General features: G+C 52.4%; 4 protein-coding genes and 1 long non-coding RNA gene across 10 annotated transcripts; 4 read left to right on the top strand and 1 right to left on the bottom strand.

Annotated features, from left to right (window-relative positions):
- Window positions 1–1,114: 1,114 nt before the first annotated feature.
- On the top strand, window positions 1,115–42,188 carry PLEKHM2 (pleckstrin homology and RUN domain containing M2). 3 transcript variants are annotated; one of them, XM_055582608.1, is made up of 20 exons: window positions 1,116–1,415; window positions 26,808–26,914; window positions 27,317–27,426; window positions 28,001–28,100; window positions 28,656–28,743; window positions 29,506–29,692; window positions 30,972–31,031; window positions 34,061–34,289; window positions 35,408–36,247; window positions 36,506–36,575; window positions 36,721–36,811; window positions 37,179–37,243; window positions 37,562–37,650; window positions 38,270–38,402; window positions 38,587–38,777; window positions 39,094–39,159; window positions 39,724–39,883; window positions 40,202–40,381; window positions 40,469–40,585; window positions 41,228–42,188. In XM_055582608.1, exons 1-20 carry the CDS (start codon window positions 1,356–1,358, stop codon window positions 41,360–41,362), a joined length of 3,078 nt encoding a protein of 1,025 aa, XP_055438583.1. In that variant the 5' UTR covers window positions 1,116–1,355; the 3' UTR covers window positions 41,363–42,188. The 3 variants fall into 3 exon arrangements, with proteins under 3 accessions (XP_055438585.1, XP_055438584.1, XP_055438583.1); XM_055582610.1 differs by lacking the exon at window positions 27,317–27,426 and having other exon boundaries at window positions 1,115–1,415; XM_055582609.1 differs by lacking the exon at window positions 30,972–31,031 and having other exon boundaries at window positions 1,115–1,415.
- Window positions 42,189–43,593: 1,405 nt separating this feature from the next.
- Window positions 43,594–48,064, top strand: SLC25A34 (solute carrier family 25 member 34). Of its 2 annotated transcripts, XM_055582611.1 has the most exons (5): window positions 43,594–44,173; window positions 44,785–44,850; window positions 44,960–45,112; window positions 45,520–45,654; window positions 46,293–48,064. In XM_055582611.1, exons 1-5 carry the CDS (start codon window positions 43,796–43,798, stop codon window positions 46,473–46,475), a joined length of 915 nt encoding a protein of 304 aa, XP_055438586.1. In that variant the 5' UTR covers window positions 43,594–43,795; the 3' UTR covers window positions 46,476–48,064. The 2 variants fall into 2 exon arrangements, with proteins under 2 accessions (XP_055438586.1, XP_055438587.1); XM_055582612.1 differs by lacking the exon at window positions 44,785–44,850.
- A 282-nt stretch (window positions 48,065–48,346) lies between these two features.
- On the top strand, window positions 48,347–52,713 carry TMEM82 (transmembrane protein 82). Its single transcript, XM_055583635.1, has 6 exons — window positions 48,347–48,903; window positions 49,055–49,127; window positions 49,335–49,509; window positions 50,271–50,688; window positions 51,823–52,010; window positions 52,291–52,713. The coding sequence occupies exons 1-6, from the start codon at window positions 48,816–48,818 to the stop codon at window positions 52,381–52,383; spliced, it is 1,035 nt and encodes a 344-aa protein (XP_055439610.1). The 5' UTR covers window positions 48,347–48,815; the 3' UTR covers window positions 52,384–52,713.
- Window positions 52,714–63,947: 11,234 nt separating this feature from the next.
- Window positions 63,948–88,276, top strand: FBLIM1 (filamin binding LIM protein 1). 3 transcript variants are annotated; one of them, XM_055582606.1, is made up of 9 exons: window positions 63,948–64,177; window positions 68,545–68,600; window positions 69,028–69,294; window positions 74,341–74,531; window positions 75,405–75,522; window positions 77,029–77,198; window positions 80,246–80,424; window positions 82,471–82,588; window positions 86,804–88,276. In XM_055582606.1, exons 3-9 carry the CDS (start codon window positions 69,048–69,050, stop codon window positions 86,915–86,917), a joined length of 1,137 nt encoding a protein of 378 aa, XP_055438581.1. In that variant the 5' UTR covers window positions 63,948–64,177; window positions 68,545–68,600; window positions 69,028–69,047; the 3' UTR covers window positions 86,918–88,276. The 3 variants fall into 3 exon arrangements, with proteins under 3 accessions (XP_055438581.1, XP_055438579.1, XP_055438580.1); XM_055582604.1 differs by lacking the exon at window positions 63,948–64,177 and adding an exon at window positions 64,550–64,640; XM_055582605.1 differs by lacking the exon at window positions 63,948–64,177 and adding an exon at window positions 64,598–64,640 and having other exon boundaries at window positions 68,501–68,600.
- Window positions 69,603–72,655, bottom strand: LOC129653185 (uncharacterized). The gene is made up of 3 exons (XR_008714969.1): window positions 72,519–72,655; window positions 71,958–72,087; window positions 69,603–70,463 (listed from the first exon to the last, which is right to left on the bottom strand). It is a non-coding gene; the product is annotated as an uncharacterized LOC129653185 (long non-coding RNA).
- Window positions 88,277–103,968: the final 15,692 nt, after the last annotated feature.

The raw sequence follows: 103,968 nt of genomic DNA, 5'->3' as shown, positions 1-103,968 counted from the left end.
GCTGGAAGAAGCACAAGCTAGAATCAAGAGTGCCGGGAGAAATATCAATAACCTCAGATATGCAGATGACACCACCCTTATGGCAGAAAGTGAAGAGGAACTAAAAAGCCTCTTGATGAAAGTGAAAGAGGAGAGTGAAAAAGTTGACTTAAAGCTCAACATTCAGAAAACTAAGGAAAAAAAAAAAAGAAAAGAAAACTAAGATCATGGCATCTGGTCCCATCACTTCATGGGAAATAGATGGGGAAACAGTGGAAACAGTGTCAGACTTTATTTTTCTGGGCTCCAAAATCACTGCAGATGGTGATTGCAGCCATGAAATTAAAAGACACTTACTGCTTGGAAGGAAAGTTATGACCAACCTAGATAGCATATTAAAAAGCAGAGACATTACTTTGCCAACAAAGGTCCATCTAGTCGAGGCTATGGTTTTTCCAGTGGTCTTGTATGGATGTGAGAGTTGGACTGTGAAGAAAGCCCAGCGCTGAAGAATTGATGCTTTGGCACTGTGGTGTTGGAGGAGACTCTTGCGAGTCCCTTGGACTGCAAGGAGATCCAACCAGTCCATTCTAAAGGAGATCAGTCCTGGGTGTTCTTTGGAAGGAATGATGCTAAAGCTGAAACTCCAATACTTTAGCCACCTCATGAGAAGAGCTGACTCATTAGAAAAGACTGATGCTGGGAGGGATTGGGGGCAGGAGGAGAAGGGGACGACAGAGGATGAGATGGCTGGATGGCATCACCGACTCGATGGACATAAGTTTGGGTGAACTCCGGGAGTTTGTGATGGACAGGGAGGCCTGGCGTGCTGCGATTCATGGGGTCGCAAAGAGTCGGACACGACTGAGCGACTGAACTGAACTGAACTCAACTGGGGCTAAGGAAGGGGAGGCTACCGGTGGCCTCTGGCGGGTGGGGGAGGGGTCTCCAGGTCCCGGGGGTCCTACCGGAGGGTCCTCCCCCGGGCGGGAAAGGCCTCCGGGGTCTCTGAGGAGGGGCCGGGGTGCCTGGGTCTGGAGGCCAAGGGGGTCTCCCAGTCCCCGGTTTCCCCGGCGCGACGCGGCGCCGGCGTCCCAGCCCGACCGTCGGCCTAGGCGCCGCCCCGCCTGACATCAGTTCCTGCCGCCGCCGCCGCCGCCGCGCATAGCCTCCTTCCCCGCCGGCCGCGCTCCGGAGCCGCCGGGCCGCGGCGGAGCGAGGGGCCGGGCGAGGCGAGGGCCGGGCGGCGGGCGCCGGGCCCCGCGGCCGGCACGACGGAGCCCCCGCACGGCCGGCGGCAGCGGTTGGCGGCGGCCCCGGGGCCCCGGCGCGGGAAGCGGCGGCGGCGGGGCGGCGGCGGCAGCGGCAGCGGCGCCATGGAGCCGCGGGAGGTGAAGGACCGGATTCTGGAGAACATCTCGCTGTCGGTGAAGAAGGTGAGTGCGGCCTGCCCGCCCCGGCCCGGGCCCCAAGGCCAACCCGGCCCGCCCGGCCCGGGCCCCAAGGCCAACCCGGCCCGCCCGGCTCGGGCCCTCGACCCCACCCAGCGCCCGCTTCTTTCCTCGGGTCCCTCGCCCGGGGTCCCTCCTGTCACCGGGGCTCAGGACACCGCCCTTCCCCTCCGCGACCCCGGGGACGAGAAGCCGCCGGGAGCCACGGGACGATGGAGAAGAAGCCGGGACGGCTCACGTGAGCGCCGCTGCCTCTGAGCTATTTTTACAGAACAAAGTTGAGGTCAGCGTCCTGGGAGCTTCCACATAGCCAGGCCCAGGGGCCCTGCGTCACTTACAGGGGCTGCCACTCGCCAGGACCCCCTCCTCTGAGCGCAGTGGCAAAAAAGCTCTGGGAGGGCCCCACCTGCCGCGCATCTCTGGGCGGCATCGCTGCATCCTCCATCCGCCCTGTGCCTGCATCTCGGGGAGTCGGCAGTCAGGGTGATGGCCCGTGACAAGCAGCTTCCAGCCTTCCCAGTTCGGGGTGACATTGCCTCTGGTCCTGGAAAGTTTCTTGAATAATCTTGCCCAAGGATGGCAGTTTTAGAAGAGGCTCACTTCGGAGCTTTGATTGAGAACTAAAGTACTTTGCCTTTTGGACAGAGACCTATAGAACTTGGTGACACCGGTGTATGGTGCTCCCTGCAGGAGAGATCAATGTCCCAATTACAAGTGGAGAAAAAAATATGACCTATTAAAGGCATATATTAATACCTATCTGTATGAAGAAGTCAGCTCATCTGAGAAAGGGTCCCCATGCCAAAAGGTAGGATTCATATTCACTTAAAACCAAACCAGAATTGACCATCATTTGAGGAATATTGTTGGAGTGTTTTCCTAATTTGACTTCCTAGTTCACCCCATAGTCTCAGAAACTGGGGTAGGTTGTGGGGGGATGATGTGAGGGGTAAGAGAAGGCTCATCAGATTGATTACTTCCAAAATGAAGAGAATTCATTAAATGAACCATTATGTTTAAATAATCATGTTCCCCTCTATCCCCACTTAAATTCCTCAAAAGCAACATAGACCAGCAATTTTACCGTTCATAAAGATCGATGTGGTTTAAAAAGAAAAGGAGATTCAAAGTGTGCTCTTACTATAATGTTCCTCTAAAAGTAAAACTAAAAGCAGCATTGTAGACATCTGACAAAAGTTGTAGTTTTCCTAACTTTGCTTATGCAGTAGGGCATTGTTTTTTGCTTACTCAAGGAGTGTAGGATGAGCAAATACTTGGTCTAAAAGCAATCCATCTTTGGCAATGAAGACAAAAGAAGACAATTGACCTTTCTAATCTAATCTGGGCTGATTGTGGCTTCAGGTAGGCCACACATTTTGATTTTTAATCTCTAATTTACGAATAAATGGGGAAAGTCCGGGTAGAAGGAGGTTGGACATGTGCATCAGATGAATCTTTTGAGAGCAGGGATCTACTCTGTAAATCAGCCTGCCACTTGCAAAAGAGTTGGGTGTGTTGGCCAAGATTCTTATCGTTGTATGTGCTTGGACAAGCACGACAAGAAGGTATGTCACACACTAGAAACTGGAAACTTGTCCCCAGGTACATCACAACAGGAGGCATGGCGAGTGTCATGTTTAAGAACATGGATTCTGGAGTCTGGCAGCCTGGGTTCAATCCCGCCCTGCCAATGAATAACCGTGTAACCTTAGGTAGGTTCCTTACCCTCTCTGTGCCTTGGTTTCTCATCTATAAAGCAGGGATAGAATCAGGGCTCTTGGGAAGATTTGTTGAGAATCTGTGTGTAGAGTGTTTAGCATGGTGCTTAACCCAGTCTTCAAAAGTTGTCTTAGTCTGTTTGGGCTGCTAAAGCAAACCACCAAAAACTGGGTGGCTTATAAAACAACATAAATTTATTTGTCATGATTCTGGAGGCTGGAAGCCTGAAAATACTGAGTCCCAGCATGGTGAGGTTCTGGATTTCCCTGGTGGCTCAGACGGTAAAAAATCTGCCTGCAGTGCAGGAGACCTGGGTTCGATCCCTGGGGTCGGGAAGATCCCCTAGAGAAGGGAACGGCTACCCACTCCGGTATTCTTGCCTGGAGAATCCCATGGACAGAGGAGCCTGGCAGGAGGAGCCTTACAGTCCATAGGGGTGGCAAAGAGTCTTACACAACTGAGTGATTTATCAACAACAAAAAAATGGTGAGGGCTGTCTTTATGGCTGAAGACTGCTGACTTCTCCCTGTGCCCTCACATGATTTGGGGGGATGGAGCTCTCCTTGGTCTCTTATAAGAGCTCTAATCCCATTCTTGAGGGCTCCACCTTCAGGACCTAATCACCTCCCAAAGGCCCCACCTCCTAACACCATCACATTGGTGGTTAGAATTTCAACATCTGAATTTGGGGAGGGGCATAATTTGGGCAGGAGGAGAAGGGGGCGCAACAGAGGATAAGATAATTGAACAGCATCACTGACTCAATGGACATGAGTTTGAGCAAACTCCGGGAGATAGTGAAGGATGGGGAAGCCTGGTGTGCTGCAATCCCTAGCGTCACAGAGAGTCAGACACTACTAAAAAGCAAATACATTCAGTGTGTAGCATAAGTGGTCGCTTCTTCTGTTTGTTTGTGGTCAGGCAGTTCTTCACTTTTACAAGGTCTGAAGATGGCTGAAGGCCTTAGCACCTAAATATTGCTATATATCATTTAGACTTGTTACCCATTTCCTTTGTATGTCGTGTTTCAGAAAACTATTTTGATTCTCACACATGAAGCGCATTTGGTTTTCTGAGTCAGAGTATCTGCTTCTAATAGGAATCAGTTCAGCTACAATGGTAGGCGTTGAGGGCTCACAGTCTTGGGGTCAGATTTGACCTTGAACATCAGTCTCACCTACATTTTTATATGTCACCATGAGAGTTGCTTTGCCTTTTCTTCCATGCTACCTCTGGTAAGATGGTCTGACCCGTCCTTTTTAAGGATGTTTCATGAATAAAATGAGGTGTGGGTTTCTGCAAAAAAAAAAAAAATCCACATGTGTAAGCTATGTTTACACAGGATATTTGAGAACTCTTTATTGAAATAGAATATACCTATACTTCTAAACATACAGTTGAATGGGTTCTCACAAAGTGAGCACATCCATGTATCCAGCACCTACGGCAAGAAACAACCATAGCCATCACCCCAGAAATAATGCCCCCAAGCGCAACCACTCTCCCTAAGCAGCATTGTTGTTCAGTCACTCAGTCGTTTCCAACTCTTTGAAATGCCATGGACTGCAGTACACCAAGCTTCCCTATCCTTCACTATCTTCCAGAGTTTTCTCAAACTCATGGCCATTGAGTTGGTGATGCCATCTAACCATCTCATCCTCTGTTGCCCCCTTCTCCTCCTGCCCCCAATCTTTCCCAGTATCAGAGTCTTTTCCAGTGAGTCAGCTCTTCGTATGAGGTGGCCAAGTTATTGGAGCTTCAGCATCAGTCCTTCCAATGAATATTCAGGGTTGATTTCCTTTAGGATTGACTGGTTTGATCTCCTTGCTGTCCAAGGGACTCTCAAGAGCCTTGTTGAGTTCAACTATTCTCACATCTAGATTTTGTGATGCTGAACATGCCCTGTAACACAAGAGATGCAGTAGCTGATATGAAGGCAGGATTTGTGGGGGTTGGAGAGAACTGGAGAATTTAATAGTTGGCACAGGTAAATGACAATGATAACAATGAAAGGCACGTTCCTTATGAAACGTCTCAGGTGCAGATGATAAAGCTTGTGTTTGCCAATTTGTTAACAGCTAAAGAGAGACGTCCAAGTCAAAGGCAGTGTTAGCATTTTGAACTGGCGTGTGGTCTGTTAAGTAGCATCTTCTCCAGGGGAGGGGAGGCTGTGGTTTTCATGAGAGTTTTGTTTTGTTTCTGAGGAGCATGTCTGTTGCATATGCTTGCAGTCTGAGCAAAGGTTCTGTGCTGTCGAAGGCAGTCTTTACCCTCCAACAGTTCATATATTGATTGGAGGAAGAATTTTAGCCAGGTGAAGAATTAATCACCAGGACAAGAAGCTTCAGAGAAGGCGAGCTTGTACAGAGTCTTGACAAATCAGTAGAATTCAGAGACAGAGAAGAAGTGGGCATTTAAGATAGAAAATAGTGGGCATTTAACGTCCCCAAGGATGAGATGGTTGGATGGCATCATCAACTCAATAAGCAAACTCCAGGAGATAATGAAAGACAGGGAAGCCTGGCGTGCTGCCCTTCATGGGGTTGCAAAGAGTTGGACACAACTGAGCGACTGAACAAAAACGACAAAGTATCCCAAGGCAGCAGGGACGTCCGGGTGGTCTTCTGAGGACAATGAGGAGACATACCAGTCTCAAGAGTGCTGAGAGTTCCCTTCACTGTGGCTGGAAAGTGCTTTCCGTGGAAGCTGTCCAGCATGGTGGCTCCAAGCGCAAGTTTCAGAGCATGCAGACCTCGCTTGGGGTTTGAATTAGATTTGTCACTGACTCTGTTGACCCTGGCAAATTACTGGACCTCATTTAGCCTCAGCAATCAGAACCTACTCACAGTTCTAATGAGAATTAAATTGCAGGAGACGATACACTCAGACCAAAATATCTTAGAGCACAGTATCTTGCACATAACAAGGCCTGAATAAGATATTAGCTACCGCTAGCACTGTGAACCCTGCCGTTTTTTCTCTGGGGTAGTTTTCTAAGTCTTACACTACACTTCTGTTTCTTCACACTCACGGTTTGTCAGACTTTTTCCTCAAAGGCCAGATGGTGAATATTTTCAGCCCATGTGGTCTTTGTCGAAACTCTTCAGTTCAACTCAAAAGCAGCCACAGACAATCCATACATGTATGGGTGTGGCTGTGTTCCCCTAAGCCTTTTTTGCATATACAGGTTGCAGGCTGGATTTGGCACAGAGCTACTATCTATGCACAGAAATATCCTCCCTAGGGTAGGCTGGGGATCATGTTCAGAGAAATTGGTGTGACGGCTGGTTCCATATAGTTAATGAAATCTGTATTGTCACTGGATTTTTGCACCATGCCAGGTTTGTGGAACCAATGCAGTCATGCCCGTAAATACTACCGGATGTCCATGTAATCCTGACTTTCAAATACTTTTGCTGATCGCTTTCTGTCCTGAGTGCTCTCGGCCCTAAAAGGGTAGAAGCGAGCACAGCAGACAAGATCTGTGGAGTGGATATTCCAGTAGGAGGGGAGAGTGATACATTAGCAGACAAAGCAATTCAAGGGCTTTCCCGGTGGCTCAGCTGGTAAAGAATCTGCCTGCCAATGCAGGAGATGCAAGCGATGTAGTTTTGATCCCTGGGTCGGGAAGATGCCCTGGAGAAGGAAATGGCAACCCACTCCAGTATTTTTGCCTGGGGAAATCTCATGGACAGATGTGCCTGGCAGGCTACAGTCCGTGGGGTTGCAAAGAGTTGGACCCGACATAGTGTGCATACACACAAACCAATGCAAAGACCTTCTGGTTGTGATGCGGCTTGAAGGCCAGGCAGGATAAGGTGGTGAGAGGAGGGATCTGCTGGAGGGAGTGGGAGGGTGGGGGGGAGGTCAGGGAAGACTTGCCTCAAGAGGTAACATGACTTGCGAGAGGGACACTGACTGGGATGGTTGAGTGAGACCTTAGCTTAGGAAAACGAGTAGTTGTGTTTTTAAAAAACACACAAATACCTCAGAAGTGTATAAAATAAAAAGTAAGTGGCCCCAGTTCTCTACCTCCTCAGCTTCAATTTGGATCGCCTTAAACAGGGTGAATAAATGAATTTTAATGAAGTAACCCCTCTTTGAGAGAATGTTCCTGGGCTGGGACACCCTTCTCCTGCAGAGGACGGGCCAAGTCCCCACCGCCCTCACTCTGGGTGGATTGCCCCTCTGGGGTGGGCTCTGAATGGCCTTCTATTTCTGGCCAGACACACACCCTGTGCAGAGCAGGGGTCTCCCAGTTGGGGTCTGCAGATACTGGTCTTAGAGCTACAGCTGTTCAAACTCGCCTGGCCATGCAGCTGGCTCTGGTGGTGAGGCTTGTGTCATTCCTGTTTTCCACTCCTCCAGAGAGGTTAGATCTGCTTATACATAAAAAATGAGCTCGAGCATGTCATTCCCAGAGTGGGCCTGGTAGTTAGATCTATATGGGGATTACACTGACCATTCGGTTTCAATCAATAGTTTTGTTCTCTTGGCTTCATGGAAAAACCCTTAAGAGTTTGAAAATCTTAAGCATTCTGAAAACCCCTAATGACCTGAGTCACCCTGGCAAAGAGCTTAATAAAATAATAAATATCCACACACACATTTTATAAACAGAAATGCTAAGGGCTCCCCATCCCCTGCCCGAGTCCTGAGGTCACTGGTAGCTGTCTCTCTGCTCCTGTCCTCTCCCACAGCACAGAGACTCCCTGAAGAGGGTGGGAGGGGCCCGAGGGCCCGCAAGCAGGAACCACTTACGTGTACCCCTGACCCCCTGAGTGACCCCACCCAGGCCCAGCATGAGACGCCAGTGAGAAGTGGTCACTGCTCTTTCTGAGCCCTGCCTGTTCACTTCACGATGGCTCTCCTTTTATAAGACGTTAGGGCTCTATTTGAAGCCTGGTAACATTGTGGTCCTTGCCGCCCCGTCACAGGCCACCCCAGGCCCTCTCTTTCTCCGTGCCTTGGCTCTAGCATTGGGCTTGTCCAAATTGAATGGCCCTGTGTGATGACTGGAGGCCACACAGAAACAGGTCTCCATCTGGCAGCAGCAGCCCCCGTTAGTCAGGGCAGCCCCCAGCCATCTCTGTAGTCACAGTGGACACTCCCGAGTGTCGGATGGAGCAGTGGCCATTCCTGTGGGTCCCCCTCAAACTCATCTAGCTAGAGCCCATCGTGGAAAGAAATTCCCAGCAAAACTGGAAGCCTGCTGCTGCCTGACGGAAATGTCAGGCCTAAAAACTAAGATTGAGTTAGGGTAGAATGGGCAAGACGTTTCAATGTAGAAAGAAAGAATCTGATATTCAGGGTGTGAGCATTGTGGGAAGAGAAAGTTGGCATTTGTAGGTGCCCGGGGGCTCTTGGGTGAGTCATTCTCACTGTTCAGGTCTTCACTGCTAATCTCTGGCATCACGATTTGCCACCATGGCAAGGAGAGTGTGGTGCCCCTGAGGCTGGGGGTGCCCTTATGTCCTAGGGGAGCAAACAGGGCTTTTCCTCCATAGATAAAAAGCTCTTCTGGGCGACCTCAATGCTGATGGAGCTGGGACCCCACAGTGCAAGGTTGGAGTGGGCGACCTAGGGCCTAGAGCTCTCTTCCCTGGGGTCTGACCTAAGGTGACCATCCCTTTCCAGCCCTGTCCTCCTCACCGTGGCTTGTTTGTGGTGTGAATGTCCTAGAACTTCAGTTTGAAGCAGGAGAATAAGGGCGGTTTCTGGGAGCGTCCATTTGGCTGGAGCTGAGAGGTCAGGTCATTGTTACAACCACCCAGGGTCACTGTTACCAGCAGGTCACTGTTACCAGCAGGTCACCGTTACAGGTCATACCACAGGTCATTGTTACAACCACCCAGGGTCCTGAGAGCTTCTCTGCCTTTTCAGCAAAGCAGCTGGCCCTGCACCACAGACATTCTCCCATCTTAGGTATTTGTAGTTTATCTTTTTTTCCTTTTGCTTCTAAGTATTCACAAACATTATAGAAATGTAGAAGGAAGAAAGACTAAAGACTACCCTCCTCCTTGGGTGTCTGTACTTGAGAGCTGGAAGTAGAAGATTCTAAAAAATCCAGTAATATATAAGAACAAGGGAAGAACTAATGTAGACTTGGAATCTGCATGTAATTTTTGAAAGTAGTCAACCTCTGTTCACACTTCTACCCTTTGGTGTGTGTGTGTATCTTTTAATATAAATATTGATTATATATTTATACTTATACTCTAATAAATCACTGTAAGTTCTTTGTTTTGGGGGGTTGCAGACTGCTGAGGTATGAAGTGTCTAGACATGCTGACCTGAAGGGGAGTGAGCAGAGCAGAGGAATTGTTACACTTAATGCATTCAGTCCCCTGGATGTCCTTTAATAACCATTATGGGTTTGTAATCCATGGAGTTCTCAACACACTTCCTAACCCTATAGTTACACTTTAAACCCCTAAAGTCTCTGACTGTTGGACTTGCCTGGTGGTCCAGTGGTTAAAAATCCACCTGCCAGTGTGGGGGACATGAGTTTGATCCCTGGTCTGGGAAGATTCCACATGCTGCAGGGCAACTAAGCCTGTGAGCCACAACTACTGAGCCCAAGTGCTGCACCTGCTGAAGCCCCAGCACCCTGGAGCAGGAGACGCTGCAACAGTGAGAAGCCCGTGTACCACAAGTGCGGAATTGCCCCTGCTGGCCACAACTAGAGAAAGCCTACACGCAGCAATGAAGACCCAGCACAGCCATAAATAAATAACTGAAATTATTTTTTAAATGATAATAAAGTCTCTGACTGTATCACACAGACCTTGGGAAGAGGCAGGAGTGTCTTCCCAACTTAAGTCGTGGTTTAGATGGTGACTTGATGGCCATTTTCCTCAGCAACAATCTGGCTGTCTGGGTGGGGGAAGTACTGCTGAGGTCATGTTGCAGGTACAGCAGGGGAAACGGGAAGTGAAAGATGAACCCAGAGCCAGTGAAGGCTCCCAGGCTTTGAAAAACTCCTTCCTCCTCCCACCGGTGCCACACACAACCCTGAATGTGAGCGCTCGGAAAACAGCAGGGTCTCCCCCAGCTTCTGCCTCCAGTGCAGCGGCACATGGATGGTGGAGAGTCCTGCATGCCCTGTGTCCTTTCAGGCCCCTGCTTGGCTTCCAGGTCTCTGGTGTTTGCCCAGGGACCTCTTGGGAGAGCCTCTTGCGTCTTCCTCTCCACTCTAAAGAGGGGCCTTGGGCCCTCCATTGGGGTCAACCCTGTGCTGAGTTCAGAGGCAGAACACTCAGGGTACCCAGGGACACAGGGACACTCCCTTGCCAGCACGGAAGAGCATTTAACTGCTTCTGGAAACATATTCTGTCAAATTACCCAAGAGATCTGTGCCCAACTAGGCCAGTTCCCAACTGCTGTCATTGTTCCAACACTCCAGTTCAGTTCAGTCACTCTGCCGTGTCCGACTCTCTGCAACCCCATGGACTGCAGCACACCAGGCTTCCCTGTCCATCGCCAACTCCTGGAGCTTGCTCAAACTCATGTCCATCGAGTCAGAGATGCCATCCAACCATCTCATCCTCTGTCATCCCCTTCTCTTCCTGCCTTCAGTCTTTCCCAGCATCAGAGTCTTTTCCAATGAGTCAAGTCTTTGCATCAGGTGGCCAAAGTATTGGAGCTTCAGCTTAAGCATTAGTCCTTCCAATGCATATTTAGGATGGATTTCCTTTAGGATGGACTGGTTTGATCTCCTTGCAGTCCAAGGGACTCTCAAGAGTCTTCTCCAACACCACAGTTCAAAAGCATTAATTCTTTGGCGCTCAGCTTTAACATCCTCAAAGTGAAAGTCGCTCAGTCAAGTCCGACTCTTTGCCACCCTCTGGACTATACAGTCCATGGAATTCTCCAGGCCAGAATACTGGAGTGGGTAGCCATTCCCTTCTCCAGGAGATCTTCCCAACCCAGGGATTGAACCCAGGTCTCCTGCATTGCAGGTGGATTATTGTTTTTTTTTTTTAATTTATTTTTTAAATTTTAAAATTTTACATAATTGTATTAGTTTTGCCAAATATCAAAATGAATCCGCCACGGGTATACACGTGTTCCCCATCCTGAACCCCCCTCCCACCTCCCTCCCCATACCATCCCTCTGGGTCGTCCCAGTGCACCAGCCCCAAGCATCCAGTATCGTGCATCGAACCTGGACTGGCAACTTGTTTCATACATGATATTTTACATGTTTCAATGCCATTCTCCCAAATCTTCCCACCCTCTCCCTCTCCCACAGAGTCCATAAGACTGTTCTATACAGCAGTGTCTCTTTTGCTGTCTCGTACACAGGGTTATTGTTACCATCTTTCTAAATTCCATATATATGCATTAGTATACTGTATTGGTGTTTTTCTTTCTGGCTTACTTCACTCTGTATAATAGGCTCCAGTTTCATCCACCTCATTAGAACTGATTCAAATGTATTCTTTTTAATGGCTGAGTAATACTCCATTGTGTATATGTACCATAGCTTTCTTATCCATTCATCTGCTGATGGACATCTAGGTTGCTTCCATGTCCTGGCTATTATAAACAGTGCTGCGATGAACATTGGGGTACACATGTCTCTTTCCCTTCTGGTTGCCTCAGTGTGTATGCCCAGCAGTGGGATTGCTGGATCATAATGCAGGTGGATTCTTTACCATCTGAGCTACCAGGGAAGCCCTTAACACCCCAGAGAAAGTACAAAAAATGAAATCCATGGATAATTCAAATACCTTTTTTTTAAATTTTTTTGGCCATGCTGTGTGGCTTGTGGGATCCTAGTTCCCCAACCAGAGATCAAACGCAGGCCCCCTGCAGTGGGGGCAGAGTCCCAACTACTGAACCACCAGGGAATTCCCAAGTACCTGCTTTTTTTTTTTTTTTAATAATTTTATTCCTTATTTCTTTTTGGCTGTACTGGGTCTTCACTGCTGCACAGGCTTTTCCCTCGTTGCAGTGCGTGGGCTTCTCTTGTGGAGCGCAGGCTCTCGGCGAGCAGGCTATAGTAGCTGTGTTGCACGGGCTTTGTTGTTCAGCAGCATATGGGATCTTCCCAGATCAGGGGTCAAACGTGTGTGGCAGGCAGATTCTTTACCACTGGACCACCAAGGAAGCTCCCCAGCTACCTGCTTTTTTCAGCTTTTTCCCTGCATGTCTTTGAATAGAGCTGCCAGTAAAGCAGAGAGCCTACCAACTCTGGCAGAGGGGCTAATAAGCAGTGATTTGGGAGGTGGGAAAGAAAGCTGTATAATTAGGTATATTTAGTGGTAAATGAATGGTTAAGAAGGATTGATTTCACCCAACTTGCTTCAGGAACAATGCAGGCCCATGGTAAACAAACAGCATACCCTTTATGTAGCCCTACAAGTAGGGGGTGCCAGTCAGTCCTATGATGTCACCAGCCTGGGCACAAGCCTTTCCCGGGAAGGGCCGTTGGCTGCAGGACCGGGTTTTTCATGCCCACTGAGAAACCAGGCCAGTCATTTCTGAATCGCAGGCTTTCTGATTGGTTCTTCTGCGGGGATGATGTCTGGGTTAACAGTCTATTATAATTGATTGTCATTTGGAAATGAGCTATTTTCAGGCTAAGGTAGGGTGGGATCTCAGGTGAGGGATTAAATGAGGACAATGAGTTAGAATCATTGTGGTTGCCCAGGATTGGTGGAGCAGTGGACACCAGTGGGCCTTGGCCTCTGTTGACATTATTCTCATGTTGTCTAGGAAGGAAGCAGCTGGGACATTCCCGACATTGTCCCCCAGCTCCCAGCTCCCATTCCACAGAGCCCTGGGAGTGGCCCAGCGCCTCCTGCTCTGCCCTCCTCAGTAAGACACTGGGATGAGCACTTTCCAGATGGTGGCAGCAGGTGTCCCTGACCTTTGCTTTATCCCTGAGGGAATGGGAGCAGAAGGGGCTCCAGTAATAGCTCCCTCTGTGGTGTCCGAGCACACCCGACCAGGATGCTGCAGTGAAGCAGGAGGACCGCTAGGCAAAGCCAGGAGGTCAGGGCCTGTCCTTACCTCTCTGGACCCCAGCCTCCCTGCCCGGGAGATGAGGGTTCTGGCTAAGTGGTCATTTCTCTGATTTTCAGCTCATTCAGTAAAGTTCCATCACTGAGACCCTCTTCCTCACTCACTGTAACTACCCCCACACCCCACTGAATGAGAGGCTCCAGGAGAGAAAGATGCCATGAGGCCCCCTGCCTCCAAGAGGTCCCTGGGCAAACACCAAAGACCTGAAAGTTAGCCAGCAGCCTGAAAGAACACACAGCAGGCACAATTCTGCTCCATTCTGGTACCGCTGCCGTGGGAGCGGGAGCTGGTACCACTGCCGTGGGACCACCGCGTCCCGCTGCCATGGGAGCGGGAGCTGGTACCGCTGCCATGGGGCCACCGCGTCCCGCTGCCATGGGAGCAGGAGCTGGTACCACTGCCGTGGGGCCACCGCGTCCCGCTGCCATGGGAGCGGGAGCTGGTACCCTGCCGTTGGGCCACCACATCCTGCTGCCATTGGGCCACCCCGTCCCGCTGCGATGGGAGCGGGAGCTGGTACCGCTGCCATGGGGCCACCGCGTCCCGCTGCCGTGGGAGCGGGAGCTGGTACTGCTGCCATGGGGCCACCGCGTCCCGCTGCTGTGGGAGCGGGAGCTGGTACCGCTGCCGTGGGGCCACCCCGTCCCGCTGCTGTGGGGCCACCACATCCTGCTGCCGTTGGGCCACCGCGTCCCGCTGCGATGGGAGCGGGAGCTGGTACCGCTGCCATGGGGCCACCGCGTCCCGCTGCCGTGGGAGCAAGAGCTGGTACCACTGCTGTGGGGCCACCGCGTCCTGCTGCGATAGGACAGCCACTTGGTTTCTAGGTTTCTTCCGCCCTTAGATTCCAAACTTCTTCATCCTGGCCCGCACCCAGGCTTGCCTTCAATTCCAGTGGAGCGTCTTTCCAGAAATGCTGTTGGCAGTAGCCTCTCATTCCTTGGATCATGTAAAGCAGGCATTATTGTTCTTAAGAAGCTTTGCTGAGACTTAGAAGACTCTAGCCTGCCTGCCTTATTTATTTATTTCTATTTATTTTTGAGAAGGTGGTGATAAGCCCTGGCCGTCTCTTCAGATCCATGACAGGCAGTATCTAAAGCCAGTGCAAACTGCTGGTGCAGAATCAGGGTGGGCAGCCACCCCAACACTTCTCCTGCCATCTCTGCCAAGGACGAGCCCTCCTTGGGTCCCTCTCCCTGGGCATGTCCAGGCATCAAGATATGGGGCCATTCTGACCCCAAAGGTAATAGATGGTATCATACATCCTGATGTCTGCCTGTCCTTGGACTGTCTGCCTCGGAAAGAAGAGCAAGTGTTCCTAAGGACCACAGGCATGGTTTGACTCAGCAGGAGACCCTCGGTGGCTAGAATCCCAAAGGCAAGGCAGGCAGAGGCCTCTCACTCCCCACAGGCCTCGTCCGTCACCCTCAGCGCACCCACAACCCTTGAGAGGCAGCCCCAGAGATGAAGTGTCCCAGGAGGTCCTGTAGCTCATGGTGGCTCTGAGCCTGGGTTGAGCTTGTGTGACCAGGGCCACCATCGGCCTAATAGGTAAAAGGTGCTCTGAGGTCAGGTGGCCCACCCTCCCTTCAGTTGGGTTCTCTTCTGCTTTTGGATTTCTACTTCCTAGACTTGGACTGAGGAGGCTGCTCTAAACACTGTCGTCTAAATACATCTGGTCTCCATGGAGCCACTAGGGTGGCTACTGTTACCTGGCGACCTCTTCCCTGGGCAGCAGGAGGGACTCCTGTGTTTGAGGTCTGTGCGTGCTGAGCGAGGATGGAGCCCCAAAGTGGTTGGGCGGTTCACGTGAGCATGTCGTCAGCCCTGGGTCTCTCCAGCCTCGCAGACTCTCCTGGCTTTATTGGGGCAGGGGTTTTATCCTGCTCTGAAATATAGAAATGAGATTCCCCCATGCCTCCCTACCCCCTCCACCCTGTACAGCCTGTGAGTAGCGAAATTCCAGATTCCCTGTCTGTTTGCTGGGCTGCATCACAGCCTCTTTGGTCTTGACTGACCAGGGAGACAGATGGGAGGACACCTGTAACCGGCTCATATTCTTCTGGCTGTTTTTAACCTGTCAGAGCTGCCCTTAAGTTAGCTATCAGGGACCAATTCTGGAAGGATTTCTTGATACCAACCATAAAACTAAAAATCATTTCATGGCTATGCATCTATGAGAGAGGCAAGGCCGAGAGGGCCTGGCTGTTTCAGCTCGGAGCAGAGAGTGGGACTGACCCTAATTAAAATGCTCTGAGTCAGGCATTTCTTGGCTTGCAGGAGTGCACCACCCCCACGTCCCCTTGGCCACGTCTCGTGATTGCCTGTCGTCATCCCAGAGTGCTCCGCAGGGAGCGCCGGCCTCCCAGCTGTGAGGGTCTGGGGTGGGCTAAGCCTAACTCTTCACGGCCTGGGTGCCTGAGCACACCAGGAGGACCCAGAGCAGTCTAGCCAGTCCGGGTGTGGTCTGGGAGCAGGAGTTGGAGATGAGGCCTAAGTTCAAGGACTCTCAAGAAACCATGGCTTTAAAAACAAAAGTTACTTTTAAATCTTACTGTTTCTCTCTTCATTCTCAGGGGACCTTGCTTATTTTTATAAATTTTCTTCTCATGAGAATTTTTTCCTCCCCCCACTATCAAGCTCACCAGCCCACCTGGGCTCCCATCTGTGGCCACCCCTCCCCTGGGCTGTGGATCCCACCCTGTCTTTCCTGTTCAAGGACTTGGCTCCTTTATTCCACCCCCATTTTCTGGCCATCCTGTTGGCAAAGCTGGTCAACAAAGTTTTCTATATTGCTATCTCCTCTTTTTGCTTCCTTCTTCTTCCTCTTCTTTTCTCTCTTCAGTTTTTCCTCCATGTCATCATACATCCTGTTTTCAAGGTCCAATTGCCCCATTGATGTCAATTTACAAATACCTCATTTGCTTGAAGCAGGATCCAAAAAAGCTCTGACTCTCCCTGGTGGACCCCTCCCAGGCTTTTGTCTCTACCTCTTCACCCCTGTTGCTTTTCATTAAGGTTCGCACCCCTCCCTTTATGTGGGAACATGACCTGATGGACTGATCACTCCCTCCCTTTGCAAACTGTCTTCACTTGGCTTCTGGAGTACACACTGTCCAGACTTCCCACCTGCCTCGCTGGCTGTGCCTTCGCAGTCTAAAGCAGTAATCCTCCACCCTGGCTGGGTGTTAGGATTGTCTGCTACTGCTAAGTCACTTCAGTCGTGTCCGACTCTGTGCGACCCCATAGACAGCAGCCCACCAGGCTCCGCCGTCCCTGGGATTCTCCAGGCAAGAACACTGGAGTGGGTTGCCATTTCCTTCTCCAATGCATGAAAGTGAAAAGTGAAAGTGAAGTTGCTCAGTCGTGTCCGACTCTTCGAGACCCCATGGACTGAAGCCCACCAGGCTCCTCCGCCCATGGGATTTTCCAGGCAAAAGTAGTGGAGTGGGGTGCCATTGCCTTCTCTGTAGGATTGTCTGGGGAGTATTAAAAAGAATTGCTGGCTCCTGGGCCCCGCCTCCAGAGTTTCTGCTCTGGTTGATCTGGGTGGGGGGCACCTTTGCCTTGTTCTTTTCCTCCAGTTCCCCACGTAAACCTGTTGTGCAGACTGGGGGAGGGCCCATGGTCCAACATTGGAGCGCCCTGGCTCCATGCTCAGATGCTCCTCTTTCTTCATTCCCAAGATGATCTCATCCAATTCCACAGCTTTAAATACCATCCAAAGACTGACAGCAAGCAATGACCTCTTTCTGAACTCCAGACCTACTTATACAACTGTCTCCTTGACATCTCCGCTTAGATACCTGATAGGTATCTTTTTAATTAATTAATTAACTTTCATTTTTGGTTGTGCTGGTCCTTCATTGCTGCATGCGCGGTTTCTCCAGTTGGGGCGAGTGAGGACTACTCTCTAGTTACAATGTGCAGGCTTCCTGCTGCGGTGGCTTGTTATTGCAGAGCACAGGCTCTGGGGTGTGCAGGCTTCAGTAGCTGCGGCTCGCAGGCTCTAGAATACAGGCTCGGTAGTTGTGAGTAGTTGCACAGACTTAGTTACTCCTCAGCATGTGGGATCTTGCTGGAGCAGGGGTCAAACCTGTGTTCCCTGCATTGTAAGGCAGATTCTTAATACTGGAACACCAGAGAATAGCAGCCCCCCCCACCCCCGCCCAACACATGGATATTTGGAACTTATTGTGGCCAATGTAGAGCTCCACCCGATCTGGAAATGGCACTGCCATTGAGTTACTCAGACCAAAAACCTTAGAATCATCCTTGGCATCTTTTTTTCTCCCCTACCCTACATCTAATCTATCAGTACCACATCTAATCAGGCACCACCTGCAGAATAGATGTTAAATCCAACCCTTTATCACGTCCACCACTACAGCCAGCTCCCAGCTTATCCATCCACACCGGGATAGCCTCTCAGCCAGTCTGTCTGTCTCCACCGTGGCCGTCCAGTTTATATAGACACCATATAGATGCTAGAGCAGCTTTGTATATTGAATTATATTGTTAACATTTTCCTGTTTTCAATAATTTCCCATCAAACTAGGAATGAAATGCAAATTCTTTTACAATGGCCTGTATGGCTGCACGTGCTGTGGCCCTTGACTGTTCTCTAATCTCATTATCACTCACATCGTTGCCATAGCAGTTTCTTTAGTGTTGCCCCTGCCTCAGGACCTTTGCACCTGCTGTTCTTCCAACGAGAGTACTCTTCCCCTAGTTACCACTGTTGTCACGTCCTCAGTGAGACCCCATATTTATAGCAGACTCCTAACCCCTGCTTTGTTTCTTATGGCATTATTAATCCTTGGCACTATATTATATATTTGCATATGATTTACATTATACAAGGGCAAGGACTTCTATATAAGAATAGCATTTGATGGAAATTACCCAGAGGTCCAGTGGTTAAGACTCCAAACTCTCACCACTGAGGGCCCAGGTTCAACCTCTGGTCAGGGAACTAAGATCCTACAAGCCACATGACACAGCCAAAAAAAGAATAGCATCAGTATATACATGGCAGGTGCTCAATAAACCTTTGTTGAAACATTTGAATCTTCAAGGCTCAAGCCTCCCCTTCTGGCCACTGCTAAACCGAGCATTGGGCAAGAGACACTCCTGACCCAGTCTGTGACAGGTGTGCATTCCTTGTCACCTCTGCTTGAGGCTCTAGACCAGAGGTTGGGAGACTTTTTCTGTAAAGGGCCAAATAGTAAATATTTTAGGTTCTGTGGGCCATACAGCCTCTGTCGCATCCACTTAGTTGGGCCCTCATAGCGCCAAAGCAGCTGTAGATAATGCAAAACCAATGGGTGTGGCCATTTTAATAAAACTTTATTTGCAAAAATAGGCAGACTCACTGGCCATAGCTTGTTGACCCCTGCTCTAGACTCCTACTGATTCTGAAGTTTTGGGCCTTTTCCCCAAATTTTCATGGGCATAAAAGAAGTACTCGACAATCTGATGGGCGGGATGAATTTTTTCCCAGAAGTGGGGAAGGCTCCTCCTGGAGCAGCTCTGGCTTGTTTAACCAGACCATCCACTTCCTCACTACTGGGAAGATGCCCACGTGGAGCAAAAGGATGGCGAGAGTTTGTGGGCTTTCTTCTTAAAGGAGCCACAGCAGCCTTTTCCTCCTCCATCCATCTTCCAAAAAGCAGAGCTTCAGAAGACACGGCACTCATGTGCACCATGGGCTTTTTACTGCTTGTGACTTAAAGAAGAGGGGACTGCATTTTGCTTTCTCGGGTTCTCCTACAACATACTAGAACAGCATATAATGTTTTATATGCACCATTCACTTGGGGATCTTGAAGCTAGGCTGGATGAAAAGACTTGGATTTAAAATCTGCTTCCGCCACTGACTAGCTCTGTGACCCACTTTATAGGGTTGCTGTGATGGTAAAGTTAAGAAGTGTTTGTAAAGTATGTCATCGTAGCTGCTAACATTTATTAAGTGCTTTCAAGGCATCGTGCACTTTGATAAATACAACTAAGGTATTATCTGAACCCTCACACAACCTATGTTTTTGTAGATCAGGAAACTGAGTTTAGGGACTTCCCTGGCAAAGCAGTGGTTAAGACCCTTTGCTCCCAGTGCAGGGGGCATGGATTCCATCCCTGGTCAGGAAATTAAGATTCCATATGCCACACGACACAGCTGACAGAAAAGGAGACAGTTTAGAGAGGTGAAGTCCCTTGCCCAAGGTCACACAATGAATGTGCAGCAGAGCCCACATTTAAATCCAGGTTGTCTGCCACCTTCAGAGTGCACATAACAAGCCTTCCATAAACAACAGCTCTAGGGACTTCCCTGGTGGTCCAACGGTTGAGAATCCACCTTGCAGCGTGGGGGGCGTGGGTTTGACCCCTGTTTGGGGAGCTAAGATCCCACACGCCACAGAGCAACTAAGCCTGTGCCCTGCAGCTGTCGATCCCACATGCCACAGCTAGAGTCTGTGTGCCACCCGAAAGATTCACATAGATGCAAAGACCCCATGTGCCACAACTGAGACCTGATGCAGCAAATAAATAATTTTTTTTTTTAATGATGGCTCTAGTTACAGCCAGTGGTAGCTGCTCCAACAGGTTTTGTGTCTAACTAAGGAGTAATTTTAAATACGATTCGGCAGTTGTGCATCCGGGCAGCGCTGTGTTCATTAGCCCCATTTCACTGATTCTCTTGCTCAGGGGCCCTCAAATGAGGCTTCGATATTTGCTCTCCTCCCACTTTCAGAGCCTGTGACCTTCCTGGTACCATAAGTAGCTCCTGGCAGCTGCCGCTCTGTGGCCAGGGCAGGGGTGGCGGGGAGGAGACCTTGGTTGTTCACCTTGATGTCGCACTTTCTGAACAGCTTCCAAAGTATGAGCTCAAGCTGTTGACGAGTTCCTAAAATTCTTTCGTCACTGACTCAGAGACATCCCCAGCCTCCTTCCTGTTCCCTCTCAAGAACTGTGCTGGGTTGTCGCATTGATTGAAGATCTCCTTGTCCCCTGAGATGATGGAAATGCTTTGTCAACCTGCTGTAAAAGAGTGGTGAAAGGATAGGCTTGGAGCCACCTGCTAGTGAGCTAGGAATACTAGTTCTTGAGAGCAGAGAGCATTGCTGAGTCTTCTTTGACCCTGAACTGATGTTTGGCTAAGTGCCGTGTCATCGGTGTAACTAAGAATATGGAATATTCCTTCCATTTATTTATTTGGAGTATAATTAACTTACTATATTTGTTTCAGGTGTGCAACATGGTGATTCAGTACTTTTATTCACTATAAAATGATCACCACATTGTCACCGTACAAAACTATTATAATATTGACTCTGTCCCCTTCCCGTGAATTATTTTATAACCGAGAGTTTGTAACTCTTGATCCCTGTCACCTGTTTTGCCTACCCATTGCCCCCGCCCCCCGCCCCAGGAATCACCAGTTTGTTCTCTGTAGCCATAAGTCTCTGTTTCCTTATGTTTGTTCATTTTGTTTTGTGGCTGAGTAATATTCCATTGCATATACACCACTTCTTTATCTGTCCATCTGTCGATGGACACTGAGGCTGCTTCTGTCCTGGCGACTGTAAACAATGCTGCATGAACTATCGCCGTGGTTTCATTATTCTTAATAATCTTGGCTAATGCTTATTGAGCATTTTTTGCTTACCAAGGTCCATGCTAAGCCTTTTCATGCTTTATATCATTTGATCCCCTAAACCAATAGACCTTTCTGCAGTAAGGAATGTTCTACATCTGCACTGTCCAATACAGTAGTCACTAGCCATGTGTGGTTACTGAGCATTTGAAATGGGGCTAGTGCAACTAAAGAACTGCATTTTTACTTTTGTTTGATTTTAAATTTAATTAAACTCAGAGTCACATGTAGTTCGTGGCTACTGTATTGGACAGCTTAGCTCTAAACAATGTTCTTAACCTCTTTTACAGATGAGAAAAAGTGAGGGTTAGAGGGTTAAGTAATTTGCCAGAGATACTTAACTTTATAGTAGCAGAGCCAGTCTTGGGACCCGTGTTTCCTCTCCAGAGCCCTGGCTCATCACCACCACGCTATACACTCTTTCTATTATACCTTTTGCAGAAGTTGTTCCCTGGTTGCAGACTTTTCCCTAACTCTTCCTACCATGTATACGTATGCAACACCCCCTTGAAATGTACAAGACCTATCCAAAGAAAGTTGGAAAACTTAACCAAAGGATATAAAAGAAGACCTGTGTAAATGAAAAAAAAAAAAAAAATTCCAGGGACTTCCCTGGTGGTCCAGTGGCTAAGACACCACACTTCCAATGCAGGGGACCCGGTTTGATCCCTGGTCAGGGAACTAGACCTCGAATGCCATAACCAAAAGAGTTCCCATGATACAACTAAGGATCCTGATACAACTAAGTTGATCCATGAAACAACTAAGACCTGGCACAGCCAAATCAGTTAAATTTTTTTTAAAAATCTCATGTTCCTGGTGGGAAGACTTGGTATTGCAAAAATACCATTTTTTTCCCCAAATAATCTCTGGACTGAGTATAATTTGCTTCCAAATCCAGAAAGTAATTATAGGGAAATGTTATTCTAAAAAAATATGCCAGGAGAGTCAAAACACTTTTGAAAAAGGATGGTTGCAGATGGAGTGGCCTCATTCTGTCCATAGCAAGATGTCTATAAAAATGTTATATTAAATCACAAATCAGTAAGGGACTACCAATAAATGTGGAAAATGGGCTATCCATCCAGAAATTAATAAAGCTGAATCCTTACCTCATCCCATACATAAAAATCTAAACATTAAAAAAGAAACTAAGAAAGTCCTAAAACTATAGAAGAATAAAGGTACTTTTTATAATATTAGACTGGGGAAAATGGGAAATTATAAAGGAAAAAATGGACAGATTTTACTATACAAAAAATAAGAATTTCTCAATAGGTAAAAAAGCACCATAAGCAAGGTTTAAAGGTCAGTTGAAAAAGAAAGGAAAAAAGAAAGGTCAACTCACACTGGGCAAAAGATGAACAAATACAAAAGCACCCCACATAGCAACACACAGGATTAAAACCTTAACTAACAGTATCAACAGAGCAATAAGAAAAAAGACAAGCAACCAGAAGGTTGGGCAGAGGTGTGAACAGGCAATTCACAGAAAAAGAAATACAAATAGCAAATAAGGGTGTTCCACTGCATTAGTGGTCAGAGAAATACAATTTAAAACAATTAGATACTGTTTTTCACCCACTGGACAGGTGGAAATTAGACTAATTATCCCCAGTTTTGGCCTGCATGATGGGAATGTAAATAAGTCCAACATTTTAAAAGGGCGCATAGCAAGATCCAGCCAGATTGTAGTTATGCATGTTCTTCAGCTCTGTGGTTCCACTCTGTATACTGTTCTGTTCTACCATACAGAAATAGCCACCCAGGCATCCCCAGATGTGCGCTGCAGTGTTCTGGGTAATATCAAAGAAGTGAAGACAGTAGCTGTATCTAACAATGGTTAAAGCATGGTGCAGCATATTTTAGAATACACTTGTGGCTGTTAAAAAAGAATGGAGTGGATTTCTCTGTAATGATATGGAAGTATACATTTGATATATTAAGAGAAAGCAAGTTTCAGAGCAATGAGTACAGCATGATCCCATTTCACTCTTTTATTTTAAGTCTTTGTATGCAGGAAAAGAGTTGGAAGGGCATACATACAAGCTGTTGACAGTGGGAGCAGGGAGAGGAGGTCTTCATATATGTGTGTGTGTGTGTGTGTGTGTGTGTATATATATATGCATATATACAGGGCTTCCCTTGTGGTTCAGCTGGTAAACAATCCGCCTGCAATGTGGGAGACCTGGGTTTGATTCCTGGATTGGGAAGATCTCCTGGAGAAAGGAAAGGCTACCCACTCCAGTATTCTGGCCTGGGGAATTCCATGGACTATATAGTCCATGGGGTCGCAAAGAGTAGGACACAACTGAGCGACTTTCACAACAATGCATACACACACACACACACACACATACACATTTCCATGTGGCTTACACTTTTATGATGAGCAAATAATGCTTTTAGAATATATCTTGTTTTAAGGTATCTTGACCTGAAAAAGGAGTCTGAGTTCCAGCCATGGCTCCCTCACTTAGCTGAAAATCAAAGTGAAGGACTTACCCTTCTTTGACTTTAGTCACTTTCTCTGTTTAAAGATAAATAAGTAAAATTTTAAACTTTTCCATATTTTTCAAGTGTTATGATGGGTATGGCTCCTTTATATTTAAACAAATGAATAAGCCTGTGTTTTTCTTCCTTAATACAGGAGTTGCACTAGATCTCTAAAGATTCTTCCAGTTCTTACATCTAAGAATCTCTGATCTCACATTTTCTTGGATTTTGAAATTAAAAAAAAGTTGGAGAGGGGGCACTTCCCTGGTGGTCTAGTGCTTAGGACTCCACACTTCCAGTGCAGGGAGCCCGGGGTTTGATCCCTGGTCAGGGCACTAAGTTCCCACATGCCATATGGCATGGCCAAAAAATAAAAACATAAAAAAAAAAAGCTGGACCTGATGTCATGGTTCTTGGTGGGAACCCATGCAAGCGTACCTTCAGCCACTGCAGTTTCTGGAAGCTCTTTGCTGTTTCTTTTAGTTCTAGGAACCTCTGCTCCTGGGGCTTGCCTCTTGGGAGGAGGGGCGGACCCTGCAGGACGGAGGCCTGTCCAGGGCCAGCAGGGCCGCTGGGTTTACTCTGGGCCACGGAGAAGAGAAGCTATTTTTGTTGTGGGGGCTGAATGGTTGGCCTCTGGCCAAGAGCGCGTGCTTGCTGGTGTGGTCGATGTGTCTTGCCTACTGAGGCCGTTTCTGCCAGTGCTTCCAGAAAACACTTGAGAGCACGTTTGTCCAATGCCAGGAGCTTAAACCTGAGATGAGTATACACAGATGAGTGTTCTTCTTCGTGTGTCCTTCCCCACTCTGGCCTTTAGAAGGGCGGCAGTAGACCAGAGGGAAGTGGGAAAGACTTTCCTCCCAGAGCTTTGCTCCTTGACAGAGGCCCCCCTCCTCACGGCGGCTGCAGAGAACTCAGTTCTGATCTGGGCTTTCTTGTCCTTACTGGAGCTGAGCAAGCGGCACTTGCCTCCATCAGTCTGCTGAAGTTACTCCATGCTGCAGCTCATCTCACCTACTGGCCAAATCTATTTTTAATATGAGTTTTGTTGCTGTTCAGTCACTAAGTCATGTCCAACTCCATGGTCAGCAGCAAGCCAGGCTTCCCTGTCATCACTGTCTCCCCAAGTTTGCTCAAACTCCCGTCCATTGAGTCAGTGATGCCATCCAACCATCTCCTCCTCTGTCATCCCCTTCTCCTCCTGCCTTCAATCTTTCCCAGCATCAAGGTCTTTTCCAATGAGCCAGCTCTTTGCATTAGGTGGCCAAAGGGTTGGAGCTTCAGCTTCAGCATCAGTCCTTCCAATGAATATTCAGGGTTGATTTCCTTTAAGACTGACTTGTTTGATCTCCTTGCTGTCCAAGGGACTCTCAAGAGTCTTTTCCAGCACCACAGTTCTAAAGCATCAATTCTTTGACACTCAGCCTCCTTTATGGTCCAACTCTCACATCCGTACATGACTACTAGAAAAACCATAGCTTTGATTATACAGACCTTCGATGACAAAGTGATGTCTCTGCTTTTTAATACTCTGTCTAGGTTTGTCATAGCTTTTCTTCCAACAAGCAAGCATCTTTTAATTTCATGGCTGCATCACCATCTGCAGTTTTGGAGCCCAAGAAAATAAAGTCTGTCACTGCTTCCATTTTTTTCCGCATCTATTTGCCATGAAGTGATGGGACCAGATGCCAAGATCTTAGTTTTCTGAATGTTGTCTTAAGCCAGCTTTTTCAATCTCCTCTTTCACCTTCATCAAGAGGCTCTTTAGTTCCTCTTCGGTTTCTGCCATTGGGGTGGTATCATCTGCATATCTGAGGTTATTGATATTTCTCCCAGCAGTATTGTTTCCAGCTTATGATTCATCCAGCCTGGCATTTCACATGATGTACTCTGCATGTATAATATTAGGTTATTTCTTTTTTTTTTCTAGATTTATTTATTTAGTTTTGGTTGCACTGGGTCTTTGTTGCTGTGCGCAGACTTTCTCTAGTTGCCGTAAGCGGGGGCTACTCTTCACTGTGGTATGTGAGCTTCTCACTGAGGTGGCTTCTCTTGTTGTGGAGCATGGGCTTTAGTTGCTCTGTTGCATGTGGGATCTTCCTGGATGAAGAATTGAACCCACATCCCCTGCATTGGCAGGTGAATTCTTAACCGCTAGACCAGGAAGGCACCCCACTCCAGTACTCTTGCCTGGAAAATCCCATGGACGGAGGAGCCTGGTAGGCTGCAGTCCATGGGGTCGCTAAGAGTCAGACACTACTGAGCAACTTCACTTTCCCTTTTCCCTTTCATGCATTGGAGAAGGAAATGGCAACCCACTCCAGTGTTCTTGCCTGGAGAATCCCAGGGATGGTGGAGCCTGGTGGGCTGCCGTCTATGGGGTCGCACAGAGTTGGACACGACTGAAGTGACAACATAGCATAGCATAGACCAGGAAAGCCCCCAAATCTTTTTTTAGTCCAGCCTGGGAATGGTGTAATTCTTGGTGTAGGGCTCAACCTGGGCCTGGCGGGTACCTGGATCCATATCCAGCCAGCTTCCTCAGGTAAACCCAGTATCCCATGTCAGCCTCTGACAAGAAGGCCATCGGAGCAGGTGCCCACGTCCCTCAGCCCTTGGTTTGTGCAGAGGGGCAGCTTCAGGCAGGCCACCGTGTGGCCAACTCCAGGGCGGAGCGAGGGAATTTACTGGGCAGTGTGTGTTCATTTGTATACATAATATTGTAGGTACCCTGGTGGCTCAGATGGTAAAGTGTCTGCCTGCAGTGCGGGAGACCCGGGTTCGATCCCTGGGTCAGGAAGATCCCCTGGAGAAGGAAATGGCAACCCACTCTAGTACTCTTGCCTGGAAAACTCCACGATGGAGGAGCCTGGTGGGCTACAGTCCATGGGGTTGCAAAGAGTCAGACACAACAGAGCAACTTCACTTCCGAGCTCCTAGAGTTATATAGCTTGGTGGCGCAGTCTGGAAGCGTGGTGTCACCTGAGACCCACATGTAGACCATGACTTCCTCGCCAGCATCAAGCTATCATTGTGACAAGCACACAGGAGTGCCTCTTGGGGACTGGGCTCTAAGTTAGCGCCCTTCCTATGCCCACTGACACCTGTACCTTGGTGGTACAGGAAAAGCAGCTGGTGCAGGCAGTTCGAGGTTGATTCTGTTGGTCATCGTGGATACATCCTTTGACTGATGTTCTTAGCTACTTTCTTTTTTCTTTTTAATTTCATTTCTTTCTTTATTTGCCTGCATTGGGTCTTTGTTGTGGCATGCGGGATCTTCTCTGCGGTGAACAGATACATGGGATCTTAGTTTCCCAACTTGGGATTGAACCCACATCCCCTGCATTGGAAGGCAGGGGATTCTTAACCACTGAACCACCAGGGAAATCCCTTTAGTTACCTTCTTGATTACAGACCTTCTGTGGCCCTCCTCTTCGTCCATTTCTAATCTGGGGGGATTTTGTTTTTCCTTTCAGTTGCAGAGCTACTTTGCTGCCTGTGAAGATGAGACCCCTGCCATCCGCAACCACGACAAAGTCCTGCAGCGTCTGTGTGAGCACTTGGACCACGCTCTGCTCTACGGGTAAGGGGACAGCAGTTTCTGGAGAGGACTATGCGGCTGGACAGGGCAGGACCAAGGCCATGGTAACCTCCAGAGGAAAGTCCCTAGCCTTGTCTGCCCTTTATTTCTTCTTTCCTGGCAAAAAGACATTGGTCTCACTCAAGGGGGCTGCAGACTATCTGAGGTTGTCCCAGCAGTCCGTCTCTGAGCAGGCATGAATGATGGGGGAAGGGATTAGCCACAGATGAAATGATGGCGTGAAGGCCTGGTGGTGGAGGAGGAGGAGGAGACCTGTGGGTGCCCTGGGAATCCCAGCTTTCAGCCTTGCACTTCCTGCTGACACAGAGGCTGGTGGGCCCGCTGACCACAGCGTCCAAGGGTGGCCCCATCCAGGTCACAGCAGCTCCTGTCCTACTTTCTCAGGCTGCAGGACCTCTCATCTGGTTACTGGGTGCTCGTGGTTCATTTCACCAGGAGAGAGGCCGTCAAGCACATCGAGGTGCTACAGCACGTGGCCACCAACCTGGGGCGCAGTGAGTAGAGCCAGGCTGACTCGGGGAGCTTTGCCCTCCCTGCAGGTAGCTTTGGGACTCAGGTCAACCTGGGAGGCCAAGTGCCTCATGGTGTCCAGTGGCGGAGGGCTGTTAAAATGCCAGCGCTCTCCACAAGGCCTTGCTTCTCCCCGGCACATGACATCTGGCTGCAGCCTCGTGGCTGTGGGGAAGGAGAGTAAGATGCTAAAGAGAGCTGGGCTCCTCCTGAATCCCAGCCCGAGCATGAGTGAGGGGTCTCGCCTCTCTCCCTGAGCTATGATCAGTGTCAGCTACAGGGTCAGCGCAGCATCCTTACATTTCTCAACCCATGTGGGGTTTGCAGTCTGCCCTGGGATTTGCAATCTGCCCTGTCAATCCAAGTTTCCTGGCCAGTTACAGGCTCGAGTCTGATGAGGAAGGTCAAGATTTCAGGGCATGGCACTCCCACAGGAGAGAAGGCTGTTGGGGTGCTTACTCTCCTCGGCCACTCCTCCTCCCTCCGCTCCTTGCCAGGCCAAGGAAAGCTGGCACCTGCTGGACCTTCTTCCCACTTACTCCTGCCCTTCATTTGCAGGCCGGGCCTGGCTGTACCTGGCCCTCAACGAAAACTCCCTGGAGAGCTACCTGCGGCTGTTCCAGGAGAACCTGGGTCTCTTGCACAAGTACTATGTCAAGTGAGTGTCCAGACGCGGGGTCTCATGCACGCAGCTCCTGCGTGCCCCTGAGCTTCATCCCAACATCTTACCCATGCACATACCACACTGTGCCCGGCCCCCAGGGGTCTAGCCCAGGTGGGCAGCCTGAAGACACACCAGTGATGGCCTGAAAGCCAGTGGAGCGTGCCTATGACGGCTCTGGCCAGGAGTCCAGGTTCCAGCTGGGCTCCACGAGTTGTTTGGTGCCTGATCAGCCTTTGCCTAACCCTCCAGCCAGGCCTCAGACCTGACCAGAACGCTCAGCTTTTGCTGGCATTGCTGCAGGAAGTGTTCGGAGCAGCTGCCGCGAGCTGCCACAGGCCCCATATCTGAAGACACAGGCAGTAAAGTGCCTGTGGCTCCAGACCCAGGCAAGAGTGCTGGAAGGGGGTGGGCAGAGGCTGCACCCAGCTTGGGGATGGAGGGAGGCGGTCACACATCAAACTTCAACATAGCTGGCTTGTTGGGGAGGCAGGGCCATGCTGGAAACCAGGCCCAGGGCCACCATGAATGACCCTGTCTCATGCCCCGCAGGAATGCCCTGGTGTGTAGCCATGACCACCTGACCCTGTTCCTGACCTTGGTATCCGGGCTGGAGTTCATTCGGTTTGACCTGGACCTGGTGAGATATCCCGGCTCTCACTGCTTATAGGGGCAGAGGGGTGGGCAGGGTGGCCAAGGTCCCATCCAGGGAGCCTGATGGGCGAGGCTGAGTTTGAGCATCATCCTGTTTGTTCAGGTGAGGAAATGGCTCAGGGGCTGCCGAGGGGAATTGAGGTGACTCTCTTGGCCAGAATTCCTGGTTTGGGTGGCTCCTTCCTGTCTCTGTTCCAACTTGGAGAAAAACCACATCACCTAGAGTATTTTAGCACTTAATACTCCTTCATGTTCAGAACATGAATCTTTGAGAGTCAAGGCAGATTCATCCTTGTGCCTCCTGGGATCCTGGAAGCCTCTCAGCTTCCTGCTTCCCAGCCTCCCTCCTGGTCATGGTCAGTCATGGTCACGGTCACGCACTAGAGCCATTGCAGCGCAGCCCAGGAGCTTCAGAGGCACCTCTGCAGCCTCGTCAAGATGTAAGAAACTGCCCCCTCTCAATTGGGTCACCAGCCTAGATCCAGACTCCAACAGCACAGACCTAAAAAGTAGTAGAAACTGGGGAAAATGAGTACAGGAAGTTACGGAGGGTCAGGAGGCCCAGCAGGCACTGTCATCCCTGGCCCCAAGCCCACAGCCTTATGGGCCACAACCATTCACAATCCTCCTCTCAGCAGTTTATTTCTGGATTTAGTACCATAAGCATGTTGATTTCCAAAGAAAAACCAGCCTGGGAGAGTGTGAAGGCAGGTCCAGCGCCCCAACCTGCCTCTTCCTCTCTCCCCAGGATGCCCCTTATTTAGACCTGGCCCCCTACATGCCCGACTACTACAAGCCCCAGTACCTGCTGGACTTTGAAGACCGCCTCCCCAGCTCAGTTCACGGCTCAGACAGCCTCTCCCTCAATTCCTTCAACTCCGTCACCTCCACCACCCTGGAGTGGGATGACAGCGCCATCGCCCCGTCTAGTGAGGGTGAGTGCCAGGGCGGGAAGGGGCCGGCCTCTGTTGTGAATGGATTCTAAGCCACGTAAGCCTGGCCGGGGGACATCTTTCTCGGCTGGTCCAGTGGTGGAAATTCAGAGTTAAACCAGGCCAGTCACTTCCCGGCTCTTCTCTTTCTCAAAGTCCCAGTGGTGGCTCAGGAACTGATTCTGGCGATCAAAAGCCACAGTGAGATCTTATGAATGTTAGACCCCTTTTCAGAAGGCTGTAGACACGCACCAGGGCAGTTCTCTGCGGTCAGGAAGCTCAGGAAGGCAACCTGGAAACTTCCTGACATTGCAGGGGTGAGCACCGCCCACTTTGGGGGTGGTCCTACCCTCGATTCTAGGTAGAAAAGGCTAAGCAACCCCTGGAAGGAGGGAGAACCCAATGGGTCTCAAAGTTTAGAGGCAGACTCACCCCCATTTCCCCTGGTCCATCGATTTCTGAGTCCCTCCTGTCCTTGACAGCGTGTCAGAGGCAATCACACATGTGGCAGCAAAGACCAAAAAAGAACATCCTCATGTCTGTAGTCATTTGTTGTCTTAGTCCAACGGCTGGTTGGAACAGCCTGGTTTCTTCCAAACCTTTGGCTTCTGTGTTGATTTGTAAAACTGGCTGTTGCCCCATGTGGGAAACCAGAGCCGTTTATGTACTGCACCCCACCTCATCTCCAGCGAAGGGGCTCCAAGCACCAATTCAGCCCCAGGGGCACCCAGAATTGCATCAGCATTGAGACCTTGACCTTCTTTGTTTCTGCCTGTGGTGTGGTCCTCTCTCCCGGGGAGGGCAGTTACTTTCAGTCTGGTGTTAGCTAGATTTGTATTGCTCTCATAGGAGCAGGAGATGGCAGCTCAGTCTGCTTGGATCAGGCTCAGGGAAGTCGGCGGGACAGGCCTCAAGGGAGCAGCCAGACTGCCCATCGACAGAGGTGTCCCTTGAGCCCACCTCTTCTTAGCTGCTGGGTTTGGCGGGAAGGAGAGCAAGGGGTAGGAAAGGAGGTTAGGTGCAGGGGAGCCATGTTCTTCCGGGCTTGGAACGGATTGCCCGCAGGTCTTCCTAGGGGTCAGAGGTCACTGGGCCAGTGCCCAAGCTGAGAAGCAGGTGGGCTCCTTGTAAGTTCCCCTGAGGTGGTCAGAGAAAATATGGAAAGTTGAATTTTTCCTCTCTTGTGTTCTTCCCATGCCTCCCACCCTGTTGCCCCCCACCCTCCCTGTCCTGCCAAACTACCTGTGTTTCTAATCTTCAGTTTTGTCCCTCGTTTTTGTAGATTATGATTTTGGAGATGTGTTTCCAGCAGTGCCGTCTGTACCCAGCACAGACTGGGAAGGTGGGACAGAGTCCGCTGTTACCCTCTTTTCCTGTTTTGCAACCTTTCCATACCAAGCTTGCTGCATGATTCAGAATCAGCTTGTTATTTATGATAATGTCAATGATCATAATAAAGCCAAGTCTGGTGTTCTGACAGATGGAATTCTGCAGTAGAACTTGACCTTGAGGCCTAGGCCAACCCCTTCTCCTAGTGCAAGATTCTTCCCTTTATGCCGTGGCCTTGAGTCGCTGAGCGCATTTTGGGGACACATGGATCACCCGTCCCGATTCCAGTGTCAGTCATGCACCAGACATGTACAGGGGACTACCAGCTGTGGGGCCCTCGTGGGGAGATTGTTCAGGAAAACACTGCCTTTGAACATGGGGGTTGCGAGCTCCTTTAGGTCAGACGCGCTTCTGTGTTACAGACATCAGGAGGCAGTGTAGACAGCTTGATCCACTTCTTAACGGCTTCCTCGTGGGTGTTTTTGGAGGAGATTGAGGTCTGAATGAGGGAAATTGCCCTAGCACGGCTGAAACATCCTCTTTGAATTTTTAAGGTCAACTAAAGTGAAATCTGTCAGGCACTTCCCTGTTGGCCCACTGGTTGAGACTTTGAGCTGCCAATGCAGCGGGTGTGCGCTTGATCCCTGGTCAGGGAACTAAGATCCCAAATTTCACGCAGCGTGGCCATAAAGATTAAAAAAAGAAAGAAAGAAAGAAATCTGTTCATCTTTCCACCCTGTCCACTAGGTGGCAGCAATGCTTGGGCCTTTTTCTACTGGTGAGGCCACTTCTGGCCTTGAGAACAGCCCTGAAGCTCCTCGTGGGAGTCCCATGACTATTCCAAGCGAAGATGTATTTCTGAGAAGGTTAATCCTTCCTCCTTAAAGCTGAGGCCAAACCCAGACCCCCTGTTAATAAACAGCCCGGCCCTGAGGGCCACTTCTGCCCAGGGTGGGTGCAGGGTCGGCCCCTGGAGGAGGTGGTGCCGGCTGGTCACCCTGAGCCAAGGGGCGGCGGTTCTGCTCAGAGCTGGCCCCTGTGTTACAGCTGCCATCTGAGTCATGGATGATGGAGGCTCTTTTCCCAAGTAATGTGAGTGTGCAGTAGCTTTGGTTTGAGGAAAATAAGATAGAGCTTTGAGAAAAATAAATTTATGTTATCTGGCCAAGAGAGTAGCATTAAGGAGTCCCCCATTTTAAGTTGAGATTAGCTTGAAATCCAGAATTCCATCATAACATCATTTATCCTTTCTGCTTGTCTTCTTGCAGCTCACATGCTGGGCATTGATCCCCGCCCCCCCAGGTCTAACAACTAACCCACTCCTGACCCAGCTACTTTCCTGTGGCAGTCACTCGACAAGCAGGGCCTGACCCTCCTCTGCAGCCCTCCAGAGCTCCTGTGGCCTGAGAACTAACAGCCCAGTCGCACTGCTTGCTCGGGCTGGGCTGGGCTCTGGGGTGGGGTGAGGTTGTCCCAGCAGTGACCACCCACTTTCCTGGTTCCTGGCGCGCTGACGATGCCCTGAGCCGGTTTGGCAGCTCCCCTAAGGTGGCTCTGTCTTCTCATACCTGGAGAAGAGCAGGATTTGGAGGCAGCTCCGGGCCCTGGGGTGGGGACTGGGGAGGCCTTTCCAAGAGCCCTGGCTTATGTACAGAACTGATGGGTATCCCAGCCAGGACCCCACCACGCCCAATGATCTGCTTGCCCCCCTCCTGGGACCCCTCCCCTGGACAGCTGCACCTCTCAGGGTCGAACAGGAGCACGTGGACTTAGCAAGAGCCTCCTCTCAGACTGAAGGGCAGGCTTTTCTGCATCTGAGAAACAAGTTCTGGGGGTCCCTGGAGATTTGGAGAAAGGCTCCTATTTCACTCGTGTTTCTCTGGCAGAGCTGGCAGCTGCCCTTTGCCCCCTCCTTTGGCCTTATATTAAAAGACAGTGTACTTTTGATGCCATGCTGCGTCAGCAAACAGCTACCCCGTGGCTTCCCAGATTGGGCCCTTCCAGATGAGGCTGAGGGTGGGAAGCCTGTGTACCACGTCTCCTCTGGCAGATAAGGGCCAGCAAGATGTGCGCAGGCTGGCAAATGGGGCATGAACATCCTGTGTCCTTTGCCATCAACCGTCACCGTCACCCGAGCTATCCTGCCAGCCTGGGCGGCCTTCCATCTGCCACTGGATAAACACCCCCTATGCTTCCATGCTGACACTCCCTCCTCTCAGTGTCCCGTTCCAGGGACCTGGGATGGACAGTTGAGGGTGGGAGGGCTGAGAGGGCGTGGGAGGGGGTAAGAGACCAGCTTCTCTCCAGAGGGCCTGTCTCCCTGGGGGAGAGTGCCCAGGGAGGGCCAGTAGGCAGGCTGAGGTTTGAATGAAATGAAGTTCTCAGCACCTGACTCTCAGGGGAGAAGGGCCCACGAGGCATCTCTGCGGGGGCAGCAACTCTGCACACCTTTCTCCCCTCTCTGCCCTCTTCACTGTGCTCTAGGTCCTTCTTTTCCTGCCCTTCCCCCAGCTCCTCAGCCTTAGACTCCTTGTCCTGGCCTCTCAGCGTCTGCAGCCCTCATTTTCTCTGATCCTGGTTCTCTTCTCTCCTCCTCTGTCCCTCTGTATCTGCCACCGTGGGGGTCCCTTCAGAGGACTTTGGGTATCTCAGTCCTGTCATGGGCGTGTTGCGCTAATGGAGGCTCATGTTAGCCTTCAAGGCATGCGGCCCATCTTCTGAGCCATCAAGGTCACCACCCCCACAGGGCTTAAACCTGGAGCCTGCTTAACCTTGAGGCTCTTGACTCAAACTCGGCCAAATTGTTGAGAGCTGTGAGGGGGGGAACCCAGAGAGAGTGGCAATGGCGTTCCTCCAAGTTGCTCTTGAAGCACAAATCCCACGTCCTGCTGGCAGGAGGCTTCCACTCCTGAAACGGGGCCACCCCGGTCAGAATGCTCTGGGAAGAACTCGCCTGCCTCCCTCCCGAGATAAGGCATGCTTTGGGGCCTGGGGTCCCCAGCTGGTGTCTGAAGGGCTGTCTCGTGTTTCCTGTTCTCCCAGACGGAGACCTCACAGACACTGTCAGTGGCCCCCGCTCCACCACCTCAGACCCAACCAGCAGCAAGGCTTCCACCAAGAGTCCCACCCAGCGCCACAACCCCTTCAATGAGGACCAGGCCGAGACTGTATCCTCCTCCGACACCACCCCTGTGCACACAAGCTCTCAGGAGAAGGGGGAGTCCCACACCCCGGACCTACCGGACACCTGCACAGAGCTCGAGGTCATCAGGTCAGCGGGGAGGGGGCCCGAGAAGCTGGGTGAACGTCCTGGTGTCCCTCCTGTCCGCTCCTAGCATCACTTTTTAGTCCACACTGACTAGGACCCACCCCCTTTCACCCCGAGGACATTTGGCCCTCTTCTGGAGACCAGGTACCCATCCCTGTTCAGTAGTTCTTTGATCAAGAGGAAAAAGAGGGCCCGAGCCTGGAAGATGGGTGGCACAGGCAACAACACGGACAGCTTCAGGGGCCAGGCCCGGGCTGCCGGGGGCATTTGTCCGGTCCATCCAGAAAGTACCTTCAGCCTGGACTTCTTTCCAAGGGAGTTCTTGGACATCAATGCACAAGTTCTGAAATTTGTACCAATTCTAGTTGAGCATGGCTCACTGAAAGAAGAGCATCTTCGTCGCATTGACAGGGCGTAGAAGGAAGGAGGAGGTGGATTACAAGGTTGGAAACTCTTGGCCAAGACCCTCCTCGGCTCTCTGACCTCCTCGGGCTCCTGCTCTTGAGTCCCTCCACCTGAATAAGAGGGTTCTTGGCCCAAGGCGGGGGGAGTTGCTCCCCAGTGATTGGAGCCAGGAGTCCCACTCCCAAAGGCTGGTTCAAATCCAGAGCAGCTAGAGAGGTTCAGACCTAGAGTTGCTTAGCCAGGTCCACTCCGGCAAACTCGGAACCATGGAGCCAGGAATTTGAGCTCAAAAGATTTTGAGTCTTTAGAATTATCCATTACAATACCTAATGTAAAATGAGGTCAGCTCAGGGTCAGCCCACCTCCTGCGGGGAGGCTGAGTAGAGGGGTCACTGGTCTGACCAGCCTTGGCCTGTTTCCATTCCTGAGAGCACAGCTACCCCAGTGTGCCACCAGCTAGAACTCACAGGACCCACTCAGGGGTTCCCCTGTGCCTTCCTCGTGCTGGCCCTGCCTCTGCCAGCAGCAGGAGGTACTCGGCGCCTGAGCCGCTGTTGGCCCCTGGCCCAGGGTCCCAAGCCTAGTACTGTCTGGGACTCCTGAAGCTCTGACTCTCTGAGCTCCTTGCACAGGTTCACCTGTTCTGACCCAGCCCACCTCGTTGCCCTCAGTACCAGTTGCCCAGCTTTAAACCTCTCCCAATCACTACCATCCAGGGTCACCAAGAAGAAGAAAACAGGCAAGAAGAAGAAGCCCAGATCAGATGAGGAAGCAAGTCCACTCCACCCAGCCTCCACCCAGCACACGTGTGCCCGGCAGGGCAATGGCGACACCATGGTCAGCAGCCCAGGCCCTGGCCGGGGCTCCCCAGACACCACCCTGGCCTCCCCGCCACAGGAGGGACAGGGGCCTGGCAGCACAGTGGAGGGCAGCGAGCGCTCAGAGCCCGGCCAGGTGGGCCTGCTTATCCCCGAGATGAAGGACACCTCCATGGAGCGCGTGGGGCAGCCCCTGAGTAAGGTCATCGACCAGTTCAACGGGCAGCTGGACCCGGCCACCTGGCGCTCCCACGTCGAGCCCCCGGACCAGTCCTTTCGGACCGGCTCTCCCGGGGACGCCCCGGAGAGGCCGCCATTTTGCGACTTTAGTGAGGGGCTTCCAGCCCCAATGGACTTCTACTGCTTTACCGTCGAGAGTCCAAGTACTGTTACATCAGGTGGCGGCCACCATGACCCTGCAGGGCCTGGCCAACCGCTGCATGTTCCTGGTAGCCCTGCGGCTGCTGGCCAAGAAGAGGCGGGGGGAGGAGGAGGACCAGGACAGACGCCTCGGCCCTTAGAGGACACCCCGGGGGAGGCGCAGAAGCCAGAGGCCCAGGAACTGGACACCCAGCTGCCCCAGGACGGTGAGGGGCTGGAGCCAGAGCCTGGGACCCAGGAGGCTCTTTGCAGACTCAAGGGAGACCAGCCCAGCCCCTGTCTGAGCAGCGCCGAGGACTCCGGGGTGGAGGAGGGCCAGGGGAGCCCTTCTGAGATGACCCACTCGGCAGAGTTCAGGTGAGCCAGTCTGTCTGTGTCACATGTGTGAGCCATGCCTCTCCTTGATCAGGGCACACTGGGCGTCTGCCCTCCAAGTAGGCCAAGCACAGCTCCTGGAAGACCTATCCTGGGCTGGGAGGTAGGAAGGGGTGTGGCCCTCTGGTGTCGCCTCACCTCCGTGTGCACATCGTCTCTGTGCTCCCTTCGTCTCCGTGTGCCTGTGTGGCCCCTGCTCTAGCTGACGCCTCGTCCTCCTGACACTTGTCCCCCTCACAGAGTAGACAACAATCACCTGCTCCTGCTGATGATCCATGTGTTTCGAGAAAACGAAGAGCAGCTCTTCAGAGTAAGTCCCGGGATCTCAAGAATGAGCAAGAGCCACACAGGGAGGGCACGGCTGGATGGGCCCTGCGCCTGCTCAGAAGGGGGTGTGGGCTGTCCAGGGTGGGGTGCGCGCCTCGGGGTCTGACCTCTCTGCTCCGGCCCCTTAGATGATCCGGATGAGCACCGGGCACATGGAGGGCAACCTGCAGCTGCTGTATGTGCTGCTCACAGACTGCTATGTCTACCTGCTCCGGAAAGGTGCCTGCCGCCCCCGGGCTGGGCCAGGGCACATGGAGGATGAGACTGACTGCTTCCTCATTCCCTGCACCTGCCACTCCCCACCAAAACCCTCTCGCCTCCCACCCCTCTACCCCCCACCCCGCTGCCCCCGAGTATCTCTCTGCTGCACGTGGTGATGAACATGCACAGCTGGGAAAGGGCTGTCAGTATCCCAGGACGTGAGCCTGGGGGCCCCTCCATGAGTACCCCATGTCATTCTCCTACCCCATCATTTCAGATAGCAGGGCGAGGGCGGGTCCTCACTGAGAAAAGGTCTTGGGAAATGGGGCACGGGGAGGGCAGAGAGGCCCCCAGGGGTAACGAGCACTGGGGTCTCCTCTCTCAGGGGCCACAGAGAAGCCATACTTGGTGGAAGAGGCTGTTTCTTACAATGAGCTCGACTACGTGTCGGTGAGTTCGGGCTCCACGGCTGGTGTGTGCTGTCTGTAGGGCTCCGCGGGCCACCCAGCCTCAGAGCTGCAGAGCAAGGCCGGCCCCTGGCCTCAGTCCCGGGGGTTGCCAGCTCTCATCTACCCCCCGGATGCCAAGGATAAGAACCAAGCCCATGGGTCCCTCTTCCTTCTCTGTACATCCGAGCATCCCTGCCCACTGCTTGGTGACCCCAGTCTGTGCTTCTTCCCTCCCCAGCCCGCCCTCTGTCTGGCCACGGCTGCCCCTGTGGCAGCCGCGGCCAAGCTCCGTGTGCATGTGGGGTGTGGTTTCCGGCAGGTGGGCCTCGACCAACAGACGGTGAAGCTGGTGTGCACCAACCGCAGGAAGCAGTTTCTGCTGGACACAGCGGACGTGGCCCTGGCCGAGTGAGTGACACGCCCCTTCTGCCGGCCAGGAGACGGAGCATGCGCTACTGGCCTGGCCACACCCCTGGGGGTGGAGGGTGGGAAGTGGGCTATGAAGAAGTAGAAAACAGACGAGTTTCGTTTGGAGCCTGCGGTCCGGGCAGAGAAGCAGGGGGGTGACAGGCACACTGACTGACTGGTGACCTCAGACCCTCAGTGGCCCCCAGAGAGGAAAAGGGCTGTCAGAATCACCCCCACAGGACAGAAAGCACAGCCCCTGCTTTGGGGCCACGGGGCCACTCCTGCCCCACGTGCTTCCGTTCGAAAACTGTCTATCCTGAGGTCGGGTCTTCATCTGAGTCCTGCTGCATCACCTCATCCGGGCTTCCCTTGTGGTCAAGACCCAAGGTCCCTTGGCCATTGTGAAGGGTTAGGTTTCCCAGACCACCGTGTGATGGCCAAGGACTGCTGCCACCTCATTACCCCACCCGCCACCTTAGCCACCTTAGCTCTGGTTCCAGATGGGTCCCTCCCTCACACCCTGTGACCCCTTCAGGTCAGACGTCCTCAGGACTAAGCCCTGTCCCTGTGAGAGGTGGGGGCCCCAGGCCTCTGACAGCAGACCCCACTCCCCGCACAGGTTCTTCTTGGCTTCTTTGAAGTCAGCCATGATCAAGGGCTGTCGGGAACCCCCCTACCCCAGCATCCTGACTGATGCCACCATGGAGAAGCTGGCTCTGGCTAAATTTGTGGCCCAGGAATCCAAGTGTGAGGTAAGAACCCGGGGAGGAGAGGCTGTTGTCCCCGAGATGTGAGCCCTGGTGTCAGGGTCACGAGGTGCAGACAGCGGTCTTTCATGTTTCCCCATCATCTGCCTGCAGCAGGCTCTCCCCTCCACCCCAACCCAGCCGCCTCCCCAGCTGGGGTGTGTCCTCACCCTGCCCCCTCCCTCCCTAGGCGACCGCTGTTACTGTGCGCTTCTATGGGCTTGTGCACTGGGAGGACCCCCAGGACGAGTTCCTGGGCCCCACCCCCTGCCACTGCTCACCCCCTGAGGGTACCATCACCAAAGAAGGCATGCTGCATTACAAGGCGGGTACTTCCTACCTGGGCAAGGAGCACTGGAAGACCTGCTTCGTAGTGCTCAGGTGAGAGCTCTGGCCGGAGGTTGGGGTGGGGGACAGCACCCTCCTTTCCACGGGGATCCTAGAACTTCTCTGTGGTGTCAGCCACGTAGGGCCAAGGAAGCCCAGGCCATCTCAGGTGCAGCCTAGGGCTGCTGTCCCCAGGTCTGGGGGTACATGTTCCCTGCGGTACCTCTGTAGATTTTCCACCCTCCCAGCCATCCCAGCCTCCTTGGCCTCTGGGTTTCAAGCCCCAGCTTGCAAGGATCCCCAGGATGTAGACTCTGCAGGCCCCCAGATGCCAGCCCAGACTCACCCCTGCCCCATTGTGCCCCTGCAGCAATGGGATCCTCTACCAATATCCTGACCGCACCGACGTGACGCCCCTGCTCTCGGTGAACATGGGGTGAGTGTCCTGGGCAACGGGGTTGCTGGGCAGGTATTGGGGCCTGTGTGGCTGCTGAAGGTCAAGGTCTAGCTGGGCCTGGGGCTCAACTCAGCCCCACCCCCACTCAGTGCCCTGGGGTCTGCTGAGCTCTAGGGGAACCTGAGGGAGGCAAAAGGAGCTCCCTGCCTGGAAAGGATCCAGTCTGATGGGGAGGCAGTCCTTTCCCTGGGAAGCGCCTGACCTAAGGGGGAGATGAACATACACACACCTGGAGGGACCATCAGGCCCACGAGGGGCAACATGTGCTGATTCTGAGAGGGTGGGGCTGAGAGCTGATTCTCCACCCCTCACCTGGCCCTGTTCAGTATGCGGAAGGACTTTGGTAATCCTGGAGATTAAAGGTGCTACACAGAAAAGAGTTGGGGTGGGGCTTTCCAGCTGTGGGGTCTGGACCACCCTCTGGTGTCCTCCAGCCCCCCAGACTCTGGGGCAGCCCCAGGTCTTCAGGCCTCGACCAGCCCAGGAGCTCCCCTGTGCCACCCCTGCCTCCTCGACCCGTCTCACCCTCCTCCTCTGGCCCAGGGGGGAGCAGTGCGGTGGCTGTCGGAGATCCAACACCACGGATCGGCCCCACGCCTTCCAGGTCATCCTCGCCGACCGGCCCTGCCTGGAGCTGAGCGCCGACAGCGAGGCTGAGATGGCCGACTGGATGCAGCACCTGTGCCAGGCCGTGTCCAAGGGGGTGAGCGCCTTCTCCCCTACCCCCAGCCCGGGCCCCCAGGGGCCCTTCCCTAAATCCAGACGCATCATAGAGCAGCCTCCAAGGACCAAGACAGGACCTCCAAGGACCAGCCCAAGAGTCCACCCTGGAGCTTAGGGCCACCCGTGGCCTGACACTCCCACCATCACCGGGCCAGCCCCTGTACTCCTGAGGTGGGCGGAATCTGCTTGACCTCTGGAGGGCTGGGCAGCGGGGCTGGCTAGCCCCTGAAGCAGGGTGTCCTGGTGCAGACCAGCCCTGGAGAGCTCCAGCTTGCCCTTCCCCCGCCATGCCCCCCAGGTCATCCCCCAGGGGGTAGCTCCCAGCCCTTGCATCCCTTGCTGCCTGGTAATCACCGATGACCGCCTCTTCACATGCCACGAGGATTGCCAGACCAGCTTCTTCCGCTCCCTGGGTACTGCCAAGCTGGCTGACATCAGCGCTGTGTCCACTGAACCGGGCAAGGAGTACTGCCTCTTGGTGAGCCGGGTGAGGGGGCAGGTGATGGAGGCAGGCCCTGCCACAGGAGTGCTGGGTCTGCTCACCTGGGGCCCCTGCTCTGCCCAGGAGTTCTCCCAGGACAGCGCACAGCCCCTCCCACCCTGGGTCGTCTACCTGAGCTGCACACCTGAACTGGACCGATTCCTATCTGCACTGAACTCGGGGTGGAAAACCATCTACCAGGTACCCAGCTGCCAGAGCCCTGCAGAAGGGAGTCCTTCCCTGGGGAAAGGAGCCCTGCACGGCACAGACCAAGGCAGGGGTCAGGGGCCCAGGGAAGCACTGAACTAGGAGCTCCGGGAGAGACATCTGTAGGACCAAAGGGACAGGACGCTAACTCCCCGGGAAGCTGAGGCTAAAGCTGAGCATTGAGCTCAGGAAACGCCATTCTTAACCTTCTCAGTCCCCATCAAAAAGCAGGAATTAAGGGCTTATAGTGGGGCTAGAGCTGTGCTCAGATGGTGGGGGCATAGAGCTCAGAGCCAGGCTGAGGGGGCTTCATTGAACTCCTGGACAGATCCTGGTAGGAGCACATGCTATGCTGTCCCTCAGAAGCTTTGGACCCACCTTGGGCAGAGCGCACTTCCACAGGGAGACTCCCAGGCACAGAGCTTGCCTCCTGGTGCCACCCCAGGCCCCACCCCCAAAAGCTGGTGCACCCCTGTAAGGAGGAAGCTCAGGGAGTATCGTCCGGTAGGCTGGAGCCCTCCTTTCTCAGCAACACAGACATAGTTCCAGGGCAAGGTTACACCTGGTGCAGAGGGACCCCTTGGCTCCCTGAGAGCTCTTGGCGCAGCCCTCAGATTCCTGCCACCCCCCACACAGGTGGACCTCCCCCATAAGGCCATCCAGGAAGCCTCCAGGAAGAAGTTCGAGGATGCCCTGAGCCTCATCCACAGTGCCTGGCAGCGGAGCGACAGCCTGTGCCGGGGCAGAGCCTCCCGGGACCCCTGGTGCTGAGGCTGAGCTGGCTGGTGTCCTGGGCGGGGCAGGAGAGGGGGGCACGTGGGCGGCACACAGTCATCGCCGTGTCACTGAGCTGCTCGGAGCCAGGCCCCCACCCGTGTTCCTGGGCAGCCGAACCACTGAGTGGGGCTTGAGACCCAGTCTCCCTCCCAGGGACCCAGAGTGGGTGTACCACACCCTGGGCTTCCTGCCTGGCAGGGGGCAACTGGAAAGCGCTGGGGCAGAGGGTCCGAGCCCTATGGGCTCTGCAGACGCATGGCCTCCTCCCCGGGGCCACTGCCTCAGTCCACGAGGGGGAGTGGAAGGACTGGGAGGGCAGGAGCCCCTTCCTCCCCTGGGTCAGGGGCCCGGGCAGAGGCTTAGGCCACCCTGGGGGCTCTGAGTGCCCGGCCATCCCTGTTCATGTTTGAACATTGACCCGGCTGGGAGGGAAGCTGGAACACCGAGGTCTAGTGCATGTCTCCTCCTCACTAACTCTATTCCCAAGCACACTGCTGCCTGCCTTCCAGACTCCAGCGGTGATGGGGGTGCGGGGGGCCAGGCTGGCCCTCCCTGGCTTCCAGGAGGCTCTGCATGTCCATGGCCCCTTTCCTGACTCCTTCCAACCTGGCAGTGCCTGTGGGATCCGAGAATCAGGCTGTGTCCTTTTGCCGGGAGCATGGCGGGGTGGGCAGGAGGGCTTGGAGAGGAGCAAAGCCCACCAGCCTGTGACGGCTGCTTGGCTGGAGCCAGGTCCTTCCCAAGAGGGGCCCTCTGGGGAAGAGGGTCAGGTGGCCTGGGGTTTGTTTTTTAAAATAAAATAGACATGTTATATTGCCAAGACTTGTCACTGGCCCTTTTTGACCAGGGTGGAGGTGAGGGATCTCTGACTCTTCCTCTTAGGCCCCTCGGCCCTCACTCCTCATTGATTCCACAATTGCTCTTCCATGAGATGATCTGGGCCCTCCCTGGCAACCACAATGCTCTGCGGAAGAGTTCAAGCACTGGGAGCTTCTGGGCCTCACCTTTGCCCTCCCTCCTGTTTCCTGCAGTGGCTGGGTGGGTGGGGCAGCCACCAGCTCCAGTCTCAGGACTTGTCTGCACTCCCAGGGCAGGGCACTCCTCCCCTCCTCCCCAGCTGTGGGGCCTGAGCACCCGCCACTCAGGATAAACCCAGGAGAACCCAAGCTGTCCCCAAGACCTCTTGTTGGCTACTACCCTGGGGCTGGCCAGCAGATGCCCAGCCTGCCCGGTCTGGGAGGAGCTCCTCAGCCCTTAAGCCCCTCAGCACTGTGGCCTCCAGGGCTTCAGGAGGAACAGGGTGGACACGTGGAAGAGGCAGGCGTGGAGGCCATGAAGGCGGAGTTCTGGGCAGCATGGCCCTGCCTTTGGTTTTGATTGGAACTTGGTGATACGGGGTGGCTCTGTCAGGAGAAAGGTCCCCTGGAGCAGAGGTTGAGATGGACACGGTGGTGCTGGCTCCCCACTGAGCAGCCTGGCACAGTAGTGCCCAGAGATGGGAGGCTCCATCTCACCAGACACCAGGGGCCATTTCCATGCCTGGGCCTCTGCTCCAGAGAACCACAGCCCAGGAGCGGCCCCACCAGGAAGAGGGGCAGGACTAGGAGGGCAAGTCCTGGCCAGGTGAGCAACCAAAGCCACAAAGTCACTCGGTGAGACACAGCGGCTCTTATTTTCCCATCTCCTACCCACCCAGGGCGATTGGGTGAAGTACTGTGCCAGGAGTTCTTTACACATCTATAATTCTTCAAGGAACTTCTGCAGTGGGTATCCATACCCCAACCTTAAAAATGGAGAGACTGAAGCTCAAAGAAAGGAAGTACTTGCTTGGGTCACATGTAACAGTGGAGCCTGGGATTTCAGACCAGTTTCACAGGCCTCTGGAGCCCTCTGCTGTGGCAGCAGTGGGAGGAGCAGTGCTGAGATGTGGAGAGAAGGTCCCAAGCAGCTGCCTCTTGCCCAGGGCCCCGAGCTGCAGCACCGGCCAAGCCAGAAGCTGCACCAGCCCTTTGCCCCGGGGCCAGAGAGAAGGCTGGAGGGCCAGAGAAGCAGAAGAGGCTTCTTGGTTGATCAGCACTCTCTGCTTGCCCACAGTCTCCCTTGGGGCCCAGGTGACCTTTCCCCCAGATCCCAGGGTCCAGGCCCTCCCCTGCAGGGAGGTGTGGGGGATGGAGGCAGCTGGGATTGGTTTGGAGCCGGCAGAGGCGTGTCCTGGGCTCCAAGGAAGGAGCAGAGCAGGTGGACTCCCGAGATAGACCAGGAGCCGCCTGGCAGCCGGCGGCTTCTCTGACCCAGACCTCTGCCCTCCAAGACATGGCCCCAGGCTCCCTCGATCCCCAGCCCTGTGGCCTTGACGGGGTGAAATCAGCCTAAGCACCACCACTCCAGGGCCTGTGCCCACGCCCCCTGGCCCCTGGCCCTGAGGCCATGGAGACAGTGCCCCCAGCTGTGGACCTGGTGCTGGGTGCTTCAGCCTGTTGCCTGGCCTGTGTCTTCACCAACCCCCTGGAGGTAGTGAAGACGCGGCTGCAGCTTCAGGGGGAACTGCAGGCACGGGGCACCTACCCTCGGCTCTACCGGGGCTTTGTGGCCTCTGTCGTCGCGGTGGCTCGTGCAGATGGGCTGTGCGGGCTGCAGAAGGGGCTGGCTGCCGGCCTTCTCTACCAGGGCCTCATGAATGGCGTCCGCTTCTACTGCTACAGCCTGGCGTGCCAGGCCGGCCTCAGCCAGCAACCAGGAGGCACCGTGGTTGCGGGAGCTGTGGCGGGGGCATTGGGAGCCTTTGTGGGGAGCCCTGCTTACCTGGTGAGTGCACTGTCTCCATCTGCCCCCTACCCTGTGACCCAGTTTGCATGGGGCGGCAGCCTCCTGGGCTGGCTTCTAAGGAGCAGATGGGGTGGGGCAGGCTGGGTGGGGCAGCTCCCCAGAACATCCCCACCCAGGCTGCCTGGAATCTGCCCCTTGGTCCAGGGCACCAGGGCTTGGCCCTGATCCTCACTCCCCTGGGGGCCCCACCCCACCAGTCCTGAGCCAGGGGAGGGGGCGGAGGGTGACAGGAGGTCCCTTGTCTTCCTGTGCAAGAATGAAGCCTCCCTCTGGTGAGGGCCTCCCTCTGGTGAGGGCCCCCTGTCTGAGCCTGGATGCTGTCATTGCTCTTGGTTCTCAGAACAGCTTTCTAAGGGTGAGCAGAAAGGTCATGAGAAGGTGAAGGAGCTTGTCCCAGGTCACACCTGATGCAGATGCAGGCTGCCTCCAGAGCCTCACCCTCAGCCCTATTCCACACATCGGGAGGCGGCAGGTGCGGGCTCAGGGAAGTCTGGGTGTCAGGGCCCAGTGAGGCGTGCCCTCGACACACAGTTCCTCCAGGCTCTCCCAAGCTACCATCCCCAGGTCCTGTGTCACCTCTGCCCTCACAGGTCAAAACGCAGCTGCAGGCTCAGACAGTGGCCGCAATGGCCGTGGGGCACCAACACCATCACCAGGTGGGGACCGTCTCTCCTCAGAGCTCCCCGAGCTGGGTGGGCTGAGTGGGCTGGGTGGGCTCCTGGACAGGCAGGGGCTGCCCAGTGACCCCGTGCCTTCTCCCAACAGAGCCTCTTGGGCGCCTTGAAGACCATCTGGCGGCAGCAGGGCCTGGCAGGGCTGTGGCGGGGCGTGGGTGGGGCCGTGCCCCGGGTCATGGTCGGCTCGGCCGCTCAGCTGGCCACCTTTGCCTCTGCCAAGGCCTGGGTGCAGGAGCAACAGGTGAGGCTCTGGGGACACCTGTGCCCGCCTCCACACACAGGAGTAGGAGGGGCTCCTGCCTTCCTTCTTTCTATCTGTCCAGGTCTGCCTCACACCCGCCTGTCTCCACCTGGACCCCACATAGGGAAGCCGAGGTCATGGTGACAGACGGGGCACCTTAATAAAGCTGAGGGCCCTGGCTCTGCCCTCAGGCCATGACCCTGGCTTTTGGGTCCAGCAAGAGTGGGGAGTTGGCAGTGAACCCTGAAGCTCAGAGGGGATGGGGTGGGGAGGGGAGTGGCTGGAGGGGCCTCCTTTGCCCCACATTCCCTAGGTCTTCTAGCCCCCAGGTGCTGAGATGGTGGGGTGATACTACGTGGGTGGGTGGAGAGCAGCTACAGGGGTCAGCAACCTGTATGTCCCCACAGTGGCTCCCAGAGGACAGCTGGCTGGTGGCCCTGGCCGGGGGCATGATCAGCAGCATAGCTGTGGTTGCTGTCATGACCCCCTTCGACGTGGTCAGCACGCGGCTGTATAATCAGCCAGTGGACGGGGCAGGCAGGGTAAGCAGGGGACAGAGTGGGGAGGGCTGGGTGCTGGCGAGCAACCCCCCAACACACACACCCAAACACACCCAGGGCCAGGGACATGCAGACATGTGACCTACATGCACACACATTAATTCGGCTTGTTTGCTGAACACCCATGTCCCAAGCATGTGCTAAGCATTTTCACGTCCACATTTTAATTCTCTCCTCATAACCACCTTCATTTTCCTGATGAGGAGACTGGGGCACAGAGAGATCAAGTGACTTGCCTAAGGTCACACAGCTCGTAAGTGGAGGAACCTGAACTGGAATCCAGGCCTGACCCCACAGCCTCACTGACACACACAAGTCCTCATATACACTGGTACAGGATGTGCCCAGCACAAAGGTGCCCTCCACAGGCTGCATTAGGGATGAAATCCACCTGCATGCCACGAGCCACGCTGAGCGCCTGTCCTGGGGCGGGAGCTGCCTGGAGGAAGCGGGCCCTTTTGAACTTTCACACCCGAAAGGGACATCTTTATGTGATTCGCTGAGCTTGGGGGCAGTGCCTTTTCCTGAAGTACCACAAAGGCCTCATACAGACATATGCCATTGTGCCAGCCAGGGCCCCACAATGCCTGCAGTGATGTCTGCCCTGTGTCTGTCCCCAGGGCAAGCTATATGGCGGCCTCACCGACTGCCTGGTGAAGATCTGGCGGCAGGAGGGCCCCCTGGCGCTCTACAAGGGTCTGGGCCCCGTCTACCTGCGCCTGGGCCCCCACACCATTCTAAGCATGCTCTTCTGGGATGAACTCCGGAAACTGGTCGGGCGGGACCAGCACCAGGGCAGATAGGCGGTGTCCTTCACCCCAGCACAGCCAGCCACTTGGCAGGTCGTGATGGCCCGCCACAGCTGGGAATGGCTGTTCCATAGCCAGCCCAGGCCCAGGCCCTGCCCCAGGTCCAGGAAGAGAGTGGTCAGACAGCTGTGGTCAACCCAGCCCCTGGGCCCACCAAGGGCCAGCGGACCCACCTGGAATCACCACCCACTCCGTTCTCCAGAAAGTGTTCATCCTTCTCTGTCCCAGGTTACCTTATCCCAGAGCCTTACTCGTCACAATAACCACTCCAAGGTGTGAACAGCGCTGTGAGCTGGGTCACATACAATATCAACTTGCTTACACGGTGAAAGTGAAAGTGAAGTCGCTCAATCGTGTCCGACTCTTTGCAACCCCATAGACTGTAACCTATCAGGCTCCTCTGTCCATGGGATTTTCCAGGCAATAGTACTGGAGTGGATTGCCATTTCCTTCTCCAGGGGATTTTCCCAACCCAGGGCTCGAACCCGGGTCTCCCACATTATAGACAGACGCTTTACCGTCTAAGCCGCCAGGGAAGTCCTGGGAGGTAGTAAAATTCTGTTACCAGTGAGGAAGTGGAGGCTCAGAGAGGTGAAGTGCTTTGACGAAAGCCACGTAGCTTTGAAGGGTCAGAGCTGGAACTGGAACTCACCTCTGCCCACCCCCAACCTGTGTGCCCTTGGTGAGAGCCAGGACCATGGGGGCCGGAGTGCCCCTGAGGGATCACTGCACACGTGGGGAGGTCCTGGGGAACACCGTGAGGCACTGGGGCCATCATCTGTGTTAGTCTGCCAAGGCCACCATTACAGAGCTCCTCAGACTAGGCAGCTTAAACAACAGAATGTTCTTTTCTCACAGTTCTGGAGACTACATGTCCAGGGGTCGGCAGGCTTGGTTTCCTCTGAGGCCTCCTTTCTTGGCATGTAGACACCTGTCTTCTCCCAGGGTCCCCACACTGTCTTCCCTCTTTGTGTCTGGGTCCTAATCCCCTCTTAAAAGAACACCAGTTATATTGGATTAGGCCTCACGCTAATGACCTCACGTTAACTTAATTACTTCCTTAAAGACCCCATCTCCAAATACAGTCACCTTCTGAAGTTAGAACTTCCCTACAGGAATCTGGGGTGGGGGAGGGGACACAACACAGCCCCTCAACTAAGGGCTTTTACTGAGGGTCTCCTAGACGCCCAGCACTGTGGGCATTTGCACAGATTCTCATGACAATTCTGAAAGGTCGCTCTTGATATGCCCATTATTCAGATGACCAGACTGAGGTCCCAGGAAAGGGAGCGACTTCCCCAAAGTAGTAGAGCTGGGTATCCTCATCCCAGACCCTTTCCTTTGTCCAAGCTGCAGCCACACTCCCCCCCATGGGCGTGTCCCTAAGGCACTGACCTTTGTGCTACAGAAGTGGGCACTGAGTGCCTGAAGAGGCAGGACTGGCTGAGGTCAAGTGGCCTGAACTGCCTTCCCCGCACACCCCATGTCTGCAAAGAGCTGCTCCCCAGACGCAGCCCTACTGCACACTCCAAACCAATAAAGTTTTTCTATTTTGTCTACTTCAACGACTCCGCACTGCTGGCAGCCTCAGTCTCTGGATTCCCGAACCCCAACCCGTGGCTGGCTCTTCTGTCTGGGAAAGGAGGACCCAAAAAAAACTGGGGCGGCCCCACCCCTCAGGCCAAGCGAGGCCTGCCTGCCGCCTAGTGGGCGCGAGGAGGACCGTCACGGCGGGCCGCCCTGCGGTGCAGGGGGCGAGGGCCTGCAGCTGGGTCCTGACGCTGCCCCACCCCCCGACCCTACCCCCCACCGCCACCCTCCCCCCACCCCACACCCCGATCCTACCCTACCCGCGGCAGTGGGAAGACAGACACCCCTTCCAGGCCTTGGGCTGAGAAAGCGAAGCCTTAGGCTGTGGGGGATGGAAGCCCCCTTCCAGATCTTGAGCGGAGCGGGGAACCCCACACTTCAGGCCGAGACGGAGAACCCATAACAGAGGCTGAGAAGGACAGATGAGGCCTGGGGCTTCAGGAAGGCCCTGTGGGGCAAGGCGCAGAGGAGGGTGAGAAAAGTGAGCGCCAGACTCGAGCAGGACCGAGACAGCCCACCAGAGATGCCCTCCACCCCATGCTGCCCAAATGGCAAGCGCCTGGGCAGCGGTCTTAACTCATAGCCCCGAAAGTTTAAGGCCCTGGCTCTCATCCCTTCCCCTCCCCTGGGCTTTTGACCCCTCCGGGCTCCTCCCCTCGCCTCCATCACCTTTGCCCGGTGGCGGTGACGTTGTGGTCTCTCCGGTGCAGACCTGGCGGGAGGCTGGGCTGGATCCCCGTGGCCATGTTTTCCCTACTGTCCCCCACCTCCTGGCTCCCCAGCCTCCCCTCCCTCGACTGGGGCTCCGGCCTCCTCGACGCCCTCCTGCAAGGTGAGCGCCTCCCCCTTGCCCCTCAGCCCCGCCCCCTGCCGGACACCTGCTCAGCGCCCGGCGATCCCACCCACGTGGAGTACCCCGTCGCCTTGCCTGCCGGCTCCTCTAACCCTACCACGCCACCCACCCTCCCTACTGCCCCCGTCAGGCCTCGTCGGGGCCTGCGCAGTCTCCATCCTGAACAACCTCCTGAAGGTCTACTTCTTCGTGGGCTGTGCCAAGTGAGTGCCCACCTCCCCGGCCTGCTCCCTGTGCCCTGAAACCCACACTGAGAAGAGGCCTCTGAGAGGAGGGCCGGGAGAAAGAGGCCGCCCCTCCCTCACCCCAGGGGAGTGGCTGGGAGCACCGGGACGCCCTCCAGGGACCAGGCTGGTGGTTCTGCACCCTCTGTCTGTCTCCTCTGCCCGCGCCCCTGTCTATCTCCACAGCCACCCGGAGCTTCATCTTGAAAAGCAGAGGCTGCAGGCCCGGTGGGCGTCGCTGGAGACGGTGCATCTGGCAGGGCTGGCCCTGATTCTGACCGTTGTGGGGGTCCGGGTGGCTGCCCTCGTAGTGCTCGAGTTCTCCCTCCGGGCTGTCTCCATGCTGCTTTCCCTGGACAAGGTGAGACCACAGGGAGGTGGTGGGTGAGGACGGCCTGGCCTTGGGCCCTAGTTTTCACCCCGGAATGAAAAAACTGGGCAAAACTGTGATTGCCAAAGCCCGGTCTCCACTCAGAGTGGACACAGCCCCAGGCCAAGAAGATAACACAGCAGCTCGAGGCTGTCTGGAGCTTCCCACCAGCCAGGCACTGGGCTAGATGCTCTGAGTGCATCATCTCATCCTTGTAACCACAGTGGGTACAAGTTCGCTCGGATCCCAGTTTCACATGTGGGAAACTAAGGCTCAGAGAGGCAGAGTGGCTTATCCATGGTCAACAACCAGCAAGAAGTAGAGTCAGGCTTTAAACCCAGTTCTTCAAGGCTCTGAGCTGCCACTCTTCAGCCAGCAGACCAGTCCCAAGTAATAACCATGACTGAAATTAAGCTGAAAGAAATGATACAGTAATGAAACTTCCCTGGCAGTCCAGTGGCTAAGACTCTGTGTTTTTAATGTAGGAGGTGTGGTGGGTTCGATCCTTGGTCAGGGAACTAAAAATCACACATGCCTGCATGACTTGGCCAAAAAATAAATTTAAAAAGACAAAAGAGACGATCCCAGTAGGCTTGACCTGAAGGCAGTATTTCCTCTCTGGGAACGATCCCTGAGGTTCCTTCAGGCTCCAGCCTCCTACAGAGTGGAGCATCTGTACTGTGACACCCTCTGGGTCCCCCCAGGATGACGAGCGGCCTTAGCCCCCATCATTGTCCCCCCTACCCTCCCAGGGCTCCCAGGGCACCGAGAAGCTGCAGCTGTACCTGCTGTGCCAGTACTCTCTGGGCTGCGGGCTGACCTGTGGCCTGAGCTTCCTGCAGGAGGGCGCCCCGCATGGCACGCTGAACCTGATGCTGGGCCTGGGGCTGGCAGCGCTGCTCAGCACAGGCGCCCGGCGCCTCCGCCACCACGTCTGCCGGTGCTACGAGCTGCACAGCAGCCAGCGCTACTGTGGGGTCTGCCTGAGCCTGCTGGCGGGCGCGCACCACCTCCCCCGGCTGCTGGGCCGCACCCTGGCCGTGACCTTTATAGTGGGCAACCTGGCCGCCGTGGCCCTCATCAACCGGGACTTCCTGACCACCTCAGAGGCCGTGCGCTTCTGGACGCCTCTCACCATCTGCTACACCCTGCTGGTCATCTACATGCAGGGTAAGGGCCACGGGCAGCAGCTGATTCACTTGACACTCATACCCTACCGTCTGACCTGGGCCCAGTGCTGTGCTAGGCCCTGGGGAGGACGACAACACTCAGATCTGGCCCCTGCCATCCCAGAGCACCCAGTCTGGTAACAACAACCATGCAGTGGACAGCGAAGGGTACAGGGTGCAGGGGGACTTGAATTGGGCCTCAAAGGATAAGCAGGAGCCCCTGGGAGAGATCACGACAGAGGGAATCATGTATACCAAAGCCCAGAGGGGATTCAAGGCCTGAAAACAGCAGGGAGGGGACGAGACTGGCCGGGTTCATAGGGCCCAATGGAGAGCTGTCATCAGCCAGGTGAGGCAGTCTGTTCAGACGCTGCTGCAGGGTTTTAAGCAGGGGCGAGTGACCTGTTCAGATCTGGGCCTGAGGAGGAGCCACCTGGCTGCAGGGTAAGGATGGGGCCGAAGAGACAGGACAAGGAAGGGCAGTCAGGCAAACAGGGCAGAGATGCAGAGGCCCTGATGTGGGAATGAGCCTAGCACGCTTGATGGACCACAAGAAAACTGGGATGGTTAGAGTTAGCGAGCCTGAGATGAGGTTGGAGAGTGGACTCCGATCAGATGGCGCAGGACCTCCTTGTAAGGTAAGGAGTCTGGAGTTTATTCCAGATGCAGGGGGACGTCCTGGGAGGATTATAAGCAGAGGAATGATTCCATCTTGTTAGTGTGTTTCGAAGGCTACTGGCTGCTGAGTACACGCTGAGTTGTGGGGTCTAGACTAGAAGCCGGGAGCCCAGTGAGAAAGCTGATTTGAGAGATGAAAGCAGAAAGAGCCTGCAGGGCTCACTGATGGATCGGACTTGGGAATGCAGGAAAGAGAGGAGTCAGGACGACTCCAGGGCTAGACCCTGGGTGGGCAGTGAGGCCCGGGAGGAAGAAATGCCTGGTGCCCTGTAGTTGCAGAGTGGAGATGGGGCACAGAGGAAGGGAGGGGGGCTGCCTGCAGAGGGAAAGGCTCACACCTTCCTGAGGAGGAAAGCGGTGGGGGAGCTGGGAGGTCCAGGCCCCAACTCAGCCGGACCTCAGGGTGGGGCCGCGGGGATCAGGCAGGCGGCCAGTGACAGGGACCCTGTGTTTGCAGAGGAGCAGCGGCAGCGCCCCGGCCTGAAGAGCCACGTCCAGACGGTGCTGGTGCGCATGTGCGGTCTCTTCGTGCTGCTGCTGACCGTGGGCCGCTGGCTGGACCTCCTGGGCATCCTCATCTCCCTGCTGGGCGAGCTCTGGTGCCTGGTGGGCGTCCGCACCCTGCTTGATCTTTGCCAGATACAGGTGGGCACCCCCGCCCTGAAGGTCCCCCAGACACTGAAGCCCTGCTCCAGACAGCCCCGGGAACCTCACCAAGTCAGGGTTACCTTTTGACCCCTCAGAAGCCCAGGTCACTAGGAATGGGGCAATTGAGGGGCACCCCCACCCCATCCATAGCCCACCCCATCCTGTGCCCCAGAGCCCCAAATGAGAGAAACATCCTGGAAAATTGGAGGCCTGAGTGCCCCCATGGGATGGGGAGATTGAGTGGCACCTCCATCCTTTCCTCCCTGTCTCCCCTCAGGATTTTCCACCCCAGAGGCCTTCGGTGTCAGCTCCAAGCCAGCCCCAGCCCTCAGCCCCTGCCCAGCCCAAGGAGGGGACGGCCACCTCTTGAGTGACCTCAGCAAGGACTTGGGAGTCTCTCAGGTCCACTCAGGCTCACCTGGAGGCCTTGACCCCAGCATACTGCCTGGAGGCAGAACAGCAAGGCTGCCCCCAACCTGGAATACTGGGGATCCGTGGGAGGGCCAGGAGGTTTTGGGGCTGGGTCCCTCAGAGGGTGGGAGTACCTGGAGGCCGCTGGGTTAACCTTTTCCTTTTTCTCAGGGCGGGGGAACAGAAACAGGCCCCCTAGACCTGCCTTCCCAGGGGCACTGGGGGGACTTGTGTCCCCATGATGGCTTCCCCCGTTCCCCACCTCCCTGCCCTGTCCACAAACAATAAAGGTGACTTTCTCAGATTTTTCTTAGAATCATGAACACACTGAGAGGTGAAGCGGCTCGTCTAAGGCGACAGAGGTCTTCTAACTGGGGCAGGCTCCTGGGATGTGTGCCTAGCTGGGTCCCTGGGATTCAGGAATTTGACGTGGAGGTGGCTGAAGAGGTGACGCGGATGCAGTGGCATGGATGGGCACGTGGTCTAGGGCCCCCTGGCTGTCTTGGGTGGAGGATACCTGTGTCCTGTCCCATCCCAGGTTGAGACCAGTGGAGGGGGTATGATGCTGGGCCTCTGTTGGTGCCCTTGGGTCCCCCACCTCTGACCCTTACATGGGGATCCTTCCCATCTCAGCCGTGTCAGCCTTGTATCCCCTGCAGGACCCAGCTCACAAAGGCCAGAGTATATGGAAGAAAGGTTAGGCACCAACAACTCTGCTTACCTGCTGTGTGGCCTTGGGTAGGCCACTGCCCCTCTCTGAACCTAGCAGAAGAACAACTATCATCTGTCAGGCACTGTGCTAAGCATCTTTATTATCTCATTTCATTTTAATGCAGACCCAACAGACAGGTACTGTTATTGCTTTTTATAGGGTTAGGGTTAGGGTTCAGAGAGGTTAAGGAAATTACTCAAGGGACCACAGCTAGTTAATGGCAAAGCCAGGATTTGAATTCAGGTAGCCTGACATCCAGAGTTCAAGTGCCACACAAGCTCCCTGCTCCTCACTTCTTATAGAAGAATTGAAGCCAGGGAAGTTAACAGAGGTGGGCATAGTAAATATGGCAGGTCCATTCCTGGTAAATTCTGGAATGTGGCTCCCACCACCTTTTGTCCAAGTTAACCTGAGGCTGTACTATACCTATGATCTCCTGGTCCAGGCACCAGCCCACAGAGCAATTTGCATCCATGGGGATTGAGGGCCCCAACTCAGGGGTCCTTTTCCAGAAGAGACCCCATAGGGCAAAGGAGACTCCCAGCCAAGGGACTTCCAAACAGGTTGTGAGGGTCCAGTTGTCTGGGAGAGGCAGAGGAGGCACCTGGGAGGAGGCGGGACCTGGAGAAGGTTCTTGGAGGATTCCAGGTTCTGATGGAACTTCTCAGCCAAAGCCTGTTGCTTTGGAGCAGACAGAGTCCGGCCTAGGATTCTACTCCCTGTCCTGGGTGCACCTGAGATCCAGGGACCGACTGGCCCCAAGGCTGGACGGTGGTTCCAGCTCATTCCTTGAACTCAGAAGCTCGAGCCCAGCTTCTGATCCCCTGCTCTCCATCCTACTCCCAGGAGGCACATTGCAGACTCAGGGTAGCTGAGGTGGGGGAAGTGCCTGTGGATGCCCCTCCCCCAGTACAGGACCCAACCTCCCTCTGCCTGGGAGTGTGCTTGTTCCCTCTGGGCAGGAAACTTGCCTCAGTCTAGGAGGAAATGGGCCAGTCTAGGTGGGCACAGGGCCAGCCCCTTGCCAGACCCAGATTGGACAACTGGGTTCCAACTCGGGCCTGATGTTTTTCCTGGAAGGTTCCCCAGCCTCCCAGTCCCCAACTCTGCCTGTGACCTGGTGGGAACAGGGCTGGGAGGAGACTGGGCTTGGCGACCCTTTCCTTTTTATGGGCACAGGGACTGTTTTTCAAACAAAAAGTGAGCCACGTGAGCTGAAAAAGGATTCTTTTCTTATCTATTAAATTATTTTTGTAAAAAGTCTGACAAGGGTATAAAAATCAGATCATTCTACTGAGACATACCAAATAAAGAGAAATAGGCCTCAAGTCTGGAGGGCAGAAGCAATCCAGAAGGTATGATCTGGAACAGGAGCAGGAAGATAAATTTGTTAGGCCACAGACCATGAGATACCAGATCGTGGGCTCTGACCAGCATCCTCCTGAAGAGGTGGGAGAACAGAGCCCCAGATCCTGCTAAGAGGGGACGGTAGCCTCTGGACCACCTGGGATTGGGGTAGGCCTGCCTCCTTGCTCCTAAGCAACACCCAACCCCCAACCTGTGGCTTTTCTGAGCTATGGCATTGTCCCTCTGGCTGCCCCTTCATTCCTTCCCCCATTACTGAACATCGGCATGGGGCAAGGCTCTGGGCCGAGAGCAAGACGCACAAGTAGCAATTGCTGCAAAAAAAAAAGCTAGTAAGGGGATAGAGTAACGGAGGGCTAGGGAAGATTTATTTGGTATCAAAAGCCACATAACAAATGACCCCCAAATTTAGCAGCTTAGAAGAACAAACACTGGGACTTCTCTTGGGGGCTGTGGCTAAGACTCCATGCTTCCAATGCAGGGAACCAGGGTTCAAACCTTGGTAAGGGAACTAGATCTCACATGCCACAACAAGAGTTTGCATGCCACAACTAAAGACCCTGCACGCCGTAACTAACACCCAGTGAAGCCAAATAAATAGATAAAAATATTTAAAACAGGGAACTTCCCTGGTGGTCCAGTAGCTAAGACTGTGCTTCCAGTGCAAGGGGGCCTGGGTTCGATCCCTGGTCAGGGAACTAGTCCCACATGCTACAACGAAGAAAGAAGATCCCCTATGCCACAACTAAGACCTGGGGCAGCCAAATAAATAAATATTTTTTAAAAAAATTTAAACAAAACAACAGACACTTACTGTCTCACTTTTTCTGTGGGTTGAGAATCCAGGTGCAGCTTGGCTGAATCTTCTGGCTCAGAGTCTCTCACTGGCCACAGTCCAGGCGTTGGCCAAGGCTGTGGTGTCTACTGGGGCAGCGTCTACTTCCAGGCTCACTTACTTGGTTGTTGACAGGATTCAGTTTCTCATGGGCTATCGGCTGAGAGGCTCAGTTCCTCTCTGATGGTTGGCCAGAGCCTCCCTCCTCCACATGGGCCTCTCCGCAGGGCAGCCTAAGCATGGCAGCCAGCTTCCCTTAGAGCAAGCAAGCGAGGGAGACAGAAGACGGAGCAGGACAGAAGTCACTGTCTTCGTAAACCAGTGTTAAAACCAGCATCCCAGTGTTTTCGCTGTGTTCTGTTGGTTAGAAGCAAGCGGCTGTGTTTAGCCCACTCTTGAGAAGAAGGGGTCACTCGAGGACACAGCAGAGGATAGGGGTCTTCAGGGGCCGTTTTAGAAGCTGCCTTCTACAGAAGGCTTCTTTGAGAAGACCTTCTCTGAGGAGGACTGGCCAAGAAGAAAGCTGAGGGAGGAACACCCCAGACTGAGAGAACAACGCAGGGAAAGTCCCTGAGGTCGGAACCAGCTGGGAGAATTTAGGAACAGCAGGAAATTTAGCGTAGCTAGAACATCACAGGATGCAGTGGCAGGAAGGGGGTCAAGGAGGTGGGCAGGCACCAGATCGCTCAGGGCCAAGGCCAGCATTGGGACTTTATTCTCCTGTGGCAAGCAGACAGTGGAGGGTTTGCACACGGAGGTGACATTATCTGACTTACATTTTTAAAGGATTCCTCTCCATGCTCTTTTTAGAGTAGACCGTATAGAAATGGTCAATCAGTGTTTGAAGCATTTGGAATAACCCAGGTGAGAGGCTGGGAACTTGGGCCAAGGTGGTGCCCATGGAGGTGGCCAGACTGGTTGGATTCTGAACATATTTTGAAAAGCTGATAAGATATTCTGGTCAATTAGATGTGAACTTGAGAGGAAGTGAGGAGTCCTGGAATTCCTAGATTTTTGGCCTGAACAGTGGGTGAATGACTTGGGGGCCTCTAGGGACAGGGCAAGGTTACCTCATGCAGGTGGGGTCACCATCAGCAGAAGGTCCAGTGTTATGACACGGTCTGAGGTTTGGGGAGGCCCTGCTGAGAAAGAGCCACAGAAACCAAGTCCTGAAGGCTGGGGGGGAGTTTCGAGGCCACAGGGGTGTTGGTGTAGCCCAGGTAGGTTTTAAGACTTCTGAGTGGCTTGCGGGATGGAGAAAGGGTCAGTGTGGCTGGAGCAGAGGGGACAAAGCGCACAGTGGTGGGAGACGCTGTCATGGAGGCAGGCTGTGGTCAGATCACCAGGACACGGGAGGGGTTTGTCATTTCCCCAAGAGCATCGGGAGCCACAGAAAGGGTGCGGGCCTGTGATGACCACACGCTGCTTTAGTGAGATGGCCTAGCCTGCTTTGAGAATGGATTGTAAGGAGTAAGAGCGGGGCAAATCTAGGACTTTCCTGGTGGTCCAGTGGTTAAGAATCCACCTTCCAACTCAGAGACAAGGGTTCAATCCCTGGTCAGGGAACTAAGATCTCATATGCAACTGAGCCTGGGTGCCACAGCTAAGACTCAACACAGCCAAATAGAATAAAATAAATAAGAGCAGGGCTAATTCAATTTTAAGGGTCCCTTTTAGGAAGAAGAGTACAAAATTTGTATGTAAGTGAAAATTGAGGTTGAGAAAGAAAAGCAAGATAAATTACTGGAACTGTAGAGACTTGGGTCAGTTCTCCTGACATGTCTCTGGGCACTTTGGCAGGAACACTTAAAAGGAAGATGTTTCCTGGGTGTAACCTGGCTGCCCTTCCCTCCTGGACCACTTCATAACTCCCAGAGACTGTCAGCCCTCATAGGGGCCACACGATTTAGGGAACCGAGCAGAAGTTTCATTAACTTCACAGTAAGCCCACCTCTGGGCTTCCCTGTGGCTCAGTGGTAAAGAAGCTGCCTGCCATTGCAGGAGATGTGGGTTCGATCCCTGGGTCGGGAAGATCCCCTGGAGAAGGAAATGGTGACCCACTCCAGTATTTATGCCTGGGAAATCCCAGGGACAGAGGGGCTGGCGGGCTACAGTTCATGGGGTCATAAAGAGACGGACACAACTTAGGAACTAAGCAAGAACAACAACACACACCTACCTCCAGGGAAGAGAAAAGTAAGGAGGTCAACTGGGGGCTGTAGCAGGGCCTAGGCCATGTTACACTTCAGTTAGGACGATTGGGGTCCCCACGGGCAGAGAGAGTGGTGGAGCATTGGACAGATGCTGCCCGGGGTGGGAGCTCAAGGAAGGGCCTGGGATCAGTGGGGGAACAGGGGCCTGGCACTGGCAAGCAGCTGAGGGATTGGGGAGATTTAGGGAACACTCCCAAGTGAGTGAAACCAGGACTTCCTCCCCTGTTGACAGAAGGGACTCTGACTTTCAAAGCCTGGTCAAGGAGGGGCCTTTCCAGCCCACTAAGACTCAAGCCCAACCATGGCCCACCCTACACTTCCCACTATCTCTGAAGCCGATGCTGAGTTGCTTAGCGGAGGCCTGGCCGTGGGAACCAGTGGGTCCAAGCAGAGCCAGCTCAGGCCCCTGGACCAGGGGGGATTAAGAGCCAGACGCTGTTGCCACAGTCAGGTCTGGAGGCTGGGCCTGCCTGGCCTGTGTGAACACGGGCTTGGGGTCTGAGAGTCGGAACTCCATGCAGCTCTAACTGTGGTTCAGTGTGGTTTTACTCCCTGTGTGGTCTTTGAACATGTCCTACACACTTTGGAGAAGGAAATGGCAACCCACTCCGGTATTCTTGCCTGGAGAATTCATGGACAGAGGAGCCTGGTGGGCTGCTGTCCATGGGGTCACATAGAGTCAGACACGACTGAGCGACTAACACTGCACACTTGGCCTGTTCAGTTAAAAGGGCTTGGAGCTGGACTATGTGGGCTTGAATGAAGCTTCCTAACGGAGATGACCTTGAACAAGTTACTCTCTGTGCCTCAACTTCTCCATTTGTTTAGAGGACCGAACGGGATGAAAGAGGTAGGGCACTCAGACCAGAGCTTGACCTCCGGTGCTGTGCCTCCAACCCCCACATCAGTCTTGGCGAAGCCCTCTTGATGTGAATAGTCGATGAGCACAGTTGAGTAAGAGGACCAGGAAGGAGACACTGGCTCAGGTGGCAAAGGCAGGAACAGACCTCGGGGAGGAAGGAAATGAACAGCTCTCCTGCCTCCCCCAACCCATCCAGCAGACTGCTCCCCAGGTGGAGAAAGATGATGCATATTTTCGTTTTATTTGCAAACAGCTGCATGAGGATTTAGCTGGCACTAGTGGTAAAGAACCCTCCTGCCAGTGCAAATAGATGTGAGAGACACAGGTTCAATCCCTGGGTTGGGAAGATCCCCTGGAGGAGGGCAGGGCAACCCAGTCCAGTATTCTTGCCTGGGGAATCCCATGGACAGAGGAGCCTGGTGGGCTACAGTCCATAGGATTGCAGAGTCAGACACAACTAAAGCAACCTAGCACGCACACATAAGGATTTATAACCCTGTGCTGCCCATTTTTCATGCATTATTTTCCCCCAGCCTTCAGGACAACCTTGTGAGGAGTTGATTGTTATTTTCTGTATCTTCCTGGAAAAAACTCAAAGTTCAGAGAAGCTAAATGACTTGCTCAAGGGGGCTTCCCTGCTGGTCCAGCGGTTAAGAATCCATCCACCTTCCAGTGCAGGGGACGCAGGTTTGACCCCTGGTCTGGGAGCTAAGATCCCACATGCCGTGGGGCAACTAAGTCCCCAGCAACTGCTGGGCCTGTGCCACAACTAGAGAGAAGCCTGCCTGCCACAACCAAGACCTGATGCAGCCAAAATTAAATACATAATCTTTTTAATTGACTTGCTCAAGATTACGCAGCTAATAAGTGGGGGAGCCAAGATCCAAATTCAAGTGGGTCTGACTCCAAAGCCCAAATTCTTAATGGCTCACTAACTTTGCATATGCAGCTACTTTAAGACCCCCTCCTCTTACTCATGCATTAAATTCAAATTACTGAGACCCTATAAAGTGCCAAGCACTGTGCTGGCTGCTGGATACAGAGTTGGAAGTCACAGCCCTGCTCCCAGCCTGGTGGGTAAAGCATATTGGTTCCACTCAGAAGCCTTGAGGTAAAGCCGTAGGATTGACATGACTCCTGACACCTGGAGGAATCGGAACAGGCTTCTCAAAAGTGCTGAGACTAGTACAGAGTTTTCCAGGAGGAAGGGAGTGATCAAGACTCATGAAGTCTCACCAGTATGCCTCATGACTCTGTTATAAGCAACAGAAATCGTTTTTAACTGGCTGAAGAAAAATCAAGAAAAAAGAAGATGCACTGGTTCCAGAGATCTGGTGGGAGGACTTTCAGGCATGGCTGGATCTAGCAGCTTAAGTGATGAAATCAGTTATTCTCTTTATCATCTTTGCTCTGCTGTCCTTGGTCCAAGTGTTGGCAGAAATCATGCCAAGCTGGCATCCTGCCAGCATGGGAAAACTAAGTCCTCTTTCTACATACTTCCAGCCAGGAATTGAAAGTAGGGGTGAGGTTTTCCAAACAGAAATTGGGTGCTGTTACCAGAATCTAGGAAAGGGATGCTAGCTGACAGGATCCATGATGTCTGTTAGATTCTTGAGCGGAACCAAGTCTTCCTTAACTTCAGCATTTTGTCCATCTTACTATGATATCCGAACCTCTGTCCTCTATATGATGGGAAGAGGAAAGGAACTCACCTAAACACCTACTAAGCATCAGGCAAATTTATCCACATTCATCCCAACAAACCCTCACAGTGAAGCCACAAGAAGGTCCTGCCATCCCAGGCTTACAAGAGAAAACTGAGGCTCAGAGAGGAGTGACTTGCCCAAAGTAACAGGCTGGCAAGGGACCGAGCTGGAATCACTAACACAAACTGACGTTACCCGTATCTGTGCTTGCCCCTGCTGCAGCCTGCCCCTGCTACAGTGAGCAGGAGGCCCCACTTCTCTGTACTGCTGCACGCCTGCCAGCCCCTAGCACAGGACCCTACACACAGTAGGTATCCAGGAATAAGTGTTGAACTCACCTGACTTCACGGAGAAGGCAATGGCACCCCACTCCAGTACTCCTGCCTGGAAAATCACATGGACGGAGGAGCCTGGTAGGCTGCAGTCCATGGGGTCCTGAAGAGTCGGACATGACTGAGTGACTTCACTTTCACTTTTTACTTTAGTGCATTGGAGAAGGAAATGGCAACCCACTCCAGTGTTCTTGCCTGGAGAACCCCAGGGACGGGTGGGCTGCCGTCTCTGGGGTCGCACAGAGTAGGACACAACTGAAGCGACTTAGCAGCAGCAACCTGACTTCATACAGACAGAGTGGAGGATGAGAGAGGGACAAGGACAAGAAACCAGGACTGGGAGGTCCACGGGTTTTCTGAGGCTGTTTGCCAAGGAATAGACCACCCCCCAACCCCAACACAGATGCATAATTTCATGCAGCTTCACATGTGGGGATCCCTAGGCTGGGCGCTGACAGCTTGGCTCTGACCTGGCCCAGGTCAAGCCTGTCAAGGGGAAAAGCAACTGGACCGAAGGATGCTTTCCTCCCCTGGGGTCTCTGGCTCCCTGGGGGCTGCAGCTCAGCCAGCCTCAGAGGAGAATCCGAGCAGGGAGGACAGCTCCATGTCACTCTCCCCAGACTTGTCCTTGTTCGCAGACCTAGCTGCAGAGCAAAAGGACCCTGTGAGCCAAGAGTTCTGGAAACCAGGCAAGCGTGATGTGGGAATAGCCAATGCTCCTACTGGTGGGGCAGCAACTCTGGGCCAGGCCCTGGAATGCCTTGTCCCCAGCAGCTCTGCAAAGTGAAGCATTCACGTCCCCACCCAAGGGTATCCAGTCCAGCTGCCCCATGTTACAGATGAGGAAACAGGGCCTTGGAGAGGGGAGGAACTTGTCCATGATCACAGCCAGCACCAGAGAGCTGGAGTTAAGCCTAAGTCTGACCTCAAAGCCTGTGTTTTCCTTACTGCCTTCCTCTCCCTGGAATGTCCTCCCCTTTTCCTCTTGTGGCTGGTTCCTCCTCATCTCAGCTTAAGTGCCACCCCCCAGAGAGGCCTGGCCTACTCCCTCCTACACCCCTTACTCTGTCTTAGCCTCTTGCTCATTCCTGTATAGCGCACATCACCACTGGTAATCATCGTATTAATTTTTGTTGGGAATTCTCTGGCACTCCAGTGCTTAGGACTAGGTGCTTTAACTGCAGTGACCAGGGTTCAATCCCTTGTCGGGGAACTAAGATCCCACAAGCTGCATACTACAGCCAAAACAAACAAACAAAAAGATTGTTATGCACTGCTCTCCCCTGTGGATACTATTCTATGCTATGCTTACTCAGTCGTGTCTGACTCTTTGCGACCCCATGGACTGTAGCCCTCCAGGTTCCTCTCTCCGTGGGGATTCTCCAGGCAAGAATACTGGAGTGAGTTGCCATGCCCTCCTCCAGGGAATCTTCCCAACCCAGGGATCAAACCCAGGTCTCCCACATTGCAGGCAGATTCTTTACCGTCTGAGCCACCAGGGAAGCCCCTGTGGATACCAGGACTGATGACATCTGACTTGATTCTCATGGGCTCCATGACTCGAGCTGAGCACACAGCAGGTGCTCAACTGCTCTTTGGGTAGGAGGTTCCCCAGCAGACTAGACAGCAGCAAATGTCCCCACTGCCTTAGATCTTACTCTTTAACCTCTCACCCACCTTCCCTGCCATCCAGGGTCTCAGCTTGTTGTTCAGGCTCTCAGTCATTTCTGACTCTTGTGACTCCATGGACTGCAGCACACCAGGCTTCCCTGTCCTTTACCATCTCCTAGAGTTTGCTCAGACTCATGTCCATTGAGTCGGTAATGTCATCCCATCATATTTTCCTCTGTTGTCCCCTTCTCCTCTTGCCCTCAGTTTTTCCCAGTGTCAGGGTCTTTTCCAATGAGTCAGCTCTCTGCATCAGGTGGCCAAGGTATTGGAGCTTCGCCATCAGTCCTTCCAATGAACATAGTTCTTCTATAGGGTCTCAGCTGCCGCAACCATAACAGATTGAATCTTTTTGCTCAGTGGCTTAGGAGAAAGCTGTTCCAGACTGGCAGGACAGGAGGAGAGGAGCAGAGCCTCTGAGCTGGCAGACAAAGGGCGTGTGTTCTTATCCAGTGCACTTCCTGGGTTTCCATTGCAGGAAGCCAGGCACCTGCCGAGGTGACACAGACACCAGAGCTGGCGCTGGAGTCCCTTGTCCGGGACGCTTCTCTCCCCCCGGGAGCAGCAGCAGAGGTGGGAAAGAGGTGCTGGGCAGCTGGTAAGTGGCAGCAGCTGGACTCCACGTTCCCCTTGGACCTACCCTCTTCCAAGCCAGTCTTAGCTCAGAGTAGGTGTGGGAAGGCTTAGATCCTGCTTGGAGTCAGTGAGACCCTAGGCCCCACATCAACCCTTCGGTGCCTCACTGTCCCACCTGGAGGTGTGGTGGGTGCTTAGGGGAGGTATCATGGAGGTGAGGCGGGGCAGCAACATTTTTATTTGCTTTAAATAAGCTTCTGAGTCACAATGCACTTTAAAAGGGAGTTCTATGGCTAAAAGTGTCTGAAAACCCCTGGATCAAACCTTCTTCCTTAAGGTCCTTCCCATGGCTGGCATCCAGTGGTTTTTTCCTTCCTCATGGGGAAGGTATAGAGATCTTGCTCCAAGGGGTGCTTGCAAAGGGAGGTAACCTTGTCAAGCAGGGGAATAACCCTGACCATGGGCTCAGGCGGCCTTGAGTGTAAGTCTCCCTCTGCTGAAAAGAGAGGGAGTCACCTGTCTTTGAAGGGTGGCAGTCTCGCCAGCTGCTGGGACCTGCAGGGTGGTGTGTGTACCCAGGGGCACCCGCTGCTTTGGGTTGGAATCCAGCTCCATCATTGGCCTCTTGTGTCGGCTTTGAGCCTCTCTGTGCCTCAGTTTCCTCATCTGTGAAGCAGGAATAATCAGCCTTTTCCCATAGGGCTCTCCTGGGAATTAAATGGAAAGGTCTGCAGGCCAAGCATCAGATAAGAAGCCCCTATGAACAGCAGCTACAGTTACTACTGTTGTTATTATAGGACTGGCTGTGAGGATGGCAAGAAAAAAGGGATGCAGAGGGGGATGGGAGAGGTGACCAAACACGAGTGAGGGATTTAGGGAGGCAGGGTGGGGGAGGAAGAGAAGCACAGGACAGGGTGTTCAGCACCCCCCACCCCAGCCCCCAGAAGCATGACCCCCCAAGAACAGCCCCAGAGCCCTCGGGCCAGCAGCATGACTGCAGCTTTGGGCCCACAGAGGAGAGCCAGACCCTGCCTGGCCTCCCTGCAGATGGCGCCGGGTCCAGCACTCCTCTGGCCTCCGCCACTGTGGCTTTAATCAAAAGAACAATCTGTTTGCCTCTGAATCAGACCCAGATTCCTTTTCCCAGCAATGTTCCCTGGGCCTCCAGGGACTCAGGCGGCCCATCCAGGCTCCATCTCCTGCCCCAGAGCCCAGGCTGGGCTTCTCCCTCCCCATTCCACGTTTGGGGGACGGGGGAGCAGGAGGCTGAAGCAGTGGAGGGGTCAGATGCCGGGCCCAGCGTGGCAAACCGGGTGACCTGATTGCCAGCGAGGCCCTGTCTACCAGGCTTCCCGGAGGACCCTGTCCCCCCAGGACTCTGGGACCCACGTGCAGAAGGCCTTAGGGTCCAGACAGGTCATTAGCCCCATTTTAGAGGCGAAGAAACTGAGGCTCAAGAAGGTGGAATGACTGCCACAGGATTAGTGAGTGTCCGGGGAATCCAGGTCCCACCTGACCCTTAAGACCTTGAGAGATCCCAGGCCAAACTGGTGGGGCCACCACCCCAGGTGACCTCGGGGAGGGGGTTGGGGGAGGACCACTCTGGGTTCACAAAGGACGAGGAGAGTGGGCACCCGAGGAGGCCGCCCACCCTCCAGGCCTGGGCCAAGGGGAAGGGAAGAGGGGTCGAGGGAACAAAGGGAGAGGGGAGGGGGCGGTGCGGGGCGCGGCCGGGCAGGTTGGGGGGCAGGTAGGGGCCGCTTCCGCCCGGCGGCAATCCCGGGCCCCCTCCCCCAAGCTTCACCTTTTATGGTAAGGCGGCCGGGGCGGCGGGGCGGAGGGAGCCGAGGGGGCGGGGAGGGCGGAGGGGGCGGGAGGCGCCGCGCCGCTCCGGGCTTTGCTCGATCGGGTGACCGACCGGAGCCGCCGGGGGCGCGGGCGGCTCAGGTAAGCGGAGCGGGGTGGGGTGGGGGGTCCCGTCCTGCCATCTACGCCCCCGACTACACACAGGTGACAGCGCGGGCAGCCCCTGGCCGGAGCGCAACCCTGCTCCCCGACCCGGACCCCAGCTCCGGCGCTCCCAGGGGGGCCCGCGGGACTGGGGGCCGGGGGTGCGGGTCTCTGTTCCCCGAGCGGAGGGAGGGCAGGTCGGGAGGTAGCGCGGGTGTCCCTGCCCCGGAGCGGCACGCGGAGAGAAGGGATGGAAGCAGGGCGGAAGCTCCCGCACAAAGAGGACAGCGTCCCGCACATGGATCGAATTAAAGTCCCCGGCGGCGCCCCACCGTGACCAGGCCAGCCGCCCCGCCTGGGTGCTTGCGGGAGGGCGCCGGGTTTCCGAAGGTCCTGGAAGCTCCGGGCCCCTTTCTCCAGCCGGGGTTAGGCGAGGGGCAGGAGGGGCCGCGGAACTGCCCCTCTCTGGGCCTCATATCCTCTGGGGGAAGGGGGGGTGCTGGGAAGGGGTGGGACTGAGCTATCCCCAGGGTGTGTGCCTGGGGCACCCTGGCCTGAGTCCTCCTCCAGCCCAGATTCTGAGGACCCCAAGGAGAGACTGGGCAGCGCCCAGATCCCTGTTCTTCACATTGATGGAAGCCAAGTCCTGGTCTTCTCAGGCCCCCCAGGGGTTCCGCCTCTCGCATGAGGTACTGAATAACCATCCGGCTTTCTCTTGGCACCTACCCAGTACCAAGATCTTGAGCACCCCCTCTTCTTTTATGCTCTCAGCCACCCTTCCAGAAAGACCTCATTATTTCCACTCTTTGAAATAACAGAGGCCCAGAGAGGTTCAGTGACCTGCTTAGGGTGGCCCAGCAGGAAAGAGGTGGGGTTGGGGATGAACTCAGCCCTGTGGGCTTCCTCCACTTCCCTGGGGTGGGAGAGAGGGAGAGGCCCTTCTGTCCCAGGCTGCAAGGCCGGGAGAAGGGGCTCAGTTTCACCCCCACTGCCTGCAATTTAACTCCCAACCAAGCCTAGGCTGCTTTCTCGGAGTACTGAAGAGCACAGCTTAGAGGTGGTCCCACAGGGTTTGAGAGGAGTAGGACCAGGGACAGAGGGCATGGTGGGGGACTACCCCCATCCTCGGAGGCCCTCCTGGTCAGCCAGCCCTCCCCTGCCCTGAGCTGCAGCCTAAAGCTGGGCTGGGTGGCTGGCTGGATCTCAACCTCCTTCCTTCCTCTTAGCAGGAAATGACTTTCCTTCCCTTTGTTTCCACTTTCTCTGCTTACCTAACTGGATCTCACTTTGGTCCTCTGGGAGAGGAAGGGTGGTGGCCGAGGGTCCCCCAGGCTGGGCTGGCTGGGAGGCCGCCCCGCAGGGAGCTTCCTCACACACCCCCGCTCCAGGGTGACCTGGGGGGCATTGGGACCCAAGGGGAACCTTGGCTCCCTTTCCTGCTCGGGTCTGACTGACAGGGCTTTGAAAATCCCTAGCTCGGCCCCTTCCCCTGGGGCCTGAAGTCCCTGTTGGAAGCGCAGGGAAGGGATAGGCCGGGGTGGGGGTAGGGGGGGTTGCTGCCCAGCTGTGAACATCTGGCTTCAGTGCTGGGACGTTTGTCCTGGACTTTGTCTGAGAAGCCAGCAGATTTGACTTCCTGGAGGGGTGTGTTGGGGTGGAGTGGGGTTCAGGGCAGGATGGGAGGGAGGCAGAGAAGGCACCCTCTGCAGCCTCCGGGAATGAGCCCAGAGTTTACTGGCCATCTGATAATTGGTCTGGATTGAGCCATTCTGTGTAAGAACAGGCCTGGAGATTTTTGCCTCCCAACCCCGACCCACCCTGAATCATCCAGGGGGAAAAAATGTGACCTCTCAGGCCCAAGGATACCCCGTGGACTTCCAGGTTGGATCCTGCTCTGTTAGAATTCCAGGTCTCCAATCTCTTGCTTGGGGCCTCACCTGGCCTCATCTATATCCTGGGGGCAGGACTTCCCTGGTGGTCCAGTGGCTAAAACATCCTTTCAATGCAGGGGGCCCGAGGTTCATCCCATACGCCGCCGTTCAACACACCATGCAGGCCGCAACTAAGACTTACTGCAGCCAAATAAATATTTTAAAAAGTGAAGTGGGGGCATAGCAATCTGTGTTAAGAATTAAGTGTCTTTTTAATGTATTGTTTTATAATTATTTTCATTATTATTTTGGCTGTGCAGGAAGGGTGCGTGGGATTTTTAGTTCCCCGACCAGGGATTGAAACCACGCCCCCTGCATTGGGAGCATGAAGTCTTAACCACTGGACTGCCAGGGAAGTCCCAAGAATTATGTGACTCAGTAAGCACTGGCTGCAGTGCCTGGCACATGGCAAGCACTTTATCAGTGGGTGCCCTTGTTCTTGTATTTAAACCTTAGATGCACTCTGAAACTTGTTTGCAAAAATAGATACTTGTAACAAAGTATGAAAGCGAAGAGGAGGACAGCCAACAGAAGCATATGTACTTTCAAACATCACTTGCAAAACAGGAAACAAGAGAGAAGTACTTTACAAGAACTTTAGAAGTTTTATTCCTATATTGGTTTCTTTTTCAGAACAGATATTTTATTATCAGAATGAGCTACACGTTTTAATCAAAGATAAATCAATTTAAGGGAATTTAGGAGCGTATATTATTGCTATTCTCCATCAGTCTCCAGGAGTCCACAGTGGCCGGCGGAAGGAGGCCTTTGAATGGCCACTCAGGCTCCAGGTCATTAGGGTCCCTGTGGGCCGGCCTTTGGGGCCGAGTCAGGGTGGCCCATATGGAGAATAAGAGAGAAAAAGGGCAATTCCTTCCCTGGGCACAAGCCCTGGGTGCCCAGTAAGAACTCTGGGGCTGAGTGTGGACAACTTGCCCCACCCCATGACCCTACCTCATCCCTGGCCCCAGAGCCTACTCTTGGCAGGAACCACCTGAGAGAAGGAAAGTGCACTCTCCCTGGTCCGGATGCTGCCCTGCTCCCAGATCCATGTTTTGATGTCTCCTGTGAGCTGGACTTGGGTCATGCAAAGACCACAGATGCAGTTGAAAGCATATGAGGTCACTTCTAGGGAGCGGGCAGACATGATAATGGTGAGCCAGTGTGGCCTGTGATGGGCTGTCTTTGCCCTGTGGTGTAGACAACTACCCTCGAGTAGGAAATCAGGGGAAGCTTCAGGGAGGAGGTGATGTTTGCGCTGGGTTTCTAAGGAAAAACTGGAATTTACCCTGCACTGGGCAGGAAAGACAGATGGTAGGAACATGCCAGGGCAAGTAAGGGAGAAAGATGGTCCAGGAAGGGTGCGTGGTCCAAGGTGGTCAAAAATAGTTTGAGGCCAGGGGGATTTGGACTTTATTTTGAAGGTAGTAGGGAGCCATGGAAGGCTTTTGAGTAGAGAAGAAACAGACTGATGCTCCGGAAAGATCACTCCTGAGGCAGGATTGGAGATCCTTGAGGCACTCACCCCTGTGCCTGAATCAGGGCATGACTTTGGAGATGAGAGCAGGAGAGATTCTGGCCACAGGATCAAGACTTGATTGGATGTGGAGGCTGATGGCCAAGCACAGGATGCTGGTTTGTGAGCTGGGCCGGGAGAGGGCAGCAGAGCCAGGTGGCCAAGAGCATGGGCTCTGGGTTCAGATCCCAAGTTCCCTGCTGCATGACCCTGAATGAATGACTTCCACTTCTTCCTCTGGGCTTCCTTATCTGTAAGACGGGGATGGTAACAGTGCTTCTCCCGCTCCAGCCATGGGAGGTGTGTGAGTTAATGGGCGGAAAGTGCTTAGGGCAGGGCTGGCACAGGATAGGCCTTGGTAAACAGTGGCTCTGATGGTTCATCTGTCCCCTTTGCCTCCTGGAATCCAGCGCTGATCTTCTAACCGTTGATTCACCCTGTCTCCCTCCCATAGTGGAGCTGGCCTGAACGCTGGGGACCTCAGCCTTCCTAGGAAAATCCAGATCCCAGGTGAGGAAGGTAGTTTGGGGTGCGGCCCTGGGCTGGGCCTAGCAGTCAGTAGTGCCGAGGGTGGGGAGCTGGAGGAGCGGCCCCTCCCTCATGCTCCTTGGAGGAGGGAAATTAATCATTGGTGAGGTGAGCAGGGTAGGGCTGCCCTTTGTTCCACCAGGTGTGCAGGTTGGGGGACGGGCGGTCAGGACTGCTGCGGTCCCCTCTGTGGCCAGGTCACCTGGTGGGCCCCTGCCCTTCCCTGGGGGACATCTGCCGCCCCTTTTATGGCTGGGTGGGGTGCTGGCACCGTGGGGTGGCTGCCCCTGTCTTGTTGGGAGAGGGAGGCTCCCTGCCCTGGGGGTGGGTGGTGTCCAGGTGGAGCGCCCCTGCCCATTCCACAACTGCCATGAACACTGTCCAAGCCTGAGCCCCACTCTGTCCCCAGCCCCACCAGAAGCTGAAACAATGGCCTCCAAGCCTGAGAAGAGGGTCGCCTCGTCTGTCTTTATCACCCTGGTGCCCCCACGTCGAGATGAGGCTGTGGTTGAGGAGGTGAGGCGAGCAGCTTGTGAGGCCTGGTCTGGCCGCCCCTGGGAATCTGCCCCCACGAAGGCACCCACAGCTGGCTCGGTGGGAAAGCTCCGCTCCTGGATGCCCCCTGGCAGGGCTGCAGCCCCAGGGCCAGCTGTTCCACCTCAGCTCTCCAATGGAGGTAAGAGGGTGAGGGCGCTGGACGAAGGATACTGGCTCAGAGGCAGCACTGAAATGCAGAGGAAAGGGCAGGCTCTCGGGTCGTTTGTTGAGCACCTGCTGTGTTCCAGGCTGACTCTGGAATCCACCTGCCTGGGTTTGAATCCTGACTCCTTTACTTGTTGGCTGTGTGACTTTGGCAGGCCACTTTACCTCTCTGTTCCTCAGTTTCTCAATCTGTAAAATGGAAATAATGATACTAACCACCTCAAAGGGTCCTCGTGAGGATTAGATAAGTTAACACATATGGAAAGTGTTGCTCCCAGGACCTGCCGTGTGAATACCTACTGTTTATTATTCGGAGCCAGACACTGGGGATAAAACTTATATCCTAGGGGGGGAAACATAGTAAAAACATAAAATATCATATCAGAAAGACACAAAGACTATTTCAGAATTAAACACAGTAAAGAGTTGGGGAGGTGCAACTTTTTATGGGTTAATCAGGATGGCTTCTCCAAGAAGGTAACATCTCAGCTCAGTTAAGACTTAAAGGACACTATAGAGCTAGAAGGGAAATGGAAACAGTTAGTGCAAAGACCCTGAGGCAGGGATGAATTTGGTAAGTTGAAGGAGCTGAGAGGTAGTTTTGTTCTCTGTTGAGCTCTACATTCACTTGCTGTGTGATCTTAGGCAAGCTGTTTCCTTCTTTAAACTTCAGTTTCTTCCTCTGGAGGATGGAAACTTGCTCGTGTATGTGATGTGAAGGGGCTTCCCTGGTGGCTCAGTGGTAAAGAATCTGCCTTCAAATGCAGGAGACATGGGTTCGATTCCTGGTCTGGGAAGATCCCCTAGAGAAGGAAATGTCGACCTTACTCCAGTATTCTTCCCTGGGAAATCCCATGGACAGAGGAGCCTGGCAGGCTACAGTCCATGGGATCACAAAGAGTCTGACAAGACTTAACAACTGAACAACAAGAGCAAATGTGATATGAAATCTCAGCTATCGGAGAGTAGCAAGGAGGGATGACGACACCGGGGCCTGAGGCAGCTGCTCGTCTGAAGGGCGCCAGCTGGAAACAAGGAGGCACTGAGATGCTCAGTGTTGGAGTCCTCAGGTGCCTAGTCAGGTTCCTGCTGTTCCAGAGTGAGGCTAAGGAAGCCTTGTGCATCCATCACCATGAAAACCACCTTAAGACCAGAAAGTGAAAAAGTGAAAGTGTTAGTTGCCCAGTCGTGACTGACTCTTTGCAACCCCATGAGTTGTAGCCCACCAGGCTCCTCTGTCCATAGAATTTTCCAGGCAAGAATACTAAAGTAGGTATCCATTCCCTTCTCTAGGGCATCTTCCTGACCCAGGGTTCAAACCTGGATCTCCCGCGTTGCAGGTGGATTCTTTACCGTCTGGTCACCAGGGAAGCCCCAGAGACCAAAAGCAAATGTCGGTTATAGGAAGCCAGACACAGGAGGGAGAAGGGACCACACATGGACACACATGGACATTCGTATAACACGCTTCTTCAGTATAATACAGCCTCCTAAACTGGTCTTTCCTTCCTAACGACACATGCCAAGAACATCCTCCTGCTACTTCTCGTTTTTCATTGTGGCCATACCTCGCAGCTCGGGGCATCTTAGTTCCCCAACCAGGGATGGAATCAAAGCCCTGGCAGTGAACACCCTGAGTCCTAACCACTGGATCACCAGGGAAGCCTTGTATAGAAGAACCTGGACCATGATGACCAAGATTCACACCTCAGGACATTGACCCAATGGAAAAAAAATTATGTTCCTTCTGGGTAGGAGAGGGGGAGCCTAGGAAATCCAGTTTAGATGCCCAAATGCCAAACCTTCTGGGATGTCTTCATGACTTATTGGAATTATAGACAGAAGATCCTGGGAGTGTGGTTGTAAAACCTGACAGGCCTTCCTCAGTGGGGGATAGATGTACAGTGGCCGGTTAGCCATGTTGCTGGCCAACTTGGCAATCTCGGGGCTCAGCCCTGCTTGGAGTAAGAAGTTCTAGGTGAGCAGAGGTCATAAGTCTGACCGCAAAACACAGAGGTGGGCTCTGGGGGCCTACCTTCAGCTTAAAGCCAGCTCTACAGCAGGCCGTCATCTGATCTGACCTATGCTTGTCCCCTCAGGAATGAATGAATGAATGAATGAAAGTCATTCAGTCATGTCTGACTTTTTGCCACCCCATAAACTATACAGTCCATGGAATTCTCCAGGCCAGAATATTGGAGTGGGTAGCCTTTCCCTTCTGCAGAGGATCTTCCCAACTCAGAGATCGAACCCAGGTCTCCTGCATTGCAGGTGAATTCTTTACCTGCCAGCCACAAGGGAAGCCCTGTCCCCTCAGGAACCCACCAGCATTTCTTGAACCCTTTCATCCTGGCAGAAGTCTCCCCTCTCCCTCTTGAATTCCTGCCCTGGCTGGGACCTGCCCACCCTTCACAGCCAAATGTCGAGAACCTCAGGCATTTGGGAGAGGCCTCAGTGCTTCTGCTCTCTCTCAGTGACCTGGTTCTTGACTCAGTCAGCTCACATAGCACAGATTCGCACACTTTAGCAGCCTCAGCATCTCCTGGGGGCTTGTTCCAACCCAGCCAGCTGAGCCCCACCCTGGGCCTTCCTGATTCAGCAAGTCTGCGGTGGGGCCCAAGAATTTGCATTCCTTACCTGTTTCCTGGTAACTCTGATACTCTGGCCCAGAGACCACACTTGGAGAATGAGTATCTGGTTCGCAGGTAAGACTTGCAGATGAGTAGTTCTCAAAGTGTGGCCTTTGAACCTGCAGCATCGGCATCACCTGGGAAATGTAAATTCAGCGTCATTTCAAAAATGTCAATTCCCAAAGCTGACTCCAAACCTGCTGAATCTGAAGCGCTGGGGTGGGGCCCATCCTTTGACTTTTGGAAAAGCCTCTACGTGATTCTGGGGCCGACTCAGAGGTCTAGACAAGCTGTCCATCTGTACAGCCCTGGAGAGAACAGAGAGGGCTTATCTTTGTCGAATTGGTGGGAAACCTGAAGCCAGAGAGGTGCCTCAGTGAACACGCAGGAAATGGGACCAGAGCCCAGGCCTTCAGGCAGCCGGGCTTAAACCCTTTCTGTCTGCTTTCCCTGGGTGCTTAGGGCGGTCTGACCTCGCTGGAGCCTGGCGGACCTCATATGCCCGTGATAGGAGGTGGGCAGAGTGCCTCCGTGCTCTTTCTCCCAGGGCACTGTTAATAGCACTCACCCTGAGTGTGGCAGTGGACACAGTCCTGCGCTGTGCTTTCTCTCCTGACCCCTCCAGTTGGAGTTCCAGGAGGAGTACTAGGGAGCTGGGCAGCCCCTTGTCAAGACAACCTGGAGGGGAGGAGGTTACACCATCATGAGTGTAAGAGGCCCAATTTAGTAATTAAACAACAAGGAAAACAGTACAAGGAGCCCCTGTATATCCCACATCTGGTTTCAGCAATTACTGACATTTGGCCACATTTGTTTCATCTGTTCCCTTTTTTTTTTTTTTTCTCTTGTGAAGTATTTAACGGAAATGCCAGTAGTCAAGTCATTTCAGCCCCACATACGGTAAGAATGGTTGTTTTCTTACATAACCTCAAGTCCAAACAATATATAAAAAAATCAACAGGAATGCCTTAGGATTATCTAATAGTCTATCCATAATTGACATGCTTTCCCTCATCTACAAAATGAGGGGAATTAAATGAGATGATTAATCCTTTGAATCAGAACCCAAGTGAGATCCATAGCAGTGCTGGCCAATAAAATACCATGCGAGTCACAAATGGAAACCTTATGTAATTGAAATTTTTCTAGTATCCATCCATGTGGAAAAAAGTAAAATGATATTACTTTTATCAATGAGATATTTTACATTCTTTTTTTTAGTACTAAGCACATCTCAATAGCCATATGTGGCTGGTGGCTTCTGTACTGGACAGCACAGATCTATACATTATATAAATCTCTTAATTCTAGGGACGCCCCCTCTCTTGATCTCTCCATGCCGTTAATTTCTTGCAGAAACAGCCCATTTCTGTAGAATGTCCTGTTTGCTGACTGGTTCTTTTGGGTCCCTGGGTGGTCTCATCCAACTTGTCCGTTCCCCCTCACTTTTTTTTTTTTTTGGCCACACCATGCTGCACGCAGGATCTTAGCTCCCCAAGCAGGGATCGAACCTGTGTCCCCTGCAGTGGAATCACGGAGCCCTAGCCACTGGCCCTCCAGGGAATTCCCTTGGCTTTTTTTTTTTTTTTTTTTTTGTAAGGCATTTCATCAGTGCCGGCCATCCCTTCTGATATGTAACACAAGTCAGAAGACGTCTGATGTCTGCTGGGGTTATCGGTGGGTTCGGGTGGTGATGGTGATAGTTGAGCAGCTCCTCTGGAAAGTTCCCTACTGACTGTCGTCCCCTTGATACTTTCAACACCTGATAGTTATTACCTGCATCTGTTATGTAACTGAGTGGTGGTTCCCAACCTTGAGTGGCGTCAGCGTCACTTGGAGGACTTCCAAAACACCCACGACCAGGCGCTGCCCCAGAGCGTCTGATTCTGCAGCTCTGTGGTGGGCTGAGAAGTTATGCTTCTAACAAGGTCCCAGGTGATGCCGCTGCTGCCAGTCCAGGAGTGACACCTTGAGAACCACTGTCTTAGGGGGCTGGTTTTGCTTACATTTGAACAAGGCCCTTCTCATGGGGTTTCCAGTGCTCTGGCACCCCGCTGGGGGAGGCATGTTATAGAAGGCTTTGGCAGCCACTGTTTTCTGAGCCTGGGCCACATGCCAAGCCCTTACCTGCATCATTTTACTTAATCCTCATGAACCACCCGAAGCGATTGAGACCCATGTTCCAGTTGAGCAAACTGAGGCTCAGAGAGATGGTTTCTTGCTTAAGGACACCCAGCACGTCAGTGGTGGTGTCAGAGCTGGAACCCAGATCTGGGCGACACTGGACCTGAGCCCTCAGCCACCATGCTGCCCAGCCTCCTGGGTTAGTGTCACCTCTTCTGCGCACCTGCAGAGACTCTGGCCAACCCACCTGCTCCCTCTGGTTGCAGGGTGTTCGCTTCCTCCTCCACCCCTGGACGTTGACGATGCACTTCCAGACCTGGATCTCCTCCCACCTCCGCCTCCGCCCCCTCCAGCGGACCTGCCCCCTCCTGATGAAGAGCCCCACTCCGCGATGGGGGCATCACTCATTTCAGACTTAGAGCAGTTGCACCTGCCCCCTCCCCCACCCCCGCCACAGGTACTGCCGACGCCTGGTACCTGATGGAGCTCCACGGGTCAAAGGAGGGAGGGTTGGGGGGTGGGGGCTCTCAAGATTTTAAGCTTGGAGGTTGTTAGGTCCCTTCTCCTACTCGAGGGCAGTCCCTCTAAAAAGCTTTTTCAGGCCGGTAAAAGTTGGATGTGTTTCTCAAGATCCCTGGAGAAGGGATGCCACACACTGTCCACTTCAGTACTTCCATCAGCTCTGAGGAGGACATTCCCCTGCATCTAATCTAAATCCTTCATCCTGCAGAGGAAACCCATCTCTAACCCTCTGCCCTTGACAGGGGCATTGTAGACATAGGAAGGTTCCAGGCCGAGGGGAAGCATGACTCTAGGAGATTCCTTAGAAACAGAAAGAAATACCATTGACTGGGTAAAGGAACCCAGAGCAAGGAGTTGGGAGAGCTGGCCTCAGTTTATGCCTCTGCACCAGGGGGTTCACTGGGGGCGGGGGCGGGGGGGTGCTTTCCTGGTGACTCAGCAGTGAAGATTCTGCCTGCCAATGTGGGAGATCCTTGGTCCAGGAGGATCCCACATGCCACAGGACAGCTAAGCCCTTGCACCACAACTACTGAGCCTGTGCTCTGGAGCCACAGCTATTGGGGCCCCAGAGCCTGGGCTCCTCTGCAGCAGGAGGGGCTGCCACAGTGAGAGGCCCACTCACTGCAACTAGAGAGTAGCCCCCACTCCCTACAACTAGAGAAAAGCCCAACAGCAACAAGGACCAGGCACAGCTAACAATAAAAACTATCAAAGCAGAGGGGGGCTAATTGTGCCTGGTGCCACCAGATGAGGGGCAGAACTGTGTGGTGTCCCTGTTGGATGACTCTTCACCCCTCTGTCCCCACAGGCCCTGGTGGAGGGGCCTCCACTGCGGCCTCGGCCCAGTCATCTCAAGCCCGCAGGGGAGGAGCTGCCGCCCCCTCCCGAAGAGCCTGTCAGCTTCCCTGAGAGAGAGGCCTCCACAGGTATGACCAGAAGGAGTCTGTGTGGCCCGCTGGGCCCTCGTGGGGCCAGCATAGACTTGGGGGAGCAGCTGGGGGAACAGGGACCAACTCACAGTGCAGTAATGGGTCTTATAGTTGTGAGGCAATTTTATTTTTACTGCCTTAACCTTTTTTTCCTTTATAACTAAAATCCATTTAAAACTTGCTGTGATGGCAAAAATGCCTGGAATTTTTTCACTGTTTTAAGTTTTTGAATATATAGCACCCTTACATAGTACAAAATAAAAAGCACAAGGAACTTCTCTGGCGGTCCAGTGGCTAAGACTCTGCATTCCCAATGCAGGGAGCTCAGGTTCGATCTCTGGTCAGGGAGGGAACTTGATCCCACATGCTGGAACTAAGAGTTCAAAAGCTGCAACTAAAAATCTTGCATGCCACGTCTAAGACCCTGCATGGCCAAATACAGAAACAAATTTTTTAAGAATAAATAAAAATAAAAAGTACAGAAAGGCACATTCCAGATAGACAGTCTGTTAATATCTGGTGCACATCCTTTCAGCGGTGTCTTATGCATACGCAAGCAGATGCAAATATATCCTTCCTCACAAATAGGAGCGAGCTCTGCGCTGTTCTGCACTTTGCTTTCTTTTCTTCGTTCAGCCTTAGAACTCATTCAACATCAGAACATAAGGGGTTTTCTTGTTCTTTTTCACAACTGCGTGGTATTCCTTAGCTGGGCCTGACTACATGCATTTAACTGGTTGCCTGTGGACAGGTGCTCAGGTGGTCATGCTGAGTGAATTGCCTTGCACCTAATCATTTTGCCCGTGTGCAAGTTCATGAGATAAATTCCTAGAAGAGGAGGCACTGTGATATTTTTGCCAAGTTGTCCTTCTTGGTCATCCCCATCTACATTCCCACCAATGGTGTCAGAGTGCCCATCTGCTCACAGCTTCTCCGGCACTGTTACTCATTTACTAAATGGCTATTAAGTGCCTACCATGTACCAAGGCCTCCTCTAGTCCCAGATTATGAAGTAATTCTTCTCTGACTTCTTCATGTGTTCTTACGGTTTCCCTTTTCACATTTGAATCTTTGCTACATTTTGAATTAGCTGGGTGTAAGCTGTTACTATGGGGCTGTCTGTCTTGTGTTGATTTTTTTGCAGATGGCAACTCATTTGTCCTAACACTACCTGTCTGAATTTTAGCTTTTTCTCCTTTTTTGGCCACACTGTGTGGCATGTGAGATCTTAGTTTCCCCACCAGGGATTGAACCCAAGGCCCCAGCATTTGAAGCACAGAGTCTTAACCACTGTACCTCCAGGGAAGCACCTTGATTTTAGCCTTTTAAAGGCCACTCACCTTCCTTCTTAATGTCCCTCATGATCCTCCCCGTGAGCTGAGGCTGTGCTTACAGCCTCTGGGGGTTTGAGGAAGAAACCTGGCACTCTAGCTAGGTCCTGGGTGGTGACTGGGTACAGTTCTCCCAGGCTGGGCGGATCACAGCCTGTTTCCTCTACCCTAGACATCTGTGCCTTCTGCCACAAGACTGTGTCCCCCCGAGAGCTGGCCGTAGAGGCCATGAAGAGGCAGTACCATGCCCAGTGCTTCACGTGCCGTGTCTGCCGCCGCCAGCTGGCCGGGCAGAGCTTCTACCAGAAGGATGGGCGGCCCCTCTGTGAACCCTGCTACCAGGTAAGCCCAGCGCTGTTTCCCAGGTGCCAGCACTGAGCTCCTCTTTTCCCACAATGATCTGAGGAGGTAGGCGCTAGTGACCCATTTTACAGATGAGGAAGCTGAGGCTCAGAGAGGAACTCAGCCAAGGTATGTGCATTTCCCATGGCTGCTCTAACAAATGACCACAAACTTGGTGGCTTCAAACAATACACACTTAATTCTCTTATGATTCTGGAGGTCCAAGGTCCAAAATCAGTTTCACTGAGTTAGAATCAGTGTTTTCCTCCCTCCGGAGGCTTTAGGGGAGAAGTCCATTCTCACCTTTTCCAGCTTCCAAAAGCAGCATTTCTTGGCTCCTTTGTCCTTCTTCAAAGTCAGCAGTGTGGCATCTTGCATCAGTTTCTTTTTTCTTTCTTTCTCTCAGGTCTCCCTCTGCCTTCCTCTTTTAAAGATACTCGTGATGACATTTGGGGCCCACATGGATGACCCAAGCTGACCTCCCCATCCCAAGATCCTTAGCTCAGCCACACCTGCAAAGTCTCTTCCGTTTTCTTTTAACTTTTTGTTTTGTGTTCGAGTCGGTTAACAATGCTGTGATGGTTTCAGGTGGACAGCAAAGGGACTCAGTCACACATGTTCATGTATCTGCTCTCCCCCAGACTCCCTGGCCATCCAGGCTGCCACATAAAAGTTGAGCAGAGTTCCCTGTGCTGTACTTGTTGGTTATCCATCTTAAATATAGCAGGTGTGTACATGTCCATCCCAAACTCCCTGACTGTCCCTTCCTCCGGGAACCTTAAGTTCATTCTCTAGGGACTTCCCTGGCAATCCATTTGTTAAGACTCCAAGCTTCCAGTTCAGGGCATGGGTGTGATCCCTGGTTGGGGAACTAAGATCCCACATACTGTGTGGCACGGCCAAAAAAGAAAGTTGATTCTCTAAGCCTATGAGTCTCCCCATTCCAAGATCCTTAACTCAATCACACTCGCAAAGCCTGTTTTTTGTTTTTGTTTTTTGCTGCACTGCACCACATGGGAGTGCTGAGTCCTTACCACTGGACCACCAGTGAATTCCCTGCAAAGTCTCTGTTGCCATGCCAGGTAGTCGCAGGTTCCAGGGATTAGAACCTGGATGGCTGTGGGGCATCATTCAGCCTGTCACACTGTCACACTCTGGTCAGTGGTGGAGCTGGTGACCTGCCCCGGCCCTGACTGGTTCTGGACCCTGCTGTGGTCTTGCCACTCCCTCACCTAGAGCCACGAGGTTCCAGTGTGTGGTGTGATGGGGCATCTCTGGGTACCACGTGTAGTCTGGAAGCTCTAGTTTGGATGCCAAGGTGCTGGAATTGCTAACTCTCTAGTGGCACGTGGTGGCGTTTCTCCGTGTGGTATACAGACCTCCCTTACGCATCCCTGGGGGTGCAGTCAACCTCACCTGGTCCTCAGATTAGTGATGCCTGACAGTCTGCATTTTTAACAAGTCTCTCCAGTGATCCTGATACACACTGAAGTCTGAAAACTACTGATTTGAAGGGTTAGAACATTTGGAGTCGGGACTGTTTAGAAAACTCCGAATGACCTGATCCCAGGCAGCGAGGTGCTACGGGAGGAGAGAGGAGCCAGGCCGTCCCACCGTGACCCTCTGACTCCATCAGTGTGACTCCTCTGATGTGCTTATGCCCTTCCCCAGCTTGGATCCAGGCAGGAGTGGAGCAGTGGCAGGGGGAAGGGGTGAGGGTGGGGTTTTAGCTGAGAGCAGCCAGGAGGGCCTTCAGCAGCCAGTAGAGGGGGAAGCAGGAAATGCTGGCCCTACCTGGCACATCTATCCAGAGGAAATCAGGTTAAGGTGAACAGGCTCACAGCCAGGAAGGGGAAGAGACATACAGGAGAAGAGTTAGGTGAGTTAGCGGGATGTGCTCTGCTGTCTCAGTAATACCTACCCTGTCCTCTCTCCTTCCTGTCTCTGTCATCCCACCTCATTCCAGAAGGGATTTGAGGCAGCTTGTAAGAATGCACATATAGAGACTTCCCTGGTGGTCCAATGGCCCAGACTCCATGCTTCCAGTGCAGGAGGCCCAGGTTTGATCCCTGGTTGGGGAACTAGATCCCAGATACTGCAATCATGACCCAGTGCAGCCAAATAAATAAATACTTAAAAGAAAAAGAATGCACATAATAACTGTAATCAATAATAATGTTATACACTTAAAACTTCATTAAGAGGGTAGATTTCATATTAAGTATTCTTACCACAATAACACAAAAAAATTTTTAAGGACACATATAATACTATGAGAGGGCTTCCCAGGTGGCACTAGTGGTAAAGTACCCACCTACTAATGCAGGAGACAGAAGAAACTTAGATCCCTAGATTGGGACGATCCCCTGGAGGAGGGCATGGCAACCCACTCCAGTATTCTTGCCTGGAGAATCCCACGGCCAGAGGAGCCTGGTGGGCTACATACAGTCCTTAGGGTCACAAAGAATCGGACACAACGAAGCAACTTGACATGCACACATAATACCATGAGATATCAAATAAATTGATAAAACAAAGGAAATCAAGGTAGAAAGTGAGATGAGATCCAAGGAGAGTTAGTACTCCAAAAATATGTGACAGACCCTTATACTCATTCCTAAAAGTGGAGCATGAAATCGGACTGTAAACTTCCAAGTAGCCAAATGGAAAATGGTAAGTTTTAAGATTTATCCATAAGATCAAAAGCATGACAGTTCCTCTGGGAATGCCTTTTACTGATTCTGAAGCTTTAGAGAAATTTTTCCTATGGACCCTCATGGACCCTGGCCTCGAGCATTTCCTAATCACACAAAAAAGATGCAGTCATAGCTTCATGGCAGGATTTCTCACTGTTAACCAGGGATACAGGGCCAAACTTGATCCCCTCTAAGCAACGTGGAGGGTTAGGGGTAGTAGTTAGGGTTCCGATTGTACGAATGTGAGCACCTCTCCCGTACCTCCCCTGTGGGTAGCTGGTCCAGTGCCCCTGGTGGCTTGGAGGGGGCACACCCACGGGCTGGCTCTGAGGCGGTGGCCTTCTGTCCCAGGACACCCTGGAGAAGTGTGGCAAGTGTGGCGAGGTTGTCCGGGAACACATCATCCGGGCCCTGGGCCAGGCCTTCCACCCCTCCTGCTTCACATGCGTGACCTGCGCCCGGCGCATTGGGGACGAGAGCTTTGCCCTGGACAGTCAGAATGAGGTGTACTGCCTGGACGACTTCTACAGGTACGAGAGGGGACCGCACACTAGGTGGGGCACGGAGGCCTGCATGGGGCTCAGGTGGGATGGAGTTGCTGAGCCTGAGTGCTGGAGGCTGGGTCAGAGCTATCCTGCCGTCTCTGGGCCTGCAGAATCCACCACTGCCTGTTGCACATACCCTGTGTTTGAGTGACCACCTGCTGGCCACTAACACTTTTTGTTTTTAATTGGAGTATCATTGCTTTACAGTGTTGTGTTTCTGCTGTAGAACAGTGTGAATCAGCTATATGTATACATACATCCCCTCCCTCTAGAGCCTCCCTGCCACCACCCCATCCCACCCCTCGAGGTTATCACAGAGCGCGGAGCTGAGCTCCCTGTGCTACACACTAGCTTCCCCTCTAGCTATCTATTTTACACATGGTAGTATATATATCGGAGAAGGCAGTGGCACCCCACTCCAGTACTCTTGCCTGGAAAATCCCATGGACGGAGGAGCCTGGTGGGCTGCAGTCCATAGGATCTCGAAGACTCGGACACAACTGAGCAACTTCACTTTCACTTTTCACTTTCATGCATTGGAGAAGGAAATGACAACCCACTCCAGTGTTCTTGCCTGGAGAATCCCAGGGACGGGGGAGCCTGGTGGGCTGCCGTCTGTGGGGTTGCACAGAGTCAGACACGACTGAAGCGACTTAGCAGCAGCAGCAGCAGCAGCAGTGTATATATGTCAGTGTTACTCTTTTAATTCATCCCACCCTCTCGTTCCTTCACTGTATCCACAATTCCGTTCTCTACATCTGAGTCTTTATTCCTGCCCTGCAAACAGGTTCATCTGTACCTTTTTTCTAGATTCCGTATATATGTGTTAATATACAATACTTGTTTTTCTCTTTCTGACTCACTTCACTCTGTGTGACAGACTCTAGGTTCATCCACATCACTACAGATGACCCACTTCTCTTCCTGTTCATGTAGCTAACTCTTTGAGCAACTCCACTTGGGTTAGGCCATTTCATCTCAAAACTGCTAGTACAGGCAGGCACTGTTAAAGGTTCTGTTTTAGCAAATGTGGAAACTGAGGCATGCAGTACATAAGTACAGTAAGTCCCCTACATACGAACCTTCAAGATGCGAACGTGCATCTGATTCCAGCAAGGCCCCAGAACCCGTGCCATCGTCAGGCATGGGTGAAACTGCAGCTTGTGCTCCGTCTCCTGTTGCCAACGATCCTTCAGCTCTCCCACCCCCCACCTCTTCTCCCTTCTCCCTTCAGTAACTCTTTTTGCCTCTTGATGCCAGCTCCTGTAGGCCAGCTGTTGTACGTACTACTATACTTTTCAAGGTGCTGTACCGTAAGATTCAGAAATGTTTTCCCTAGTTTTTGTGTTTGTTTTTAATGTACATTTTTGTGTGAAAGGTATTATAAACCTATTATAATATAATATTCTATAACTGACTGTGTTAGTTGGATAACTTTGTTGGACTTACGAACTCACTCTCAGAACAGAAATCTTTTGTATGTAGACTCACTGTACCTAAGTCTCCCTGATGGTAAGAACGGAAGCTGTAATTCAAACCCCGTCGAACTGACTTCAGGGCCTTGCTGTCAATCCCCAGACCCCAGTGCCTCCCCTCATAGCTAGCTGTATGGAGCGATGGTGACGCACATGTCCAAGAGGCCTTGTCCATCACTGCCCAAGGGGAGAGACAGAAGTGCTTAGCAGAAAAGGAAAGAAGAGAAAGCAGTGATCTGATACGAGACCAATGAAATGGGTTCACTGGAAACGCACACATGAGATTTCTCTGCTTTCTCAAATTCCAGTGTTCCCCAGTTACTTCCTTCCCTTGGGCTAATTATACCCTGGGAAGCTGGGTCTAATTATGCAGGTCTCTCCATTTGCTCCTGCCAGGAAGAAATAGGCATTTGTGGTTGTAGCTCCAGGTATAGTCACATAGCAACAGATCCAAAATAGCTCTGGGAGGTGAACCAGAGCCAGCCCAGGTTCTGACAGCTAATTTCTGCGGTCGTGGGTGTGAACGCCTCCTGAGCTTGGGTTTCTTTCTCTCTAGGAAGTTCGCCCCGGTGTGCAGCATCTGTGAGAATCCCATCATTCCCCGAGATGGGAAGGATGCCTTCAAAATCGAGTGTATGGGAAGAAACTTCCATGAGAATTGCTACCGGTGTGAGGTGAGTGGAACAGTGCTGATTTAATTAGATGTAGCTGGTCCAGTCCAATCACCACATGAGCCCTGTTGAGGGCCTGCTGTGTGCCAGGCCCTGGGCTGAGACAAGTCCAGGTGAGGGCTCTGATCTCAAATTGCTCACCATCCAAGACTTCCCTGGCGGTCCCGTGATTAAGACGCTGAGCTTCCAATGCAAGTGGTACAGGTTCGATCCCTGGTTGAGGAACTAAGACCACACTTCTACATGGCATGGCCAAAAAAAGAAAATTGTTAGCCCAAGCTATCTAATAGCAGAGACAAATAAGAATGGAAATAACTACAAATCTAGTCTTGGAGTTAATGGTAGAAACCAAACTCAACCTGCTTTCTGCAAGAAAGGAGACCTTAACAGGAAGGTTCTTGGTGGTGATGTCATTGATGACATCAAATGATATAGGGCTTTCTCTCCGTCTCTTGGTTCTGCCTTTATGCGAGTGTTCGCTTCATTTTCTCTCTCTGTGCCCTGGCATTCTCTGTGGGGCAGGAGATACACAGTTGGCTCAGGTTTACATCCTTCCAACTTAGAAACCCCATCCAGTGATCCCTTACAGTCCCAAGACCTCTGATTCACCCAACTTGGATCACATGGGCCATTCTGGATCAATCAGTGGCCAGGGGCTCTTATTGATAATCTCTGGGGCCAGGGAGGCCATTGGGATTGATTGTGTGCATGCTCAGTCACTCAGTCGTGTCTAACTCTCTTCGAGTCCATGGACTGTTGCTCACCAGGTTCCATAGAATTTTCCAGACAAGAATACAGAAGTAGGTAGCCATTTCCTCCTCCCAGGGGATCTTCCCAACCCAGGGATCGAACCTGCATCTCCTGTGTCTCCTGCATTGGCAGGAGGATTCTTCACCACTGAGCCAACTGGAAAACCCCCTGAGCCGCCAGGGAAGCCCTGATACAACCATAGGAAGGACAAAAGGAATGCTGGGCACACATACCACAGATGTCCTTTTAAGGTGCTACGAAAGAGCAAGTATAAATCCACTTTGGGGCGAAGAAGGCAGTGATTAAGTCAAGTGATCAAGATTAGTACAATCAAAGCACTCTTACTTGATTTTATTTACTAATTTATTTTTGCCTCTGCTGGGTCTTCCTGGCTGCACAGGTTTTCCTCTAGTCGTGGTGCGCGGGCTTCTATTGCAGTGGCCTCTCTGGTTGGCTGTTCTAGGGTGTGTGGCCTCCATAGTTTCAGTCCCCCAGCTCTAGAGCACAAGCCCAGTAGTTGTGAATCAGTTGCTCTGAGGCATGTGGGATCTTCCCAGATCAAGGCTCGAACCCATGTCTCCTGCATTGGCAGGCGGATTCTTTACCTCTGAGCCACCAGAGAAGCCCTCAAAGGCACTCGTAGAGGAGGCGGTGCTTAACCTGGGTTTTGCAGGATGAGTAGAAGTTTGCCACAGAGTCCAAGGGGGAAAAGAAGTCCAGAAAGAGGCAAGGGCCTATGTAATCCTACTGTAGCACAAACGGCCTGAAGAATAGGAGGAAGTGGAAGTTTCTAGCTGTGTCTGGAGTGTAGACTGCTGGATATAGAGTGAGGCCAGAGAGAAGGAAAGGGCCCCAGGGGCCAAGCTAAGGAGTCAGCCTCAGGCTGCACGCAGGGAGTGGTGAGGCTGAGGTGGTGAGGCTGGTTAGAAGCTGGTACAGCAGTTCCAGCAAGAAATGCCTGGAGAAACGCACAGGCCTCTCACTCAGAAGGATCCTCTGTTTGCTTTGAAGTTCTGCTGTCATTTTTTAAAATTCTTCATTTTTGAATAAGGGACTCTGCGTTTTCGTTTTGCCCCAAACTCTGCAAATTATATAGTCAGTCCTGCCGGGCAGGCTCTAAGAATCCACCCTTATCTCTTCCCGTCTTCCTCATGTCACTGATGTTTTGGTGATGATGACAAAAAGGTATCACCTAAGTGGGGACTCCCAGAGCAAATCTCTCTCTCTCTCTTTTTTTTTTTAAATTTTAATTGGCGTATGGTTGCTTTATAGTGCTGTGTTAGTTTCTGGTGTGCAGCAGAGTGACTCAGTTATACATATGTATATTCTTTTTCATAGTTTTGCCTAGAAAATTTCATGGATGGAGGAGCCTGGTGGGCTACAGTCCATGGGGTCTCAAAGAGTTGGACACGACTGAGCGACTTCACTTTCACTTTTCACTTTCCATTATGGTTTATCACAGAATATTGAATATAGTTTTCTGTGCTGTACAATAGACCATGTTGATCCATCCTATATGAAATAGTTTGTAACAGAGCAAATCTCTTAATTGGCCAGTGAGATTCCAAACATTTATTCACTCACATTTAAGCAGAGGTCTGGAGCCAAGAAGCCATTTTCACTGAGAGTGACCTGAGAGTTTAATCAAGAAGTTGACAGACTGCTTCATAATTATGTTGACGTGTTGGTTATAGTTCAAAGTTCGGCTGATAACATATCTTGAAAGAACAGCTGTGAAATTCAGATGCTGTTATCCCTGCCATAGCCCACGTTAGGTCCAGTGGTGACTGGCATTTCATGGGCCTGGATGGTGAGCAAATAAACCCTCCCTGCTTCTCCTTGGTCAGCTTATTGGGAACATTGCCCAGGCTGCTGCAGTGAGTCAGAGTTTGGACTCTAGCAGCTGCATTTCAGAAAGTAAGGCTTCAACCGCAGTGGCCTGAGCAGATGTGGGTCTGTTTCTCTAGGAAGGGAAGTGGGTTTCAAGGTGCCATCCACGTTCTTCTCACCATTCCTGACCTTTTTTTTGGCTGCACTGTGCTGCCTATGATCTTAGTTCCTCGACCAGGGATCAGACCCACACCCCCTGTAGTGGAAGCTCAGAATCTTAACCAATGGACTGCCAGGGCATTCCCTGTTCCTGCCTACCTTGTGGTCCATGTTATTTCTTAAAATTGCCAGAAGAGTAACAACGTTTTCATACTCAGCTAGTATTTTTCAATAGAAAATGCTTTCATACACATCACCTCGAAAAGTAGAAATGTTAGTTGCACAGTTGTTTCGACTCTTTGCGACATCATGGGCTGTAGCCCAGCAGGCTTCTCTGTCCATGGAATTTTCCAGGCAAGAATATTGGAGTCAGTAGTCACTCCCTTCTCCAGGGGATCTTCCTAACCCAGAGATCTAATCCTGGTCTCCTGCATTGCAGCAGATTCTTTCCCATCTGAACCACCAGAGAAGCCCCTTATTTAATCCTAATGATGAGCTTTTGATACAGGAGTTAGTGTCTTCATTTAAGGAATTTGAGTGGTTTTTCCCTGTGTTCTGGGCGGGGTCTGACAGCTTTCTGCAACCTGATAGCTCCTTCTCAGGCTCTGTGACTTGGTCATAGTTGAGGTGTTTCCTCATTTGATTCTAATTTAGAAGAGGTCACATGTGCCCCTTTGGGACTTTAGGTTTGGCGCTTGGTGCTCTCAGAATGCCAAACAAGTGGCTGTTAGGAATAGCCCAGATCCTGGCATTAAACAGTCCAGAGTCACCTTGAGAGACTCGAGGTGCAGTTCCAGAGAAAAGACACACAAGGGCGCCCTCCCAGGCTGGCGTAGCTGGATCAGGATGGCTGGGACTCACGAGTTGTCTCTAAGATCAGCCTTTTTCTGGTCTCATCCTTTCGGCTCTAGGGAACACCAGCCATGCCCTGAGCAGGTCTCTGGACGGTCATCATTCTTGTTATTTCCTGCATGTGCCCAAGTGAGGCCCAGATGAGGTACGGGCTTGTGGCAAAATCGTAAATTTAGCAAAGTCTGGGCCCTGAATCCCCATCTTCATTCTAAAATCTTTTGGGGATTTAAAAGTTGGAAAAATGAATGTTTGTACCAGTGTTGAAGTTGTGTTAACAGTGGAACAACAAAAAGACCCCTGGACTCTGAGCCTGAAAACCCAGTCCTATCCTAGCTCTGGAACCAGCTGTGACCTGGGGTGGACGCCATCCCTCACTGGACCTCAGAAAGGGCTTTTAAGACCCTTCCAGCCCTTTCCATGATCCCTTAGGGGGTTTCTCCACCAATGGGCCCCCTCTTCTCCCAGTGTCCTGGATTCTCCTCTCGGGTGATTCAGTTAATTTCCTCCATGGATGCTCGCAAGTCCCACCTGCTTGGGCTCCGCGCTGCAGGGCTCAGGCATGGGGTCTCAGGCTCCAGGTTGCAGGGCTCAGGCCTGGGTCCATCCACATGTGTCTTGTTCCCGCAGGACTGCAGGGTCCTCCTGTCTGTGGAGCCCACGGACCAGGGCTGCTACCCGCTGAACAACCGTCTCTTCTGCAAGCCGTGCCACGTGAAGCGGAGTGCTGCGGGGTGCTGCTGAGGGCACCCTTGGGCCAGGGGCTGCGGCTGCACACTAGCCCTGCTTGTTGGGGCCCCTTCCCTAACTGTGTCCCTTCCCAACCTGTTCTGCCATGCTTCCTTCCAAGCCACACACAGGGACCAGCTTGCAGCTCCGCCCGTCACTTCAGCCGCTGAGCCCCGGCCTCCTCCCAGCTCAGAGCACCCTTCAGACTCTCAGCTGTTCCTTCTCTCCTCTGGGCACCAGAAGGCTTTCGTACTGTGAACATCATGCCCGGGGTTCCCACCTCCACCGTTCTGCCCCCTCTTGAGCACTGGTCTCGACCTCCATTTCCAGGGGTCAGTTGGGTGAGTCTCCAGTGAGCACCCTGTGTCCATAGCAATGATCCATGAGCTCTGAGCATGCTGAGCTATTAGAGTACAACCCCAGAGTCCTTTAAAAAGCACTATTTTTAACATTTGAAGGTTAAATGATGAGAAACATACTTTGGATTTTGGGGGAAGGTGGGGAAATACCTTCCATTGTTCATAAATGTACGAGATAGTGATCCTCCTGGTGGCCTGGACTTCCCACCTTGAGGCCGTGTTGACATGGGGCTCAGGCCCAGGCATGAACCTGCACAGCAGTGGCAGGAGCAAAGGGTGACATGCTGACAGCCAAGGACGATGTCAGCAACTCCTCCAGCTGCCTTCTGGCGCCTCCTCCCGTGTGCAACAGTGATTCTGCAGACACAGATTAAGTGCCTATTGCTAGCCAGGGAGCGGAGCACAGGAGCCCTTGGGTGTTCCTCCTGCAGCCTTGATGGGGGCTGTGCTCACACATACAGACACACACACACACTCCTCCAGGACAGTAACAGGGGTGTCCCCCAACCCCTGCTCAGGCCCTTCAGCCCAGGCTGCCCTGTGACCACTGCCCAATCAAGGCCACACCTCTAAGATTCTTTTCCCTTTTAAGAAAAAATCACTTGTTGCTTTGTAATTCTAAGACATTTTGTAGGGCATGAACACATGAACAAAAGGTGCTTTCCTCCCTGGGGTCGTCTCAATGTACCACGTGCTCTTAGGAGGCTTCTCGGAGCTCCAAGTACCTGGAGGATTTCTGTGTAGGGCCCCTTAAGGGCTTCGGACCAGAGCAGAGCTTCTTGCCTGAAGCTTAGAGCAGCAACTCCCAAACTTCAGGCATTCCCATAACTTCCACAATTTTTATCATATGAGGACCTCCTGTTCTCTCACTTCCTTAATATTTTCTTTAACTCAGCATCCTTTTTCTTTTTACTCACTTAACCAATTTAGTCTTACGCTAACTAAGCAATATATCCACACAGCCACATGTTGATGTGCTAGTTATACATGAAAATAAATGCTTAACTATTCAAACTTTGTCTGTGTTCCAAATAAGATCTCGCCTTGTAAATGCTGGCCTTTGCTTAGTAACATCAGAAGAATCTCAGGACAGCTGCTCTGTGTGCATATGTGTGCGCGCGCGCGCCCAGTTGTGTCTGACTCTGCAACCCCCTGGACTATAGTCCTCCAGGCATCTCTGTCCATGGAATTTTCCAGACAAGAATACCGGTGCAGGTTGCCATTTCCATCTCCAGGAGAATCTTCCTCACCCAGGTATCAAACCTGCCTCTCTTGCATCTCCTGCATTGGCAAGCAAGTTCTTTACCAGCTGAGGCACCAGGGAAGTCCCCAGTGTGACATGAATGTCCAGCAAGTACCTGTACCCTCTGTCCCAAACTGGGGCTCTTCTCAGCAGATAAAGGGACTCCCGTCCCTCCTGATGGCCAGTGATGCAGATTTACACCAGCCAGCACACAGGTACAGCTGTTCTTGGACACGGCCACCGGCAGTGAAGCAGCTGCTGGGTGACCAGGGTGCGGAAGCCCTCCAAAGCCACCGAATCCTTTAGCAGAGTCAACACCACCCCCTGGATGTGCTCTGCACATGGTCCACACTCCCCGTGAGCTTGCTCACCACCAGTTGGGCACGGTGAGCGCAGCTCCAGAGAGAAGCATGTGGGACGTGCTCTCGGTTCACAAAGCTGGTTTATTATGCTGGCTGCAGCAGGGTAGGCTGGGGGGCTGCGCTGGATGAGGAACGGCAGGGCATCTTAGTGAGGGCTAGGGGGCTTGTAGAACATGACCAGGTATTGAGGGATCTGGGGAGGACTTAAGGATGCAGAGGTTTGCTCCGGACGTGTGCTGTCTGGAAGCAGCAGGCGTTCTGTGGTTGAGAAGCTCGATTCACTGCTCTCCTGAATGAGACGCTGCAGCTGCGGTTGGTAGGGGAGCAGCAGAGGCTCACAGGATGGAGGGTATTGGCCATTCTTGCAGCTGGCCCAGAGGCGCTGGGCCCCAGGACCTGCCTCCAGGGCGCTGTGAGGTTGGTGCCCACCAAGGCTCAGAGGTGAGAGCCAGGCTAGTGGCTCCCCTGGCTGTCAGGGGCACTTTTCTCTCCTAGTTTGGTTTGTTGTAGTTTCTCCTGTCATTAAATTGTCATCTTGTGCTGTAATAACACATGTTGCAGCCTGTTTCTGGTTAGTTGTGTTTGGAAGGGTGGTGTCTGGATGAAATTCTGGGAGATGCCTGTGTCTTCTGGGCCACACGTTTATAAATCACTCCGTAAAGGGGTGCTTTCCCAGTGGCTCAGCTGGTAAAGAACCTGCCTGGCAGGAGACACAAGAGATGCAGGTTCCATCCCTGGATCAGGAAGATCCCCAGAGGAGGAAATGGCAACCCACTCCAGTATTCTTGCTTGGAGAATTCCACAGAAAGAGGACCCTGGCAGGCTACAGTCCACGGTGTTGCAAAGAGTCAGACACGACTGAGCGCACGTGCACACACACACTCACATCATTGGTTGTTCAGTTGCTCAGTCGTGTCCAACTCTTTGCAGCCCCATGGACTGCAGCACTCCAGGCTTCCCGATCCTTCACTATCTCCTGGAGTTTGCTCAAACTCTTTCCCGTTGAGTCCGTGATGCCATCCAACCACGTCATCCTCTAGGGAGATTTCAGCAATGTAAAGTAAGCTAGTCACAAAAAGACAAATACTGTATGAGTCCACATATGTGAGACCTTAGAATAGGCAAATTAATAGGATGGTGGGGTAGGGGTTTTGGGTGGTGGTATACAGAGTTTTTAGTGAGTACAAAGTGTGAGTTTGCACAAAGAAAAGTGGTCTGGAGATGACAGTGTGAATGTAGTTAATGCCGTTGAGCTGTACACTTGAAACAGTTATGTGTTTATTTTTAAAATTTTCCTCTGTACTATTGTTTTATCATTTTTGGCTGTGCTGGGTCTTCACTGCTGCGTGTGGCCTTCTCTAGTTGTGGTGCAAGGGCTTCTCTTTGCGTTGGCTTCTCTTGTGGAGCACAGGCTCTAGGTGCACCGGCTTCCATTGTTGTGGCCCACGGGCTCAGTTGCCCACAGCATGTGGAATCTACCTGGACCAGGGTTCGAACCCATGTCCCCTGCATTGGCAGGCAGATTCTTCCCTGGACTACCAGGGAAGTCCTATGATTGGTAATTTTATGTTATGGACATTTTACCACAGTTAAATAATATACATAATTTAAGGCTTGGAGACTGGGAGATGAGCTGATAAAAGTGACGTAGGAGTCCAGAGGTGGGGGAGGTACCATGCCTGCCATTGGCATTCTACGAAGGCTTTCCATTGTGTACAAATCCGGTGAGACGCTGCTGGCAGATCTGGGCTTCCGGAAAGCAGACCGAGCCTTCCTGAAGTGCCTTGCATGGCCACTAGAGGGCAGCATCAGCTAGTGAGCCCTGGGGCGCCCAACTCTCAAGCCTCTCATAGGGGTCCTCAGCTTCTCTAGATGCAAAATGGGAATCATTCTTGCCTGCCAACTGCATGTGGTTGCATAAGTAAGCAATGTGGCTATGGAATTGCTGCAAGCAGACCACACCATCTTGGACGGAGACTGAATTCCTCATATGCCCAAACTCCTACCTATTAGCAGGGCCCCCCTGGCAGTTCCCACACTTCCACAACTGCAAGTCCCTGAGAACCTGGGCTCAATAAACACAGAACCGGGACAAAGGACAGCATGAGGTTGCTAGGGAACCCCGAGCCTTCCTGTTTGTCACCCTGTCCCCAGAGTCCCCCTTACCCGAGGCTATACCCAGCACATGCCATCCCCTGCAGGTCAACCAAATGCTGCCCCCTACTCTCTAGGGACACAAATGGTAGAAATGAGCAATTAAATGACAGCAGAAAGGGATCAGGATAGGGGAGAGAAGAGAAGGCTGGGCTGATGAAGAAGAATCTCAGAGACTACAGCACATTTTCAGAGAAATGGTTTTATTAAGTTACAATGCTGATATTGTGAATACCTACTGGTAAAAAACAATAATCTATGAAGTAGCTACTGTTAATATCCCAGTTCAAAGACAAGCTGCACGTCACGGGAGCTTCCCTGATGGTCCAGTAGTTAAGATTCCATGCTTCCACTGCAGGGGGTGCAAGTTCGATCCCTGGTCAGGAAACTAAGATCCTGCATGCTACATGGTGGGAAAAATAAAAGAGCAAACACCAACTTCACGTCAGAGAATCAGAGAGATGGTTGTAACTGCCTAGGACTGCATGGCAGAGTCAGGATCGGAGTCCAGTAAAAACTACAAGCCAGTGTTATAGACCCACAAGATATTCAAGAATGTTCCAGAGCCCATCATGTAACACAGATGCCCAAATCCAGCTGAAAACAATCTTAAATGTCTTGAGGCCTTCATTTAAAAGAGATGTTGATTTTAGGCTGTGGGCTTCTGCAAGTGAGCTGTACTTTCCCTGGTGCATTCAGAAAGGCTCTTGCATTCATGGTGTGTGAATCACACTAATCTCATGAATGATCATCAGCTCAGAGACCTTGGAGTCTGCCCTAGCCATGACCTTCCTTTTGCAGAGGTAAAAAAAAAATGTGCTCTTCAGTGGAAAACTACAGACTCTACATGCAGCACATCTTCTGAGTTAGTGGATTCTAGCCTTTCATCATCTTTGAGCTGTTTTACAGCCCGGTAAATTGAAGTAACTGATAAATTTATCCTGTCTTAGAGGTTTCCCCTATCCCCTTGTGGAAAAATCAGTTTCACCTCCATCTGCCCATTCATTTCAATATTCCTGACCTATGAATGTGAGTGTTCTTCTGTTGTTGGTTGTAACATCTGCCTGGTTCCCTTATAAATTAAAATGTTTAACATATATTCATCTTTTTATCTGTATGGAATCATGATCTTTTCCTTGAAAATGATCTTTTAATGAGGGCTCCCCAGGTGGCTCAGTGGTAAAGAATCTGCCTGCCAATGCAGGAGATATGGGTTCAATCTCTGGGTCAGGAAGGTCCCCTGGAGTAGAAGATGGCAACCCACTCTAGTATTCTTGTCCTATTCTTGTTCTATTTCCCATTGTCCATGGGAATCCCATGGACAGAGGAGCCTAGGGGGCTGCAGTCCATCGGGTCGCAAAGAGTCGACACGACGAAGCACACAAGCACGCTCGACCTTTCAGCATCTCCTTCATCAGGTGTTTGGACACTCCTTTCAGTCAGGAGAGATGGCGAGTGGCTTGTGACCTTCCTCACTGACCAGTTATGAAGCAGCAGGCATGAGACTTCCTGGCCATCCAGTGGCTAAGATTCTGCCCTTCCAATGCAAAGGGCCTGGGTTCGATCTCTTTTTCAGGGAACTAGATCCTACATGCCCGCAACTAAGATCCGGAGCGGCCAAATAAATAAAAAAGAACATGTAGCAGCAGGCAGGTGGCAGCTGCCTCCCAGAGCCGCAGCTGAACGAGGTGGGTGAGGCAGGCAGGGCTCAGGTCACGGGATGAGATCTTATCGAGACCTGGCTCTCCCTCTGGTTAAGCCTCTAACCAGCCACTTTCCCTGAAGACACAGCCTCTCTAGGCCTGAGGATAAGGAACAGCAGAGGGAGCTGGCTTTCTGAGCTCTTGTTTGGGGCAAGGCTGGAGAGCTGGGGTGATTAATTACCCCTGACGGGGTTTCAGCAGGGGTAGGAAGCAGACAGAGAGACCTGGAACTGGCAGTGGACCTGCCTAACCAGGAGGCCTAGGCTGTGACTGCCCAGCGGGGGCCAGGACCACTTGGGGGGTCAGGAATGGCCTGCACTAACAGATGCTGGGGACTGGCCCCCACCCCATAGAGTCCTCCCCGCACCTCCTCACATCTCTGCCTTAAAAGTGAGGATGCTGGGGTCCAGGGAGATGCCATGCACAGCTAACGACCACGGTCGGACCACACCCGGGATTTCTCTCAGTCTTTAGAGCCTGGCCAAAGCAAGATCAGGAGTGCCTGTCTCTTCCCTGGTAAAGGGGCCCAGAGAATGAGGGGCTCGGCCTTCTCTAGACATAACCCTTAACAAGAACTTGGAGTTGAAGAGATCTGGACGCCTCAGTAATGATGACACGGACATCTCTAACAACAACAGCTACCATTTCAGGGGCAGGAGGTGTCTATAGACGTGGTCTCTTTTAGTCCTCACTCCTGCCATGAAGTAATTACCTATGATCCCGGCCTTCAGACAAGGAAACTGAAGCTTATGTTATACTGCTCTAGTGGCCTCGGCCTGCAATGGCTTGGACTGAGGCTTGGGTTCCCAGCCAGGGACTGGGCTGGGTCGCAGCAGTGAAAGCACCGGATCCTAGCCACTAGACCAGTGGTCAGTGACAGGGGCCCTGGCCCTTGGGCTTTGCGGAAAAGAATTCCCACAAAGACAGAAAGTAGTGAAGCAAGTAAAGTGTTTATTGGGATGAAAAAGAGCACAGTGCGTGTGAATAGGCACACGGGCAGGCTCAGAGGGAGAGTCCCTGAGTTGCTGAGTCATGCCCTCATGGTAGTTTGAATTACTTTCATGGGGTATTTCTTCTGGGTTTTCTTTGCCCAGTTTGACTTGCCTGGCTGACAGTCCATATCTGGTATATCCGAGGACCCTCCCAGGTGTGCGCATGCCTCTCTTAGCCAAAATGGATCCTACCGAAAAGGCATCTGGGGTAGAACATCCCTTGACATCCTCTTTGACCTCCAAGGAGCCTTTTTTGTGTATGTGTGCTCGGGGAGGTCACCTGACTTCAGGAGTGAGAAATATGTGGTCTGTGCAGGGTCCAGCCTCCTTCCTTAATTGACCTACTATTCTTGGAGTTTTTGTCACTAGAGAATGAATCTCTAATTGCTTCATCCTGGGGGGCGGGGAGGCAGCCCATCTGCCTCCTGCCTCAACACCAGGGGTGGATTCTAGCTCCAAATGTCAGGACCTAATCCCTTTCCACCACTGCTTTCACCTCCTAGCTAGTCACTCGGTCCTCCCAGCTCTTATTCCTTCATCTGTGAAGAAACTGAATATTTCCTGTAAACAAGGATGTCACAGTCATCAGTGACTGCAGCCCTCCAACATGAGCCAAGGGCTTCCCTGATAGCTCAGTTGGTAAAGAATCTGCCAGCAATGCAGGAGAGCCCGGTTCAATTCCTGGTTTGGGAAGATCTGCTGGAGAAGGGATAGGCCACCCACTCTAGAATTCTTGGGCTTCCCTTGTGGCTCAGTTGGTAAAGAATCTGACTGCAATGCAGGAGACCTCGGTTCAATCTCTGGGTTGGGAAGATCCCCTGGAGAAGGGAAAGGCTATCCACTCCAGTATTCTGGCCTGGAGAATTCCATGGAGTCGCAAAGAGTTGGACACAACTTAGCCACTTTCACTTCACTCAATGTGAGCCAGTGAGCCCTAAGGAAATTCAGGAAGGAAAGAATACCTGCCAGCTAGCAGCCATCGGACTGCAGCCACTCCGCACATTGAGCCCTGAGGAAACTCAGGATGTGAAAACACAGGATACTGGCCCCAGATAGCTGAGGTGTGTATAAAGGGAATGATTCAGTGAGCCCACACACTTGCATCTTCCCATACACAGAGAAGTGCTAAATTCCTTAATTAGGGATAGCTGGTTTTCTTCAATTAATAACAATCTTTTCTTTTTAATCCATAAATTTCATTTTTTAATTTTTGACTACGCTGGGTCTCCATTGCTATGCATGGGCGGACTCTTCATTGAGGTGCCTGGGCTTCTCATTGCAGTGGCTTCTCTCGTTGCAGAGCGTGGACTCGGGGCACACAGGCTCAGTGCTTGCAGTGCACAGGCTTAGCTGCCCCATGGCATGTGGAATCTTCTGGACCAGGGATTGAACCCGTGTCCCCTGTGTTGGCAGGTGGATTCTTAACCGCTAGACCACCAGGAAAGTCCAACAATAATCTGTTGATGTTCATACTGTCTGCCCTTTGTCACAAGACTTCTCTGTAACCTAACCCTCCCCCCTACACTCACACACACACACACACACACACCTCATCTTGCCTCTGTGGAGCAGTTCTCCCAGAGTTACTTGAGATGCTGCCTCTTGGGCTTAAATCCTAAAAATTTCCACTGAATAAAACATAACTCTCAACTTTTAGGTTGTGAATATTTTTTAAGCCTACATCTGTAAAACAGAGATAATTATACTTTTCCTCATCACAAATAGCATATGACTAAATGCAATGTGGCTCTCTGGACTGGATCCTGGAATGGAAAAGGATATTTAGTGGAAAAACTGGTGAAATCGGATCAAGTTTGGAGTTTAGTGCATAGTTTTGTACCAATGTTGGTTTCCTCATTTGAACAAATGTGCCGTAGTTATGTAAGATGTTATCAAAAAGGAAGCTGGTGAAGGGTGTAAGGTAACTAACTCTCTCTGTGTTCTTTGTAACATTTCTGGAAGTCTAAAATTATTCCAAAATCAAAAGTGTATTATTTTAAAAAGTAACTGGACAAAAGAGAAGGCTGTGAGCTCTGGGAGGCACTGCCCATCAGGGACAGGGAAACACAAGGACCAGAGGAGGCCATCAGAGGCTTTTCTGCAGATGGGCCTGTTTTGCTGGGAGGAAGGGACACATATGGAGAAGGGAGGGGGAACCCACTGATGAAGGAGAGGGCAAGGAAGGCAAGGTGGGGGACCCAACCCAATTTATGTGGATTTCTGTTCTTGATTGTTCCCAGGGTCAGAGCAAGACCCTGGTGGGGTGGCCCCAGATGGGTTCTGGCCAGGCAGGCAGAGTAAACAAAGCTTTGGGGCTGTCATTCCCCTCCCCATGTGGCCTGGGAGTCCTGGGGTGAGGTGGGGGAAGTGCTGGGGCTCCCTCCATCCCAGCAACCAGGAGACAGATGCCAAATGAGAAGTGGGGGATGAGGGGTCTCAGAAAACCAGGGTGACCTTTAGCTAGCGTGGGTGGCAGTTTTATTTTTCTTTTTTCCTTTCCATAAACAGAGCAATTCCTCCAGGAAAGAAAATACAACACAGCCCAGGAATCTTGAGCTGTTTCTTTAAAGCCAGCGGAGCTCTTGCAAAGTTCAGGTTCACAGGGAGAGACTGGCTGGAGCAGGAGAGAAACCTGAGAGGCATCAGCCTGAAGGCCTGATCAGAAGGCAGATCCAGGAAGGCCAAGGAGGGTTATGAAAGCTCTGTTTGGGGCCTGTGAGTCATCAGCCAGTCATCCTGGGGCTGTGGCCTCACTGAGCCCAGCTGGAACCTCCCTTGAAAATCTACACCCCTCCATCAGCACCCCACCCCCACCTCTGGGGCAGGGCAGAGCTCTGGGGTGGCCTACAGCTTGCCTGGAGCTTCCACTACATTCGTTCATTCAAATACTCTTGGACCCCTTCAGTATACCAGCCACTTCCCTTGGCACAGAACTCAGTTTAATAAGAGAGACAGAAAACAGAACAGCCTCTGCTGGTGGACACACACACACACTGGAAGGTCGGGAGAGGAAAGCTGGAGAGAGCATGACATCCACTCAGGAGTGGGGGTCCCCCAGCGAGCTGCCATTTCAGAGCACTCCAGGTGCTTGCTCTCCGAGGAGGGCAGCTGCGTGTGGATGGGAGTGTGGGAAGGAGCGAGAATGAGGTCTAGCCAAGGACAGGACCAAACCAGCAAGGGCCTCTTGGACTGTGGATGAGGGTGGGACTTTATCCCTGAGGGCCTGGGATGGAGGCACTCAGGTGGGGGCACCTTGAGCCCTGGTAGAATTCCAGAGACTGGGAACCAGAGGACATGGAAACCAACTGCCCATTCTCACAAAAGTGGAGACTGGAGCCCAGAGAGGGTGAGACTTGCCGGGCTCACACAGCAGGCCAGGGCCATGCCCAGCTGTCCTGATTCCCAGAACAGGCTTTTTCCCATCCCTCCCACTGTTTATCTTCCAAGACTTACTTGCGGACCCAGGTAGGTGCCTGCAAACATCTCGAGGAGGAGGAATGAAGGGTGTGGGCGAGAAAATTAGACCAGTGTTTTGAATAGGCTTACCCAGGGCGGATGATTCCCCGGGGGAAGGCGGACAGGCTTCCGATAGTGGTGAGAGTTGACTTGCCCCAAAGGACGACGTGAGTCACTGGAGAGCAAGGCTTACACTTCCTCCTTCCTCACGGCTTTGGTCTCAGTTCCCTGGGAGGAAGTGCAGCCTGGATTCCTGGGGGCGGCCCTCCTCCTTGAAGGTCCAGATTGGGGTGCCAACTATCTGCACCCCCCACAACTCCTCCACATTCCCTTTCTGAGGCCCTGGTAAATTTCCATCTTGGCCCCAGGTCTGACTCAGGCTCAGCCCATCACGTGGACATTGGCTGCAAGAAGGTGCAGCCTCCTCGCTCTCACCCTGAGCTCAGCCACACTTCCTCTGCCCTGGGCTACGTCCCCTTCTCTTTCTCCAGAAGTTGAGCCACTCTGACAAAGAGCCCCTGGCTGCCCAGTCAGTGGAACAAAATATTGACTGCAGGGAAGGTATCTTTGGAGACCAGGTCACCAGGAGCCCCTGGATGGAAGACCAGAGATAATGAAGGACCCCATGAAAGTGAAAGTCACTGACTAGTGTCCGACTCTTTGCAACCCCGTGGATTATATAGTCCATGGAATTCTCCAGGCCAGAATACTAGAAGGGGTAGCCTTTCCCTTCTCCAGGGGATCTTCCCAACCCAGGGATCGAACCCAGGTTTCCTACATTGCGGGCAGATTCTTTATCCCACAGCTATCACTGATTGAGGGCCTACGATGTGTCAGGTGCTAATGCAGCCCAGAGCCCCAGAAGGCAGAAATATTCGTGTCCTCGTTTCACAGAGAGGAGAGAAGGTGGACCACAGTCAGAGGGAGTGAATGACTATGACATCCAGGCAGCACCCAGGACCCACTCAGGACTGAAGTCATGGATTTTATTTTATTTTTTAGATAGTTATTTACTTATTTATTTGGTTGCACTGGGTCTTAGTTGGGGCATGTGAACTCTTAATTGCAGTGTGTAGGATCTAGTTCCCTGACCAGGGATGGAACCCAGGCCCCCTGCATTGGGAGTGAGGACTCCCAGCCACTGGACCACCAGGGGAGTCCTAGGTCACGGATTCTAAATGGGCGGCTGACAAGGTGGTGTGTTTTGCTACAACCAGCTGCCCAGGTGAGGCGCAGAGTGGTCGGAGAGCTGGGTTTGACTTGTTGGGGTTTCGGCAGGTGCTGGGAAGGTTGTGCAGGTAGGAAGAACGGTGAGGAAGGAGGGGCCGAGGTTCAGGGAGCAGGGATGGGCTTCCCGACAGCTGGGGTTGGGGAACCAGAGAGAAGGAGGAGGGGAGGGGAGGGGCAGAGGTCAGTCATCGGAAATTAAGGAGACTTCAGTGCAGGCTTTAGTCCTGGGCTCTGAACCCTGGGGTGGCCTCTGCTTGGGGGATGAGTTGTTTGTTTGCTTCCTGTTGGGTCCACAGTCTGTGGGGAACAGGCCCTCCCTGAATATTTATGGAGTGAAGAGTGTGGCTACCAGGGGGAATCTGCGGTGGGGTCACTTTCCTCTTTTCTTTTCTTGAAAATGTTTAAACCTTTGTTTGTTTTTGGCTGCTCCGGCTGACCAGGGATCGAACCCATGTCCCCTGCATTGGCAGGCAGATTTCCATCCACTGCGCCATCAGAGAAGGCCTACTGTGTGTGTTTTAAAATACTTTTATTTATTTATTTATATTTGGTTGTGCTAGGTCTTCATTGCTGGGAGGGCTTTCCGGTTGTGGCGTGAGGGCTTCTCATCGATGCGGCTTCTCTTGTTGCAGAGCACAGGCTCTAGGGCCTCGGTGGTTGCAGCGCGTGGGCTCAGTAGTTGCGGTTGCCAGGCTACAGAGCACAGGCTCAATGGTTGTGGAGCATGGACTTAGCTGCTCCGTGGCATGTGGGATCTTCCCAGATCAGGGATGGAAGCCTTGTCTCCTGCGCTGGCGGGCAATTCTTTACGCTGAGCCACTGGGGAAGCCCACTGCCATGTTTGTTTGTGTTAAATAACAGCTTTATTGAGCTATAGTTTACATACCACAAAATTCAGCCTTTTTTAGGGTTTTTAAACAGTAGTTTTGTTTATATTCAGGGCTTCCCTGATGGCTCAGCTGGTCAAGAAAGAATCTGCCTGCAATGAGGGAGACCTGGGTTTGAGCCCTGGGCTGGGAAGATCCCCTGTAGAAGGGAACAGCTACCCACTCCAGTGTTCTGGCCTGGAGAATTCCATGGACTGTATAGTCCATGGGGTCACAAGAGTTGGACACGACTGAGTGACTTTCACTTTCACTTTATGTATATTCACAGAAATATACAGCCATCATCACTATCTAATTCCAGAATATTTGCGTGCTAAGCTGCTTCAGTCGTGTCTGACTGTTTGCAACCCAATGGACTGTAGCCTGCCAGGCTCTTCTGTCCATGGGATTCTCCAGGCAAGAATACTGGAGTGGGTTGCCAATCCTCCTCTGGGGGATCTTCCCAACTCAGGGATGGAACCCAAGTCTCTTACGTCTCCTGCATTGGCAGGCAGGTTCTTTACCACTGAGCCACCTGGGAAGCCTCTCAGAATATTTGATCACCCCCAAAAAGAAACCACAGGCCCGCTTTCCCCATCCCCTCAGTCCCTGGCAACCAGTAATCTACGTCCCGTGCATTTGCCTCTTTGGGACATTTTTATCAGTGGAATCACACAATATACTGTCTTTTATGTCTGTCTTCCTTCATTTAGCGTGTTTTCAAGGTTCACTCATATTGTAGCTCGTATCAATACTTCATTCACTTTTATTGTCAAATAATATCCCATTGTATGAATATACCACATTTTGTTTATTCATTCATTAGCTGAAGGGCACTTTGGTTGTTTGCATTTTTTTTGACTATTATGAATAATGCTTCTATGAATATTCATGAACAGGTTTATTTTTTTTTTAATATGTTTATTCTTATTTATTTGGCTGTATCAGGTCGTATTCGTGGCACGTGGGACTTTTCGTCGTGGTGCATGGGCTTCTCTAGTTGTGGTGTGGGGGCTCCAGAGTGCACAGGCTCAATAGTTGTGGTGCTTGGGCTTAGTGAGTTGCTCCAAGGCATATGGAATCTTATTTCCCTGACCAGGGATTGAACCCACATCCCTTACATTGGAAGGTGGATTCATAACCACTGGACCACCAGGCAACTCCCTCATGTGCCTGTTTCTGTGAAGATACATGTTTTCATGTCTCCTGGGTATGCACCTGGTGAAGAATGGAATTGTTGGGAGAATTTTTACATTGTTTCAATTTTTTACATAATTCTTTGTTAAAAATTTAAAAATTCCTTTTCTAAAAAGATGAGCTGAATGCATAGGAAAAAAAAATAATGGAATAATATTTGAGATAGGAAAGAGGTAAGGATAGGTGGGGAGCTGAGACTGAGGCTACCACCTGGTTGGTGAATGACTTTGAGCAAATTCCTGCCCTTCTCAAGGCCGGGCCTGTGAAATGGGGGTGGGGCAGGGTTGGGCAGGGCAGGAGCAGAGGGCTGAGCTAGAATAAAGACTTTTCAGGGCCCACCCAACCCTGATAGCACAAGGTCTTGAAACTGGCTGGGTTTCCACACCTGGTTAGAGAAACAGACAAAGGAAATGATCTGGCCTTTTGAGTTCTCTCCCTGAAAGAATAAATAACACAATGCAGGTATTCCAGGCAACAAGCCAAATTCAACCTAGAAGAATGTTTTAGGTCACTCCCTCTTCAATTCCTCAGTGAGATGAAGAGATATTTCACTCTGCCTGACATTTATCTTCCACTCTAAAACAATCTCAAACTAAAATGTGCATAGGAAATCCTGGGGGTTGGGCTGGGCTGGGGGAAAATCCTGGGGATCTTAATAGTCAAATGCTGAATCCACAGGGCTGAGATTCTGCAATTCGAAAGACCTACCAAGTAATGTCAGTGCAGCTGGAGGAGACTCTTCAAAGTCCCTTGGGCAGCAAGGAGGTCAAACCAGTCAATCCTAAAGAAAATCAACCCTGAATATTCATTGGAAAGACTGAAGCTGAAGCTCCGATACTTTGACCACCTGATGTGAAGAGCTAATTCATTGAAAAAGACCCTAATGGTGGGAAAGATTGAGGGTAAGAGGAGAAGGGGGTGGCAGAGGATGAGATGGTTGGATGGCATCACTGACTCAATGGATGTGAGTTGGAGCAAACTCCAGGAGACAGTGAAGGACAGGGAAGCCTGGTGTGCTACAGTTCTTGGGGTCGCAAAGAGTTGGACATGACTTAGTGACTAACCAACAGCAACCACAAGCTGATATGCAGCCCATGATTTATTTACTTACTTATTATAATTTTAAAAATTATCTATTTATTTTGTTTGTTTTTGGCTGCACAGGGTCTTTGTTGCTGCACGTGGGCTTTCTCTAGTGGCAGATTGCAGGGACTACTCTTCGTTGCCCTGCTTGGGTTTATTGCAGTGTCTTCTCTTGTTGTGGAGCATGGGCTTGGTTCCTCTGTGGCATGTGGGGTCTTCCCAGACCAGGGATGGAACCATGTTCCCTGCATTGGCAGCTGGATTCCCAACCACTGAACCACTCAGTTCAGTTACAAAGAGTTGGACAGGACTGAGCAACTGAACTTAACTGAACTGAGTTCAGTCGCTTAGTCCTGTCCGACTCTTTGTGACCCCATGGACTGCAGCACGCCAGGCTTCCCTGTCCATCACCAACTCCCAGACCTTATTCAAACTCATGTCCATCAAGTTGGTGATGTCATCCAACCATCTCACCCTCTGTCGTCCCCTTCTCCTCCCACCTTCAATCTTTCCCAGCATCAGGGTCTTTTCCAATGAGTCAGTTCTTCACATCAGATGGCCAAAGTATTGGAGCTTCAGCTTCAGCATCAGTCCTTCCAATGAATATTCAGGACTGAGTTCCTTTAGGATTGACTGGTTGGATCTCCCTGCAGTCCAAGGAACTCTCAAGAGTCTTCTCCAACACCACAGTTTAAAAGCATCAATTCTTTGGTGCTCAGCTTTCTTTATAGTCCAACTCTCACATCCATACATGACTATTGGAAAAACCATAGCCTTGACTAGATCGACCTTTGTTGGCAAAGTAATGTTTCTGCTTTTTAATATGCTAAGTTTGTCATAGCTTTTCTTCCAAGGAGCAAGCATCTTTTAACTTCATGGCTGCAGTCACCATCTGCAGTGATTTTGGAGCCCAATAAAATAAAGTCTGACACTGTTTCCATTGTTTCCCCATCTATTTGCTATGAAGTGATGGGACCAGATCCCATGATCTTAGTTTTCTGAATGTTGAGTTTTAAGCCAACTTTTTCACTTTCCTCTTTCACTTTCATCCAGAGGCTCTTTATTTCTTCTTCACTTTCTGCCATAAGGGTGGTATCATCTACATATCTGAGGTTATTGATATTTCTCCCAGCAATTTTGATTCCAGCTTGTGCTTCATCCAGCCTGGCATTTATGATGTACTCTGCATATAAGTTATATAAACAGGGTGACAATGTACAGCCTTGACATATTCCTGTCCTGATTTGTAACCAGTCTGTTGTTCCATGTCCAGTTCTAACTGTTGCTTCTTGACCTGCATACAGATTCCTCAGGAGGCAGGTCAGGTGGCCTGGTATTCTCATCTCTTTAAGAATTTTCCAGTTTGTTGTGATCCACACAGTCAAAGGCTTTGGCATAGTCAATAAAGCAGAAGTAAGATGGCAGAGCAGAAGGACATGTGCTCATCTTCTTTGAAAACTCCAAAACTACAACTCGCTGCTGAATAACTGTTGACTGGAGAAAGTTGGATCCCACCAAAAAAAGATACCCCACGTCCAAGGGCAAAGCAGAAGCCCCAGCAAGATGGTAGGGGGGTGAAATAGAGTTTAGACTCAAACCCCTTACCTGCCAGAGACACTCAGAGGGCTCAAACAAAACTTGTGCTCACCAGGACCCAGGGACCCCACAGAGACTGAGCCAGAACTGTGCTTGAGTGTCTCCTGCAAAGGTACGGGTCAGCAGTGGCCTGCCACAGGGGCAAGGGCTCTGGGTACAGCAGACCTGGGTATGGCATAAGCCCTATTGGAGGAGGTCACCATTAACCCCACTATAGAGCCGCCAGAACTTACACAGGACTGGGGAAACAGACTCTTGGAGGGCACAAACAGAACCTTGTGTGCACTGAACCACTAGGGAAGTCTGATTATTATAATTTTTATTGGAGTATAGTTGATTTACAGTATTTGTTGTGTTAGTCACAGGCGTACGGCAAAGTGAATCAGTCATACATATACTTTTATCCACTCTTTTTAGATTCCTTTCCTGTATAGCCCTTCACAGAGTATTGAGTAGAATTCCCTCTGCTATATAGTAGGACCTTATTAGTTACCTATTTTATGTATAGTATTGTATATATGCCAGACCACAATTTAAATAGCAAGGCTTTAGGGAATTCCCTGAGAGTCCAGTGAGTCATTAGGACTCCATGCTGCCACTGTAGGGGACTAGGGTTCAATCCCTGATTGGGGAACTAAGATCCCACAAGCCATGCAGCATGGCCAAAAAAAAAAAAGAAAGGAATCAAAATAAATAAACAGTAATAAACGGAGAAGGCAATGGCACCCCACTCCAGTACTCTTGCCTGGAAAGTCCCATGGATGGAGGAGCCTGGTGGGCTGCAGTCCATGGGGTCGCTAAGAGTCGGACACGACTGAGTGACTT

This window comes from Bubalus kerabau, chromosome 5, assembly GCF_029407905.1.
Source record: "Bubalus kerabau isolate K-KA32 ecotype Philippines breed swamp buffalo chromosome 5, PCC_UOA_SB_1v2, whole genome shotgun sequence".
NCBI classification, from domain to species: Eukaryota; Metazoa; Chordata; class Mammalia; order Artiodactyla; family Bovidae; genus Bubalus; species Bubalus kerabau.
Note: the sequence above shows the minus strand (reverse complement) of the source record. Positions and strands in the feature narration are given on the sequence as shown.

Excerpts from the sequence above, each read along its gene's own strand:
- PLEKHM2 (XM_055582608.1), top strand. The coding sequence starts at position 1,356 with ATGGAGCCGCGGGAGGTGAAGGACCGGATTCTGGAGAACATCTCGCTG. Across the intron at positions 29,693-30,971 it reads CATCGCCCCGTCTAGTGAGG|ATTATGATTTTGGAGATGTG; the intron begins GTGAGTGCCAGG and ends TCGTTTTTGTAG. Across the intron at positions 37,651-38,269 it reads GCGGACGTGGCCCTGGCCGA|GTTCTTCTTGGCTTCTTTGA; the intron begins GTGAGTGACACG and ends CTCCCCGCACAG.
- SLC25A34 (XM_055582611.1), top strand. The coding sequence starts at position 43,796 with ATGGAGACAGTGCCCCCAGCTGTGGACCTGGTGCTGGGTGCTTCAGCC. Across the intron at positions 44,174-44,784 it reads TGGGGAGCCCTGCTTACCTG|GTCAAAACGCAGCTGCAGGC; the intron begins GTGAGTGCACTG and ends CTGCCCTCACAG. Across the intron at positions 45,655-46,292 it reads CAGTGGACGGGGCAGGCAGG|GGCAAGCTATATGGCGGCCT; the intron begins GTAAGCAGGGGA and ends GTCTGTCCCCAG.
- TMEM82 (XM_055583635.1), top strand. The coding sequence starts at position 48,816 with ATGTTTTCCCTACTGTCCCCCACCTCCTGGCTCCCCAGCCTCCCCTCC. Across the intron at positions 49,510-50,270 it reads TGCTGCTTTCCCTGGACAAG|GGCTCCCAGGGCACCGAGAA; the intron begins GTGAGACCACAG and ends CTACCCTCCCAG. Across the intron at positions 52,011-52,290 it reads TTGATCTTTGCCAGATACAG|GATTTTCCACCCCAGAGGCC; the intron begins GTGGGCACCCCC and ends GTCTCCCCTCAG.
- FBLIM1 (XM_055582606.1), top strand. The coding sequence starts at position 69,048 with ATGGCCTCCAAGCCTGAGAAGAGGGTCGCCTCGTCTGTCTTTATCACC. Across the intron at positions 75,523-77,028 it reads TGAGAGAGAGGCCTCCACAG|ACATCTGTGCCTTCTGCCAC; the intron begins GTATGACCAGAA and ends CCTCTACCCTAG. Across the intron at positions 80,425-82,470 it reads TGCCTGGACGACTTCTACAG|GAAGTTCGCCCCGGTGTGCA; the intron begins GTACGAGAGGGG and ends CTTTCTCTCTAG.